The following is a 126,893-nucleotide window of genomic DNA, read 5'->3' on the forward strand; positions in this document are numbered from 1 at the left end:
CTTTTTTCATACAGGATTATATCTGAGCCATAACTGATTTGAAATTTTGTCTGACGTTTGTATGTATAGCGCTGTCTATTCTCGTTTGTAATTCGCAGCTATTTTCAATGTAATGACAAATATTAAATACCGAAAGCAACAAAACCAGTTAAAGGTGAATTACAGTTCGAACAATATATAGCATGGACAAGGCAAAACATCACGAAAGATCGTCTCGACCGGTACCTTTAGCTCTCTGTGTACGGGTAGATATTGATCTTTAAAATGGCCGTGAACTAGAGAACGGAATCATAAAGGTATTCTAACGTGGTCATAAATACGGCGTGTTACCATCGGAGTTTCCCGATAGGCTGAGCTATATAAGCATTTACTGTATTTTGTTGTCGGGAATTTAAATTGTAATTCTCATGATATTTTTATACTCGAGCAGAGAACAGATAGAAAGGAGGTTGTCAATCAAAACCGACAGACTAGAAAGTGACATTGGACCGATGATCTTAGTGATGTCAACAACAATGAGACAATACATAAAATGATGACGTCATATTATCAGGATAGCAACCCACAGTAGAAAAAAAGAAGCTTGCTTGTGTTTACAAGCTAAAACATAGGATGTGATATCTATCGTTCTGAAATTGACAGCAAAGATGTCGCGAAATTCGTTTTTGTTGTCACTAACGAAAAAGAGCCCCTTCCCGGGAAATTTGTCAACAAACCGATGGAGCGACCTGTGTTCTCCACGGATAACGGAACTGGATGTAAAAATATTCCTTGAAAATAATCCTAGTGTGTTTCGTCGTTACGTAATGGAATCCGTCAGTGTAGAGACTTTGGATGAACTGATCAAACGAAAACGGAGAACAACATCATGTCGGGTGACAAAGCGTCACAAGGCGCTACTAGGGGACTACGAATTATTGTCTACGAAGGATGTGGCTTCAAAACTACTGGAGAGCGTCAATTCAAACAATTTGCTAAGTCGTATGGAGCAGTTGGGTAAGATTCTCACCCAGGCAATTCATGGAGATTCTCACTCGCTTTACATACCAAAACACAACGATACAGAACTTCATTTGTATCGAGGTGGGGTAACAATACCTTACGGACCCACCGGCAAAGGCAGCACGGTTGCTGCGCATGCGTTCGACACAAAGACCACACTGGTGATTTCTGATCTGTCACTAGAACTAGGAAGGTAAGTTTTAACAAAAACATACACAAGTAGAATATAGAGTTCATAACGACATTCTGTTACAGAACTGGACTTTTTCTTTGTAAGTTACTCCCCACAGGTATATGCAAGTCAAACTTCCTTGAATGAATGCATTGTGTCGTCGAATCTTGTTAACTGATCGCTTTCAGCCTCACGGGTAAATAAATTTCAGGTGTGACAAAGTTGCATTTCTTGTTACATAGAAAATTTCTTTAAGTAAAACATTGCATTTAGTTCTAAAGAAATGTGACATATATTCAAGTCCATGACCTTTAGTCAGAAATATGTTTACACTTGTTAAACAGATATATATATTATAACAGAAGAACAAGTACATGAAATATTCCTCCACCAGCATCGAACCCGCGACCACTGCTTACCAGCCTGTGGCTCTAAAATATGCGTCTTAAAATATCCTCTGTAGAAGACAACACTATCATCTCTGTGTTGTCACCGCTGATTAGCTTTAATTGGTTAATATGGACATATTGTGGATTACTTGATTGTGATTACGGGTTACAGGTAAAAGCTGCGATGAAATTTAAATGGTTACCAGTACTAACACAGTGCTTATCCGCAAGAGATTTAATTTTTTTTAACTACGGGGCTTGGTAAACAATGTTTGGGAGTTTGCAGTATGTGGTCTGAGTGATTTCTAGTGTACCGGTACTTGGACACTGTGCCATGGACTCTGTGAGTTGTAAGTCTTTATCCAGTTGACTTCAGATTTAGTATGATTTAACAACTTCATTCCTTGTCTCCAGTATTCTTACGTAGGGTGTCAATTTTTTTTCTGGTCTGTACTCTTATGTTGCTATATACTCCTTTTAAGTCAATCTGATCATTATTCAGGACTGGATATCAAACTGGAGTTTCATATGTTACATGTGGCTTTTGAAAACTTTTGTAGAGAGTCAGATTTACGAAAAATAAGTTCCAGTATCTTGTCGAACTCTTGTTCATATAGTTGCTGGTATGTAGACTAAATTTGAGTTTTGTTACCGAACGGTATCCCTAGATCTTTATCTCCCGTGACGGCTTTGACACCTTGGTTTCACTTTCAGTTTGTAGAATATATATTGTTTGTACGGGAATGTTACTAATTGTCAGATGTTTACACCTATTGGAGTTCAGTGATATTTTCCATTCACGTTTTTATCAGTTCAACCACATTATCCACTAGGTTTCGAGCTAGCGGACCCTTCGGTCTCTAGCCGCACACTATACCACTCAACAAACTTGCTCACATGAGGAAGACTGTCAAGAGAGTCACCGAAACTGAAAACAGAGAAACAAAACAGACAGGAAAGAAAGAAAAAAATCGGATCAAGTTTTTTAATTGTGGCAGCAAATGCTCTCCTTAGTAGAAGGCACGTAACAAAGTCCCTAATTCTGCAGAGGGCGTACGTTTAATTGTCGTCTACGACCTTGACCTGATCATACAGCAGACCGTATTCTTGGGCTGTATGATGTCCCGTTAACTATAAACATAGGAAAGACCGACCCCGAAATACAGAGTGTCCCCAAATTAGTCACACACACAGTTAGATTCACTCGGGGCATTCTTTCCTCGTCTCCTGGTTGTACTTGGAATGGTCAACATTACGAAATGTAACAGGAACAGTGTCTAATAGTGCCGTCCCCTTATATACCAGTCTACCGCTCGGATAAAGGGAAATTCCCTCCAGCGCGAAGCTTGATTTAAACCTATCACAATATTACACTTTCATTAGATAACGAAAGTATCACGCAATCACTTAAACGATTAAAGATTGTTGACCCGAAACATACTGTCTGGTGACACGGGGTTAAAAAGTATAATCGAGAATACGATACTGGGAAAAATTAACCTATTAAATTTTGAGAGTTTCACACGATCAGACAACTTTTGGGATTTTTTTTAAATGGTCCATGAGTACTTCAATCATTAGGTTTTGAAAAAAAAATGTATTTGTACTTTATTTGAACCGTAAACGTATTTTTACCCTTGTGTTTTGCCAAAGTGGGTAATTTCTCGCCAAGTATTCGACAAAATTTTCAAAACTATTTTTCATAAAACTTGTTGAACTACTTAATACATCGCTATGGTCCGGACTTTGTCGTCTCAGCGTTTGACCCATGGCTCGGCCACCCCAGATAAGGGCACACTTAAGAATAGTATGTTATAGAGATTAGATATTTGTTTTTACAACAGCTGTCCAGGCATTTCTATGAATCACATTAATTCTGAATAATAGCGGTGAAATTTCACTTATCTAAGTGACTGCACGGTTTGTTTGGCTGCTTCGAAGCATATGAATTAAAAACATATTTTATTGTCAAAATGAATAAATAGATAAATAAATAAGTAAATAAATAGATAAATAAATAAGAAACAAGTTCTTACAACCTATGTATATAATTTTAATCAATATTTAAGTTAGATATATTACTTTGGAATCGCTTTATTTTCTATTCTGAAAATGAAACGCATTTTTAAAAAAAAACTGATAACAAACAGACTTAGTAACATTTCACCTTATCACAGACAGATAGAACATCAAAAGACACCGTACATATATATTTTACATTATGTTGTATATTCTCCGCATGATGCTTACTCACCTAAATGTTTGTATTTATCGTTATTTACGCCTGGCGATCTGGCTTTCATAAGAGTATACGGTCCTGCTTTGCTATCGTTTCTTGTGAAAAACAGACCGAAGGTCAATGCAGCACATAAAAGATCATAAGCATAGGTTTTGTTAAAACTTGTATACGATGTGGATTGTTTTCTCTCACAGATGCTTTTATTCTCTAAATGACGACATTTAAACGAAAGTACTATTCAACAACTGCACTGCGATTTACAGCATTTATGATAAATCTGATATCATTTTCATGATAAGAGGTCTTGATTTTATCAACTCTATTTCTCTAGATGATGTGAATTACCACTATTACCTGATTGTTTTACATAAACAGTGGGATGTTGTGGTCGAGGTTTTGAAGACATCTACATCTAACCGTACATCGATAACTACAACGACACTTTTGATGAAACTTTCAGATATGTTCTTATATTTTCTATGTTTTTTTACTTGGATAAAATAATTGTTGGTATGGCGATTCATGTTGGTTACTCTGGTCACATGGATTATTTTAGATACTGTCATAACAATCAGGACACGCACCTACACAAATGGCATTCCCTTAACTTGATGTTTATCAGGATTTGAATAATTTCTGGCAAACGGCTTAATGACATTCTTTCCTTTTTCTTCATTTGTAATATTTTGCAGATGAAAGAATTACTCTGGTGATTAAGTTTGTATTTTTTCATGATGTGAAAATTAATTCCCATAGTTGATATAAATGATAATAATAATAAAAAAATACAGACACACGGACACCAACACACACACGCACCCTCACACACATACACACGAAACAAGGATTTGCAAGAAACGTGTCACACACTGAATTAAAAAATCCAATCTTAAAAAAATATTGTTAAGCATATGAGCATATTCATTGTGGGCCAAATTTGAGCAAGTCAATATTTAAAGCTTCATGGGATATCCAAGGTAGCATCAGACATCAATTTCGAATTATGACAATTGAAGTTTGATTTCTGTTATATCTTAAGAACTCCTTAGTGATATTGCTGAGATTCTACAAACGGTTCCTAGCTATGCAGGACGCATTTTTATGTCCCATCTGCCATTCAAGATGGCCTCCAACAGTCATTTTAGATTTTGCTGTTTACAGATTGACACCGTTATGTTTTGAAGAACTATTGAATGGATTTTGAAACTTTATGAACATGTATTACACATCTCTGTCATTAGGTTTTGCCCTTCGTTGTAATTTGAGACAACAATATTTTTGTTTGTTTGTTTGGTTTTTCGCAAGGCGGGGTTTCCTTTTAGTGGCTGGCGGCTATCTCAATGAACAACATGCGCGAGGACCGTCGCATGCAGTCAAGAGAAACTAGGGCGAAGTGGTTTGTCCAGGGACACAACTACGTCAGCACAGTCCAGTCTGTGTCAAACAGAATCTGTTGGGAATATGGAACATCGAATCACATTTTATACATGTGACTTATACGAACCGCTTCGTTGAGAGATTGTCCCTGTATAGGTAGTAATTGTAGACTGAAGACCATCTCCGACTGTGACAAGTAGTTAACACGTTCCATTACCGTGTTACCAGCGGAGGTTTTGTTATCTCGTGTTGAAAATATAATGTTACAAGCAAGCAGTAATCTTAATATATTACTTGAAACGAATAGCTAATGGTTTGATATGAACATAAACGTCTACCAATTTATATTACTTTATTCCAAACTTTCCCGTAGTTTGATAAAATCACTTAACACTCAGACTTACTCAACACATTAAAACCAGGATTTGAATTTATATAATATTATTACTATTTTGAATCCCGGCTGTGGTATTATGAGTATGATATGAGTTTTGATGTCTGTCAAATATGTATGTAAGGTTACTTTCTGGTGCTGATTTTTATACTTTAAACATTTCCTACTATTCAATAGTATACATTAATAATATTTAAAACCTAATCCTAGGTGAGATATGGGGATATCTGGCCTTAACGTATCACGTATGAATGAAAAGAAAATACGAAGAAGAGATTATGTACAACTGACATATGATTGGCGCTTGAGTGAATCTTTTAACCTGCCTACCAAGTTCTCGAGATCTTATTCTCCGTTTGTTTTTATGTTGTTATCATATGCAGTAACAAAAAAGGGAAAAACTGTAAAATTCAATGTAAAAAATTATATGTTTCCTCGCACAAACCCCGGCATGTAAGACAATTAGCCTCAATAACCAGTTGATAGTTTTTCTGATGTTATCTTCCCAGTATAAATAATTTGATGAACTGACCTTTATGTACTTACTGATGAGATCACGTGATGATTGATTATTGGTTCCGCTAGGGTTGTTCTCCATAGTGGCACGGGTACATATTTTGGTGGAGAGCATTTATATTATAAGACTGGCCTGCTGTTGTGCTGCAAACTTAAACTTAACAGGTTTTTGATCATCGGTCTTTAATCCTCCACTGCATATGATACTTACTTTATTGTCTGCTAGTCTTATATTCAACAAATGCGCACAACTCATTAGAATAGAAATTGAAATAACCAATGATATACATTTTTTTTATATATTTTCATTAATTTGCATTCATGAAACATCTATAAACATGTAGTTTTATAAAATATAAGACAGGATTTCTTCGCAGGTGGTTGCCGCTCTCTCAGTTATCAAATAACTCATTTTTTTCACAGATTCGCTGAGTTTGAATAAAAGAACAAATGTTACTAAATTCCGAAAGAAAAAAAAACAAAAAAAAAAACAAAAACATCATGTCCTCATTTCTTTATTTTGGTCAATTTTGTTTTCAGGTTTCCGAAGGGAACAGGTCCCGGAGAGGCCATTGACGTTAGCGTACTGTGTGTGCCGCTAGTTCTTCCATCCGATGACATCATTGGTGTAATAGAAGTCGTGCGCAACATCAAAAAGCATCCATTTTCTAGATCAGATATTCAAATGGCACACGCGCTCTTGAGTTGGATGGTCGCTTGTATCAACGAGAACAACATGAAGCGAGTTTTGAACTCTCAACAGCATCTAAATGACTTCTTGCTGGAAACCACGCGCATCATCTTCGATGAAATGACTAGTACTGACCTTCTGGTCCAGAAGATTATGATGTTCACTAAGAATTTGGTCAGTGCTGACCGATGTTCTATGTTTTTAGTGGATGAAGAAACCAACGAATTGTACGCCGATTATTTTGATGAAGGAAAGAAGACGGAAGATGGCCAGTCTATCATTTCAAAGAAATCTCAAATCCGTTTCCATAGAGACAAAGGGATAGCTGGTTTTGTTGCAAGAAGTGGACAGGTAATGTCATAATTCTTCTAACACTGTAACATTTAAATTACTCCCCCACAACCACAAACATCTATTCCATATAAATTATTTCCATGTAGACAGAGAATGAATCGACGAGTTTATAATAATTAGTAACAATGATCTGTCTATACCAATATGTCTCTGAAATTCTAAGTGAAATCTAACACCATTTGTCTGTGTATTTTTTCAGGTAGTGAATATACTGGATGCCTACTTAGATTCTCGTTTTAATCCGGAAGTAGATAAACTAACCGGATATAAAACAAGAAACATCCTGTGCATGCCCATTGTGAGCAAGGACCAGGTAGTGGGCGTGGTCCAATTGATCAACAGTTTGCGGGGAGAGCATTTCACCAACGCGGACGAAAGCGCCTTCAGGATGTTCTCAGTGTACTGTGCCATGGCGCTCCACTACAGCCGTTTGTACAATATGCTTGTTCGCCAACAGAATCAGTACAAGGTAGCTTTGGAGGTCATCCAATACCACATCGTGTGTAAAGAGGAAGAGATGAAAGAGCTATTGGCAGACCCTCGCATCCAGGAAGACGATATTCCCAATGATTTCTTCACGTTCGATTTCTGCGCATACAACTTTGCGTCTCTCTTGCCCCAGCTGTTCATCCACATGGTGATAGACATGTTCGGAGAAGACACGTTTGAGATGGAGCAGCTATGTCGATTTACAATCACAGTACGTAAGAATTACAGAGATATTGCCTATCACAACTGGGATCACGGGTTCCATGTGGCGCACTCACTTTGGTGCATGATGCGAGCAAGTCCGGGAATCTTTACCCCGTTTGAACAGATGGCGATCCTCATCAGCGGTATATGCCACGATGTAGATCATCGTGGGTATAATAACGCTTTTTTCTCCAAGATGAATCTGCCCCTGGCCTCCCTTTACTCAACGTCTGTGATGGAACAACACCACTATAAACACACAGTAACCATACTTCAGATGAATGGTAAGGGTATCTTCTCCTTCCTCACGGCCAACGAGTACAAAGATATGCTTGGTATTGTACAGCACTGTATACTAGCGACAGATCTAGCGCTTTATTTCACAAACCAGAAGACAATATCCAAACAACTATCAGAAGGGGCCTTCGATCTGGAAGACCATGCCAGCAAAATGAAAACGATCGCCCTGATGATGACAGGCGCTGATCTTTGTGCCATTTCAAAGCCGTGGGACACACAGGGGATAACAGTCGACTTTCTGTACGAGGAATTTTACGACCAGGGTGATCTAGAGAAGAGCCACGGTATAGAACCGCTGCCCATGATGGATCGTGAGCGGATAAAGGAACGCCCTCAGCAGCAGGTCGGTTTTATAGACTTCATATGTCATCCTCTCTATAAAACACTTCACCAAATCCTGCCTGGCTCCGAACCACTCCTGGACGGGTGTTCAAGGAGCAGAGAAGGATGGTCTCAGGTCCTGGCGGAATATGCAGAGGAAGAGAGAAAGAACAAAGAAGAGGAAAGTGGGAAAGAACAAAGTGATGAGCTATCAGAGAGTGATACAGCGACGGCAGAAGAAAGCTGAGAGTTTTGTTACATTTACGATATCGTAGTTTTTTCCCTCCAACCCATTGTGATATTATATATAGGCTTTGTGCCTGACAGGGTAGTCATGATATTCTCAATATGATATTATAGTGTCAATATGATAATCAAGTAAATAGATATTATGAACCCGGTTAAGTAGAATATTCGTTATAGGTTTTTATAGCTTTATTTTTGTTTCTTAGAATTTTTCATTGTTAACTTCTACGAATTTGAACTATACATATTACATACGGAAGACTCAAACTTTATAACTGGTACAGCCAACATTTACGAAATTTACTATCCTCGCGTAAGATTAATTCGAAATCTTTTGTCAACGCAGATAATTCAAACTTGTAACTCGAATCCTTTATCAACACAGATAATTCGAACTTGTTTAACTCGAATCCTTTATCAACACAGATAATTCAAACTTGTTTAACTCGAATCCTTTGTCAACACAGATAATTCAAACTTGTTTAACTCGAATCCTTTATCAACACAGATAATTCAAACTTGTTTAACTCGAATTTTTTGTCAACACAGATAATTCAAACTTGTTTAACTCGAACCTTTTGTCAACACAGTTAATTCAAACTTGTTTAACTCGAATCTTTTGTCAACACAGATAATTAAAACTTTACCGGTTTTTACTGGTCTGATGGACTTAGCGGGTTCCGTATTCGTGCATGAACATTGTTTAAAACTTTATCTATTGTTACTGTTTAAGGAATGTATATATTTCCTAGTGTTTATAGATTTATTAATTATGTAAGTAAGTACAGTGTTGTAAAAAATCGTTACTCGTTATTATCACATATGTAACTATGTATTTTACGATGTTTTCAAATGCAATGAATTATTAAACTATGCAATTCACTTAATTTAAATAAAGAGATTATAATCAGGCGGTTACGACGAACTAAAGTATATCGATAGCCATTAGATATTCTTTACATAATATTCTTAAAGATTCTTATCGAGATGTTTTTGTGAATATATGTCTTCCGTTTAGTCAAATTCTAATCGTTTTTTAAACATGTAGCTCGTTACAGTGTCTATACTGTTCAGTCAGTGTTTAAATCTGTGCGGCATATCATCAACGTGTGCTATTGGTCTTTAAACAAGGCCCAACTGTTAAACTTGGACTGGGGAGGGCAGTTTTCGAGTCCTATATAGATGATGTTGGTGATGTTCAACTTTATATTTCAGAAATAAAGAAATTCTAGATTAAAGTGAGACCTTGTTAGATTGGATTTTTTGTGTTTTTTTATATCTGTATCTCATACATCCGTAGTAACTACAATGTATGTGTTATATACTTTTGATTCCATAACTACTCAAATGTACACAGCTCCTTACATTTCGTCTCGTTGGAAGGAAACAAATAATTTCTTTGTGTGACTTTGAGATGTTTCCGAAGGGATTTACCTCGCCATGACTTCACCAATCAGGTATTGAATAAAATCCATAAAACAGAAGAAAACTACCATATCTAAAGAAGCACAAAGAACCCTAAAGTGCTAAATGTTCCGAAAGGAAATCGTCTTCGGATTCCTCGATGTTGCTATAGACCCACGAAACTCCGCAGTCTCGTTTGAGTCGGACTCCGACGATGCGAGATTACATACCTTCTCAACATAAAACAGATATAAGTCACAGAACCATGAAGCACTACAACTTGTATCAGACACGTCGGAATTATTATTATCTAGTGAGACAACGAATCATAGTTTCAAAAGTATTCTACCTTACATAACTCCTTGTAAATCCTCGATACTCCAGGTGTTACGATCACTTTCGCTCTCTGCACCCCTGGAACCATCCTCGATACTCCAGGGGTTACGATCACTTTCGCTCTCTGCACCCCTGGAACCATCCTCGACACTCCAGGGGTTACGATCACTTTCGCACTCTGCATCCTTGGAACCATCCTCGATACTCCATGGGTTACAATCACTTTCACTCTCTGTGCCCCTGGAACCATCCTCGATACTCCAGAGGTTACGATCACTTTCGCTCTCTGCACCCCTGGAACCATCCTCGATACTCCAGGGGTTACGATCACTTTCGCTCTCTGCACCCCTGGAACCATCCTCGATACTCCAGGGGTTACGATCACTTTCGCTCTCCACAACCCTTAGAACCATCCTCGATACTCCAGGGGTTACGATCACTTTCGCTCTCTGCACCCCTGGAACCATCCTCGATACTCCAGGGGTTACGATCACTTTCGCTCTCTGCACCCCTGGAACCATCCTCGATACTCCAGGCGTTACGATCACTTCCGCTCTCTGCACCCTTGAGACATGTCATGTAAAAACTGAAGGCTCCAGCGAAGTAATTTGATTGCTTCCAGGGGAAAAACTGACCAACCATAGGCTGATACACTCGTTTAAAAGATTACAAAGGAGCGACACTCCACTTCAAAGCCATTACAATATACCGTTGCTCCTTGTGTTGTACTTAAATTTAAAGACTGGAATGTTGGATTGTGAAACAAAACCATCTAATGATATTTTTCTTCTCGTCATTCATTCCTGCCCAGCATGTGACTGTCAATTTTATATTTACTGAAATTGTTTGTTAATGAGATGAATTAGTTTCTCAATGACTGGACTGAACGGTGTTTTCCTCTTATTCTGGATGATTTATAGAGTCATCAACATTTACATCTAGGTCCTCGTAGTTGTCGTACAGCCCACACGATTCACCCCCATCTCGGAAAAAAGGGAATGGCGGCTTTTTATAACCACCGTGATGTTAATATGGTCATTGGTTCCGTATATCGCCACAAGAATATCACATTCACATTTCATTCATATGGGATTGATATAACTTGAAGTTTTCATGTTACAACACACGTGATTACAGGTGAAACCGTTTCATTAGGCATGAATGAACTTCCGCCGTTTTACTGGAAATATAATCATGAAAACTGGAACCACACGTCTTTGGTAATTTGGTAAACCGAAAACAACACAAAACACGAAAAAAACCTCCCAAACACGAAAAAAAACCCAAAGAACAAACAAACAAATATAGGTAGGAGCTGTATGTTCCCTTATTATACAAATGTTTAGGTTTATAGACATGACGTCATAAATTTGAAAAAGAAATCCACTATTTTATTCCTAAGACAAGGGGACCTCACACCGAGGTGTGGATACATCTATCCAGGTAAAAGACGACTGTTCACATGCTCTTAGATTTGATGTCATAAATAACAGAAAGGCCGCTAGAATTGCACGAAGGGCACACGAATAGTAACTGCAGTTCCCATGGCATATTTCGATAGAAGCGTCTAAATCTAAGATATGATCTTTTCTCTTCTGTCTGAGAAATTATTTTCTTTCTAATATCTTAGTTGACATTGCCGTACTTTTGGCCTTTACTTTGACATACGCCCTTGTAAGGAAAGACTTCGGATTCTGTTCCCTAGCCTACTTAACAATCCGCATTACAGTCGTGAAACGGATAGTTTAGTTTAGTTGTTAGTGCAACGTGACCGTATAAGATATCTTATTTGGAACATTTGACTGTATAATTCAGTGTGATAGCTCTATAAATTCGACATCAGTTCCATATCATCACAAAGAGGCTTCCACGAGCACGTCGCAGACATAAGCATTCAACACAAACACCGAGCATGCTTACAGGTGGATGTGGTGGCGCAGTGGTAACGCCTTTCACCTAGCCGTCCGGGGTTCGACTCCTGGAAAGGACGTGAAGAGGTAAGGGCCACCTGTCCGACCTTGTGAGTTTTCCCTAGGTACTCCGGTTTCCTCTCAAAATAAGACCTTTCGCGCGTTTACATCCGGGCCAACAAGAGTGATTAGTATAAGTTGAAATAACTTGTTTCGCGATTGTTGTAAAATTAATAAAGTTTATAGTTTAGTTTTTTTACAGGTGGATGTTGACATTAAATGACAAATGGCCTCAGCTGTTGCTTGGACCGTAACTAAAAAACAAACGGGATGATCTCTTAGTGTTTTATATATAGCGTTACCATGTAACCATAAACTGTTCAATACACATTTTCACGAACCATTGGTGACGGCGAGATGCGTTCAGTTCACGACAACTTTTGCAATACAAAGTGGGAGGGAAACTGGTCAAACATGGTTCTGTTCTTTGTACAAGGATAGCTCAACACTTATGTTAAAGTTTGGCTGACCAATCGGCAAGCCTCGTATTGACCGGCCAAACATTTACGGGCGGTTGATATATCACTGTCCATCGAACATACCCTTGTACATGTAATATTTCGTTAGTTCCGTAAATTGCGAAACAATCTGGACACAACTTCCTCATTTTCCGAAAGATTTGTGGTCACAAGTACTCAAGCTTCGACTGAAAATTCCAACTTTAAAGAACGGAAGCGTATTGCTGCCAAAGCCATACGCGTGAATAGGTACAAATTCCGTTCCATGAGATGGTTTCTGTTGTCAACTCAAAGGAAGTTTACTAACTCTTTCACATTGTGGAGATAAAACACAATTATTACCGAGTGATATTATTACATGAGTAGTAGTGACAAATTCACAATTCCAAAATTGTTTTATTACTCTAGTTAAAATTTACCGAAGTCAGACATATTTCGTAGCGTTACCATAAGCTACTTATTGCTCTCGGCTTCCGACTGGTCATGGGAAGACCTTTTCACATTAAAGACGTTTATCCACAATTCTTCTTCGTGATCGTTATCATCGTCATTTTCCTCTTCGCTACCTGGTGCCATGAGCTGATTCATTTTGGAATCATCTTTATATCCCGCTATCTTCATCCATTTCCGTCGGTTTCTAAGACAGCCAGAAAGGAGATTTTTGGTGCCCGGAAATATACTCACCAATGTTTGGTAGAGAGGAATGCACAGAAAATCAATAAATCCGACCTGTTGTTTTGGAATGTCGTCTGAATGTGACCTATCCATCATTGATATAGGAACGAAACCTCTCTTCCTCTCTTCATCGCCTTGATCATAAAACTCCTCGTACAACTGATTTGTCGACGACTTGTTAGTTTTCCAGGGTTTCGAAACACCGCATAAGTCGCTTGCGGTCATCATCAAATTGAAGGCACGATTTCGGCATTCTTCATCATTCATGTCAAACCGGCCTTCATCCAGGATTTTTTGCAAGGCCTTCTGGTTCCCGAAGTAAAGCGCGAGGTCCGTTGCTATGATACACTGCCGAATTAGACCAAGCATCTCTTTGTACTTGGGAGCCGACAGGAAAGAGAAGATGTTCTCTGTCTGTAGGATGGTTACTGTCTGGCGGTAATGGTGCTGCTCCATTACAGACGTAGAGTACAAATTCGCCAGTGGCAGCTGCAGCTTCTTAAAGAATTCATTGCTGTAGCCGCGATGATCAATGTCGTGACAGATTCCGGCGACAGCTAGGCCCATCTTTTCAAACTCTGTGAAAGCGTCTGGCGCGGACGACACTATCCTGCACAGACAATGCGCTACATGAAATCCGTGAGGAAAGTTATGATAAGGCACATCCCGGTAATTCTTTCTTACTGTCAAGATGAATCTCACCAGTTTTTCTGTTTCGATCCTTTCTTTTCCACAAATCTCATGCATCAGACGTATAAATAACTTGGGGAGTAAATCCAAGTATCTTGGCGCGTAGAAATCAAAGGTATAGAAAGACTTGGGTATGTCGTGTTTGCTGATGTGCGGATCGTTAAGCACGCCCATGTAGGAGGATTTGTGACATACCGTATGATACTGTATAACTTCGATACAAGCCTTGTTCTTCACCCTCTCTCGCTCTAGAGAGTTGTAGAAGTTATTGTAGTGTATAGCTATGGCACAATATGCCGTGAACATGCGCAGTGCATTCTCATCAGATTCCGTGAAATGGTCATATCGCGTGCTGTTCACCATCTGTATAACACCCTTGACGCAGTTCCGGTTGATGATGGGCATGCATAATATATTTCTTGTTTTATATCCGGTCAATAGGTCCACTTCCTTGTTAAACCGGGAGTCCTCATATGCATCATGTATGTTAACCACCTACAACAATCAATTTAACACGCATCTATCGTTATTTAGTTTCGAAATTTCTTATCTCGAGTGAGAAATATGCATTTCCGATATTTCGTATCATGGTTTTCACTTTGGTGTCTTTTGTTAAAGTTTTTAGGTATCCCGATACATATCAAAATCTAGACTTACAAAGTTCTCTCTTTTTTTGTCCTCATTTTCAATCTTTTTTCGCGGAAAAAATAAGAAATTTCCAGAAGAGATATCGTAATCATAATTAACAGTTCAATGTGTTTGATTTCGTCCCCTGTAAAAGATTTGTGGCTGAGATATATACACAAAAATGTATAATTAGTATAAATAAGTAAATACCTTTTTATCTTAAGAAATAGAGTATTATTTGGATACGCAAGACTACACCCATTGCATATCAGTTTTTTTTTTCATTTTCTTTTATTAAAACCATTAAATTCGTGATTTGCAAAAATCGAACTTACTTCTGCTGTGTCGGCCACGTGACCTGCAATACCAACACCTTTCGGAAAGCGAATAATCTCCTTTTTCTCAAATATCGGAATCCCAACAGTGGACTTAGCTCCTTCATCAAAATAATTTGCATACAGCTCCTCCCTCTCGTCGTCCACCATGAACAGAGAACATCGGTCAGCCTTTACCAAGTCCTTTGTGTGTCGCATTATCTTTGGAACAAGTTCTTCTGTTTTCGTCATGCCATCAAGAAGTTCCTTCGTGTTGTCCAACAGGATATGGATCAGATGTTGCTGTGATATAAGCGACATTTTCCCAATATTTTCACTGATGCAAGCGGCAATCCATCCAACAGTGGTATTTGCTACCTGTATATCCGCCTCGATGAATGGGGGGTTAATGGGCTCTCTTCTCAACTCTATTATTGCGGGGACCACTTTTGTCGGTAACACTAACGGAACACACAGGACACTGTAGTTATCGCTATATTCTTCGCCACCTTCGGTACTATGCTTGAATCTAAAAGAAGAAAAAAAAATACATTTTTTTCAATATAGTTTGATATCACAGAGTTACTTCCCTTTGGCTTTATTTTATCAATAGTTCTGTAACCTTTTGTCATATTTTCTGAACCGAACCTCGGTGTCGAGAAATAAAAATAGTCTTGCTGTAAAAATTGGAATCTGGAATCGCATCGGATTCGACTAATCAGAGCTCACTTTGTATACAATGTTGGGTACGAGAGATGGTTTTGAGTGAAAAGCTTGAAAGCTGGTGGAGACCGAAAATGATGTCTTGTCTTATTAATGTTTTACCCATGTTTCATCAATATAGAGTTACGATTTTGAAAACATGTTGGAATTTTCTTGATGTTTTTTGTTATTTGGTTTTTTTTTTTTTGTTTGTTTTTGTTTTGCTATTTTATCATTAATGTGGGGTGAGAGTTGATGCCATATAATAAAGTAATGATCATCACGTGGAATCATGCTTATAATCACTATTGTCCTTTTCTTAAAATGAAAGAAAACAAACACGTTAATGCGTTAAATTGAATTTTCCTGTGTCCCGTTGACATTCATTAGCCAAAGAATTCAAAATAAAAGCAACTCAATGCTTAAATAAGTTGTACACGCATTCGTTCTCATTCCAAGTTCTTCGCGAGAACCAAAAGTGAGACCTCGGTTTTGGTACGTTATGTATCAGGAAATTTCATCGCCAATTCATGTTATTTTTATAAGAAGTATTTTAGGGTAATTTGTTTCTCCATTTACAAAACTATGATATGAGCTTGTCCCTGTTCATCATCGGCACGTGGAATAAGCACGTGTACTGAGGATAGGAATTAGCTTCTACACAAATGTCGTATTTATTAAAAGCTGGTGATTGTATTAATACGAATTAATTACTGATAGAAAAATGCGAAATTATACACAACTCCGAATTTAAACACATTTTAAGTATATTTTGTGTGTCGTTCGGTGACTTACCTCTGATCCGTGGACATATCTGTGACAAGCACTGTCGTTTTCTTTTTCAGGGCTTTACCAGCCACCGTTCCTTTCATCACATAAGGCTTTAGGTGTCCGTTTTCTAACAGGCAATACACTTTATTGACCAGTCCTTCCTGGATGTACAGTTTGTAGGAGTCTGCGTGAACTATCTGACAGAAAATATGACAAAAATCCTCTAAAATACCATGATGTGATTCATCCCTTTTCATTGCTGTGATCAAACTCTGACTGACGTGGCGTGTCGATTTCTGGAGGAATAAACCAGAGGTCTTCTGATGTTCAGTGTCACAATTTGCCCTTCGCAGTTTATCTTCGTCTTCAATGACACCTTTCTTCTGACGTAACAAGTCCTCTAAAGTGTCAAGTTTAACTGTATCGTACATAAAATCCAGCAATACCTGAGGATGAACAGTTAAAAATTCATCTACATCTTTCTCTTTCAGGATCCTGTGGGCGTTGCCCCATTCTTTATTGGGAAAGTGTGCCGGAAGGATTCCTGCCCTAGGATCGGCAGAAAACACTGGAACTCGATTTACATTGAAAGATGGTAGCTGACTCCTGTCGTCGCCCACCGCCTCAGCGATACTGTTAATTGTCGAACTTTTGGCGGCATTTACAGACGACCGTTTGGACGCTTGATTTACGGATGATCTTTTGGACGCCTGATTAACAGACGACCGTTTGGACGTTTGGTTGACAGACGAGCGTCTTTTGGCTTGGTTAGACGATGAACGCTTGGAAACTTTACCTTCTGAACGTTTGCTGGAATCCGTCGCCGGATTGGCGGACGCTGGTGACTTCTTCATCCTACAGACGTTGCCATGTGTGAATATCACACCGATGTCAGGCAAACATTGCAGATTACGTCACAATTCTGTTGACGTCATAGAAGCAATATAAGAATATCGCTATTATGGTGACGTCATAATCAGTAATCACGGGGCGCTGAGTTAATTTCAACGAATGTTACAACTTCTCGTTTATAGATTGAAGCAATTAATTTCTCAACTTTATCTGATTATCAGCTATTTTATCTATGCTTGCTAAATCATCGAAAGTGAGAATTTTAGATCATATTACCATGTCATATATTGTAACTAGTTGGAATGAGTCTTGTGAGATTATTGAAGGCATTTGACAAGGATGGCTGTATTTACTGTATGTATTGATATGAGGTAAAACATACGAAATCCCTTTGATTAATAAGTAGGAATATCCACAGAAAAAAATGTGTGTCCCTGGAAAAATGACATCTACCTAAATCGGGAATAAATACAAAGCTGTAAGTTTAATTGGTTCCTATAACGTTGATATAAACACACATTGTAAAGGCTACTGGACAAAGTCCCAATCGTAATGTATAATTCGCTTTCTTGTGTTCGTAATCGTCCCAGATTATCAAAAATTGATCAACGGTAATTCTTTTTGTTTTCCAAATGATACTGTCAATGTAGTTATGAAGAAATAAACTTTGTAGTGTGAACAAAAAACAACGTTAACAAGACAATGTTTTATTAGACTAAAATAGTTCAATTAAATTGTCAATGTTCCAGCTTCATTATTCCGCCCAGTCACACCTTAGTGTGGAATACACATGTTCAACATACAGCAAACATGACTTGTTACAATTATATATACATATATACTGTGTTTTCATGTACACTGTATAATCCGATATTACCGTCAGGATAGCAAAGTTGCACCACAGACATACCTAGAGGGTTCGGGATGTTACCCGACTAGTTAGAATAGTAAATGGAATTATTTTTTAAAAACACTATGCACCTTTCTTGATCCCATATACTAATCTTATGCGATTTTTATTATGTCGCGCACGCTTCTGACCATACATTGTAGATAAATTCGGACTTTTATACGACTTACCTCCCTTTAGCCGGGCGCTGACCAAAAACTAACGAGAAGGATTCATAAGCCGCCATACAGTAAATACACTGTAAATGAAGTCATGCAGTTACAATAAACTTTGAAGATACAAGTAACCATTTTTTTTGCTTACTTACGGCAGAGACCTATGTCTGCTTACGGTTAATATGGTTGTTTTCAAGGAATATTCACAGCAGGCTCGATCTTCTTCGATGTCCGTGAGCAAATTCCGTAAAATATATTGTTCAAAATTTATCAATAGTTCAACCACACTGTGCTTCTTTTTTTAAATATATAGTAATCGTATTGTTTTTTTTTTAAAAATAAACTTATTGAGGATGCTTTTAAAATAGCGATTTAAAAGATCGCGGCATTATTTACGCAGAAATTAACTCTTTTCGATATTTCTGCCAATGAGAAGGCCAGGATCGGTAAATTTTGTCTGAAAGGCCGTCGCAATAGGCTGTACGTACTGAGTACGTTTAGCCTAAAAACCAATAAACACGGTTCGAGGAGTTCCACGCTAGCATTTATTTTCAAAGAATTCCTAATTCATCTTTCATTTCTTTTTAGCCCTTATGACACACATTTTCTGAAAACGCAAGATATTTCCAAAAATCTCATTTTTCCTTTTTTCCACTAAAATCTGAAAGAAAAGAAAACATGACATTCCGGCATTTTCTTATACATTTTTGGAAATGTCTTAAAGATTATACAGATAAAGTTGGAAAACAATCTCTCAGCAGGAAAATAAAGTCAAATGCTGTTTTAATTTTATTTTAGTACGGAAATACGGAAGCAGGTGCAATTCATAAAAGATTAATCTAAAATCATTTATTGCGAAATTTGCAGCGGAAATTATATGAAGAAACGTGAAATTGATAGTAGGCATTCTGCAGTTTGTAAAGATATATCTTAGAGAAAAGAATAATTTTGTATGATTTGAAATGGTTCAATATAAATCAGAATGACTGTAGAAAATAGATATACATTTGTATGTAACGTTCTCACAAATCTTAGGACCTTTAATTTTTATATTATCGATTAAGTCTATATCGATTGTTCCAGGATTTGATTTTCTTGATTGTAGATGCTATCGTGCTATAACTAAACGGCTACAACTTTTACAACAGTCATTATTTTCGCTTGAGTTTAGTGTTAATGTAAATAACGGAGCGTTAGGGATTAATCCTCCAATCCGTGTTGTTTCTAGATTTTTATCTCTCTCTCAAGACCATTATCGAAAATAGAGACCGATTCAAGATACAAATCAGTAAAAGAGGAGCCTGCTTGTTGAATGTTATGCTTTTAAAATGTTTTTAAGACGTTGGTATGGGATAAGTTGATTCACTCAGATGTATTGATAAAGTCTGAAACATATGAAAGACAATCTGTTTCAAAATAAATACCTTATCAAAAAGAACAGAAGTTTTGTTTTCACTGGGTTTAACGTCCTGGCAACAGACAAGATAATGTAAGATCGGTCTCAGGAGGGACACCAAAGACAGGATCATATAAGGACAGTCTCAGGAGGGATACCAACAAGCAGGTTCATTAAGGGCGGTCTTAGGAGGGACACCAAAGACAGGGTCATATAAGGGCAGTCTTAGAAAGGACACCAATAAGCAGGGTCATTAAGGGCGGTCTTAGGGGGGAAACCAAAGACAGGATCGTATAAGGACAGTCTCAGGAGGGACACCAACAAGCAGGGTCATTAAGGGCGGTCTTAGGAGGGACACCAAAGACAGGGTCGTATAAGGACAATCTCAGGAAGGACACCAATAGACAGGGTCATCAAGGACAGTCTCAGGAGGGACACCAAAGACAGGGTCATATAAGGACAGTCTCATTAGGGACACCAAATACAGGGTCGTATAAGGACAGTCTCAGGAGGAACACCAAAGACAGGGTCGTATAAGGACAGTCTTAGGAGGGACGCCAAAGACAGGGTCATATAAGGACACTCTCAGGAGGGACACCAAAGACAGGGTCATCAAGGCCAGTCTCAGGAAAGACACCAATAGACAGGGTCGTATAAGGACAGTCTCAGGAGGGACACCAATAGACAGGGTCATTAAGGGCAGTCTCAGGAAGGACACCAAAAGACAGGGTCATATAAGGACAGTCTCAGGAGGGACACCAATAGACAGGGTCGTATAAGGACAGTCTCAGGAAGGACACCAAAGACAGGGTCATCAAGGACAGTCTCAGGAGGGAAACCAAAGACAGGGTCATATAAGGACAGTCTCAGGAGGGACACCAAAGACAGGGTCATATAAGGACAGTCTCAGGAGGGACACCAAAGACAGGATCATATAAGGACAGTCTCAGGAGGGACACCAAAGACAGGGTCATCAAGGACAGTCTCAGGAAGGACACCAAAGACAGGGTTGTATAAGGGCAGTCTCAGGAGGGACACCAAAGACAGGGTCGTATAAGAACAGTCTCAGGAGGGACACCAAAGACAGGGTCGTATAAGGACAGTCTCAGGAAGGACACCAAAGACAGGGTCGTATAAGGACAGTCTCAGGAAGGACACCAAAGACAGGGTCATATAAGGACAGTCTCAGGAGGGACACCAAAAGACAGGGTCGTATAAGGACAATCTCAGGAGGGACACCAATAGACAGGGTCGTATAAGGACAGTCTCAGGAAGGACACCAAAGACAGGGTCATATAAGGACAGTCTCAGGAGGGACACCAAAGACAGGGTCATCAAGGACAGTCTCAGGAAGGACACCAAAGACGGGGTTGTATAAGGGCAGTCTCAGGAAGGACACCAAAGACAGGGTCATAAAAGGACAGTCTCAGGAGGGACACCAAAGACAGGATCATATAAGGACAGTCTCAGGAGGGACACCAAAGACAGGGTCATCAAGGACAGTCTCAGGAAGGACACCAAAGACAGGGTTGTATAAGGGCAGTCTCAGGAGGGACACCAAAGACAGGGTCGTATAAGGACAGTCTCAGGAAGGACACCAAAGACAGGGTCGTATAAGGACAGTCTCAGGAAGGACACCAAAGACAGGGTCATATAAGGACAGTCTCAGGAGGGACACCAAAAGACAGGGTCGTATAAGGACAATCTCAGGAGGGACACCAATAGACAGGGTCGTATAAGGACAGTCTCAGGAAGGACACCAAAGACAGGGTCATCAAGGACAGTCGCAGGAGGGAAACAAAAGACAGGGCCATATCGGTACGGTCTTAGGAGGGGTACCAACAGACAATATCATAGGAGTCTCAGGAATGACACCGAGGGTAGTTAACACATTACAGAAAAAAGATAGAAAACAAATCTTATAAGTATTAATCACAGACAATTTTTTTAAACAGAATAAAAGCATAAACGTTAATTCAAACGTTTAAGGTAAATAAATCAACATGTAGATATGATGATAAGCTATTCCCTACCCGTTGCGATTTGTGTTTCTAAGGACGCCGAGAAACGGACCGGTCTGTGATTTTTTATATATATACTCTGTAATATAATGAATTATTGTTATCTACATACTGTAATCACATTTTAAAATGAAAAAAAAAATGGTAATTTGTTACTTTAATTGTACTGTATGGCATGCGATGGGCCTCCCGTATTTTGTTTAGTGAGATCGTTACCTAGGAGATACCGCCTCAAAATGTTAACTGAACGATAAAACCAGCAAACAAACAAACCGTGATTAGACAATCCTAAGTAGTTATACCTTAATAGGTTAAGTAGAATTTCAGGGATAGATCTATATTCGAGACAACGGTTAATTCTGTTTAGAGGTCAGATATACGTTCTTGTTGGGTGGTAAAGTTTCTAGATAAATAAAAGTTTAAATTTATGGAATTAAACTGGTATTTAATCGAGAAAACGCTATATCAGAAATGTTTTTATCCAGAAAACAATAAAATGGATTAGTGTCAAAATGTTTATATATAAAATTCTTGTATAACATATTAAGGATAGGCTTAGTAATCTAAGTAGAGTTACGAAAGTCTATTATAACGATCAGAGACGGTAAGTATAGAGAAGTGAAAGTCAACACAATTACATCAACAATTTCTCTGTGTATTGGCAAAAGAATATAAGTACGTCATTATATAACGGTATTAAAACGTCACCATTTTGTTTTATCTTTGTTTCAAATCGTTCATAGATTAAATATTATACTATACTAATGATAGATCACTAAGCCTATAACTTAGGGCGAGATTCAGACACGTGTCAGTCAAAATGTCCGGCGTCCAGGAGAAACTCGGGATAGTAGGATTTCATGAATAGATAAGAAATCGCATTTATATGTATGAACATTTCAATTGAACCTTTGAGTTATTTTCAAACATGAAAAAGGCTACCCACAAGTCAATGCTGCAAAAATGTACAACCATGCATGTTGTCACTTTTTCCTCCTTACATAGTGTCGTTGAACACCAGTCAGTGAGTTTGAATTGTCACTTTTCCTCCATACATAGTGTCGTTGAACACCAGTCAGTGAGTTTGAATTGTCACTTTTCCTCCATACATAGTGTCGTTGAACAACAGTCAATGAGTTTGAATTTAATATAAATTTTCAAAATTTCAAACTATTATTCAATATTTTTAGAAGGGCAATGTGAACAGGATTATTGAATAAGTTATACAACTTTTTTTTCCATCATAGTGATTCATCATATGGAGGTTTTAACTATTATATCATACGCGTTATTGAAATCTAACTATCATAATTGTATTATAAATCAAAGCAGAGAATAGGAAGTGAGTTAGGGTATCAACTTTTATAACGTGAATTCATAAACGAAAGAAAAGAAAAAAAACGGAATCCCGGGGAATCCTTAGTGTTGATGTCATTTCAGTTAATAACAACTCTCTGTTTATGATATAAAAAATCAAAATAATGTCAGACACGAAATTAAAATTCGAAAACTAGATAAATTGTTAAGAGATTGAAATTATGAATCGGATGATGAGTTTGACCTTGGACTTTGATGTGACCTTGACCTAAAACATACAGACACGAACTTTACATTTTGCTCAATCGAAAATTTTACCTCCAATGTTACATTTAACTTGAGCGTATGAGCCCGACATTGGTACATAACTTGTTCTGCATATACTCACGAAATCTCACGAACCTTTTAAGTAGGCACGGTGTGGACAAGAATCTTTTACGGACGGTCTGGACAAGAATCTCTTACGGACGGTCTGGATAAGAATCTCTTACGGACGATCTGGACAAGAATCTCTTACGAACGATCTGGACGAGAATCTCTTACGGACGGCCTGGACAAGAATCTCTTACGGACGATCTGGACGAGAATCTCTTACGGACGGCCTGGACAAGAATCTCTTACGGACGGTCTGGACAAGAAGCTCTCACGGACGATCTGGACGAGAATCTCTTACGGACGGTCTGGATAAGAATCTCTTACGGACGGATCATGTTTCGAATTCATATATATACTCAGGAGTCAACAGGTGTTTTTTCATTCAGCCACAGAAGTGTGCTACAAGAGGTCATCTACAATACAGATGGTCGAATACTAGAACATTAAATATACAATGGTATCAGAATAGAAACATATTACACTGTACACAATTTATAACATCGAAATAAATTAAGTGTGTTTTACATTCAGAGAAAAGTAGTGCAAACTGTTTTTAAAAAATTAAAGTATTACAGGTATTTTTCAGCAGATGTGCCAACATTACAAGAAGAGTAAACAGCAGTGAACTGATATAGAATGATAGCCTTACATTTTGTTTGATTAATCATTAAATAACAGACAGGAAAAGATAACTCCTGTCAACACTATATAGTCCTTACCTTAGAATGGTGATCGACATTACACAACAAGGCAAACACGAGGAATTTGACATAAATCATAATTCAAATTTAAATCGGATGTCAACGAAATGATTGCTTTGGAAACAAAACAGAATAAACATGATGATATCTTCATCATATCTAACACTAGATAAAATTCCTGCCATCTACTTTTTCTCTCATTTATCATTCAAGCTCGGAATTTAAGATTAATCCACGCGTCACAAAAGTCAAGAATGGCGGTGGGCAAATTGTTCCGTTACCCGGGACACCAGTGTTTACTTCGATATTCTTCTAGACAGAAATCTGGGACCTCATTTTAATCTGGCTTACCGGTGATTTTGTCTTGTTTCAAATCAGTATCGATAAGTATTTGATACAAGTGTCCAAAGTATGCTACGATATGCTACCTAGTTCTTACGGTAGATCGAAACTGACACAGGCTCCTGTTTCTTAAAATAAATTCTTATATGACTGATGAATCAGCATTATTGCAGACCAAAAAATAAATATTTGATTAGGACATGGAGAGTAACTCGTCTCACTTGTCGTAAATCAGCTGTGTCTCCAGTGTTCTCTGCTTAGGGACATGAATATGACTTAAAACTACTTTGGAAATTGAAGTGCCTTGTATAATATATTTTGTCTTCGATATTATTACCTCTCGCTTTCCAAAACACACAGTATATATGGCTGTGTATAGCGTTGAACATTAAAAGGCTTAATGTATATAAACTTAAAACATGTATTGTTTTGACATACCTGCTTAATTTGTAATTACTTCATCACATTATAATTGATAAGGTCACTCTCCACCGAGTACATGTATTATGTTCAATCAAACTTAATGAAGAATTAACATATTCTATGCATAATCATAATTTGTATAATTTACATTATTTTTCACTTTAATTGCACGTTTTTGATATTATATTTGTATGCTCTTCATATCTGGAGGAAGTAAAGACAATAATAACATCAATCACCCCTCGCTTTCCAAAACACACGGCTTTGAAAACGAAACCTATTTTTTAAAACTGGCGGATGTGGACATCAGCACAGGGGCCTGCGAACTTTATCACGTGATTTACGTTACGTAATCATCATTAAATAATATTATACACCTTGTGTGTATATATCATTACCGCAAGAAATTTCGAATGAAGTTCTTTTCTTAAAATTCTTCAATCACTAAATATCCGGATATTCTCACCCTATAGTAGTATACCGTGATTTTTCTCAAGTCCCTGTGTATCTACACATAGTGTATTGATTCTATATTGAACAGTTTGAGATCTAACAGAAAACAATGTGTAGTATTCCATGTTATCTGATAAGTTAATACATGAGTTAAATATGTTGCTGTCCCTGGATCAATTTGCACTTTGTGGTTAGACGCCGACTGAACCAGTCGACGCGGGGAGCCTGCCTGGTCCCTTTGTAAACAGGGGAGTACAACATGGTTTTCGGTATTATAAATCATTTTAATTTGTTAAAAGAAAATCATCATTAAAATAACATTGACTTTAATTAAAATTTGACTGACAAATATTTTTTTTTAAATTTAGTCATTAGTTTTAAATTCCAATCTTGACAAAACCTTCTAGATTTCTCCCAATCAAGCGCCACTTTAAAGTTACATTGTATTCACAAAATCTGAAAATTATAAATATTTTTCTGTTTATTCTATGCCTTTCCTTGTCATCGTGACAGTATGATTATAATTAATGGTTACATGCGAATATGACGTTTTATCTTTAAAGTTTCCTCAAATCTACCAACGGATTGTCAGATATAATCCAAGTCCGTGAGGAAAATTGAAAAGTAATGGTGTGACAAACGTCTTCATAATGCAGATTGATATTAAAGGTCAGAAAGGTCAACTTTGACAACTTAGGGTCATTCGGGGTCAATCCGAATTCCTATACATCACGCACTTATTGATTAGAAAACAGTCAGGATATTACATTGCACGTCATCGGGATCATTTTATGAGTGAAATGTTCTGATTGGTCAATTTCATATTTGTTTTTGCCCGAACTTTATCATGATGTTCAGATTATTTTTTCATTCAACATAAACTGACGTCATGCCATATACTGAAATTGAAAGAATAATCAATTGAAGAAGAAGAAGAAGAAGAAGAAGAAGAAGAAGAAGAAGAAGAAGAAGAAGAAGAAGAAGAAGAAGAAGAAGAAGAAGAAGAAGAAGAAAAGGAAGAAGAAGAAGATTATTGGTCTTGTAACTGATATTCCATGTTAGATAGAAAAAATCTACCTTCTAAGGGGACAAATTTGTTCTATTTGTGTGGGAAAAGGACATGTTTACACACAAGTCGAACACAATAGATGCTCTTCCCGCATTCTTCCTTTCATGATATACTTCCCGACAGCTGATATATATACACTTTCATTTCAGGATGTTTTATTGTCTGTATCCTGATGACAAAAGAAATTGGGCAATAGTCAAAGCCTATGAATAGCCTCCCCATAAAGTGTTTGTTTACGCTTGAAAATATTCTGAAAAAGAAGACTGAGTTTTGTTTAGATAACAAATAGATAAGTAGATAAATAGATAACATTGGTCGGTTAATGGTAGGGATTTCTCAAAAGGAATAACACAGTGAAGTTTTTCATCACATCTTTCACGTTTTTCATTGTATTTGTCTTTTAAGTAAACAAACATATCTTTGCTTTGATATCAGGTGTGAATCCAAACATAATCGGCAAACCTCGTTCGATTACGTGAAAACATCCAAACGAAGAACGGGATCGACCGATGTGTGCCGAATGGAGCCAGACAAGTTACATTTCGACCAGTTCCGTCAGATAACGTAATTAGCCGGACTTTGACGGAAGTAGCCGAGATGTTGTACGTAACACATCACTGGCGCCTTTTTTGTTAATAATTATCTATATTTTTGTACTTGTGCCGTTTGATGTCTACTCAGTATGGATTTAATGATACAAAAAATGATCCCGGCTTCCTGTTGTGCTGATGACATCCGTTCGGAAATATGTCATAACTTAATCAGACAAAGACGACCGAGACAGCCAAAAATGCCTTTAATACCGTGTTTTGAATACCCAAGAGTGATAAAACTGACGAAAATGACCTTGTTAAAATATAACAAATGGAAACATATTTTGAAAAACATCAATGATAATTGTCATTTTAACAGCATAAATGATAAAATGAAAATAATATTCACAAATAATGTTTGATCCTTTAATATCAGTAATTCGTTATATAATAGTACGTGCTATTAAACGAATCATACTCATAGGTTTATGTGTAAAAATATCAACTCCGCCGATGTGGTTTGTGATCAAAGCACATTTTTGTATCATACAATAGAATGAATAAGTGAAAACATGGGACCTTGAATGGAGACATAAGGTGTTATGGAGCGTGAGCTTAATGTGATTTTAATAAATCATTATGAATACTCTCTTTTTTGTGTTTACATTTCCTGTATCTTATTAAGCGAAATGATTATCAATTGATGAAATGGATCTTTATAGAAAATGATTACTACACTGTGTTACTTAAAGGTCAAGCTGAGTGTCTTGACATGGTGTATTTATTGTTAGCCCTAATAAAAACATATTTAAATATGACTTCCTTTTATGCAAAATCATTATATATTACAACTTACAATCGCCATTTCCGTAATTTTTTTACAAATTATCACGCAACGGTTGTTGCTAATCAACTAATTACTTTCTAAGATATGAGTGGTCCCTAACTTACGGTCATGCTGGTTATAGGTTGTTATTGGTGTCATCAATAAACATTAGTGTCAGGAGTTCCTACTATCTCACTAATATAAAAAGTTTTAAATATATACAATGTTTTGTATAAAGTTGAAACATCACGTACTATTGCACGTGGATGTTTACATACTATCCAGAGAAACCTGGTTAATCATCTTACCTACTGCAGAACCACGATCTCTACTTCTCTTTTAAAATACCACTAGTAATGTTTAAATTATACACGCCAGATCTTCACCCGGAGATGTATTTTCGTTAATATCGACTTATAATAACTTTGACAGCTCTTAATTTCAACTAAGTTTAACATGGAGAAATGTTAATCTTAACCTAGTCTAACCTCGAAATATCGTTATCTTATCTTAAGGTAACTTCCACAAATCTTAATCTCGAGTTAGCCTAACCTCAACAAACATTGGTCTCAAGTTAGCCTAACCTCAACAAATATTGGTTTCAAGTTAGCCTAACCTCAACAAACATTAGTCTCAAGTTAGCCTAACCTCAACAAACATTGGTCTCAAGTTAGCCTAACCTCAACAAACATTGGTCTCAAGTTTGCCTAACCTCAACAAATATTGGTCTAAAGTTAGCCTAACCTCAACAAATATTGATCTCAAGTTAGCCTAGCCTCAACAAACATTGGTCTCAAGTTAGCCTAACCTCAACAAACATTGGTCTCAAGTTAGCCTAACCTCAAAAACATTGGTCTCAAGTTAGCCTAACCTCAACAAACATTGGTCTCAAGTTAGCCAAACTCAACAAACATTGGTCTCAGGTTAGCCTAACCTCAACAAACATTGGTTTCAAGTTAGCCTAACCTCAACAAACATTGGTCTCAAGTTAGCCTAACCTCAACAAACATTGGTCTCAAGTTAGCCTAACCTCAACAAACATTGGTCTCAAGTTAGCCTAACCTCAACAAACCTTGGTCTCAAGTTAGCCTAACCTCAACAAACATTGGTCTCAAGTTAGCCTAACCTCAACAAACATTGGTCTCAAGTTAGCCTAACCTCAACAAACATTGGTCTCAAGTTTGCCTAACCTCAACAAATATTGGTCTAAAGTTAGCCTAACCTCAACAAATATTGATCTCAAGTTAGCCTAGCCTCAACAAACATTGGTCTCAAGTTAGCCTAACCTCAACAAACATTGGTCTCAAGTTAGCCTAACCTCAAAAACATTGGTCTCAAGTTAGCCTAACTTCAACAAACATTGGTCTCAAGTTAGCCAAACTCAACAAACATTGGTCTCAGGTTAGCCTAACCTCAACAAACATTGGTTTCAAGTTAGCCTAACCTCAACAAACATTGGTCTCAAGTTAGCCTAACCTCAACAAACATTGGTCTCAAGTTAGCCTAACCTCAACAAACATTGGTCTCAAGTTAGCCTAACCTCAACAAACATTGGTCTCAAGTTAGCCTAACCTCAACAAACATTGATCTCGAGTTAGCCTAACCTGAACAAACATTGGTCCCGAGTTAGCCTAACCTCATCAAACATTGGTCTCAAGTTAGCCTAACCTCAACAAACATTGATCTAAAGTTAGCCTAACCTCAACAAACATTGGTCTCAAGTTAGCCTAACCTCAACAAACATTGATCTAAAGTTAGCCTAACCTCAACAAACATTGGTCTCAAGTTAGCCTAACCTCAACAAACATTGGTCTCAAGTTAGCCTAACCTCAACAAACATTGGTCTCAAGTTAGCCTAACCTCAACAAATATTGATCTAAAGTTAGCCTAACCTCAACAAACATTGGTCTCAAGTTAGCCTAACCTCAACAAACATTAGTCTCAAGTTAGCCTAACCTCAACAAACATTGGTCTCGAGTTAGCCTAACCTCAACAAACATTGGTCTCAAGTTAGCCTAACCTCAACAAATATTGATCTCAAGTTAGCCTAACCTCAACAAACATTGGTCTCAAGTTAGCCTAACCTCAACAAATATTGATCTCAAGTTAGCCTAACCTCAACAAATATTGGTCTCAAGTTAGCCTAACCTCAACAAACATTGGTCTCAAGTTAGCCTAACCTCAACAAACATTGGTCTCAAGTTAGCCTAACCTCAACAAATATTGGTTTCAAGTTAGCCTAACCTCAACAAACATTGGTCTCAAGTTAGCATAACCTCAACAAATATTGGTCTCAAGTTAGCCTAACCTCAACAAACATTGGTCTCAAGTTAGCCTAACCTCAACAAATATTGGTCTCAAGTTAGCCTAACCTCAACAAACATTGGTCTCAAGTTAGCCTAACCTCAACAAACATTGGTCTCAAGTTAGCCTAACCTCAACAAACATTGGTCTCAAGTTAGCCTAACCTCAACAAATATTGGTCTCAAGTTAGCCTAACCTCAACAAACATTGGTCTCAAGTTAGCCTAACCTCAACAAACATTGGTCTCAAGTTAGCCTAACCTCAACAAATACTGGTCTCAAGTTAGCCTAACCTCAACAAACATTGGTCTCAAGTTAGCCTAACCTCAACAAATATTGGTCTCAAGTTAGCCTAACCTCAACAAATATTGGTCTCAAGTTAGCCTAACCTCAACAAACATTGATCTAAAGTTAGCCTAACCTCAACAAACATTGGTCTCAAGTTAGCCTAACCTCAACAAACATTGGTCTCAAGTTAGCCTAACCTCAACAAACATTGATCTCAAGTTAGCCTAACCTCAACAAACATTGGTCTCAAGTTAGCCTAACCTCAACAAACATTGGTCTCAAGTTAGCCAAACCTCAACAAACATTGATCTCAAGTTAGCCTAACCTGAACAAACATTAGTCTCAAGTTAGCCTAACCTCAACAAACATTGGTCTCAAGTTAGCCTAACCTCAACAAACATTGATCTCAAGTTAGCCTAACCTCAACAAACATTGATCTCAAGTTAGCCTAACCTCAACAAACATTGGTCTCAAGTTAGCCTAACCTCAACAAATATTGGTCTCAAGTTAGCCTAACCTCAACAAATATTGGTCTCAAGTTAGCCTAACCTCAACAAACATTGGTCTCAAGTTAGCCTTTACTCGACAAATCTGAATCACAATACTAACACGGACACATGAATTTAACCTCTCATTGAATCATGATCCACCATTAACCGTAACTAACCTTAGTCTCAAAATTATTCAATTAACCTTAATATGAACTAATCTGATATAGTCTTAATCAGACTTAACTTTTATTTTAACTTTCAAAATAGCAGAGGTGGTATGAAACATAAAAAGATACATTTGTTTCTTATGGCCAACTTTAATTTATCTCAGTTTATTAAATTAGGTTAAAATCTAACTGATTTCCGTTGGTGAAATTGGTTTAGCCCAGAATCGGCTAGATGGGATCAAGGTTATTCTAGAAGAAATATGTAACTTACGAAAAACAGAAATTGGATATTCGGGCCGGAGCCAGTTTTCTAGTTGAACATTCAAACTATAACGTTTAAAAAATAATTTCTTTGCGATATTAAGCAATTCGGAGATGAAATGAGACACTGTCGCTTATAAAATCCCACTATATGTAAGTTATGAAACAATATACCTGTTGTCTATCTCTACTTATCCTTGTCTTTGATGTCTGCTTAACTGTTGGTGTCCCAGCACGTATTAAAGAATATATATCACAGTCTTTTACATGTTCTTTTTGTGTAGGAAGGCATATCACGAGGAAATAGCACAGGAATATACAATAAAGAGTACTGTGTAATATCTATAAATCAGATTATATATAAATAGTATTAAGGCTGATCATGGTATTATTCTGAAACACGCCTGAACTGTAAGAGTGTGCATGTTGGTATTATGTAAATAATACACCTGCATAGCAATTTTATTTAAACTGGTTTGTTTTCCTGGCGAGACTTTTACACTAGACATTAAAATATATAGGTGTATTGGACTCGATATATACTCGATCGATATTCTTAGTCCTCAGGTGAGAGACACGCATGTAAACGTTGATTTGAACAGGTAGAAGTAGAAACACACAGGTAGATCGTCAGTAGGGTTTAAAGCTGCCCACAACTGAAGCGGTACTACTATCAGGCGAGAGCGCCGACAGAGACGCACGGAGTACAGTGTAGTCAATCGTCAGTTGAAAATATATCAGACGAGTATTTTGTTTAAGAGGTTGTGTTTGTACCTGTTTCCCAGTGGATACATTTACGGATAACGATGTAAGGAAGTATATTGTGTGTAGGTAAAGATTTCTACCTAACAGTGTGATATTTCACGTGGTCACGCGCTGTATAAACATACACGGGACGTATACACCAGTTTTACACTTTTAAACAACATTTACACGCGGATGTAATGGGAGTCCACGTACCTACATTCGGATAAAAGGAAAGTGTTGGTTTATCGGACATTATTTACCTGTATATATAAAGTGAACAAACTCTCGTATCGAAATTGTGATTTAAATAATCTAATTTACATAAACAAGAACGTTTGTCAACTTTGGAAGTTTTTAAACAACATTTCAGTGTTCTTTAGTAACAAGGAAATCTGTTTTTCTCTGGTGTTGGATATGTCACTGCCAGTGATTAACAGGTCATTACGGTAGACCTAAAAACACAAGACGACGTTTGACCCTTAGCATATCTTCAGCCTGTAGAAACACTGAAATCTCTGTTTCGTTTCTATATATTTGATTTATTTGAGGAATTGAAACATGGACGAAAATGTCTGGAGTGTAGTAGAACAGGAATGATGAATCGTGTGGTTTTGTGTCTCTGTGTTACTAGGGAGGTATATTACGGAGATGTACTAGCCCTTATGGATACGCACGTGCAATAAACATGGACGCTTACTTGAAACGGACGTACGGACAGAAGAGGACTGTGAACAGTCAGACCAAGTACCCATTTTGGGACTATAGGTAAGTGTATTTAGATTGTAAAGATCATATCACTTTCAGCATTAAAATACTACTACTACTACTACTACTACTACTAATCATCATCATCATCATCATCTTTTAATGACAACCTACTTTTATAGTTATCGATCTGCCCCTACATTTGATTATACAAGACAATAAATCACATTATTGTTGTCGTAAATTCATCGTTACTTTATTATTATTATTATTATTATTATTACATGTACACAGGGCCCCAATTGTTATTACTGCACAATAGGGTCCACACTCATCAGTACAGATGGCGCCTGTCACAATACCGACACACGTCGTTGTACTGTCCGTTCCGTCCTCTGTACCGTCATTATGGTGTTGATAGGGACATGGTGTTAATATTTCAACAATGTCCATTTAGGCGAGTTCATGTACTCATAGACAACTGTTTCATGTCTTCAGTACGTTCCGACATTGTCCCGTCTTCATTTGACCTTAAATGTGGCGAGGATGCCCGCATCTATCTCAGGTTTCTCAGACAGAATCTCCAGGAGACGTCGCTCAGTAATTTTTGTACTCAATAACATCATAATACCGGCGGGTGTCTGTGACAGTAGGCTATGCACTGCAATGAACCGAAAGTGTGAAACATACCATGATGAACATCAACAACGTCATGAACGCAATTAAGAAAAACGAACATCGGAAAAAATTAAGTTTATGATTGTACGCCTTGATTTGTCCATATTTGTAAGTGAAATATGAAAACGAATTCAAACATTTAATTTCTCAATTCATATTAAACATCTATTTTTATCCTGCCATACGCATGTCATCACTAAACTATCATTGACGATGAGGAAGTATCACATCGCCAAGGTCAGATGACACTGACAAAGTCAAAACTCAACCAAAGAACGTAGGTAATTTGAACATACACAGTCTTCTTTTGGTTCCAGCCTTTGGTCTGTATATCTTTACTTTGTTTTTCCGACTATTGTCTTAAACTGGACAACATCGTCTTCTCTAATTAAAGTACTCTGAAAATGACTCTGATATCATGATCAATTTTACATTTCGACAAGCAAGTATCAGTACCAGTTTAACACTTAAAAACTTTAACTTCGGAAATCAATGTCTATAGGTTAAGATGGCAATGCATGTAGACAACTTCGTCGTTGGCATCGCCATGTTAGTTTACTTTAATTTAGATAAACGATATTGCTTTTGTATTTCTTAGTTTCAAGCTAACAATGCTCTGAAAATGTGGTTTTAAAGAGAAAGTTTCATCAGCTTAAGGACTTAATATGTTACAGTGACGATATAAATGTCATATGATCAGTTTTAACTACAGCTCATTGAATACGATTATCACAGCATTAACTCAATAAAAAGGGCTTGTACTTAACCATTTAAATACTAGACACATTTACAAACAAGTTTCGTAAACAAAAAACACTGAAGTTTTTCCCGGAACGATTTACGCTGAGATAAATACCAGTGGAATCGGATAGCATTTGATTCTATATAAAAACAAGACTGTTCATTTAAAACTAAAAATACTTAATTGACTGTTCAAGTGTTGTACTTTATACAAATGGAAATTATCAATCTTTTTGAGGTGACTTGAAATAGAACAGGCTTGTTATTCGATATTAATAGTAAAAATTCCGGAACGTCGAACAGTCATTCTTAATTAGTTTTCACTTGTCGATCCGACTGACGAGATTGCCATCAAACTTGATTGAGTGATATACATTTGTATATAAAGTCATATCTTTAATGGAAATCTTTCCTTGATATTGCTGCCGTCTTGGTGTGTATTCCTGTATAGTGACTCACAAAGGTATGGTCATAACTGAAAACTTATCAACGGAGTTAAATTTGTAGATAAATCAGTATTTGACAGACTTATCTTGTAAATAACTTGGTTAATACACCCAAATATGTCTCTTTATTAATTGTATTTAAGCAAATTTTGCAGTAGATCAGAACTTTAAAGTTTGTATATAGAACTGACCGTCGCTTTATATATTTACATGTATATACCTGTATTTACCTGTTATTACATATATTATGTTCAGGTGAGAATTTCTGTGTCAGATTCAAGGCATTCTGACACATAGGACTAGATTTCATTGAACCGACTGATCACGAATAAGATCTAAGGGTTCAATAGATTTTAGTATAATGCTTGAGATTATGAACATTAATTTTCTCTCGGTACATCTAACACTGTCCTTTTCAATTCTTTCTGTAGCTTACATGACAAATATTCTCGTTAAGAGGTCATCATGGTCCACTCAGCCCATCCATTGTATCACCCCCTCCCATTCCACAGCCCCTCCCATTCCACAGCCCCCTCCCCTCCCCCGCTCTTAATACACAGGTGGCGTTTATGATACAACCGTATAAAACATCTATGTAAGTCTCTTGTTGACACTTTAAAATGGAGCACATAATTTGCATTTGATTGGGATAAGGTTTCTCGTCAAGTCCCGAAACCCGACACACTAAACATTCTCTGGTACGAAAAAAAAATTATTCTCGGACAAAACATCTGACATATTACGGCTACAGTGCGCTCGCTGAATAGGCTACTTGCATATATTTTGTAATGTACGGTTCTCAAAACTTGCCGGCGATAAATCTTATATTCTATATAAAAGAAAACAAGACATACAGTTTTCGACCTTGGCGTATAGAATCTGCCACGCTCTCGAAATGTGGAATATTGTTGCTAAACACTAAAAGATTCAAATGGTGATACAATTTCGTGATGAAGGTGTATAAAGCAAGAAAAAATAGGTCACGGTTCTGTTCAGAACTTAAGACTTGGCAAGTGTAACCTTGTTTATATTTATTTCATGACTTTGGTTTGACATTGAACATTTAATCGGAGAAAGTGTCCTTACAGCATGATATACGTTACAGAAACTTTACCCATAATTGATGACCTGTTGTCTTCTCTGCTATATATCCGAACAATACTTGTATACAATACCTGTACAGGTGCGATCTGTTTACAGATATAAATCAATACGAGCTGGACCTAAAAGTATCTTACTCGGACAATTGGGACAAACGGGCTCCGGACCTTACTGTTACTATAGACAAAGATTAATGGTCTTTCTCCTCCATATTTTATAAACCTACCGGTATTTAAGCCCCCACCCCCCACCCCATCCCGTCAACAGACGGTCAGGGGTGGATCTTATCGATCGTGCCACGTTCCGTCGATGTAAAATCTGATCTATACCAGATATTTACACCTGTCACGAAAACATGGCGTATTTCTTATCATCTCAATGACGTGCAAGAAAAAGTAGAGCCAGATTATTCCAGGTAAGTCGTTTATATACACTGCATGTAGATACAGCACTTAAAGAAAAGAGAGCTACCGATAGGCTGTAAAACCACGTTGTCTTGGGGATTATTTAATGATGCACGTACATGACACATGATTGTCTTAAGACATGTTTTTTACGTCATATACATATTTTATTTGCAAGATAAATAAATACTTTCAGAGACGGACCCGTTCTCTCTAATCGGAACCTAGGGAGTGTGTATGGCTTCTCATTAAACATATACCACAGGGTACCGTAATTTACGGTGTTACGTAGACAGGAAGAGATTTATCGTAACCTGCACGGTAAATATAAAATGAAGTAACGATTATTTTACACACTACTTGGTCATTTAAACTCTTACAAGGATACCAAGTCTACATGAAGTCTGGAACTTCTATTTCTTTGATCTTCATGAGCTGTCTTTCAGAGCTGACCTTCCTTATTGCCCAATTGCGTGCTAGCAAATCTAAAGCATCACTTTAATTAGACTCTTGTGAATTATATAATAACTCAAAATGTTTCGCCTCCGTCTTTAACTAATACTAGAACATCTTCGAGCATCTTTTTGATTGTGTTTCGTCAATTACTAAGTTACTCATAAAAGTTTAAAACGTAATGCATTACTTTAACTGAATTATCCTTTCTCTGTCGTTGTCCTTTCAAGTTTTCCTTGTGTTTGCCAAAACAGGAGCATTCTCGTGTTTGGCTTCCAGTGATAAGGGACCCTGAAAATTGAAGAATATTTGTATTTTCCTTTCAATCTAGCTTAGTATAAAATGACTAAAGAGATTAATTTTAAGACAAGACAAGAGTTTCGACTGCAGTAATTCAGAGACTTCTCCTTCGGTTTTATCTCGATATGAGTGTCAAAATTTCGGTACAAATTCAGCATCTCGATGAAAGTGTCAATATAATGATGTGAACGTCAACAACCCATTAAAACATGTAATAGAAATGAAGATTTTCATCTATTCAATTCAAACGGTGGAGAGCTCAATTGAAGGACAGCGATGAACAACGAACCATGTAAATCCACTATTCTTACTTTCAATATATTAAGCCCTTATTAATAAACTTTATTTATTTTTACAACATTTGCGAAACAAGTTATGTCAACGGATGTAAGCGCGCGAGGGGAAAACCCACGTGATCGGGCAGGTGACCCCTTACCTTTTCACGTCTGTTCCGGGAATCGAACCCCGGTCGGCTAGTTACCACTGTGCCACCCGACCACCCAATTAAGCCCTTCATTGTCATCTTTTCTTACTTATTCCTTTAGATACATTTAGACGTTCTTGTGCCGATTATTGAGATTTCCGGAAGTATACCTTTGAGGACTTCCCTTTTCTTAGATTTTAGTTAGTGAAAATATGCTTTGTAAATTACTGACAATATGGCTTCCCTCGAATCCTACCAGACGATACACCATTTTAAAATACGGTAATTAGGTTAGATTTTGTGATGGCCTGTCCTCACTGTTCTGTTGAACGACGAACACGTGTTAACCCCTACAGCCATCCAATGATGTTCACAACTCTATTAGCACAATATTCATTATTATCTCACTAACCATCTGACACTGCGACATACCTGCAAGGCGCTCGTCTGATATTGAACCATCAACCATTCATTAGCATAGTTGTATTCATAAAACAAAAAGTTGATAAGGTAAATGTACATTCATTATCCTGAACTGAAGTTTGGATTTTTATGTGTTTCATACGATATACCATAAATTTCTCTCGTCTTGTTATATTTCCCACAAATGTCCTTTGTCATAGTCCTCTGTCTTATCGTCCGTTTGTTTTACAATAAATTATCTCTGTCTTATCGTCCAATGAAAGTTTAAATGCCTATACAATATACTTGCGTTAGCGCAAGTATCTGTCTTGTCGTCCGTTGTGTTACCGTAAATGTCTTATCGTTCTTTTTTCTTTACACAATGTTTATTATCAATAGTTATTGACTTTCGTTAAAAAAATGTATCAAAGCGTCGCTGTGATTATTTTCATTTCACTTTTAAGCAGGTTTAAAGACTAGGAAACATGTACATATTTCTTTTTCCTTTAACAGATACTCAGTCTAATATGCGAAAATTATTCCTCTGTTGGTTCACGGTCATGAGAGAATAAATGATTATTGGATAACAACTGTGTGTTTAAACGAATAAATAAATGAAGATTTCTTGTTTGGTATTGGTAAAAGTGCGATATATTTTTGTCACATCCTGTGAAAAATCTTCCGTCTGGTAAAAGATGTGTCGTTGGAATATATTGCTGACAAAGCGTCAATTCAATGTAATTTTTACCAGACACCTTGCTTTTGTAATATATACTATTGATTACATAAAATTACCCTCGACACGACTGCGTGTAATCTGAATCATTCCTCGTAGTGTTATGTGATAACGAAACATCTCGAAAATAGACCACCTTTGTTGTCAAGTGCGATTTATTATTGATTTGACTACTTCTCAAGAACTACTTGAGCAAATCCAAACTACGCTGACACAATTCAATCTGTCAAATTCATACATGTTGCCAGCCCGAGTGAAATCGTACATATAGGATTATATTACAAATGTGTACCAAGTCTCCTTACATAGTCTATAAACGCTGGTGTGTATTATAATGAATTGCGATGGATTATCCTTACGTCTACATACTTCTGGTGCCCGTGGCCAAGATTTGTACACTTACGGCAAACTTTCACACCAGCGAAGAACAATATTGTCAAATTTCCATTAAGAGAGGTGTTATTTTGGTTGTAGGCATTCAGATATTTTGCGATTTATTTTCATGAATTTGAAAAGACTCCATAAACAATCTTTTATTAGCTGGAATCACCCCCCTTGGGAGAGCTCTCTAATGTGGTACTAATACAGTTGTGTAATAGTGGCAATATTTTTCAAAGTCATGTCAGCTTGAAATCAAAATGTTATTGTACATGAATGGAAAAAATGGAATATTTCCACGTAATTTCATTAACTTATTAGTCAGAAATAGGTATTCATTTAGAACCATTCCATGATTATTTAAGTTTAAATTCAAAATGAATCGTCATGGATTAAAATGCATTATATTCTAAAATTTAAAATAGGCATACAATTCTTTTCAATATATAAGGATGACACCTGGCCAGGTTGTACAAAGCATTATCTGCTTTTTCAGAGTTTACTATAATTTCCAAAGATCGCAATTTTTGTGGCGCTTGTTAATTTCCTTTGTAGAAACCATATTAGTTTCCATTTTTTCAGATTATATAATAGCTTCCAAAACGTTAGAAGATATTACTGCACAATAAAAAAAAATATTCATTTCGTTCTAGTTAAGCTTATCAGGCATCGGTTCCACGTGAATAGGAATTGTTCAAGTCAATTTCACACGAAACATGACATGGATGTGTAAATATTGACAGCCGTCCTTTGTGACGAACTATCTTATTTCTATTACAAGAAGTCCAAATGGCTAATTTCAATTTCAGTTAATTAAATGGTGTTCATTTCGTTTCTGAGGAAAGTCTATATATAGCAGAGACCTCTGACAGCAGTCACGTCAACTTCAAATTTTTCTTGTTTCAAACGATGCGTAAATGGTAAGCGTTCTACAAAGACGGGGTCATTAGACAGAAACCATTTGATGTCGTAATTCACTCTCGGTTTGTTCTCCGTTTGAGAAAACTGTTCGATTTTGAAGACGTAATTATACTATTTCATCGACCTCGTACTATGGACTCAAAGAACTCTTTAAAAAGAGAAAATATAAATAGTCAATAATATATTATGGAAGTAAGTAGTTAGTTCGATGATACAGTACATACTAATCTATCACAAAACTTCCTTTTCAAAACTTCAACATAATTTGACTCGTAATAGTTTTAAATTGGTAAACTAGATTGAAAAGCATGATTTATTTGATAAATATAAACGTAAACGTCATCGACTAAAGTCCTCTGAAGATTTTTATAGAAACAGAATTCTATTGGAAGTTAATCAAGTTTATCCAAACTTTTTCTGTTGGGTACACAAGTCCATGCACTGCTTAAATATAATTCTGATACTATCTTGTTTCCCATTTTGCATATCGTATTTGGATTTAACTTTATGAAAATAGTTTTTTATTAAAAATAATTTATCCCAAATATTATGAAGGATATGCATATATCTTCTTTATATTATTGTGCCATTTAGCTATCTACATGAATATTTATATTTATCGCAAATATTGGTGTCTATCTTTTTTTTATCAAATTGCTCAAAATTCGTCATTTGTATGTATAGGAGGCTCAGAGCGCCTCGTCAGAATGACTTCATTATTTCGTTTCTAATAATGGCGTGATATGATCTTGTAAACTGAAATATTTGTTTTATAGATTAAATACACAAATAGTTCTTATATTTTTTATTGAAACCTTTGAGATTGTTGTGAATAATCAGATCGCACATACAACAATGATACACCTATAGACGTTGAAATCACCTGGTCATGATATATTTGTACGCATTCAGGGTGCTGACGTGAAGTGAAGAGGTCAAATTGGAGCCTCGTTATCATATATGAAATCATGGCCTTCGGACTAAAGTGGCTTTATAACCCAACTGACACACAATATATCTTTGCTTCACACGTAATTTATACGTTATCATTATGATCGAGGTACGCTTGTCTCGTTTTCTATCCAGCGTTTGTTCTTGTCTTTGAAACTGTGAAGTGTTTGTATTTAGTTAGGAGACCAACACCCTTAAAGATAAAGGATTTAATTTCACTGATAATCTTGTTTCAAGAGAAAACAGCATGCTTTTATTGTCAAATGGCTATCACATTAACTAACAGTCTTAGTTTTAACAATTTTCCTTCGAGATTAAGATCTTTCCGGTTTTAAAGATGTTCGTCAAACAATCGTTTCCTGCTTTCAACGCGTGATTTGTTTTTCTTACCTCAATTACAAAAGAGTGCTTCTGAACATCCCCCTTTTTGTCACGTCTCGCCTAGTTCGAGATAACATTCAGTCATTAATGTTTAACACTACAAAGTATTTAAATCTGTTTGGGAGGATAGACTTTTAGAGTGATTAGGGTTTTACGTCCTTTCCGTCGGGATCATTTATTTATTTAATAAGACTCAAGATCACATGTTAAATAATGGTTTATTGACAGTTTCACTGTACAAGAAATCACTCTCACCTTTGTTTACCTGCCAAGTAACAGTTGTAGGTTAATCTATTACAGGAGGAAAAACACGTCTTTTAATTTTCATCATTTTTTTTTCTGTTGACGGGGGATAATTGTAAAAATGTCAACTGGTATCCGATGACAGATCGGAGCGCTGATAGAGACAGATGGAATACAAACAAGACGCGTGTTGCTATGATTGTAGCGAATACCTCGTATCCAATACAATAGAGATATATTCATTTTAGGGGCAGAGGACAGCCCCGTGTGGGGTCTGAGGTAACATAACCATTTTAAAATTTCATTCACCAAAACCCAAAGCACGTGCCTGATGACAATACTAGCATACTTAAAGAAATTCCAGCAACACCTTTACTTGTGGTTATTTATCGAAGTGTGTGGCAGTTTCACAATAAATTTGACTTCCATAACAAAGAAAACGTTTTCTTTATTATACAAAGTACAAATACAGAAAAAATACTTCGTTTATTTGTTGTTCAATAACATTTTCCTTAATTAAGATGTTTATACGAACCACCACGAAGAATATGAAGACATGAACACAACCTTTTTAGAACCTCTACATACAAAACGTTTTCTTCACAAAATCTTTAGCAAATGATTTACGATGTGGACTGATAACTATGGACTTAACCAATTGACGTTTTAAAAGAGCCTAGGCGATAGAGTGTTTGAAAACCGGACGAAAAGTAGTCTTTAGCTATTCTTATAGAACAAAAAACATTCTGTTGTGTATGAATACTGATTTAAATTTTAATTTTATGGTCGATAATCCGTTTTAAACGAATACTGAGATTGTACAATTGCTTTCATAAGATAAACCATTGGTGATTGTGTGACTGACTAGTTAAATCCATTGACGGTTCCTCGCTGCCAACATCACGTTTAGGAAATATGCAGTATTTGACATAATGACACTAGAAAGTTTTATGAAATCCTGGCATATAGAACTCACATTTCATTAAGAGTTATATCCAACAGATGTGACGGTTACATTTTTTTGCTTACGTTTTCTAAATGACAGTTTTATGGAGTCAATGGCGGTATATCGAGACAAGCGATCTTTGTAATTCAATAACAAAATAGGGTTTTCTAGTTCGGTTGAAAAAAGATGAAACGATAAACTACAGTATCTATAGTGAGTCTTCCACCCAACAGATGTTATTCGGAACATGCAAATCAGAATAATTCTCTCATGCGATTCATGAATAGTTGGTTGCATATTCTAATGATCGACTTTGTTTACATGGAACTAGCAAGTCCATTGTTCTCTTGGGTTCTAATGTCAACAACAGTTATCAGGAATTATTTCAGTCAAAACATTTTTTATTTATTTATTTATTTTTTTTTTTTTTTGGTTTTCATTTTTATTTTCCTTTTCTGTTTTTTTTCCCTCCTTTTTTGGAAAAAAAATTAATTGTTTGGAAAATTAAGTAATTTGAATATTACAATCGCCTATATAGACATACGCGTGTGTTTAAGGTCTACTGCATGAAAGTAGAGCGTGGTCAATTTGTATTGTTTTGTGTCCAATACTGCTTCCATTGTTAGGACAGATAAGTACACAACTGACCGACATTGACAGGTGATAATCAATACAGGGTATCCATTTACATAAACCAATCTGTACACAATGATATGGACAAGATATAGGGACCCAACTGATGTATATTTAACGAACTGATCAACATCTGTTATACTGGTTGGCTATGTATGAATCGTTTCATTAACATCTCTGAACCGTATTTCTCATAAATCCACTCTAATATGGTCACTGAATTGTTGTCACGTGTTCGAATCCTTTGTAACATGTTAGTTCAACAAAGTAATATATTCTTTTTTAGCTACCGTTGGTTGGAACAGGGGAAAATCGAGGTATTGTTATTCTATTAGAAGCGCTTAAAAACCAGCTACATCTAACGAGAAAACATATCAAATATTTCATTATTTATTCAAGTCAAAAGATATCGATTATTCACCAACATAAAACTTGATTCGATCTTTCTTTAAAAGGTTAATATAACCAATATCTGGTGTTAGCACAACAACGGTATTTTCAGTTTTATTGTTCCTTTCACATCTTTTGCGAGACTACTTCAATTAATGTTGCTTTCCTCGAGTTTTTGTGTACGCTCATGGATTTGTACTTCAATCTACTCTGATATTAAAACATAATTCTTTATTATATTTATTTGATTTGGGATTGTCCTTAAAACCTTGGTCCGTCATCGGGAAGATATTTTAAATATATTTCCAGGCTTAGAATCTTTCTATGAGATGAAAAATTTAGTGGTAGTTCATATATTTAATATCTCATTCTTAAGTAATCTGATCACAATAGAGCTGTAATACGGCGCCATGACGAAACACAAAAGATGATTCACACCCGTTACAAACTACCGCGATAGCTCCGAAGACAAATCAGTCCTAAAACACACTGTTATAGTATTTTTATCTTTAACTGCTTAGAAATATCTCTCTCTCAAGAATTTAGTTAACACTCTTATAAAATTCATTGTTCTTAAGGAGGTGTTATTTTCAGTTGTCTAGTGCTCCAGACCTCGATATCTGCGAACGATTTTATGGCAAAAGTTGTGAACGATAAATATTTTCATTGATCTAAACGTCTTTGTAATGATTATGCAAGATAAAGTGATGTCAGATGGCAATATATGTAAACCTTTCATACTTGCCCATGTGTATATAACAGAAACTCATTCCAGATATTGGACAGTTATTTACAATAAAAAAAAACCCAAATATCATGACCTTTCAGGATTCAGTAACTGGGTTTGATATTTAGCTACACAATTTTCTTTGAAATTTGTCCGGTTTGCTAGACTTGGTATCTAGAAAAAAATCATTTAAATATTAGTTTCTAATTAAAACTCCTACCGTGTTAATTATTCCCCTCATTTCATTGCTAAGCTAATTAAAATCCTGGCTTACGTCAGCATAGCAATATATTAGGAACACCAATAAATCTTTCGATGTATCTTGAAAAAAATGTAGAATTTCATTTTTAGCGGATAATGTACTACATTACCAAACAAAACAAAGCGAGCAACACAAGTAAGGCTCGCTGTACAACACGATTAGATCAATGTTAAGCGCGGCGAAGTGTGAAAGGAAAAAAACCTGTAAATTCTATAACTTGAAGATTTTACGATATCTTACAAATATTTATACAGTAGTTATCAATAGAACCATAAACCAACAGTTATCAGATTTTAAACTTACCACCGCAAAGTGAAACTAGCATGGCTTAATTTTTTTATCAAATCTGGATTTAAAAGGAGGGAAAAACATAGGAGAAAAAAAATCAGCCAGAATTTTGAGATATATTGAGGAAAGTACAAGTAGAATCACGCTGGTGAATTTGTTTCTCGATTAGAGGTTAAAAATATATCTTTCTTCGTCAAACTCGTAGTAAAAAGGATTGCATATGTGGGTATTCTCACCCAGTGTTAAAACGAGTAAAGTCAGGAGTTTGATCCCTGTCTGACACCAGTGTAGAGTATATAACATTTCGTACATGTTCGTGTGTATATAACGGAAGATTTAGATTAAGTCCCCGAACACTGGTCGTAAGATTTGACACATCTTACAGCTTACACATGTAAGCAAGAGATCAAGACATGCTATTTGACAATCAATACATCTATTATTTACATGTACAATGCATAACAAGAAAGCCGATTGAAGTACTTAACGGGAAATAAAATCCGATCTTCCCGCCATTGTTATGAGCTGCCCGCGGGATTGGAAAATTGATGACAGTTTCTTCTAGGTCAAACATCTGCAGATGAGGATTCAAAGAACGAAAGGAGATTTAATCCTCAGTATGCAACATAAATTACTTTACCCCATGATTCAGTATCGGCCTTCGCATACCTTTCCACAGGTGTGTGTATGTGTGAATGTTTGTGACTGTTTTTGTATATACATTTCATAACATGCCTTTATCAGGTAAACTACAAACATATCGGCCAAACATTAAAGGTCATTTAGAGGATTTCAACATATTTACCTGTAGTTTATTTTGGTTTGCAAAAATTTGATTAAGACATTTGAGAGTAAGTGTTCAAATAACTGTCCTACACGGATAACCTATCTCCAACCTTCCAGCAATAGGACGAACTAATTCAAATATGAAATGATCGCTAAATCTTACATACCGTCTGATGGTGATCTTTATGAAATATATTCAAAGTAAATTTTTGAATGTCTGCAAACTATCCAGAGCATATTCCGCTAAAAAATAGCCCGTTGTAAGCTAACTCATTTTTAATTTATGCCATCATGAGGGAATGGTAAAAATCTAATAACATTTACACTCTATATAAATCGCTTACATGGTATCCTCTTTTAGTTAAGTTCACACATCTTGTTCATCTCCTGATTACCATAAAAAATAAAATGAAATATTGAAATGTATAGTATATGCACTATCTTTACGTTTAAGTTAAAATTGTTGTTGTCGTGGAAACGGAGAGGTCGTCATATATAACTAACCGTAGTTTCGGGACCTAACTCATTGGTGTTTAACACTAATTCGACAACTTGCTATTAGTGTGTTCAGTAAACAGGTTACTTTACAAACCGATTATGAGGATGGTTTGTCACGATAAATTCGATTATCCACGGTATACGTATTCCCACATTGAGGTACCCGGAGTAGACCCATTTACCCCTGAAATGGGTCCTAAATTTCGTGCTTTCCCATATTATAACTTTTATTTTGATAAAAACTAAAAAAGCGTGACATTTCCACCGTAATTTACCAGTATTTATCACCAAGTATTCATTGCTAGGATTAATGTACTACTAATGTCTTCCTGGCTGAGTAAACACACTAAATTGTAACTTTCTTCTATTACACAAAAACTCCGGACATCCGTGGACGAATCAATATTTGAAGAAAATTTCACAGCAGGAAATAACAGAGGACCTGTCACTAGGAATGAGACAGGGATGACAACTGTCACCTGCTTTGTCCTGCTCTATCTGTGCAGTCGCCCTCGGAACTGTGTAAGGAGCCAGATGGGCGTGGTCGGCTGAATGGTGGACAAATATGGTGTTTTATCGCCGGTAATGTCCGCTACATTAACCATGAACGGGCCTAGAACAAAACAGCCACGAGAACACTGGTCACGGCTTGCTTACATTTGGGAAGGATTAACTGGTTTCTCTAACGATCAATGGTATGGCGCGCACATTGTAGCTAGATGTATCATTACACAGATTACCCCTCCATTCTGATTGTAAAGAAGACCGATAATTAGGCCAAGCTTTTTATTGGAATAATAGAGTATGAGAGGCTTAGCTTACATATTAGATAGCCATTTTCAGTTATATCGCATTGTTGTGGATGGGAACCAATTCTTTTTCCATGAGGTTGTAATCCAAACTTACATAAATCTCGAAATCTACTCTTAATTTGCATACCTTTTCTTAATACCTCGGATAGATATGGCGAAAAGATAACTTGGTTTTAATTCATATTAAAAGGTACTATGCAATTATGTGTCTTTTGTACAATCTTCAAGATTGTAGGAGGTAGACACTGCTGGTGGACTTTTAGTCCCCGAGGCTTGTATGTGGTAGACACTGCTGGTGGACTTTTAGTCCCCGAGGCTTGCCATGACCTCCATGGCACGTTCTGATTCATACACATGTACTTGGTCTTGTTAAATCATTAGATATCTGTATATCTATAGAACGAAATGTATTGATATATGGAGTTGGTGCATCTCCGCGGCAAGATTTTGACTTTTTCGATCAATTTTCGTTCTCTTTGTTCACCTCCTAGGTTTCAAAATCATCACTGATGATACCTAGGGGGACGAAACAGCTGTATGATACGATATGCTTAATTGTTTCAAGCGAGATAAAGTTAAGCTTGAAACTTTTTGGTAGAGCGTTTTTACAATTATCAATGAACAGGTCTCGATCAAAGTATTATAGTCCAGATTAAATATTTATGAGAAGTAACCAACGTGATGATAGCGAGGTCGGGACGCAGAAAAGATAGGTCTATTAGGAACCAAGGCCTTAAAACACAACAGAAATAACTTGAAAAGATCTAACATGCCTTAATATGAAGACTTCTTTTTACAGAATTTGTCAACTTAGATTGATTTACCATTGACATTGACTGAGAAAGTGGGTAATTAGGAGGGTCAATGATGATGAATAGGTGCTAGATTTTCAATAAAGACCATACTACTATCACAAGTAATATCGTTATAATATGACATGGTTTATTTTTAATGTGTATGTGTGTGTGTGTTTGTGTGTGTGTGCGTGCGTGCGTGTGTGTGTGTGTGTATGTGTGTGTGTGTGTGTGCGTGTGTGTGTGTGTGTGTATGGTGGTGGTGGTGTTGGTGTCTGTGTGTGTGTGTTGTATATAAACCAATACACCCCACCCGACTTGTATGCTTTGAATAAGCCTAAGTTAACACAGACTTGTATCACCTGTACTGAGATAACTTTGACGAATTAACATGTACTGCACGTTCTCTGGAGGCAAGTAATGTAATCTGAAATCGGGACAGAGACTCTTAGCCCACAGTTGGCCAAAATAAATGTAAAATAACTACGGTAGCTGATTAGGGACATCGTAATATCGCTTTGTTAAATGCAACGTGATATTGCGAGACCACGATACCGCTTCGCGATATTACGTTTTCCCCAATCACCCTCCATCAATAATGCAACTTCAGTCTCACATGTCAAAATAACTCTCAAAACGACTAGGTCAACAGAACAAAACTATATCTGTATTTGTGGATAGCTTTATAGAAGGTGAATTATATGATACCAGAATACATACATTCCTACTGGATTTACACAAAGCATTGTCATTTTACGATATGAACTGAAAGAACCATCACCTTACAGTGCAAAATGATGGAAAATTGAGAAAAAATATGTATTTGAAGTGTAAGGTGGATTGAGAAAATAGAAAATGTAAACAGAAACTTCCCGACTGTTGAGATATACTTCATCCGACAGAGAACGCAGTTGGAATTCTAAGTTTTTTGCAAGGTCCATCGCGGGATTGCTTTATCAGATTAGGCAAGTTAACGCTGTTGAGCAGCTCTCTATGAAACCCTTCCATGGGTCGATGTTGCAATAGATTTGTATCTGATATAGATTGTCATACATCTCTTGTTGTTGTCCTACCAATATTGATTATTAATTCTTTCTAAAAGCAAATAAAGCATGGTGTACATGTGTTTGGAAAATGACGTCATAAACATGATATCTGTTTTGTGTTTATCGGGATAATCAATGGTGACATTACATAATGTATCTACAAGTGGAATTTTAAACTGAGAAATATCGATTATATGTAGGGTTAAAATTCACGTCATATAGGATTATGTAGATCAAGTGGACCAATTGTCGATGGAAAATTGACTTTTTAACTCTCAAGCCTACTTAATTCTTATATTTGTTTGGATATATTTCAAAGCAAATGATATTTTGGATCAATAATGTTTTCATTTGGTCAAATATGTACTTAATTGATTCTTTAAATGTTAAGTTTGAAATGCATTTTGACGGTACCCTGTCGTCTGCTCCGAGACATAGAGGCGGGAACTGAGGGCGGCATTCTCTATTTCCTCGCCATCATTGTCAACACTGAAAATTACTATAGAGCGGTACCCAGAAATTATTCTATAAAATCATATTGAAACCTATTAACATGTGAACTGTTTAGTTCCCAATGAAACGCCTCTTTAAAAACCCTTCAAAAACGTCCTGTATACTTATGTGAATCACAGTGGTCTTATTATTTAGGTAGGATAATAAATAATGATTCGGGGTCTATAGTGACCACGACCTATTTGTAATCGATTCTTTAATCCATCATCAATATTGGCAAAATTTTGCTAAAAAATGAAAAAAAAAATGAAAAAAATAACAATAACAAAGAACAAAAATGATGTAGTTAATCGTTATCTATGACTATAAGTTGGACTGAACACACGTTACAGTTTGTTGGCTGTTGTAGAATGTTTGCAAAAAATTAATATGGTATGAGAAGCATTTATGTTATTTATGATAGATGACAAAATGGAACTGATTGAGGTAGGGTAGAAGAGTTTTTATGAACCTGTATTGAAACTAAGTATCACTAATCTTATAATGACGAAACTCGATCAAATATCATTAGTTGCCATAAACTAAACTAATAAACTTCAAGGTTCAAATGTAATTTATAAACCTTAAGATCCACATGCTGGTTTGAAGATCTCCCTAATAAGGTGTCCCTTTCAACACATATCATATTCATTCTTAAGTGACAACACTTTCCACACCATACTAAATTTGATTTCTTTTCCAGCCACACAAACTATTCTTCGTATTGGAAAATGTGTGCATATTCATCCGCCGTCTCGGATGTGTATACAATTAAAGATAGGTAAAGACCACCTACGCCGGATATTTGTGATCGAAACATAGAATTTGTAACTAAGGCATCTACAATAAGGAACATTGTCCTTCAAGGTTAAACTATAAATATACTTAAGATGAGTAACCAGGTATGCATTCAATAAAATGGACCGAAAAATAACTTCCGGTCTTAAAACCATTGATCTGGAAAACATTTTAGTTAAAAGACGTAAATAGGTGTAATGGTAAATTGACCTCGCGATCTTTGGAATAAAATCAACATTTAAATGCAAGAGCAACAACGGATCCCTCACATCAAACACCAAACGTTATAAACATGAATATAAAGACTACAACAAATTCAAAGTGGTGGGGAATTCCGACCTGGTATTTTTTCATAATTGAATTCTGACCACAAAATCGCTCATATGGATTTTTAGTGGCTAGTTTTGAAGAGTAATAAATGTCTGTTATGATTGATGTCCAAAACAGTAACCTGGCTTTTTGTTAAGTGCTTCTGTACATATACACAATAAATTTAGAATAGAAGGAGATCTAATAGTAATCCCTGCGTGACACCCTAAATTACTTAAATTGTGTATTCCATAAAACGTAAACCGACATCAACTACAGAATATTATGTTCATAACCCAATGTCGTCAGACAAATGTGACGTATGGTTTCGTAAGGACAAAATACGTTGTCACCATAATGTCCCACTTTTGCAAAATATTCAAGTTACAAATTCTGAAAATATTTCTCGATTGTTATCTTACGGATAGAAGTTTCTTATCCCTAGCTTAGGCAGAAATATGATTTGAAACTGAAATTTTGAATTAATAAAAGTAAAAAGAAATAATAATAAAAAAAAAACCCTACGGAATATATTTGAAAAAAGCCTGAATGTGTAAAGTGAGCGGCAGGTTTTATTTATAAATTGTCCGCTTCTGATCATATTTTGATGAACGAGTGATGAACTTTGATATGTAAGACGACTAATAGAAAGTTTGTACAGGTAACATAAAGATCAGTGAAACTAAGATCAATACAAAAATGGTGAAAAAGGCGTGAACACTTCATTTGAAGAATATGGCGTAATATTTCTTTACAGTAATGAAGTCTACATATTGCAATGTCATTTATTTGCTATTTTAATAAACGAACTTTCGTGAAGTCGCAATTGTGTAAATTTGATTAGTGAGTTTATATGAGTGTTACGTCATATACAATAATGGTATGTACACTATACTCTGTATATATAACAATCACTATACACTACTTCCCAAGTAAATATATACAGCAGGCGACCGACAAAGGGTAGCCGGGTAGCTTCACGTGTGTTGGTAATACGTTAAGTAAATAAGCATCCAAAGAACTTAATATATATTTAAAACAGCCGTTCTACGGTTTGGATAAAACCTCGTGAGATGTTTATTAGATTATTGTGAAAACTATTTGTTATTATTCTGCTAGTAAACATAAATAGGATGTAAACTGTCTTTACATTGAATGATATATAGACGCATACGACGGTAAATATGATTATGCCGTTTTAAATTACTTGTCACGAATATGTTATTTAAAATCCCACAGGAAATCTTGTTTGGATTTTATGGGGCATTTAAAATTTCAAGATGTGTCTGTAAAACCATGAGAAATGGCATCCTTAATTGACTTAACTGTGATAAAATCATCATTTATCTTTGTGTTAGTTAATTAAGGTTTATTTTTACTACTGTTTGTTTAATAGCGATTAAACACGATATGAGTAAAAACGCAATTATCCTTTTAATTATGAGACCTGCTGAGGCTTGTCACAGAAAACTCGTTATAGGCTATGTTTATCAGATATACAATTGTTTGAAATAATTGACGAAAACGATTCAGATAATTTTTCGGAAAGAGACATTTTTAAACAGGAATATTTGTTGAAATTTGATAACTATTGTATACGTCAAATGTTTTTAAAAACAATTATCACAACCATTGAATTGATGTTGTATTAACAGTTTCTGAACGTTTTGTCAATAACAAGTCATGTTTGGATAGGTGAGGCGCTGTCATTCTGTCTATTATCTTACACGAGATCGTCTGATTTGTTGGTGATAAACGAGGCAGAATGACAATTGAGAGTCTCACCGACCTTGATAATTGTATGTCATCTTTCACAGACATTTATAGTTCTTTGCCGTTAATTGCAACGAATAATTCGAAAGGTACATCAAGCTTAGACTTAACAGACGTAAACAAAGAGTCGATTATCGTGATCAGGGTTGTATATAATGTCAATGGTATGATTAACCTTTGATTACAACTTTTCTATAACTTTCACCCAGCGTTTACGACTTTTCATCATCATAGCAATTTACTCCGGTTCACATAGTTCTTTCCAGTTGACCTACAAGGTTGCAATGTAAAATTTGGAATCTGTTGGGATTGTCTTGATACTAAGTATTACATAATAACACTGTTTTCAAACGCCTTTTAATTCTTTTAAACGATATGTTTCGTGTTACATGTACTGCTGTTGTACCTACTTGTTGTGTCTTGCGTCAGAAATGACACTTTTGGGATTGAATACACACTATTTTACTTACATAAAACATCTTGTAATGTTTCATGTTGCGAATTTTGTTTAAGCACTTAGGTCATTTTCTGACATTTATTCACTGCCAGCCTTGAGTCCATTCAGCCTCGATGGAGGACTGGGATCTGACGGTATTTATTAAGTAAGTTAACAAGAGAACGATTCATGTCCACTTTATGTTTACGATTACCATGTAGCCCTGTTAGTCTGATTAATCTCAACATGAAAAGTGTCACAAAGTTTTTCATTCTATTTCCATTGTGTCCTATAAGACTGATAAACTTCGCCTTTTACCCCTTTCGATCTGGGACACAATGGTTTGGGTGACTAGACTCGTGATAGTATTATTAAAACGGCATTATTCAATATATACCGAACACGTTTACATAATAAGGGGCCGGACATGATAGTGTTCAGTGTAACAACCGATACAGACTAGCCGCAGGAGGTTGGAACTGTTCTCAATTCAAAGCTAGGATGAGGAGTTCTATCTATACACCTGACAACGTCCAGAGTAGAGATGTTCTGGTAATGTTTAAAAGATGACCTTTGTAAACTCCTCCATCCATGACGACTTCTTTTCTCTTTTAACATTATAATAAATGGATAATGTTGTCCGAACAATAGAAATCTTGACCCATACAATACGTATCTCATGATTGGTCCTTCAACTTTATACAAGGATCATCCACGCGGTTTTGTTGTCTTCTCGCCTTTGTAATTGAATAGACAACGGACTTTATTCACCTTGTGACCTAGATGCTCCATCTATACCAGCGAATGTCGGAGAGTGACGTTGTAGAAATACACCGTTTCGTAAAAGGAGGCGACAACAAAAACCCTCCTCCGTAGGGTATTGTGAATTTTCTTAATCAATGACAGAGATAGTAAGAAATTACTACACACCGAGAAACTTTGCTTTGCGAAACTTTCGCCCTATGACAAATATCTTTGTCCACCAGGTTTAAAATTAACACTTACTATTCATGCCTTTATATATATATCAATAGTGGAACCTTTGGGTAAGTTGTTAAGTTGTTTCTTCTTAAAGGGCAGAAATTCATGTATGTTGCATGCTTTCCGATGCGCTGTGGACAGTTTCTCTGGTCGGTCTGAAATCGACAAATAAAGTGGTGGTTATGAAGAAAAAGTTTCAAATTACAAGGTTGAAGTGATTAGAAAAACAACCGCTGCCTTGGTATATCGAAAAAAAGATCATCTTTATCAAATGACAGAATTGGTAATACGTAGAAACGGGTTATTGATTTCAAAGCCAAAGAACGGATTACTTCACCACAAAGTTTGTTCAGATCTGGTCAACGACTTCTGAATCTGCTCAAAGTGTTTATTCGAACTACAGAGAGGTCGTTCCCTCTGTGTTTCAATGTATGTTGTTTATATTCTAGTGTCATTTAACACACGGACAGTGTTATTCTATCCTTTTATTTACACAACAGATATCTATGACACCAACTTAACAAATATTATAAATATTTAAAGACGGAGATTTAAAGAGAACGAGAAAAATCCATCTGTTAATCGACTTTAACGTTTGGGGATTTTGCTGTTCACAATATAAGTGATTTATCAGGCTGTTTTTGTACTGTACATGTTTCTTTTATTATCTGTTAATCATAACTTGTATTCGAATAAAAAGATAATGTAAATATAAGATATAAAATTAATTGAAAACAGATATCCAGATGTTTGTAGTTTTCATGACAATATCAGACGGGTAATGAGACTGTTAACATTCTATCAACATTATTTAAGCTGATACTTAAAGTAAACACATCCAATTGTTTTGAATTTAGTATGCTGGCTATGTATGTCTAAAAAGGACTATCGGAAGACCTTTTGTGCTTTGTAGTTGGTGTTTTGCAAAATGCTAAGTATTATTGACGTTAAAGAGATATATGTATTGTTACCACTTTTAAATTTATTTGTTAGAACGAATTCAGTTTCAAAGGATTACGAAATTCATACTGACAGGTCAATATATAGTTTCCTATATCAGTTCCAAAGAATTCACTCCCTTTCTAGGTCTCTATTTACCGACCATTGTTGACAAAATATAAGACAATTTTCTTTAATACTCTTAAAGGATAAAACTCAATGTTTTTTACACTTCGTTTACTTTTTACAATTAGTTTAGAAAATGGAAACACGATATTTTATTCTGGAGAGGTTCTTCTATAAAGTGGCCGAATGATGACCTCATATTGTATGACGGATTGCTTATAAGTGACATAGCATCTTCTCGAGTAGCCATTGTCCAAAGCTGTGGTCTGGACACTTGACAAATTCCTATCCTAAATTAAATCCCGTTTTATTGTCCAGAAGGAATGTTGTTACCACTGTTTACCCGCCATTGTCGGTTAGTTTGGTAATGAGTGGGCTGTCGTTACAGCTATCTGCTACGCCATGTTTCAGTAAACAAACTACCTAGAGAGCGAGTAAACAACAGTGAACTAATACGCACGTCATTCTAAAGATTGTGAATTCTCACCCGGAAACGACCCCGGCGAACAAAGGTCTGATGGCACGTGGAGCATGCGCCTGAACACGTTCTGTCATCAAAGTATTTGGAAGTACCTGTCTTGGCAACGTGCATCGGGTACTGGTCAGGTGTCCGATTGTCCACGGAAGTTGATTGGTCAATATCTACTTATTATGGAAAGTCAGTTGTCGCGTGCTAACACCAGGGACTCGTGTACCCTTAACAGGAATCCGTCTAGTGTAGCTTTTTCGATAGCGTGTATGCTTACCGTGTTTAAGGCGCATACATCATCGTCTCAGCGAGAGGCAGTCATATCTCCCCTCACAGTCACACATATCTCGGCTCTTAAATCGAACCCTTTGATTTTAGAGTTTGGTTGTGAGAGATGTCATTTTATGTATACTCATAAGTTCTGGATACTTCTTTCTCGGGACTTGTGTCAAACCTGTTTATCACTAAGTTCCATTAGTGTGACAATAATCACAGAATGCGATATAAAGCAATGTCGTGTTTGCATTGTAGTGTTTATTAATACTTCATTTCCAGTCATTTACAATTTAATTTGAGTATGAAGGGTTGCCTGTTCGAAAATGAAAACCTCGTATTTTAATAATTTTGATCAATATGAGCGTACATAACATGGAAATTGACTGAATACAGGACTCTTCCGCATGGCATATCTATTATTGCACATTTTGTCTCATATGTGGTCGCATTTCAAATAAACCAACATATATTAGTATGTAAAAAAAACCCTTCGACAATACGAAGGAGACAACTTTTTTTCTCATTTCTGCATCAGCAACGTTTTGTAGAATCAGCGATGTATACAGGGTTTGTTGATGTATCCCTGTTATTGTCATAACTAGAATATACATACTATTGTTTGTTTAAACATCATTATGTATTTTGTTTTCGTGTTTGCTGACCTACGTATTACCACCCGCAAAAAAATATAATCAATGTACTGCGAATATGACCACATTGATAAAAAATGTCCATTAATTGATAAACCTTGTCCATATTAGCACCTTACGTTAATGCTACATATGTAACTATCTCATGTATACCTGTAGGCCATTACCCTGAGCTGAAGTACAACAGACTTAATATCTCATTTAAGTGACACGCTAGGGCTCTCACATGTAATTACGAGTAATCATACTAAAGCTATTCCCTCTATTGAGTCTCAACACTGGTGACAGGTACATTCTTTTCTGGGACGTAGCCAGACCATACGCGCGCGCGATGTGGCAGTTAGGGCTTAATTTAACAGATTTTACGTGAAATCTATCCGATTATTTTCTGTGATTTCCACAAACAGGTACGACAATACGATTGTATATACAGACACACGATCGTATTTATTGCTAGTTGAATGGAAAGGCTATAGGGTAATTATGTGCTGTTAATCATAATATTTTCTGCGTGTCGTGTCAGTTGATTGTTTGTTTTATTGCATAACGCTTGTTTACATCCTCATTTATCCAATGACATTAAGTAAATACAATGAATCAAAATAAATATCTGTTTCCCTTCCAATTGAGCTGAAACGAATTGTATATTTGTTTATTCTGTTTATCCCAATGTATGACACATATTGTGAGGACGGATCTCGTCATTCTAAATAAAACAACATTTTTAATGTCTATATTTCAAACAATTATCATTATATTTGTACTGGAATCAGTAACCAGTATTTCCTGCAACAACAGGTTAGGCAATACGTACTTAGTGGAATGAATTAGAAAAAAGATGAATTTGCATATAAAAGATATAGGTTCCTAGGTATTTCTGGCTTGCAAATTATATGACAAAGTCACCAATTGAAACATTAAATGTTATCAATGTTTTGTACATACTTGGTGTTTTTCGTTCTGTTTACTGATCAACATGTCTAGGACTTGCCATCTTACTTTCCTAAAACACTGCACAAATGAGATACAAATGAATAACACTTTTAAATACAAATTATAAGATATTGTAGAGCCAAATAACGAATTGCATGATACAGGTGTTTGTCCCTTTAGGATTAGTCAGTGTTTTTAAAGGCCTAAGGTTTGACACCTAGAAGGCAACTGAGGAATATTCAAAGTTATCGACATAAATGGTTTTACTTGAACGCCTTGAAATCGTGAATACTCAAACATAGTCTTTAATGTTTTGAAAGTTAAAATGCATTAGGTATGTACAGTTATTATTTGCTACGATGAAACTATTGAATCAATCTGCACTACAACATCACAATAAATCAAACTTCAGACGTTAATATAATGTTTTCTTTATGGTCGATAAATAATTTAAAAATTCCATCTGCAACATTTAATCAAAATTGTAAGTTCTTCATGGACGATATAATGTGTCTCGACATCAAACATGCCTGTAATGTTTATGCGACTAAGTGTTAAGACTGTGAACTATAACACAGAGCACCAATGATGGCCTGAGGCCATGTCAAAGCTTTAAACAATTTCTCGTGAGAAAAGTAGGGCCACAAAGACCCTAAATCCTATCCGAACTGAAATGTAAGTTTATTATAAGAACAGTCTCTGAGGGGTCATATCACAGTCCATAGATCATATCGACTGAAATTCTCTGTTGAATTATCTATCATTAATGACAGTAATTTTCAGGATTTGCCAGGACAGATAGGATCAATTTGGTAAGATTTCACGCCCTAAAATTCTGATCTCGTAGTAACTTAGCAGTCTGCGTCTCGAAATATCCCAGGGCATGGATCAATTTTCTTATCCTCTGTACAGTGTGTATATTGTATACCATTAAACATGTGTTATTTGTTTGTATACTATTTCCTAAATACTTTGCTAATCTCATAGTGATTTATCCCATGTCGGATATAAAACTCTGATCTTGACTGCATGTACCATTGCTATACACATTAAACCATGAAATCCGTAGCTTGAAGTTTGTTTCTTTATCTAATTCCTAATTTATTTAAACTAATTTGATATTAGTTGTCCCAACATAAAGATAAGCTATTTATCTCAGTGATAAATAAATACAGGATTTTTACATGTTCTGTTTGCCGCTAGCCAATAACTATTTGTCCTGTCATTTATCAGAGACATCATAGCACACAGAAAAGACAAATATATATTTATAAATTATTTGTTTATGTTCCCAGTTTTTATCACTTTATATTCAATCAATCATGAAACGTCAAGTTAAAAGATATTTTAAAATAATTTGAAGATAATTATCTATAGATGTTATTCTTTCACTTGCTGGATATCACATGAATTCTAAAGATGGCTACTGATAAACCACTTCCGCACTTAATTCAAATTGTCGTGAAACATAAGGAGCTATATTAGAATCATCATTATCAAAGGATGGAACTCTTTATTTTCAATGATATCATTATGTCAGCTGATAGTTCTATAGACTAGAAAAATCCATTCTTTAACTTTTGTTCATTTTGTAACATTGTAACAGTTGATCATATCTAGGTCCGTATCTCTTTTACACCTTCCGCTGGGTTCGGTGATCCGACTGTCAAGCATGACAGATTCATCCGCCATTTGATAATGCTGTCGACAACTCACGGAGATATCAAATCAGAGAGAGAATACTAGTATTGAACGATCATCTATTTATCTCTCTTTCTTTCACAAACTGTCATTGATGTGAAAAAAGACACAATATTGATAAACGGGTGCGATCAGAAGGATTATTTTGTAATGAATGGCCGAGAAAGACAAAAGGAGAGTCCTACATCGGCCATGTGTGGTGGGTCCTCGACCACAAAATGCGTTTTTTTTTTACGTTTATCTAATGTCTGAATCCATTCATACTCGGATATTTGTTACCTGTTCAAAATAGATAATGTCATTATATGGCTTCAAGGTACAAAGTACCGTCGAGCTGGATTGCATTACTTTTAAAATACTCTCACAAATACCGGTCTTTGTTGAAAATTCAAAATTTGAAAACAAAATCAGCAGGATTTGAGCACTGAACGTATCTGGTTCTTATCGTTCACGTAATTAATATTACGTTCTATGAATTCTGAATTCACAGCATCAAAATCAAAGGGAAAACTTTTATCAGGAAAATAATATTGATTCATAGAGAAGAGGAAACTATATGTGTGCTATTATTGAATTATTATTTTTCTTTCTAGTTGCTTCATGTAAAGAGGAAAATATCACCAGACGAAATAGCCTATATTATTGAGATTAGAAATCTTGTTTGGACAGGGCTTAACTTAACAACGAATAACTAATACAACATAAAAAAACAATGATTTCGCTTAATATATATAGCGACAGATATGGTAACCTTGACAATTGGTAGAGTGAACAATATCATAACTAGAATGAGCCGTTGAAACCTGTTCGTGTATGCCAATAATTATATGTCTTTCCATTTAATTATCTGCAGGTGTCACATTATCATCAGATCTATAAAATAGGGGCCTTTACATAACAGAACAATTAATTTAGAGTAATCTTCGGATTGGATTATTTGTACAGGAATGTGAAGAGTTTCTAATTGGGCTTGAAACGTGTCAATATCTGAAGAGTAATTAAAAATGTATATAATTAATATTATCTATGTTATGATTGTGTAAACATTAATTCAATAATGAACCAGATTGAACTCTTCGTTTTAAAAGCGGTTTGATTAGAATATTTGCCAGTGGTGCATTGTGTGACTCTATTAAAGACTACTGTATGTCATATTTGTATCCCTGAATCCCTAAATATATGTAACCGAAGTCATTATTTAATTCAATACTTCCCCTATGATTCAAACTTAAGACCCTGAGTTACTAGTTTGACGACCAACAGAGGTGTTATATTGCGTCTGGTATTTTACAAGGGTTACAAATGTAGATCAACAGTATTATCCTTAAGGTTATATGGTAAATCATACGTCATAATAAAATTTTAAAATTTGTATAGCAAGAAGCCTACGCTCTTACTGCACATTTCATAAACGTCATCAGTTTTGTGTACCTTTCATTACTTTTTGCCTGGCTATCAAAATATATTCTCTGTATCTTTCAAATGCTATTACATCAAAGTTAAAAAATGTCCATAAGTAGTATAAATAGTGAAGTGAAATTCTCTTGAAAAGAGCTTTACGAAATCTTTAGTAACATCTAAACTGAAATACATTTGCATAAACAATAGTTTTATTATTGGCATACACTTTGATGAGAAATGATTCATATAGTTCTTGGTATAATTGTTTATTCTTATTGCCTTGTTGTCTTAAGTATACACAAAATATCTTAACTCGTTCAACCCTATAAGTATAAGCAACATTTTAATAATGTTTAACATTTAATTTAATCTGCCAACATACCCATATAATTGAAATCGCAAATAGTTGTACGCCATTGAATAGAAAATATCGGAAATAGGCTACATTGTAAGTTTTTAAGTAGTATAAAGATATTTCATAAGAAATAAAACTTCCTGTCAATTCTTTTCAGAAAAGAACCACCAATTCATGATTTAAGGATAGGTATATCCATATACAAAACACATGGCAATTTTATTCTGATCAACTGGTTGTCAATACTTGGTTGTTGTACTCTCATTGTTTGTGGGTACTTGGTCCGATTTCCTCCTTCAAATCCCTGTAAAATGCTAAGCCTATCATTAAGCTGTTTCAATCGATTGAATATGTAGCTTTTTTCTTCCGATAGAACTCGTGTACCAAAGATGTTTTCTGAATGTTTACATAAGTGTGTATACATATAATCATTAAGTTCACGTGCGTACATATATATATATATATCTATAGAGACCTACTTTTATATATCTATTTGACAATAATTATTGAACTGCTCAGATAAAATTAAAGGTCTCAGCATTAAACCCTATGACGGTATATATGATATTTATATCCGTGTTGATGGGTGGCATATTCTAAATATACATAAATTTTCAGCTTATTAGATAAATATTAATGATACCGATGTGATTTGAAAAAATCTTTAATGATTTATTGACAAAAACTCCTCAAATCATTCGATGTTCAATCGGTGATCAGCATGTCCCCTAAAGGATATAAGGCAAATGTGAATCAAGCACTTTACATTATCCATGCTTCATTTCAGAATCCCCAAAAACGTGTCACAGAAAAAATCCGCTTTTGTAGACTTATCATAAACATATCTTTGCGTACCTACTGTATACTAGGTATTGAGCTAAAATATAAAATAGAGTCAACCAGATACTGGTATGTATACTACACGACTACTTAGTTCTATATACACTGTGATTATATCAGCGTTATTTTTATCTTTTTAAAGAGTTGTTACATTTTGACAGGTCATTTTCAATTCCTGACGTTACAATCGATTTCTGACTGACGTAGCCAATGAAAAACAACCCAAGGTATATTACACAAGTGATAAATTCATTGGATTACAGGTAGATTTGTGATTAAAGTACAAACTTCAACAATCAACAGTATATCTTTTTACCCAACTGTCATTTATCCAGTGTTAAATTATTTTTGAAGGAGGCATGACATTGTAAAGTCATTATAACGAAATAATCGTATCACACGTTGACCAGATATTAAAGGTGACGATGACTGACGCAACGGAAATGTCATTACCACATTATTGTCAGAGCTGTTATCAAACACGTCATCCTTGTTTTATCATTTAGCTGTTACTGGTTAATTAACTTTCTTTATATCAGGCAGCACGTGACTTTGATGTCACGGGGTCACGTGTTATTAAATGACATCACATACGTTAATTACTTCTTTGAACATTAAATGTCAAAAGCCACAATTTTGCACGCTTCAAATTGACACACTTTCATCAAACTAGTGTTTACACTTTACAAGTAAACATTAAAAATATTGCTGGTGCATGTGCTTTCATAATTAGTACCCTCAATAAGATTGCGTGTGACGTAAATAACACACGTCATTCTTCAAAGAGACATTAATATAAACAACATTAAATCTTAAATGAAACAAACGCGTTCGTGTATTAGTTTCATCTCATTTCAGTTTTCGTGTGAATCGTTCTATGACTGCAATGCTTGGTCGTGTTCGTCTTTGAATCATTAGTGTTCATTTGGATCATCTATTGTGAATAGAGAGCCCAAAATGCAGTGTTAGAGTATTTGACATTAGAGTATAAACGAGTTAGAAACAATAATGTGTACATATGAAAGTAGGTCATAATGAAACGCGTTCGTGTATTAGTTTCATCTCATTTCAGTTTTCGTGTGAATCGTTCTATGACTGCAATGCTTGGTCGTGTTCGTCTTTGAATCATTAGTGTTCATTTGGATCATCTATTGTGAATAGAGAGCCCAAAATGCAGTGTTAGAGTATTTGACATTAGAGTATAAACGAGTTAGAAACAATAATGTGTACATATGAAAGTAGGTCATAATGAAATTCACAAGGGAAAAATGATACAACGTAGAGACCATTGAAGACATTACTAGACTGAAGCAATGAACAAGTGTTCAAAGGAATAGTTCTTCTTGGATCAATCAAAGATATAGTAATTACCGAGGCATTTTATTGTTATAGAAATAATAGACCTCCTCACAGACTAATAATGGACAGAAGAACTTTCCCACGTACTATAAATAAACAATACACTACAACATGGCTGTAGAGATCGTAAATAATGACTGTTAGCTCCTAAACAATGGACTGGTAATGGGTTTAAATGACAGGTGGTGCTAACAACATCGATACATATTTGCCAATTCCGTGTCCGATAATTTCGCGTTGTTTCTATCAATTAGCAATGTGGATCCTGTCTCTCATACCATCTGCCCCTAATCTATATCAATCGACGTTTACTAGACTTATTTCTAATTTGTGTAGTAGGGTTTGACTTAATCAGTTATAGCATGGTGCAAGACTGTTATAAAACGGTGTTGTGATGTTGTGATTTTTTGGTGTTTCCTTTCCCACTGCTTTATGGAATCAAATAAAATCGCAAACATGTGCTCAGAAATGAAATTCATAATCTACATAAAAAGAACATGTTCTTTTCTTCATTTTTTCCCCAAAACCTCAAAGATATGAATCACTGAATGACGGAACCTTGCCAGAAAACTGGTAAATTATTGTTGTAAATGTTGATACCATTTCTCGGGATGTGCAAATGATGCAGAGTTAAACGCAAGAAACTCGCAAAAGATTAATTTTCAAAATGATAGATGGAGGAGTTTGAATATTGGAAATATTATAAATGATAATTGTACTTCTTTGTCTAGAACAATTATCAATCGTTTTATAACATCGTGCCTTCTGGTTGATTACTCGGTAATTATATATGTTGTTGTCACTCATGATCATGAAATTCTATGTAGCAGTTGTCGTTAGTGAAAAAACTGCTTATAAAATCCTCTGTTGGTATCTTAGGGATAATATTGGAAGTTATCTTATTCACATTGGAAAACAAAACATCGATATCATTCTTCTAAACAGTAATTTGCATAGAAAGAACATTTTGAAAAAAAAATCCTCTTCAAAGCGTTATTTGTTTAGTGGAGACGATGGTGATTCGTGTTTCTGATGTATACCATTTGTACAAAGAGTAATACTAAAACGTATTGATGATACATCAATGTTCTTTGGGCAGATAAAACTTCAGGCTTTTTACATTCAAGATATATTGAGTGTATTTACGTGTTTTGGAAACAGTTGTTTCTATGATGTAGGTAGAAAGAATATAAGTGTAAGTAGTCAGACATCTGGAGCCTTTAAGTACCTGTAAATATAATATGCTTCTGGAACCTAGACATTCTTTGGTATGTATATATATTTTCTTCATTGGAGATGTCTAGTGCTTGTAAGTTGTGTCTATTCATTGATTTTTTTCTATGGGTGTATGACAGACATTGATTTGCATTGTCTGTTTCAACACAAATAATTCAATCATGTCATGAATGAATATTTAGTTTACAACAAGGATACGTACACGTGTATCTGTTTTCTTATCTTTGTGTTTCAAAACCAAACTTTTTTCAAACAGATAAAAAATATTGCCCTCGTTTAGCTTAACAAAGTCCTTGAGGTATCGTGCAGTGTTCTATAATCAAAGAATCCTTGTGTTTAAGTTAAAATAACCACGTCATAACTACAAATATTGACAGTTTATTGACTCAATTTTGCTTTCATCTCCCTGAATACTCTCTTCAGTCCGGCTTGATGTGTTTACGCAAAACAAGTGAGTATCGGAAACTGTCAATCAATACCCAGAGGAAACCAACGGTCATAGCTTTCCTCCCTAGAGGTCCCTAGAATATATGAGGGATATCAAAAGGACGAAACAGGTGTAAAATTCCTTATATTCTATTATTCTTTATTCACTTGTGCATTTTTGTACAATCCTTTAACAATGTTTTATCATGAAAGCTGTTGTTAAGTAATTCTAGTTTATTTGTTTTGTTCTGTCAATTTTTTCTATAAATTAGTATCGTTACTGCAGATATCTTTGAAGTTGAAAGTTGTCGAAAGTAGAAAAAATAAGCACAGATTTTCAATCAGAATGAATCATCGAAGTCTGTTGTGAGATTAAAGGTTTTTTACCCAGGTGTTCTGTTGAAAATCTTATTCAAATTCTCTTAATGTGCTATATCATATATATAAACCATGTGCACTTTCTATAAAACAACCCTTAAATTTAATCTGCCAGAATTATTCTTATTATAAATATATAGATTTCTCATGTAACAAATTGATAAACAGTCAAGCATCTACATCAAAAATAATACCATATTCAAACATTTAAATGTGTTTCCATATTCGCAATGCAATATTTCACATCAAACTAGACATACAGTTTCCTTTCATCAATGTACTGGTGTATCGTTCTTAGCTACATTAAAGAACACATTAAAGACGCAAAATATTATCGAAGAGTGTGGTCAGTGAATGAACCAAAACGTCAAACATGGGCGGTAACTGAAAAGATAAAACCTATCTACTTCTTATAATTAATATTATCAATCAATTGACAATTGGAGTCATGAAACGGGGTCTTAGATCTCACGTGAATGATTCTTATCCTAACGTATCAATGTCCAACAGATACTTGTCCTGTGATATCTAAATGATTCAAACATTTCAATTCAAACTTTTCTATCATAGCTTTGAGAAGTAGATAAGCCCTGTACATAAATTGCAGTGTTTAGAACATTTGAAATACCTATGTGTCGTTTTGAAGTACGTGAAAAATTCCAATGAAATAGCCAGCATCCGGTGTTTATTGGTAAAGGAAATGTTTGAATGTTGTTAGAGTGGTCAACTCATTTGTATAGTATAGCTTGGCTCCATAATAGTCTTACCTGTACGTTGGTCACTGTTGAAGAACATCTCAAAAATAGAAAAAATATTCTTGCAGTCTTAAAACAAATTCTAGATTAAGTCTAACCTTCCTCAGAGCGAGAAAATTAGAGTGCTCTAATCTAAATAAACATACAGCACTAGTTTATGATTTAGAGTAAAGGCGTTACTTTCAATCAAATGAATGTTTTGACATATTAAATATATCAAATTTAAGTTAGAAATAATCTAAATAATTGTTGAAAAATGTGTTAAGTGTTACTAATATACATATTTTATATCACGTTTAATTTGTCCGCAAAAAATACATTTGAAAATAGCGCTACGTAACCGAAATGCATTATACAGCAACACGACAATCTGTACAGGAAATATTTCTGTTGGACAATTTAATGCGGTGAGATAATTGAAATAAATATCAAGCTTATATATACATCATTTAAGACTCCAGAACTGGGATGAAGATTTCTGATTCACGTCATTTAGCTATCGTAAATTTCATCTGGGAATGCCTGATAATCATATGGTAGATTAAACATAGTAACCAGATGCAGGTGGGGTTTACTTGGTCTGGTATAATTTTGCGTGCTCTATAAAATTACGGAGTACTCGGCTGGAACTCCTTAACATGCTCTCGTGTGGCTTTCAAACACAGAAACAAAAACTTCATTGGTAAGGTGGACACGTTTGAAAATGATGGTATAATTTACATAAGGAGAAACCGATCTTGTTGACAAGTTAGGCTCGCATTATCCATCGGAATCTCGTGGCAATCTCTTCTTTCAAAATAAGATCCATCTGCAAGTCAGTGACTAATAGGAAATATGCATGCAAATATCCAATTTCAAATATAATTTTGGACGTCGTTGCTACAGCCTGAAACTTAATAAGAGGTTGAAACATTTCCATTGACAAATGATTATGACAGTTGTGTCTGGTAAATCTTTACTAACATTTGACAATTTATGATATTCAATAACTCGTTGACATTGGTTAGATTTTGTTTCATGATTCGTTCATATTTAATGACAACCTCTTTCCGGCACTAATCCATTTCCGGTAGATATGACTGATGCAGGATTAAAGTAGAGCAATTATTTCGTAGGTGATAATTGTCATTCTCGAAAAAAATGTAAATTTGTCTGACAGAGACAGTGTACTAACCTCCGAAATTGTAAATAACCATCCTTATTAATTGATAAGTACACAACATGCTTGAGGCTTTATAGCGTGACATTGACAAATGATCCATGCAATATTACTACTAGCCGGGTGGATTGGGTACAATATCGTATGTCATAAACACGACATATGCATATTTCTGTTAAGGTCAGAGAGTTCTCGAACAAAACCACAATAAAATGACTTTTGATTTATAATCTATATTCATCCAAAGATATGTCATTAATTTCACTTCAGGAGTTGATTAAAACATAACTCCTTTTAGATGACATGATTATTGTTGGTGATTATTTTGTACTTGTTGTTGAAGGTTTATGAAATATAATCCGTTGTCATCGAACGGTGTTGATTTCAGCAAGTGACTGTAGTGTTCTCTTGTATCATAGAAATTGTCAGCTTGACATCATACCATCTGAAATGACTTTTACGATAGTCTTATAAGGTATTTCTTTAAAAATATACATTGACTATAAGGTCCATGGTAAGGTATTTTTATGTAACAGTTTAACTGAATTAAAATATTTTAATTTTTATATGCATTTAAGAGGATTTTATAAATATGATTAAAGATATCAACGATAAAGTGCACATATAAGTTTTTTTATAAAAAGAAATCGGGCGGGTGCTTATAGAGATCAATTTCTACGTCATTTGATATGCACTTAATTTTAAAGACCGATTTATCAATGTCGACTTTTAAAACGCTTCTTGTTATCTTAAGGATTATTCATTAGTTCTAACTCAAACACCGACGTAATATTTAATCTTTTTAAGTATATATCATACCCTGTCCGCTGTTATCGAGAAGAGTAATGGACTCTTTAAACATATTAATACTCAATTGTCTGATTTTATCAGACACAAATATCACAATGTTTAATTTTTCTTGTTATGTTTGACGTGTTTGATACCATGCTACTTAGTATGTCATTGCTTCGTTGATATATCTCACATAAATCTTGTGAGAAATGGCAGATTCCAGTAAAATCAAAAGGTCCTTCATTGGTACATAGTAACACCATGAAAAAACAACCTTGTGCTGTCTGCGGTAAAATTAACGGTATTGCAGGAGTCTCCGTGCACGTTTTCTTTCATATTTTACCCTAGTTGTATTGCATTTGAGTTTGGATTATAATTGTGTTTGCATGTTGGAATTTTCTTGTTGTTTCTTGGACAACCTATTATATGTTTGGCCAGCATTAAATGAAAAAAAAAACATTCTTACAGAAAAACTGTAAATGTTATTATGTTTTGATGATCTCTCTTCATGGGATAATTAAGGATGGAAGAAAATGGAAGCAAAAAAATCAGTTACTTTGAATATGAAGTTAAGAATGGAAATCATAATATTCTTGAGAATTTCAAACTTTTTGAATCAGGGCTTTGGTAAAACCGCGAAACCGGTTTGAGTTTATTAAAGATGTTTAACTCTATACATCCCTTAAAAGGTTTCCAACCTGTTATGAGTGAATTGATCGACCTTGTGATTTTATCAATGGCGATGCTAAGTTCTCTTAGGAATACAGCTATCGTAAGTCAAACAGTATTTGACATTTTAAGAGCATTATTTGAATTTTGTCGTCGTTTACGCTTGCATCAATGTAGCGTTTTAAACCGCTATCAATGAATCTACAGAAAAATCCATTCAAAATTTTCAGTAAAGAAATCAAGATTTGACAGACCGATGGGTAATATATGGCTTCGAACCTGGTTACTTTCCGGTTATCGAAACGTTTTATTCTCTTATCGTGTTCACGGAAACGCTTGGTTGCCATGCTTACCGCATGTCCCGAAACCAGACCCATCAACAAACCGAAAGATTGTATTGTGAGGCGTGTTAATTTAGATAGTGAAAACAATTAATGTCATTTATGATTTGAAGGGTTGTTTAAATGAGGTTCACGTGCAATTTCGGATCATTAGCAGGATCATTGAACATGGTTTCCAATAATTTCGAATGATGAATGACTATGTTATCAACTCCATTAAGCCATTACCGATCCATAGGTGTAACAGGTTCACTATCAAACTCTGAACGTTTACCTGTTTACCTGTATGTTAACTGCAGAAGCGATTGTCTTTTTAGATAAGGTTCTTCACAACTCTTAACAGAACAAAGTAGATCTTCAATGAATTGTTCTGATTTTGATCGACCATTTTTTTAAATTAAAGTTTCGTATAATCGATTTTCACGTCTTGCACTTGTGTATGATATATCAAAGAATATCAGGTTCGCCGATTTTTTTTCTCACAGTAAGTCACTTTCTTGTTTTGATAAGGACACCCAAACTGTTATAAAATATCAGAGAGCTGTAAACGTTGAGAAGGACTGTATCCCATTGATATCCTAACAAAAACATCCTCATTGGATTTACCATTGTAACGCCTTGTCATTCTGTAGATGTTGACCTTGCAAATATGCTATTGTTCTTGGCATAAAGCACCTTCTCCAACCGAACATGCCTAGTAAACCGTTTGTTTGTGTTGCATGAATTCTGTTATTTGCCATTTCTTCGTTTATTAAAACTTTTAAAAAATGTATTCAGCACAGGTGTTCACCACGTGTGTTCCGCTAAAATTCTATGTCAATGAGGTCTATTGGTCACATTCAAATACTTCACAAGTGGTCGCGTTGATGCAATGAATACTACTAGTATCAATATATAGTAAAGGGCAGCATATTCTTTCATCAAAACAACTTCCTATGCTATTTTAAGAAATACATTTTATTTTCAGATATATGTGAAAAGACAAGAATCGACATCCTTTTTTTCTTGTATTTATTGTGTCATTTCGTGCGTGCACGAATGGTTACAAATTTAGTTATTGTCATTCATTCATCAATTCTGTTATAACGTAAATACTCCCTTATACACACGTTCTAATTATACAGCAGCTTTTTAACAGTATCTCTTAATCAGAATGGTTTTCCTTAAATATGATGTACATTTTCGATCCATTCCATGCACATTATCTCAATGATAAAACAGTACATTACCAGATTCAATATCTAGAAAAAAAATCAATGTTATACCTGAAACCATGACCTAAATCATATTATGAAATGACCTTGATATAAAAACACGAATATGTTAAATATGCCATAACAGCCTGGATATTTATGTATTAAAAGCTTTTGGCAAAGTGAACAGGATCGATTCAGGATTATTGTTAACTGTCAGAAGCATTGTTATGGAACAAAATGCGAAGGAGTATTCGAAGAATTAGTTGCATGTGTGTTAATTAACTACAAATGTATACAATTCAATTGGGCTGGAGTTTCTTATCTGTAAAAACACGATCTCAGAATTCTTATATGCAATGTTAAAGTTAAATCGATTGACTCAGCGTCCCATGATAACCTTCTGGCCATGAACATGCCTTGAAATAATTAACCATAAAGATAGCGAACAGCGGATACAACCAGCGGCCCGCGATAATAGGTTTTCTAATTAAGAGATGAAATATAATGTAGGGGGTTTATTCAATAAATAACGACGGTTTTACTTTTTGTTACAGCGGAACTAATAAGCATGTGCTGAGATAATTAAATGTATTTTAATGGCTTTCAACCAGTGTGTGATGCAATTACGTAATAAATAACATTTGTTAATTCATCATTCATTAATCCATCATTTTTAATTCATTATTCATGAATTCGTCATTCATAAATTCAGACTCGTTAATGTGACAAGTGGTTTTGTTGCTAAATCTCGGTCTCTTTGGAACGTTACTTTCCTTCAATTGATTTACACGACGGGTTTCAATAGTGGTGAAAATATAGGTAATGCCATAGGAAGGTAGCATTTGCTGTAAAAATCTTTAGAAATGTAGCATTAAAAATCACAAGCTTACGTTCAAAACGTCATGGTTGATAGTTTAGGGGAAGGTATTTGAATTAAAATTTTCATCATGATAATGACATTGGTTTATTTTTCTGTCGTTGCTGAATTCACCATATGTGAGATAAAATAAGGCATCACATGCGGTACAGGATACATTTATACCGGGACCCGTGGTTTCGCCTTCTTTTTTTCTTCTTTTCTTCTTTTTTTGTGTTACAAATTCTGTCGTTTTTTGCAATTATTCCCAATTCTTGTAGATTGATGCCTGAGAATTTTTGAAAATCTAGTGACGTCTCTAAGATTCCGCTTTCATTATTCTTCTTCTGTAAATCATCGTTGGCGAATCAGAGAAGGAAATTGTTGTTCAATCATCGATTACAAAATATTTTTTTACAAACAGTTATTAAGCTGTCAATGTTTAGTGAAATTTACATGATATTCGATACTGTTGATTTGGGATCGACCCACTACTAGGCTGTTGAACACTGTTAGCAATTACAATTAAACGTTCAATTATTACATGTGCTTCCATAGGCCCTAGAAGGCAGTAGAATGTAGTGATTCTGGTTACCCCTGAAACTATCTCGAATGGTATTTGTTTAGTAGTTTCATTATAATAGAAAATATGTTGATATTTTTCAGCTCAAAGTTAATTAACCAATTATTTGAAATTTGATTCATAACTCAATGGTGTACTTACACAAAAACGTAAGTCACTCATGCTTGTAATACGTGATAATACTGAATAAACAGCCCGTAAGGGGTGGTGATATCGATGAAAAGTTTAGGTTCGGAAAATATTGGAAATCGGTGAATAATTTAACATTTAACATAACACAAGATTTTTTATACTCCATAAAATACATAAAATACAAAAAATAAACAATGCAAGAAAATTGTAAATTTTCGTTACCATAAATTATGTTCAATAACACTTGCACTGCCTTCATGTGACCCCACTCGTGTGGAGCCCTCGGTTAGACTTTATTTTCTGTTATGAGTACAATGACATTGCTTTGTAAATAGTATAATCAGAAATGAAAACAATTGGGGCAGGAGTAAATCGGACGTAGGCTGAGAGTCGAGTCAGTGCTATAGTTAGTGGGTGATTTAGTCTTTAGTTATAACAGAATACATAGAATGGCGGCCATGTTTAAAAATACAGGCCGGAGAACTGTCAACAATGTCAGCAACAGATATATCCTATCAATGAAGGAGAGCGGGTTATCGAAACAGGTAAGTAGCCATCAGAAGCTTATTACTAATATTCCAAAATAGGTAAAATCTATATATAAATACTTGAAGTGTCTATTTACGAAGGTGTGGAAGCCACTCCTTATCAGTTCATTCAAAATAAGGACATGACGTTGAATCTTTTTGAGGCTAATCTAGGCCACCATATGATGACCTTTTCAAACGAGAAAAAGGTTCTCAATTTTCAAAGGTAGTGCTGGTTTAACCTTCCACTTGAGATATCAATTTGTTTTACTACAGACAGTGTCTAGTACTATCGTGTTGACATTGTATCGGGATATAGGTTCGAGTGCTGCTAGATTGCCTGATTTTGCGTCACAACGTTTATTATGGGATAAGATTTCTGTATTGTGCAAAGAAGACGATTTCCGAGTGCCCTAAATAGTGTAGACTTTCACGTGTAAATATCTCTCTATGTCCACATCAGCCGACGGATTTGTAAATTAAGTGTTAATAACGCTATCAAAAGAACACAATTTAAAAGTAGGTTATATTATTGATAATAATGTCTCGAGTTGTTGGCTAGTCTCTGATTAAAGGATAGTCTGTGTGAGATAAACATAGTGGAATACAGGTATACAAAGAAACCATATGACAGTTTCTATTTGTATCGAGGTTTCCGCTTACAGGAAGTTGGTGTTCTTCCACACAGTGAATAGCAACGACCACAGTTCTGATACATTCTGTTCGGTTATAATAAGATAATTACATGCACACTGTACCATAATCAAAATATATACACTTGTTGGTTTTACCTGAAACCAATACTACAGTCTGGTCATGATGTTTTCATTGAGTGCGTGACTTGTCTATTACTCTTCTTATAATGAACTGGTCATTTTTCTCGAAGGATTTCATTTTTAAAAATTATATCGATCACTGCTGAATTCTCTTCTTAATTTACTTATTTAATGACAAAACAGTTTTATTTCTTTTTCTTTCTCTATTATAACCTTTGTTTCGATGAAACAGTAGTTACATGGAAATGAAAAATTATTTTGATCTCGACTTAGGTGCGGAGTTTTTTTTATTAGGTTCAAATAACCTAGTTCTAATCTCAACAGAAGTTAATAACTGATACATTTGTGTACATTTAGCTTACTAGATAAAGGTTAATGTCTCGTCTATCTCGCATTTCTTTTTATGCTTAATGATTTCGATATTCATCTGAGTTTATCATGAATCTTTATAGTTGTTTTCCGTGTTTAATAATCTGTGAATATCCTTTACAGAAACTCATGATAATGCCCCACTTTACACAGTACTGATGATGTCGCCATTTATTGGATCGCTAATCCTCATTTTCATTAAGTCAGGTATTGAATATACCCAGGTGTCCCCTTTGTATCAACAAAGCCATAGCTCGCGACCTTATGTATATGTTGATTCATGAGAGGTTCATATTGCTATGACAACCAAACATTTCTCCGATGTAGTTGGATTTTGTTTATTTCAAGCTTGACATTGCTATACTAGTATGCTTGTGTATTGGAGAATAATGCTGAATTAGACGTGTTACAGTATATCAAACAGGAGCTTTCAGAAATTGTCACATGCTAGATACATCACTGAGGATGGACTGAATAGGGACGATTCTCACTATGCTTACGGCATATGCAACACGCATGCAATTTTATGAGTAATCTATATTCTGCCTCCACGCAGCTTCAGGGTTGTAAACAAGTTATTGCCACGGACGTAATTTCCAGAATGTGATCGAATCAAACGCGAATTATTTACAGCAAATTCACAGTAAATTAAATCGGAATGTGATAGGTTTTGATCGATCGCTGTTGAGGATTCAGTATTTCTGCAGTCTTGTTCAATATATGTAGATTAATGATTAAGTAGTTCTCAGGTACTGAAAACGATGCTGACAATTTTGAAGAGAACGTAAGTACATTGCTCATCCTAAAACATAATTAAAGCGGAAAATTATTGTTTAATATGTCCGATTGTTCGCATTTTAGCACTTTAATGTTAAACTTTTTATTTCCTTAATTAATCGAAGAATTCTTTACAATTTTATGTGCAGAGCACTTTGTTGTTTTATCGGTCATACACTACCAAACTAGAACATCATCAAGAATACGTTTATAAGTCATCGCAAAATCATCGAATAATCATTTTTATAGTTTTCGTGATAAAACTTTCGCCATGTCTTTGTCTCTTTTGTCCCTCTCTCTACAGCCGATAACAAACGGACAGCTGAGAAACCAACACAAATCATTGTAAGCTTTCTAATAAAACAGCTCCTACTATTTGAACTATTTCAAAGATATTGTCAGGTATTTATTAAAAGGATTTAAAATTTCAATATAAATTAATTAAAATGATTTCGTATTTTCGTAATTTCGGAAAAAACATGAATCTATGTAAGAGTAAAGAACAGATTGTCAAGCTGTCAATTTTGTGAGTTTGAAGACAGCTGGTGTGTTTGTGGTCAGTACACACAGATGATCCTCTCCAATGACTCCGGACCAGGGTGTTGATACAATCTGTCTATAGACTGGTACAATAACTTTACCAATCAAATAAAGCCATCATATGAAATTTATGAAATGATGGCGATTTTATCGACATTACGCATGCGTTTATGGTATCCTCAGTGGGTCGGATTGAATGGCCTCCCTTTGTTATGAGCACCAGAAGTGATCAAGAGGATCATAAATAATAAACAAATCAGCAGGATGTGAGATGAGAAGCGAAATTAACGTGCAAAACTTGTTGATAGAGTGTGATTTATTCAAAGCTATAAAGGGAATATATATTGAATGTTACAAAGCCTATGCATTAACTATATCACGTGATAAGCGTTTGATACTGTGAACAAATGTACGGTTTATTTATCATTTTTTGTCCTCAAAACAGTCACTGTCATCTGAGCTGTCCTTAGGTTGATAGCTCACCTGAAAGATGTCTTTAAAGTGCAAGCTCAAAGAAATGTCGTCAACTGAACATTGTGTCACAACAACTACCAAGTCACACTAATCAAACTCGAGTTTCACCAAAGGTAATGATAAAAACACCTGCAAAAAAGATGGAAATGTCCATGAACTACTGAATTGACTGGTATCATCCAAAACTACACTATTACAGTTTGGCGCTGTAAATGTACAGTTTAGTATGCAAACATACCAAGGTACCAAACTCATAATTTTCTGCAAAAAGTCGTTGGTCACGTTTAATTCTCCTTCATGAATCATTGCGAAAATAAACAGCTCGCAAATTATAACTTAATTTAATAATTTAGTTCTAGATTCTTTTATAATCTATTGTTATTTACCCGGATATTAACAATTTTAATTAAATCGAATTGTCATTTATTATCTCGAATTAATAAAACAATTATGTGATACTTTAAGGAATAAAAACCAATCTGAATACTTACTTGAGATTTCCCTGAAAAGAGTACCTGTCAGCAAAAAATAATCTACATACATTCAACACCCACCTCCAACCTCAAATCATGCCACTGGGAATCAGATTGATCGATTACCATCAATATATAGTTTTGGAATACCAGGTAACCGATATTTATAAATATTATCTATAATTTGCAGTACTGCCAGACGACTGCCACTGGCTGTACGTGTTCCGAAGACCATGGAAAGAAAAACAAATTTATAGCAACAGAAAGCTTTATTATGTTATCAATCATTAAATGCGTTCACTGAGCGTATATCTTGTTGCTAAGCAACGGATACAAATGGCGGAAATGATTCATGTCAATGTAGAATACCTACGTCTTAACGAGTCTAAATGACGTTGTCAACTGAACGGTAATGTCGACTGAAGCAACTTACGTACACTTCCTTTAGATGAACATATTAGGATAAAATCTACATTTCTGGACCGTTCTGTTGCCTGTGTAATACTGTAATGACCATCCACTTCCTATGCTGAAGTAAGTATTTTTTTTAAATTCAGTAACGATATCTAATTATATGCGCTTGTTTCTATATAATCCTGTCTACGAATACGTAACACAGAGGAAATGTAAAAGAATTATGTTTAAACATCAAAGTAAGTGTATTCGAATTAGAGCAAATTACTGTCCTCTTATCACCACCAATATCAACTATTTTTGTCAGGTTCGTTTTCCGAAATCGTCTTTTTCCGGTTTTTTCCGTATTGAATATTCCGATACGTTTCCGCTTGAAATTGCGGGAACTAATTACTGAATTCTGAACCGGATGTTGCCTTTATGATAAGCATCAGTTGAGGCTAACATGGTGTTAACACGAGCAAAAGGCGATAGTTTATAGTGTCTATCTAGTAGTAGCTATATAAGTGCTGGACAATAGAGTTTGACTGAAACATTGAAATCATTCAACGTCACCACTTTCAAGGTTTCATATGATCAACATCAGACACGACTCATGGACCGTAGAGTAACACAACTGTTCAGATGGTATGTGTTGATATATCACATATTTCAGTCCGGCTTAATCAATTTGCATTCTAGTATTTCAGATGTCGTCCTTTCTTTTTTTTTCTTGTTGACAAAAAAATGTTTGTTTTGTTTGTTTGTTTAAATATGCAGGCAGATTGAAAGAAACTAAAAATAGTCATCTTAATTTTTTTTTAAATATTTTCCCATCTATTTCTGTAAAACAAAGACATATTGACAGGTCTCACCAGCATGTAATTTGTGTGGTATTCCGAGGGACAAGATATCCCTTATCGTTATATGAGCTTCATAAAGGGTGTCCAAATATAAAGAATATTGCATACCCCCGCCGAGTCGTATCTTTATTAATAAAAGTAGGGGATGCTTTACAAACGATATCCCGTTCTCAATAATTTAATCTCGTATATGACCCCACACGACTTCTAGACGAGTAGAAAAGCTGGAATTAAGAAAGAATACGAGTCCTTAGCCTGTATTCATAAGGATTGTAATACATAACGGAAGCCGTACATTACTAGGCGATGATCTGGAGATTTGGGTTTAAATGATAAAGTATAGACGAATCTAATTTCTTTTCTAGTGTAAAGTGAAATACTGTTTGTATGACATGGCAGAATTTGTAATGACACTTTCACTCTCTTTGTAACGACATCGTGTAACGTGATACATGATTGTGTACGGTTTTTTTGTAATTCCTTTGATACAGAATTACTTCAGGTGTTCTAATACAAAATGAAACAAAGATAAATACAGGTTGGTACTCGTTTAATGCTTTTTAAAAACTTTTTTCAACAACATAAAATTCCAATCGAATTTTAATGTGCACACCTTGAAAAAAACATTTAAAGTATTAAAGCTCTAATCTGCCGTGTATTAGGCAAATACAATAATATATTCATCAATATCATCGCATATTGATATCATATACTCGCCGATGTCGTGTATATATGTGATGTATATCAAATTTAATCAATTGTATCACACCTTTTTAGCACATTTAGACAAATCCTAATCAAGCTTATAGACCTTTACCTGTGTTGGAGTAATTAGGAAATACTGTGGTCATTTTGTGGGGATTTAACTTTTCCTTTACAAGTGGTGTACCCAGTTCATGCTAATGGAATTTTATATCGAAATTTGATGACATAAATGAAATCATCTGCTGTGACTTATAACAACAGCACAGGTAACAATAGATATATTGTTTAAGGTTCGAGGTACATGTAATTCGGCGGAAAGGCATAACTGCTACAGATGAATCAGGTTCATTGAGAAAACTTTGAACTGTACACCTGTCGAAGTTTTCTCAACATTCCGTAAATAAACACCTTCAATACCTGGATTGTTGGTGGGCCGTTAGGGTGCCTCCCTGTGGAGGGTTCAGGGGACAGGTGTTCTCAGTTACACATGAACCACTCAGGTGTGTACAGGTGTAACAGTCACCAAACACTGGTGTCTTTGTCCAGACGCTCATCATTGGAAACCCTATACAGAATTACCTCCATGTTATGATGGCTGTAACGCCGGATATCGTGTACATTGAATCCTGGGAAAGGCAGTTGAAGTGAACTCAATCACGACATCCATTGACGGGGAAATGATGAAATAAAAGAGCTGAAACAATTATAAATAAAGAAATTGTACCTTTGTCTATCTCACTGTGTTAGATCGTGTGTGATTGTTCTTCTATCCGTCCATCTGTCCTTCCATCCATACGTTAAAAGTAATTGCATCCACTCCTCTTTCCTTCCAGACACCGATTCGTTTATGCATCCATCCATCCATCCATCCATCCATATTCCATCCATATTGCTTCCATTCATCCATCCATCCATCATCCATCCATCTTTGTAATACACGATATTTAACTTTCTTCTCTCTTCCACAGGTCAAGACGTGGCAGTCTGTCCGCTTCCGCCTCCAACTCCTCTAATGATGGTCAGTATATCTTCTTTGTTTATACTACATTCTATATTACAGCAATAAGGAAATTTACCCTTTTTAAAATCAGATTGCCCTTAATACTTTTATATTTTTTATCATTATTTTAGTTCTGTTTTAATAACATAAATTGACACTCGAAGCTCATAAAGATACAAATAACACTGATATAACGATAGATAGCTCTCATTTCTGTTATGTGAATTGAACGTTTTGGGATTTGTATTGAGCTAGTGAAAGTGTTAAGGTTTGTCTTTGTTACTTTAACTGTGCAAGTGAAAATGGACCAAAGCGCTGGATTTTGGCTGACTTAATCAAGTATCTGTTACAAATTATTTTTGATGTCTAACCGAGAATTTGAAATTCGACTTATGTTGATGTTTCATGTTTAAACGAAAGAACGTGTTTGTGCGTTTGACAAGAAAAGAAAAATTCGGCCGATGAGTTTGAATTGTTGACGTTAAATGTTTCTTATGTTTGATAAGGAAAGTGAAACATGACCGAAGAGTTATAATTTTCTTGTCGAAATGTAATCTGACAATAGCCTACTTACCATGTACAATCCTGATGACATACGACACTTGTAGAGAATGGTATATTACCCTGATTCCATTCTTATATTCTAAAACAAAAAAGACGATCGATGATTCATCTTCTCAAACAAAGACCTTCAACAACCTGACTCATCTAAGCCAGCACTTTATCAACAAGAGGATTTTTAAAAACAATAACAGAGTTGATTTACTCAGAGATGACCAGACCTGTTCAAAGGTTCGCGAACAATAAATACCTTAACACAATGTCTATAATAATCACCTTAGGACAAAAAGTGAAAGTTTAAAATCATCTGGAACGAATTGTCAATATGGTATCATTGTTTCGCCACGATATCAGTTATTCATCTTAATCTCGCCTCTAGTATGTTTGAAAAGATTGTCATTGAGACAGGACATTGAGACAATAAGAAATTAGACCAGGAGATCTACAGAGATACGTCTATGTAATTAGCACGACCTACCACCTACCTTTCTTTGGATTGTATTCATTTCTTCCACAGTTCGATAGAGAGTGACGCCCTGCGTTTTCTTGATCAGAACACTGTAAACGTTTCATCATGGTTCAAATGTTTAACTAAAAGCGAGGTTCCAAAGGAATGTAATTTTCGCTTAGGTCACGAAATTGGTCATTGGTTTCTTATCAATATTGTTTTAAAGGTAACTTGTTTGATAGCAAAAATTGAAACTCTTCAAAATAGCAATGTTAACAGTATTCTGTACAGTTCATTGGTAAACGCCATGCATTTTAGCAGTAAAAATAGATTATATGGATATATTACGGTAGTGAAGACAGATTTATCCGTATGTCAGTACAATACAGCTTTCCTTATGAATTACGAGAAACAATTGCATGTTTCAGAAAACAACCCATGAACTCCTCGATTATTTATAGAATTTATAAGAGAGAAGATAACGTCATCATCTTCTCTGAAGGTTATAAGATTTAAAGAAAAGATAAGCAAGATAGATTCAAAATAAAACGAAACGTCGGAGTATTAGCGTAGTTATAAAATCGGTAGATATGAAGACAATTTCAGACACGTCTAGATATGTTTTACGTGTCTTGTCTTACAGATATGACATGACTTGTTTATTACAGCGTGTGACTCTTCTCATCAAATAAAACGTGTAGTTTTGTTGTTTATTTGTTTATGGGTGGCATCTACATGAAATGTTTGGTGCTTATTTCCACATCATGTACGTTAGTGTAAAAAAGCAGTAGATTTAAACGACCTAAGGATTTCCTTCAATGATAATCAACCATAAAGAAGGAACATAACCAGCCATTTTCAATTTTATCGCGATACAGAAATTACTCCGATAACGCAGGAACAAAAAAAATCATAGTTAAATGTCAAATTGTATGTCAAAACACTTGATTTCAAAATTATTTAAATCTACTGATACCATCACTTTTCATTATGTTGAAATGTTGGGGATTTCTTTCGTCCTTTTAAACGTGGCATGCATACGAGAAACCTCTTAGTTTGCACAGTTAGGTGTAAAATGAGAACAGTTTCTAATCGTTGCAATAGTTTTATATCACATAATGAAGATTCCGATCAATTGCGCTTAATTGTCTCCTGTGTTATTCATTATCTTCTGAAGTTTCCTATAATCTGTAGGGAGTGTGGAATATCTTGCAAGGAAAAAAGAATGAGAAACGGGTTTTTTTAGATGTCCTGTCTTTGTATGCAGAAGTAATAATGAATCCTGAGACATGTTACAACATATTCTAGATACACATCCTGTGAAAGCTTATAACGCATGATATCTTCGGCTTAAACATGTATATGATGGTGAAATCAGCTTAAACCATTGAATAAGACCTAGTTTATGGTTTGTATTACGCTGACATATCTTAACAATGGAATTAAAATTAAGGTCACCTGGGAAGAAAGAAATCATTTGTTCTCGACATGGAGATGTGATTTGATCGGAGGGTCAGGGTAGTTGTTAAATCTTGTATTGTAATCCACCTATAACACACCTGTAATATACCTATAATTATTGGAATATGTAGTACCTGTGACAAAGAGAGTGTTATTTTAGATGGTAACTGGTATTAATTAACATGGCGACAGGTATGCGGTGAGTGGTTTAAATTGAATATTATATTTTTGATCGATGGAAAATTATTTTCTTTTTATTGTAATTCCTATCATTTCTGTCTGATATTGAAACATTGATTCCGCTCTATGGTTTAATTCGTTAACTACTTTGTGTAATGATACTCCCCGATGAAAACTGTTGCACTATTACAATGCACATTCTTTAAGTATTACCATAACTTGTTGAAAAATTGATATCGGCTTTCATTAAATAAGGATTTACAATGGTGCGCTAGGAAGAATGGCACATCAATTCTGTTATCGATTTCAGATTGTAGTCTACCTATGCTAGAACCATTGTGATGTTGAATTAGATTATAATTCCTGATGACTTTAACCCATCAATTGTCTCAGTGATAATGAGCACTGTTATTGTTCGTACAGTTGTTGTCGTAATGGACTCGCCATTGTTACGGCCTACGCTTGGGAAGTGGACGCAATGTAACGTCGAGGGTTCCATTAGACGAGCAGATGACACTCAGTAGTGACATGCATTTCCAATAACCGCCATCTTTCTTGTTTTTGCAGGTAGCAGTATATCATCTATTGGGTCACTACGTTCAGAAACAGAAAGTGAGAATATTAGTCTATCTGGTAACTCGGATATAGACTCCATCATGCTCAGCGACCCCTACCGGATGACTGTTCACTTTCTTGCTGACGCGCATGAGATCTATCCTATGATGGACATGTACCAGCCAGTTATTGATTGGGTGGATCCAGATTTACATATATTTAAGATTTCTGAGAGGACAGATTTTAGTAATGGCGAAAACCAGTCATTTTCTATGCAAACATCTTACTTGCCAAGCGTATCTCTGATGGTGTTTCTTCATGAAGAAGGCATGTTGGGGTGCGAACGAATTCAAAACGCCAAAAAACATTTTGAGAAATCCCCATGGAAGTTTCACCATTCAGAGGAGGTTTCTCGTGGGCGGGTTAACCCCTACCCTTACAATAGTCAGGACTTTTACTACACGTCAGAGGATCTTCCGCTCTGGGCAGTGCGACAGGTGCATTATGGGAAGGAACATATACGGGTTGTTGTGTTTGCAAGTGAAGACAATTGGAATGATATGGTTCAGTTTTATAAACTTATCATTGGCACAGAGCCAGATTTGAATCGAAATGACTTTTGTTTGTTTACAGTTCATACGCATTTGAATTACGATGTGCAGTTCGCATTGAAGAAGATACAATCGGACATAAAACCTCGCGCGTTAGACTGTGTTAAATTGCAATTCAGGGTTACGGACGTAGGACATATTGTGCCGCTGTTTCCAAACGTTTGTAAGCCCTTGTCGGACACTCGGTGGCAGACGACAGACCACGACGGAAATGCAATCGTGTTGGAGGTCACAGGATGCAACCTCTCTCCTTCAGACAAAACAAGTCATGTATCTCGACACAGTTCGGACAGATCAAACCGATCTGACCAGTCAGGCAGGTTATCACACAGATCTGACCAATCAGACAGACTTTCACGTAGATCTGACCAATCAGACAGTTTGTCACACAGATCTGACCAATCAGATCAGTTGTCACATAGATCTGATCAATCAGACAAATCGTCACAAAACTCGCTGAATTCAGGAAATTCTGACAGGACAGTACAATTATCTAGTTTTTACGTATGATATTTTATATTGTATGTTTATGTTAATTGTCACTTTTGCTGGTATACATATTTAAGACAATACATTCGGTGTATCTATCGGATTAATGTTTATTTTGATGCGTTCGTCCACTTAATCTTTCAACCAAATATTCGCCTTTCATCGATAAAATCTATTCCTCGGATATTGATAATGAATGCGAATACTTTCTGTTATAGATAACCTCATCTAATTTCAAAACTGAAAATTGAAAAAGAAACCAGATTTCTATAACAAACACAAATTTATGATATTCAGTAAATTAATAACATTGCATGTCGTTGATTTTTCCGGGTAAAAAGTTTTTAAATGGGTTTCACACTAGAACGAATGAATAGTATTATGTAGTGAAACTGTTGTTTAAATCAAACAGCAAAAAGGAAAAATGATGTCATTGTTTTCACGACATTTTAAGTGACGATTTGAGACAGAAGTATACAGCTTCAATGATCCCAACGTATGGAGTATATGGTTTAATTAGCAGAGAAATATGAAACATTGAATTATAATTGAACGTTATATCATACAATTATTATCTCATCTTCACAAAACTGTACACTGACAGTATTACAAGCCAACGAGTTCTTAAATTCAAAACAAAAAAAGTAAAATAAAGTTTTTAAAAATCGATAGAAAGATCAAATGACATCAATTTGCTGAAGGAGTACAAGTACTGTATGAGAAACACGTAGAAAATATATGGTGATGTATATCAGAACAGCTTTTATTTCTAACAGTACTTGTTAAATTTACGGTCATGTTCAAAATCGACATTTGTATTCCTCTGTCTACTTACAATGAACACAAGAGATGGACCTGATCTTTTACTTGGTATAATGAATTATCAAACACAGATCCAATCAGATGGTTTTAAAGGCAAAACTTGTCATATCACAGTTTGGCGCTGATGTACTGGAACAACCCGAATGCCTTTTAGAATAATTGTGATTTATCTACAGATGACGAAGTTAAATAAATAAATGTCGTCTTCAGTTTTATCTGGTTTGGAATCATTTTTGTGTTCAAAAGTTTAAAGGTAAAGTCGGCGCCAAGTTAACCTGTCACTCAAGTATATCTCTTTTTAAGATGGCGGCCCGCTCAACTTTTAGCTGCTTTAAAACAAAACGTGTGAGTCAGACCAGATAATTGGTCGATATAGGAAGACGTGAAAATTGAATGATATTGTTTTAATCATTAATCACGGGAACCCTGGGTTTCCGGTCTGATTGGAAAGAAACAAATGCATTATCAATCAATGACTTAAAATTTGAATGAGTTTACAATATAAACAAAATATATCTGGATCATACAATTTACATACAAAAACAATAGTCTTTTGATAACTACGTTGTCTTAATCTAAATGATGTTAATCTTTTTAACATTGGAAAAGAAACAAAACTACTGCCACGAATTGTATACACTGTTTCTCACGAATCATTGGACAACGACAAATCTATTGGCTGAAATGAGCAAAGGGCGCCATTTATTACGAGAGTAGCCAATGTCCCTTTATATATCTTTTCCTAAACACCGCCTATCGTTTAAAATTTCCTCCACGCGCGTGCTTGTATGCTCGATCACAAAATAAAGCTTGTCACTTACTGAAAAGATTTGTACTCTGAGTTTAGTCGAGTTGAAATAATGTATTCTTAATCACAAGAGCAAATCTTTACCATTAAAAGCAATAGTATCTACGTTTTTAAATAGACACTGCAGTGCTATAATTATATATTATGACATTTCCTTTGTTGTTTTCTTCGTTTGAGTTCAGCATCATGAACAACATTTGAATGATAGCTTTTTTTTACAACAAGAATAATCAAATGATCTTGTATAAGCTTCCGTTGGCGAAGAGATTAGCACGCTGCATCTAAATAAAATTCAATTCAAAGCGCTATTGTATATATTGTTAAACAGGGGAGACAACGATGATATATCAATGCAAATATGTAAATTAATTCTTAATTCAGACGTCAGTGACAAGATCTGAATACAGCAGACATGATTGTATCAACTGGACGAAAAAAGAAAGCTGGAATTTTTTATTGACATTGATGTCCTCACAATAAACCGTACGGTTGACGGCTGTTCTCTGGTATCTATGTACTGTAAGCATGTGTGTGTTTTTTTTATAGAATATGATCCCCGTTATGGTATGATACATGTTCATTAAGTGTAATTTCGTGGTCCATAAATTTTCAGTTTTCATCTGAACATTTCCCGTGTAATGACCCAACCAAGGCATGGCTGACTTATATTCTCTTCATTTATATGTTCGGATGGCGTTTTATATTTTTTCAATAGATACGAATGCATAGAGGATTCGAACCATTGCTCACGATGTGTGTCTGTCAGTCATGAAAGAAATCTGAAAAAAATATCTTCGAACGACATCCGAGATACATTGAATTAAAACGGGACCTGGTCCATTTCACAAGAAAATTACAAACTGTAATGAATCATGGTCGAGGAAAGGTTTGCAAGTACATTACTATTCAAAGGTCATATTATTTTAAAATTACACCCCATAATGATTTCAGAAGAATAAGAAACGCACGTGTCACGCTTTTCGTTTATATTATTTTATATAATAATAATAAAATTGATTTCGAGTACGACTCTTTTCTTAGTGTTCAACGGGAAGGCTATAAAGCTAATAGGGCGAAATAGAACGTTATCTACAAATAGCCAGCAGCTGTCTGCTGAGCGAGGAAAAACAAAACCAGAAGTGATATGTCTATTTTAGACAGCGAAGCGTGCCATACACCTGTCAATAATAGTCAATTTACATATAGGTGAGAAAGTACAGGTAAATTAAGAATTTGACGAAAATATTTCTTAAACTATGTGTGCATCAGGTGTTCAAATTCACGTTGTACATGACAATATGTATTTGTCATAGACTAAATCATAAAAAAATTACACGCGAACAGACCATTGTTGTCTCTGTAAATCTGTTACCATAGTTTTAGTGCGTATTTTCAGTATACCGTATTTGATATATTCTGCGACAATTGCTTTCAACAAAAAAAGTCAATTCTGAGAATAACTTAAATTTTCAATTTTAAACTGTGAAAACCAGTTCCTCTTGGTTATGTTTTTATGTGTAAAGATGTGAAAAGTAAACAACGGATAAAAATAATCACAAGTCATCCGTTGTAAAATCAAAGTTTGTGGGACCGGACTTTCATTTTTGCTTTTTTAACATTGTAATTTGCTGGTGCTTGATTTTGGGAAACATGTATTGTTCCCACTTTTAGTCCTTAAAAACTGCCTAGGTTCAGTAATTTATTAGTCCAAGCAAGCAGCTTATTTCTAACCATAGTTACAACTGCAGTGATATATAAAAGCGGATTGTGTCTGCCTTTTCATTTTCATCATCGATTTAACTACACGCTACCATTACTCGAATTATCTGCCCCTGGTTTATACTCACGTGCAATATATTTCACCCTGCAAACGGATCGACGAACTGTCTGATAAAACAGTGTACATAACTAGATATATATCTTATCAATATCACCTGAACCTTACTCACCTGTAATCGAAAAAAAATATCGGTGCTTGGAACTTTTGTCAAAACTCCTCAGTGTTTTCAGTATTTATAATGAATTTATAATATTCAGATATATCTATGGACACACTAGTCAGAAGGAACAGAATGTGTGTACAAACAGGCAATAATATTTTATATGTCACAACCATATCAAACATGTACATTGCATTTGTAGATTACTTTGAATCATTTATAAAACTGATTGTCTCTGGGTTTAGCTGAATGAGTTAGGTGAGAAATTTGTTTTTCCTTAGAAAGAGAACAATCTTTCCTCCGCTCACTACATAACGTCGTAAGTATACATTATATATGTCTGTGGTACACAACAATATTTTTTGTTATGTAGACATTGTCTTGAAACAAGCCAGCTGAAAAACTTTAAAAAGTAGAAATCTTCCATTATGATTATTCACATATTCAATCTTTCTGAAAAATAATCTATTGAATAGTTTCAAACCACGTGTAAAGAAAACCAGTTCAGCATAACGTGTTTACGTCTTTCGTTGAAACGTGATATAGGTTATTGTTTCACGTGACACCTGCCTCAAGATAGACTCGTTAGAAAAATGACAGCTGATATGTTTTAGAACACGGAAGAGGTGTACGCCATCATATAAAATGTCCGACGACCCTTACATAACAATGAAATTTGGAAATGAATTTGACGAATTTGTGAAAGGATCAGAATATTAGAGTCTTGGATTTGAAAAAAAAGGAAATTATAAATATTACATATTTATTTAGATGTTATCATTGTACATGTATCACTGGTATTTGTTGATGATCAACTTATATAGAAAATGTATTTCGTTACAAATGTGATTCCAGATATTATGTACGGTGTACATGAAATAAAACACAAATATTACTAAAAAAAACATGTTTTTGTTTTCTTTAATGAATACTTGAAATTTAAAATCATAATAAAGATACCGTTCATTTTATAAAAAATGAGACAGAAAGCAAAACAGGAGTTCGTATATTTAACATATTGAAAAGAGAGCAACTTCCAACACACGCTTCTCAAAATGCATTTTCAATACTGTAATATTGATTTGTTCCGTTATCTATATTTATGTATTTTATCCAAAAGCACTTAAATACAAGCTAATTTTTATGAAAAGGACTATAGTTTTCTTTATCAAGTTCATTTTCGAGGATAATTTTTTCAGTATCGTATTCCGTTCAAAGATGGAGCGAATATCAGAGCTGCTGAATATGACTGTCTTTACGTGAACTATACCCTTCCCTACCCTGAATCGCTTTTTAGCCCTCGAAATAAATGAATAAATAAAAATGAATAAATAAATTAAGTCAGTTCCATGTTGTTTTATCAGGGCAGTCGCTGAACAAAACATCTAGTCAAAGTAACTGCCGTAGAATCACCTCTCCCAGTGTAGATTGTGAACTTTATAATTCAAAGCCCTGATTACATTATTTATGTTATAAAGTTAAATAAACTTGATGTGATTATATTTCTAGTGTAACATGTAACGAAAGTATGTCATAGCCGAGGAAGGATAAACCCCCAGGACCATATAATATTTAAATACTCAAGGGTCCAGCATATATTTATCGCCCCGTGAGCAGTCGTGGTCATTTTGAGTCAGGATGTCCTTGTTGTAGCTGGTGGTTATCTCCATGAACAATATACGGGAGGACCGTCGCGAGCCAATCTGAGCAATTAAGATATAGTGTCTTATCCAAGAGCACACCAACGCCAGTGATCCGTTTCTCAGCTTCCCAAGAAACGCCAATCGCCATACAGCTCGGATCTTCGTCTGAACTATCGGGTGCCAAGGATGACAAGCTATTACAAAGTGCGCTAAAAGAAATACACAATATAAAAACAATTACTCGCTACCAAAATCGAAATTAAAGTTAAGAAAGGATTTAAAATGAGAATAGACGGACAAAAAAATATAAATAGTCGATAGGAAATTTACGAAACGTCCATTTATAGCGAGGTACACACTTCAACGGCATTACGGTTCCAAAAACCTGAAGTGGGTGAAGGGAGATAACCTCTAAAACATACCTGTCTAAAGTGAAATTTTATTAAGGAACAGACTCGAAACGATTTTGGAGAGAAATTGTGTCTACGTTAGTTGTGGAAATTGAACATAGATATCTAATTTACTCTGTAATGGCGACGCTTGCATTTCTTTATGTGAAAAAAAAATCTGGGTCGGGAGGATTGGTTAAATTTCTTTCTCTTTATCTAAACCTCAATCTGTCTCCTCCTTTTTTCTTCCCCGAATCCTTGATTTCATCGATTTGTTTGTTAATGTGTGTCTATCCTTTATGCCAACACGTGCCCTCAGTTGTAAATATGTTATGTATGCTATTTGACGAAGTTATATTTACAAGTTGGAAAAACTCACTGTTTTTTCCTGTTGTCATGTTACGTGTCAATAAAATGTGTTTAAACTAAACTACAAATTTTGAGAGGTACCGCTTAAAATAAAATCTATGTGAAAAGAAAGTAAAATGCCCTTACAATATCTACAAACATAATAAATTAATGAATAGGTGAACTGAAATCACTATAAAACCTTATATAAGGTTCCTCATTTTTTTTTAAAAAAATCTACACAATACTAGGATCAGCATGAAGAGTGTTGGATTTTGCATTTTCAGGTGCAGAACTAGGGTGTATGGTTCAACGATCTAAATCCAAATTTACATCCAATATAACGTTAGCAGCAAATAAACTGAACCTTTGGGCACAAATAGAGAAGTAGCATATATGATAATGTATCTTATAACTAAATATATGTTGATTCTACGCTGTCTTTTATCGAATTGATATTACTTCTATAGTGGTTTCAAGGAGGGGTGTTGATCCAGCCCTACCCTCTCTCTAATAACAGAGTAGGTTCTAATTCACTTACAGTGTAGACTGTTTCAAATTCTGAAGTCCCTGTCCACAGAAACACACATTTAACTCAATTTCCCACAATACATTTGTCCGCTACGGCTGTGGTCAGTAAGTACAATTCGTGTTGTGGTGACAACGAAAATAGGTCGTCACCGTTATTTGATCACGTGTCGCCACCAACAATGATACACAAATGTAGGGCACCAAGGTACTTATATTTGACACATTGTCAGGTTTAGGAGACACTCCTGGGTACGCTCATGATTCTGAGCCTTAGGGACAGTTTATGGTCGGACAAACAGCCTTTTGACAAAACTTGTTCGAAATCCAATTCTTATAATTAAAAAAAAAACCTTCGTTGTCAGATTTTTTATGGTTACTTGTGTTACTAAAAAAGCAGATTACGAAAAACATTTTAGTTCCGGCATATCCTGAAACATATACATATACGCCATCGAAAATCAGTAATGCCAATATAGGCCTTTTTCAATATCTAATGCAATTAGGAAAACCATTTTAGGCGCGTTTACATAAATTGTATCAGAGAACTGAAAAATAGTGTTACTCAAGTTTTATGCTTTGGTTTGATTCTATTTTATCTAATGCAATTACTTTTTATAAGACATAGAAAAATGTTACTTTACAAATACAAATGTAAATCAAACTCCGTAGTTTCTTACTATCTATAAAGTTCACGTGAGTTCATTTACCTGTCCTATTTTTAAAATTTTTTTTTAAAGGTTGTTTTTGTTTTATTTTCAACTCTTTTTTCCCTCTCAAACTACCAAATGCAACCACGGACTTATATACACATACTTGATAAATATGTCATTTAATTTATTTCGCAAAATGTACAATTAGTTAAGAAGTTGTGTTATTAATTAATCAATTCAATAGTATTTCTTTTTAGTTTCTTTTCAAAGTAGGATAGACATTCTGTACCAGAGACTCACTGTACGCACCTGAAAATATTCCTTCTGGCCCCGTGTGCCTACCACTGCACGGGCAAGGTGCGTGAATCAATTTACACTCATGTAACCAGTTTGAAATAGCAATCTTTGTCATTGAAGCGCTTATTTATTTTGTTTGCATGTTTTAAGCGAGAAGAACTTTGCAAGCATGACCTGACGTCAATGTGTGCCCATGGATAGTTATCCAAATGGAGGTGATTTTGTTTTCAAGCGTTTTACATTTAATGATATTATTACATCTCCTGAAGACGTTGACATGCAGTAAAGCGTTCCAGCTTTGTCAACATTTGCTTGTTCGGAAGTCTACTTAGCCAAGTCCAGCTTTGACCAGACTCAACATGAACAGTCGACTGTAATTCAAAATTATTTTGTTTGTGATAGTTATTGGATAATTATACAATTTTTTCATTCACAAATGTCTTTACTTTAAAATGTGTTTTATTATAGAATTTCTTGTTATTATGGGGAACCCCCAGCTATTTCCAAGTTAAGTTCAAAGGTCAAGCAGGTAAGGCTAGCTCAGCATGTTCTGTTTATATCGCATTTAATACAATGGCTGCGTTATAGAAACCCAAATACTGAAAATTACTAGCAACACTTGATACTTGATGTTTCTTTTCAAATTAAGACAAAACAATAATAAAAAAAACCCAAAAAACATTAATTTGATATTTTTGAGTATTATTTGATGATTTGTTGTTTCAATATTTAAACTATTAAACCTTAAAAAAATATATATAATAAAATTTTAAATCTACCCCTGTTTTACATCATTGAAAATGTCTGTTAATTCTGTGCACTAGTACATAGGCAAGTCCCTTTACTATGCTTGATTAAGTTCGGAGTTTGCTTTCTGTGGGTACTGAATTAAATACAGTCTATAGACTGATTACTTATGTATTTCAAAATTTCAGGTCATGTCTACAGACACATCTTATAGCAGAATGACCAAGATTCATCAATTTTGGTATTATTTAATCAATTTTAATGGATTGGAATTAGTTAACATGAGAACATCCATCAATATAAACAGAAAAATCTCATTCACTCTAACTATAGATTTTCAAAGCTTTAGGTTTTAAACATAGATTCTATAGGTATATATATATTGTAATCTAGTCCCATGAGTTTTGAGTATTTCTCCCTGATTCCAAAATGTCAAAGACTAGCAATCCTTACAAGGTTCAGCATGTACGCAATGTTTTATATAGTTTACAGCAGCGTAATAGTTAAAAATCATACATCGATGGAAAGATAACATATTTTCTTACTAACTTGCATATATGTCAAAGCAATTTAATGTTGTAATTTCCAATTATTTTTCCCAACAACTTTCCAGCATATTCGTGATGGCCACCACAATGCAGAATCTCTGTAGACTTGTGCTTACAACCTACCATTACCTCAAATTTCGCATCTCACCAGACTTTTTGGTAGGGATAGTATCAAATTAAAAGAGTTACCTTTTCTTCGATGAAAGATTTATAAGTATCATGTAAGCACTATAAAACATCACATGAATGCTAACTTTAGCCTTGCGAGGGTCGCTAGAATTCGACAGGTTTATACAGGGAAGAAAATTCTGATCGCGGACCAAAACTACAACAAAAATGAAATTGTGGAGAGATAGTAAATATCCTTTGAACTAAATGTAATCAAGATTCACTTCAAAGTGAAAGGATTTCCTCATTTTAAACTGCTACAGAAATCATGTGTAACTCTGACCACACAGTAAACACTATCACCATATCTAAACATGTGGTATTGATAGGTTGATATAAACATTTCATAGTTATACATAGTTCTTGATCTAATGACTCAAGTTTCATGCATGTGTTCATGAGATCAGCATAGAATACCCCTGAACCCAGATCAGTGCAACTTAGTTTTCATGTTTTGATGAGTGGATGTCTGGTTCAGTTTTCACCTTTTTGATTAGGCTGATTATAGCTAAGAAGCAGGTTTAAATTAATTATAAGTGTATTGTAAAATGGTGTTGTCACGAGGTAGTCTTAAATAACATCTAAACATATATAACGGGGACCTAATTTTCTTGCTTCAGATACTTAATAACTTTACAAATATGCTGAATTTAAGCAAAATGTTCATTTTAATTGTTTCCAAAAGACCACAATGTCATTATGATTTATTCTTTACAGGTTTATTACTAAGAAAGGTTTTTAAAAATACCAGGGAAAATGTCGGGTCTAAATTGGGAAAAAAGATACTATTTTGCATTGGGAATGGGACCGAATATCGGCCCCAAATCTGGCAGATCAAGAGCCCTGAATACTGAATTCTTAAAAAAGAAAACAGAAAAAGGAAAGCTGTATCATTCAACACTAGTGATCAAAATCAATTTATAAAGAATCCACAGTTTCTTTATAGAGAGGTAATTTATTCTTTACTTTTGTTTCTGTCAGCAGATGTCCCTGTCTTGGTAAATGGGATTGGGACAACAGTAACAACCCGTACAACCAGAACAGAGGTCAGAGACATTCTATTACCTCCCTTTACTTCTAATGTAGGTAGTAGTAACACTTCATTGATATCCAAGACAGCTCTCATGACTGCTATCACCAGTGTTTACAATACTGAGACCACACCCCTACCAGCTGCCTCAAACACTACAGATGGAACAACTAAAGGAAAGGAACACCATCCCAACTGCGACACTGCTAGTACCACCAACACAGCCTTACCTTCTCTTTGGTCTGTGCATGGTTATACAAATATTAATGCTGGAAACACAACTTTTTCAGTCTCTAATACTTCCGATATTGTCAGCATGACAACAGCTGCAACTTCAACCTCAACCTCTGAACACATGTCGCCTTCAAGTACAACACCAACTGTAACGTCATCAGATTTGTCGGAAGTGATCACAATCGATGCGAATCTAATGAGGATTAAAGAGGAGGTCATGGATGAAGAGGTACCGACCATTTTTTTTTCTTTTTTCTGCTCCACAAAAAAAATTTACAACCTGCCTATAGCATAAATTTTAAATGATATGTGCCAAAAATGATGTTTTTTGCTGTTACACAGTGGTTTAATGGTTACAGCATCTGACTGTCTTTATCACTAGTCATCCATCTCTGGGTTTCAGGTCCAAGACCTACGTGTGACAGTCACCAGGTAATGGGCGCAGGTTGATGGTTTTCCTCCGGGAACTCCGGTTTTCTTAACCATCCAAACCTTGCCCTTCCTTAAATAATCCTGGCTATTAATAAGCCATATAGCATCAATAAACCAAACCACACTAGGTTACAGTTTATATCCAATTTTTAACCTTTTTTTTTATTCATCTACATTTTTATTTATTTATTTTTTTAACAATTTAATAAGGCAGAGAAGTTGCTGCTCTGAAATATATATTGCTGGAAGTGAAAAATAACAACGTTTTGATATTTTCACATATTTTTGACCACACAATATAGTATAAAAAAGGACACTTCATATACTTGTGTATATGGAGGCCAAAACAGATAAAATGGACGCTTCATATACTTGTATATATGGAGACCAAAACAGATAAAATGGACGCTTCATATACTTGTATATATGGAGACCAAAACAGAAAAAATGGACGCTTCATATACTTGTATATATGGAGACCGAAACAAGAAAATGGACACTTCAAATGTTTGTGTAGGGTATATGGGCCCAAAATAAGAAAATGGAGCAAAAACCAAAAAAAAAGCACTTGATATATTTGTGTATATGGAGCCCAAAACAAGAAAATGGACACTTGATATATTTTTGTATATGGAACCCAAAAAAAAAAAGAAAATGGACACTTTATATGTTTGTGTATTTGGAGCCCAAAACAAGTAAATGGACATTATATGTTTGTGAATACTGAGCACATTATAACATCAAGACTTAATGCTGTATCCAGGATCTGTGCTTTTTTCTTAAAGGATAGATATTGGATCAATGTTGATGAGTCTTTGGACGATTAATAATCAGAAATGGAAAATGGCAGACAGGACGGTGGCTATCTTGGATTTTTACAATGAAAGATTATCATTATTTCTTGAAAAGTAATGGATGGATCTCAGATTTTATATGTAGAATGCCCTTACTCCAATGTGCCCTTTTGTTTCTGGGCTGATAAGAAAAACAAATTGACTGACAGGCTGCTAAGGATTCTTATTGCTGTTTGTGAGAGGAATTTTCAAATTTCATACAATTAAGAGCAAAAACAAAGGAAAGACAAAAGTGATCCAACTGTATAAGAATTAATATAGATTAAGTAATGGTGGATGCCAAGATCCCTCCAGAATTTCTCGTTCAAAGAATTCAGAATATCATTAAATTATGTAACTCTAGAAAAGTTTACTTTGCTCATCTCATACATTTTCACACATCAAAGTTTTGTTAAGTCATTTGATCTGATGCAATCACCGGGCAACAAACCCTTATAAACCAAGTTCTCAAGTTACCACAGCCAGTAACCCTTATCAACCAAGTTCTCAAGTTACCACTGCCAGTAACCCTTATCAACCAAGTTCTCAAGTTACCACTGCCAGTAACCCTTATCAACCAAGTTCTCAAGTTACCACTGCCACTAACCCTTATCAACCAAGTTCTCAAGTTACCACAGCCACTAACCCTTATCAATCAAGTTCTCAAGTTACCACAGCCAGTAACCCATATCAACCAAGTTCTCAAGTTACCACTGCCACTAACCCTTATCAACCAGGTTCTCCAGTTAACACTGTCACTAACCCTTATTAACGAAGCCACCACTTATCCTCATAAGTACTCATGTTACCGCTGCCACTAACCCTTATTAATGAAGCCACCACTTATCCTCATAAGTACTCATGTTACCGCTGCCACTAACCCTTATTAACGAAGCCACCACTTATCCTCATAAGTACTCATGTTACCGCTGCCACTAACCCTTATTAACCAAGCCACCACTTATCCTCATAAGTACTCATGTTACCGCTGCCACTAACCCTTATTAACCAAGCCACCGCTAATCCTCATAAATCTGACACCTCATTAATCCCTCTTGTGAAGACAAATAAGTTTTGTTTACTCATGAGCTCTAATGTATATATTTATATGACTTATTAACTTGTGAAAGAAACCTGTGTTGATGGGCAGAAAATTGGCTGCCTTTTGCGTCATTATTGAGACTGAACTGCAGTATGTCATATTGTGTGTAGCATACAGCCTTAACTCTTATGAGAATATTTTAAAAATGTGTTATAAATAATATGTTATCTGAATTTATTCAAAAATGTTGTCAATACACTGATTTTTCAGAAATGCTTTTTTATGATAAAACTGTTTTTAAAACAGGATAATACAAATGAGACTAGTAACAACCTTATGGAGAATACTGACTGGTTCCTGGATCAGGTTAAAGATGGCTACAAGGAATGTAATGTACACCAGATGGACATGTTGGAACAGAATCTTGTCTGCCTTTCATGTCAAAAATTAATATGTGCTCTGTGTTTACGAGACTTCCACTGTGGACATGACATCATCTCCATCTCTAAACTAAAGGAATGCCGTAATGTCAGGGTAAGTTAACCCAGACTTACACTGGATACAATATTATCTCTGTCTCAAAACTAAAGGAATGCCGTAATGTCAGGATAAGTTAACCCAGAGACTTTCACTGTGGACACAATATCATCTCTGTCTCAAAACTACAGAATGTTGCAATGTCAGGTTAAGTTAACCCAGAGACTTTCAATGTGGACACAATATTATCTCCGTCTCAAAACTACAGAATGTTGTAATGTCAGTTAAGGTTAAACCAGAGACTTTCACTGTGGACACAATATTATCTCCGTCTCAAAACTACAGAATGTTGTAATGTCAGTTAAGTTTAAACCAGAGACTTTCACTGTGGACACAATATTATCTCCGTCTCAAAACTACATAATGTTGTAATGTCAGTTAAGGTTAAACCAGAGACTTTCACTGTGGACACTATATCCCTGTCTCAAAACTACAGAATGTTGTAATGTCAGTTAAGGTTAAACCAGAGACTTTCACTGTGGACACTATATCCCTGTCTCAAAACTACAGAATGTTGTAATGGCAGTTAAGGTTAAACCAGAGACTTTCACTGTGAACACAATAGTATATCCATCTCAAAACTACGGTTTATGTAAATGAGGAGTGTGCTATTGGATTTTTTTTTCTGGAAATGATATTCTAGTCAAATCTAGTCTTAAATTTCAGCAAAGATTCTCATAAAGCTTGAAATGATCTTGAGTTTGCAAAAGGTCATGTTTGTGCAATTGTTATATATGATTAGAATTTGAAATGTTTGTCGATAAATATTCATTTTTATTTTACAGAGTGCTTTGGAAGATGATGTTTCAACCCTTCAGCTGCTTCAACAAACTTTCAAAACAGAATTTGAGGACAAACAGGAATTAAAAAAACTAATAGAGGTATAATAATTTAGCTGAAACCTATTGATATTTGTACGTCGTACTTATAACTGATAAATGGTGGAGCTGAAGTAGTTTCATGTGTTCCTTGATTATCTCAACTTGTCTGAGGCCATGGTGGCAAGTAGGTTTTTATCACTAGCCCTCCACTTCTGATTTGAGGGTTCGGGGCCTACATTGGGTAGTCAGCAGGTACTAGTTGCAGTTGAGTTGTTTTTCTCCTTTGAATTTAGGCTTTCCTCACCAATCTAAGCCCGACACATCCTTAAATGGCCATTTCTGTTAAAAAAAATGTAAAGCGACAATAAACTAAATTAAAATTAATTTCAAAATTTATTTGAGAATCTTTTTATGGCTCCTAGTTATGTTAGCTGATATCAAAACGTTTTCAAAAATTTCTATGAAATTTAGTTTATGGTTTTAAAGACATGAAACCAGCACATTTGCTATCATATTGATCAGAGACACTAAAAACATTCTTTGTTGAACAGCAATCAGCAGCATCTTTACTGAAGAATGTTGATACTGCCTTTGACCAGCTGCTGACAATAGTAGAAAGTAAGTTGAATTTTACCTCTTCAGTCACATATTCACTGTTCAAGGTAATAGGAAAGTTTCTTTCTTATTATCCTACACTTTCACAAAATTTGTGTCTTCCAATCTAAAATTTTCATAAAAGCATCATTATTTTCTGCTAAAATTTCTATGAAAGTTTCTGTCTTGCAAGCATATATTTTCTTTCTTATCTGCTTTAATTTTCATAACAGTTTCGTTGTCCACTAAAATTTTCATCAAAATTTCTTATCTATTAGCTCCTTGATATTATTCAGGAATCAGTGTCCTTCTGGTCAGGTTGACCTTTGCTTCTGTTTTGCTATCAGTGATGTTTTCATCAAAAACATGTACAATTGAAACTTTGGCATAAAATCTATGCTAAATGTTTTTGTTTATTCTATTGTTTGAAGGCTACTTGTATTAACTGTGTTATATTTGTAGACAAGAGAACAGAAATAAAGAAACATATATGTGATTTTGAGAAGCAGAATGTGAACGACCTGTGTAAGGACCTAGAAAGAATCAAAGCAATTGAGCAGGAAGCAACATTAATGATACGGAGAGTCATGGTGTTCTTCACCAAGTTTGACATTGTCGAAGCAAGGAGTCTACCCATCATGTAAGCTTTTCTTTGATTTATTGGAGGTGAACTAAGGAGTTCCTCGGAACAAATACAGCTTTTGAATTACCTTTATCTAAGACAAGAGGTCACAACCAGACTTATATAGATTGATAGATATACAATTTTTGTTTAGGTATCTGTATTTTGTTTGTTGCGGAACATTTCCAACTTTCACATGTAACATTTATAGAATTGTCCTGGGTAAATGCCACCAAACATGTTTATGAATGTTTTAGTTGCTCCTTGAATTTTAAGTTAGTTGGAGGTATTGACAGTTTGACGTACTACAGCTTATCACCTTGCCTTGATATTACCGCACCAGAGTCAACTTTTTACTTAAAATCATTACTAATCATGAAAGACTTAATAGATTTCGACCAGATTTGGTCAGAAGCATTGTTAGTGAAAGGGAAACTATCTGTTTAACGATATTGGTTCTCCATTCCCAGGTGCCTGAGGGGTGGGGCCCCAAAGGAGAAATTTAGCAAATTCTTTTAAATTATTTCTTTTTTTTGTAGAACTGATTGGTCTGAAGCAATGGTAAAGGGAACTACTTATATATAAATATTGACTCTTGGCCCCCATGTTCCTCTGAGGATAGGGCCCGAAAGGTGAAATTTAGCAAGTTCTTTCAATTTCTACATCTTCTTTTGGGGGATGGGGCGGGGGAGTGTGTGTGTGTGTTTGCAATAGGGAAAAAACTTACATCTCCTGTAGGAATATTTAATTCTACCAAAGTATGGGTTGAAGCATTTTAGGGTGAAAGGGAATCTACTTTGTATAAACACTGGATGTTAGCCCCCTGTGGTGGGAGGGGCGGAGCTCTAATAGGGTAGATAGGGGAAATTCTTTAAAAACCTATTCCTAAAGCATGTTTTATTATTTTTGTAACTTTTCTCTCTCTTTCTATAAATTGATCAGGTTATCAGAGGTGATGTCAAGATGTAAAGAGTTTCGATTCAATCGGCGATCTAATGAACAGAGGGAAAAATGTCTTCCACAAAAGAAATTTTCAAATATTTTACCATCGCTACTGGCTGTAACCAACATCTGTAAAACTTTACACCCTGAAGGTAATTATTATACTATCACTACTGGCTGTAACCAACATCTGTAAAACTTTACACCCTGAAGGTAATTATTATACTATCACTACTGGTTATAACAAATATCTGTAAAACTTTACACCCTGAAGGTAATTATTACTACTGGTTATAACAAATATCTGTAAAACTACTGGTTATAACAAATATCTGTAAAACTTTACACCCTGAAGGTAATTATTATACCATCACTACTGGTTATAACAAATATCTGTAAAACTTTACACCCTGAAGGTAATTATTATACCATCACTACTGGTTATAACAAATATCTGTAAAACTTTACACCCTGAAGGTAATTATTATACCATCACTACTGGCTGTAACCAACATCTGTAAAACTTTACACCCTGAAGGTAATTATTATACCATCACTACTGGTTATAACAAATATCTGTAAAACTTTACACCCTGAAGGTAATTATTATACCATCACTACTGGTTATAACAAATATCTTATAACCAACATCTGTAAAACTTTACACCCTGAAGGTAATTATACCATCACTACTGGCTGTAACCAACATCTGTAAAACTTTACACCCTGAAGGTAATTATTATACCATCACTACTGGTTATAACAAATATCTGTAAAACCATCACCATGTGATAATATTTGTATATTGTTCGTTTGATATATTGTTACAACCAGCAATGACATCATCTTATTTGTTTTAGCAACAAAAGTGGTTTGGTCCAAGATCACCCCAGAGAAACGCAATGGAGACTCAGATGCTACTTCGAAAGCTGCGTGTGAGGACATGAAAGGTAGTATCATATAGATGTTTGAATCTCATGGTCCTGGAGTATTGTAGATCTTTTTTCAGACTAATACAAGTATTTAGTAGCTGTATTTCCAACTTGTGTTCACTCCAGAAAGATGTCATAATAATTCTGTTGTTATTTAGAAATTAAAGCACTACCTTTCCATGATGTGGTTCAAATTTTGCTTCCATCATACATTGATGGACTTTAAGTCTGTTAAAACAAAGTAAAAAATGTTCATTAGGATATTTATATTTGGGCAGTTACGAGAAGTTTTGAATAATTTCTTGTTCTAGACGTATTGACAGCATCCAATTTTAACTACATGAAAAGTATGTATAGTTGTAGCAGGTTTTAGAATTAACATGGATGACCTTGGCAATCATTTGAAGAAGACTCTCAGTCTGATTTAAATAGAAATTAGACTAGAATGATACAGTTTTCATTTTGATGGTGAGAAGATAGTGTTTTCGATGATATTTTGCCCGACACATCATTCTGTCAGATTTTGATCGGACTTGTATCAAATTTTATGTTACAATATTATAGCTTGGTGTCTGATACAACATTTACAGATCTTCTAGGATTAAAGACTTGTTAATGTCATGTTCCAGCTATTATCACATATTTTGCTGATAAATGGAATATGATTTTAAGTGTTTTTCACTGTACAATATTACAGTGTACCATTATAATGTATCACTGCACTACTTACCAAACCCATGGTTACACAAATTATATACAGATCCCAGTGTACTTCTGGCCCACCTTGCTGGTGCACAAGATGAGACTTGCTTCCCTCCATCCCATGAAACAGAGACTGAAGATGTAATGGAAATTATCGTTCCCCAATCAAAGAAGAGAACAACTGGGCAGAAACAAAACAGTGGTAAGACTTACAGCATACAAAGTGACAGGTTACATCCTCACTGACATCAAAACATCACTCATAAAAATACATGTTTTCTCCTCTGTCACACAGTTATAGCCTCAGACACTGTCCTCACACCCATAAACCTCTCTCATACACATAGCCTCAAACACTATCCTCACACCCATAAACCTCTCTCATATACATAGCCTTAAACACCATCCTCACACCCATAAACCTCTCTCATACACATAGCCTCAAACACCATCCTCACACCCATAAACCTCTCTCATACACATAGCCTCAAACACCATCCTCACACCCATAAACCTCTCTCATACACATAGCCTCAAACACCATCCTCACACCCATAAACCTCTCTCATACACATAGCCTCAAACACCATCCTCACACCCATAAACCTCTCTCATACACATAGCCTCAAACACCATCCTCACACCCATAAACCTCTCTCATACACATAGCCTCAAACACCATCCTCACACCCATAAACCTCTCTCATACACATAGCCTCAAACACCATCCTCACACCCATAAACCTCTCTCATACACATAGCCTCAAACACCATCCTCACACCCATAAACCTCTCTCATACACATAGCCTCAAACACCATCCTCACACCCATAAACCTCTCTCATACACATAGCCTCAAACACCATCCTCACACCCATAAACCTCTCTCATACACATAGCCTCAAACACCATCCTCACATCCATAAACCTCTCTCATACACATAGCCTCAAACACCATCCTCACACCCATAAACCTCTCTCATACACATAGCCTCAAACACCATCCTCACACCCATAAACCTCTCTCATACACATAGCCTCAAACACCATCCTCACACCCATAAACCTCTCTCATACACATAGCCTCAAACACCATCCTCACACCCATAAACCTCTCTCATACACATAGCCTCAAACACCATCCTCACACCCATAAACCTCTCTCATACACATAGCCTCAAACACCATCCTCACACCCATAAACCTCTCTCATACACATAGCCTCAAACACCATCCTCACACCCATAAACCTCTCTCATACACATAGCCTCAAACACCATCCTCACACCCATAAACCTCTCTCATACACATAGCCTCAAACACCATCCTCACACCCATAAACCTCTCTCATACACATAGCCTCAAACACCATCCTCACACCCATAAACCTCTCTCATACACATAGCCTCAAACACCATCCTCACACCCATAAACCTCTCTCATACACATAGCCTCAAACACCATCCTCACACCCATAAACCTCTCTCATACACATAGCCTCAAACACCATCCTCACACCCATAAACCTCTCTCATACACATAGCCTCAAACACCATCCTCACACCCATAAACCTCTCTCATACACATAGCCTCAAACACCATCCTCACACCCATAAACCTCTCTCATACACATAGCCTCAAACACCATCCTCACACCCATAAACCTCTCTCATACACATAGCCTCAAACACCATCCTCACACCCATAAACCTCTCTCATACACATAGCCTCAAACACCATCCTCACACCCATAAACCTCTCTCATACACATAGCCTCAAACACCATCCTCACACCCATAAACCTCTCTCATACACATAGCCACAAACACCATCCTCACACCCATAAACCTCTCTCATACACATAGCCACAAACACACATAAGCCACCCTTTCACACACAAACACAATCATTACACATGTAAACTATCTTCTTGAACACACATATAATGTTGAGTGAAGGGAGATAACTCTACCACAAATCATTAGTTATTTTGTTGGTTCATTTTCATTTCAATGTTTTGGATGAAGTCAGTTTTTCATTTGCTTGGATCATGCTTACAGATGTGTCCTTCACCTGACATTCAGGATTCAATACTTGCAGTAGACAAAGGCCTGAGACCACCAAATACCAACAAGGTCTCCCTCATTTCTGAAAATCCTGGGTCTAGATTAATTGTTTACAGTTTTTTTTTTAAATTTTATACTTATAGCTTTCCAGCAAAATATTGGTTGCCGTGGTAGTATATTTATTGAAACTACAGTGTTAGCACTATAAAACTATATTTTGCAAATTAAAGTGTCCATACTATAATACCGTATTTTGCAAATAATAATCTGTTACTTCTGCTCTTGCAAAAAATATTCTGAAATAACAATGTTGTTTTGGCTTGCTTTTCCTTAATGCCAACTAAAATGATAAACTTGTTACATTTCATAAAGTTGTGACAAGAGTTGAGAAGTTCTTGCTGGGGCAAAAGCCCGAGCGACAAGGGTCCTGCCACTGGAGAGTAGCCTCTCTCCTGTCTGGCCGTCAGAAACCAATACATACTGGCTAGAAAGGTGGTGGTATTTATACTAGCCATGTTAATTAACTGATGATTACACATTAGCTAATAGGTAAACATAGATTGAATTATACATGAGTTGTCCACAAGGTCTTGCACACATAAATAGCAATAGATTCGGCTGTTTACAACAAGATAAAGTTACACTGACCATCATACAAACTGCTTAGATAGGCTTCAGGTAATGACTTATATAATCAGGGACTCATACATGAACATGTGTAGTAGATCAGACAACGACAGAATGTCTCTGGCCACTGGTCAATACATAATTGTTCACAGTAGATGTCATTACTAAATTAACACAGGCAGATACATTATAATGAAACCTCTGACTTATGTCTAGCACAATTTTGAATAATTTAATCTTACATATTAACTTTTAATAGTTCACAACTTCACTTGTCATTCATCACATCAGTTGTACTATGGTAATAACTGATAGGGTGTAACTTATCTATTGTGTATGGTAATAACTGACAGGGTGTAACCTATCTATTGTACTATGGTAATAACACATGTTTATTCCTGTGATACTCAATTTTTATGGTTTTTAAAAAAAAAAAAAAAAAAAACGATATTTTGCGGACACATGATTTTGTGGAAAGATATACCTCAATGATTCGTGTTATACTAATTTAACACTTCATGGACTTAAGATTTCATGGAGTAAGAGGACCTACAAAATCAAGTAAAATATATCCTCCACATAATTTAATGGCTTTACAGTATGTTGTGAATTATATATAGTTAAAGCAGGATACAAAATTCTGTTGGAATATTTCAAATCAACAAATAACTTTTATTTATCTTATCACTTGTGTTATTTAAAAGTGTCTTGTTATGATATAATTATGTTACCTACAACTTTTTGACAAATGAAAATATTTTCAAGCAAGAAGCTCAGTAACTTGATGTGTTCTCTTTGAAAAGCTTAGGGTGAATGTTGAATTTTACTTGACAGGGAGAGGTAGACCTAAACAGAAAAGGAAAGATAAGGACCGATCTTTATCTCCAGTCACAGGTATTTCTCAAATGTCCAGATTTTGTTATTAATATTAATAACTATATTTATCCTGCTGTAAGCCCAAGAGACCATGTTACATCTGACTCAAAGTCAGGGAATGGGCTTATTACAGGGTCTCAGGGGCCAACATGTTACATCTGACTCAAAGTCAGGGGATGGGCTTATTACAGGGTCTCCGGGGCCAACATGTTACATCTGACTCAGGTAGGGGTTGGGCATATTACAGGGTCTCAGGGGCCAACATGTTACATCTGACTCAAAGTCAGGGGATGGGCTAATTACAGGGTCTCAGGGGCCAACATGTTACATCTGACTCAGTTAGGGGATGGGCTTACAACAGGGTCTCAGGGGGCCATCATGTTATTTCTGACTCAAAAACATGTGAGGGCTTATTACAAGACCCTGGGTGCCAGTATATTACTTCTGACTCAAAGTCAGGAGATGGACTTATTACAGGACCCAAGAGGGGCAAAGACATAACATCTGACTCTTAATTTGGTGGTAGGCCTTTTGTTAGACCTTCAAGGGCCAATATATTATGTCTGTCTCAAAATTAGGTGGTTGGCCTATTACACTTAAACAATGCAGTTTATAAAAAAGATATTTCAATGTGCAACATTAAAACTGGCTTTTCATGTGAAGGGAGGAATTTATACCGCCAGATGGTGGATGTATCCTGGCCTTGGGACACTTTACACTGGCAGGGGGTGAATTTATACTGGCTAAGGGTCAGTTTATGCTGGTCGAGGGTTACTTTATACTGGGCGAGTGCAAATTTATTCTGCGGGATAGTGAATTTATAATTGGTGAGAATGAATTTATAATGGCCGAGGGTAAAAATATACAGGCTGACCTGAGATTATACAGGTCAAGGGTGAGATTTTCACTTCTAGAATATTTGTTGGTTTGAATAAGGAATTAATTGTTGGTTGAAAAATTAAATCTTTTGTTTTCCAGCTCCTTCTTGTCCAAAGACTTCTAAGAAATCCAGAAATTCAGCTGAGTGTTTTGTTCCTTCAACTTCATCAAATTCATCAACTAGCTCCCCCACTTCTGCTCTTTCTTCTGCCTCTACAACAGCACCTGTCTCCTGTTCATCGTCCACACTCCCAGTGATAACATCAGTCATATCACTGGCTGAAAACAACAAAAGCTCAGCGAAGAAGCCCGCTGCCTCAATAGCTGGACTGTTCGACATTGATTTTAAGTCGGATATCACACAACATTTAAAGGACAGAAAAACAGACAAAAAGAAAGTTATGGCTGTTTTTCCTTCTGTGAAAAAGACCTTGAATAATGCTGCTAAATCTCCTGGCCGTCGACCACAACAACGGACTCGACTTTCAGAGAGTAGTTCATCCTCACTTGAGTCTATTTCTGGCTCTTCATTTTTAACATCCAATACAAGAACAACAACCATTACTACAGCCTCCCCTACTGTTAGGCCTGTGTCTAATTCCAGGACAACAACTACAACAAGTCCTAGTATGATTAATTCAAGTGCATCAAGTTCAAGGTCAGCTGATGGAGAAACAGGCGCAGCAGCATCAACAGGGACTAACAGGTGAATGTTTTTGTCATAGCTTCTGTTGCTTTTGATATGATAGTGCTTGATTTAACAGTGCTGATTAGAATGTCCTCCTTGGAAAAATCTGGGTTTGTTGTATAAAGATTGTTTTAAGTCAGAAGTAACAATCCTACTGATCTGTTTCTATCCTATTTGTATTGGCTTTGTCATGTTTCTATTGAAATACTATCATACACAGTTGCTTCTCTACATCGATAATAGATTGATCCATTTTGATACGTAGATGTATGTTAACATGAGATTGACATGTGTTTAACTCCATGTGTCTCTTTTTCATATTTAGATATGAGATTAACTTGGCTACATGAGTCATAGTTACAATGTGTCAGATTATAGCTTTATAGTCTTATGTTAACCCTTCAACTTTTCAGTGAATGAATTTTCAGTGGATAACCTTCAGCTCTTAATGCTAATGAGTGAATGACCTTGAACTCTGTCAATAAACTGTGGATAACCTTCAACTCTCACTCTTTAGAGTGGATGACCTTGAACTCTGACACTAATCAGTTTGTGACCTAGAGCTTTTAAAACTTATCTGTGAATAGCCATGAACTCTTCCATGAATCAATTGATGACCTTGAACTCTTAACAGTTGTCAGTGCCTTGAAATTTTACACTATTAAGCTGATCACCTTGAACTCCGGCATTTATCAATGAATGATCTTGACTTTATTTACAGTGAGGACTCCGAGACAAATGATGAGGACCAGACAATAGGAGTGGATGGTTTTCCTGTCCTCAGCCTTGTCAGCTTCTACCCTCAAACCATGACCCAAGGTTTGTTGTTAACGATGTAGAGGTTAAGGAGTTCACATTCTTTTTCATATACCTGTCAAAAAATGATGAGATATAACAACGTTCTTCTGTTATGAGATGGTGTTCCCTTCCTGGTGTTTCTTGTTGACATTTTTTTGTCCAAAGACGTAAATTTTTGTGCTATAAAGACATATCAAGAGACATGCAGTTTTGTCACAATTGACAATATTATTTTTCATGCTTTAGATTTTATCGAATGTGCCAGTTTAATTTTAAGACTAACTGTAAAAAATGAGGTAGCCACCATGTACTCAAAGCCTTTATGAACTATAACCTAATATTTTTGTTGTAGCTGATTCTCAGAAATAATTGAATGAATCTTTTCTGGTCCCCAGCTGTGTCTCAGGAGTGATTGTAAATGAGAAGAAAAGGCTTCCACTTCAAACTGTCAGTTAAGGTGCTTGACATTCATTATAACATAAAATGTATATGTTATACTTGTGTTGCTGGTACATGAACTGTTTCTTTTATGTACAGGTCGGACGGTGATGGTACGAGGTCTTCATGGGAAAAAGTGGCTTGGCTATGTGTCTGATAATTCCACGCTAAAAACTAACAGTTACTACTTCTCAGTCCAGTGGTTCAAGGGTAGGTAATAGGGTCAACAGCTAAGGTAAAACATACAAAGGTCAGCAATAAAACCAGTACGTACACAGCCTGTAATAGGGTCAACAGCTAAGGTAAAACATACAAAGGTCAGCAATAAAACCAGTAGGTACACAGCCTGTAATAGGGTCAACAGCTAAGGTAAAACATACAAAGGTCAGCAACAAAACCAATAGGTACACAGTCTGTAATAGGGTCAACAGTTAAGGTCAAAGGTCAGTGACATCACCATTATTAAAACAGTCTGTAATAAGGTCAGCAGTTAAGGTCAACAGACAAAGGTCAGCAATATCATAGTTATGTAGACAATGTAGTCTGTAATAGGGTTCTAAAGATAAGATCATTGGCCAAAGGTCAGACATATCTCTGGTAGGAACACAGTGTAATCAAAGGGGTCATCAGTAAAGGTCAAGGTTACATATTTATAATATAATATATAATAAAACTATTTAATCCTATAGATGTAACAAAAATCCAGAAGAGGTACAGATGTATAGAGATGATTTAGATAAATTACAAATTCATAATGATTATGCTGTATAATGTCCTTTATAATGGTTTGGTTGTGGGAACCAGGAAAATTGTACTGTTTTGTTAAAATTGATAATAGATTATTTAAATGATTTTTGTATATTTTTCTCTGTGAATTTTATATCAATTTATACATATTGAAAGATATGTATTCTTATATCTAACTGCTGCGGCATGATAGAAATCAATAAAAAGAAAATATGTTGTTATGATTGTATTCCACTATTTCCACACTAGTATTAATGACATGACTGAAGATTTACACTTTTTCTGATGTTTGATTTCAGGAGAATTTGGTGTTGATACCAAATTTGACATTCAAGAAAAATGGCAGAGAAAATCAGATAGGGTAAGTGTATATAATGAAGATGTATTAAAATCTGCTCTAGAGACCATAAAAGACCACCTGTGTTAAAAGATCACTTGTATTAAGAGACCATTAGAGAGTTTGTGTTAAGAGACCACTTGTATCAAGAAACAATCAAAAGCTTTTTGTGCTAAGAGACTGTATAAAAGCTGTTTGTGCTAAGAGACTGTATAAAAGCTGTTTGTGCTAAGAGACTGTATAAAAGCTTTTTATGCTAAGAGACTGTATAAAAGCTTTTTGTGCTAAGAGACTGTATAAAAGCTTTTTGTGCTAAGAGACTGTATAAAAGCTTTTTGTGCTAAGAGACTGTATAAAAGCTTTTTGTGCTAAGAGACTGTATAAAAGCTTTTTCTGCTCAGAGACTGTATAAAAGCTTTTTGTGTTCAGAGACTATAAAAGACAAGCTGTGTTAGGTTACCACCTGTGTTATGAGATAACCTGTGTTGTGAGGCCACCTGTGTTAATATACCTAACGTGTTAGGAAATAACATGTGTTATGAGATAGCCTGTGTTATGAGATAACTTGTGTTATGAGATAGCCTGTGTTATGAGATAACATGTGTTATGAGATAGCCTGTGTTATGAGATAACCTGTGTTATGAGAAAACATGTGTTATGATACCACCTGTGTCAAGATACCACCTGTGTTATGAGACCACCTGTGTCAAGATACCACCTGTGTTATAAGACATCCAGGATTGTTTCACTGGCGGTCACATTCATAGGATATGAAGCTGTATTAAGAAATTGTTTTCCAACTTTCATATTGGTTGAACTTCAGTCTGCAGTTTTTTTCACAACCTGATTATATGACTGTAGTGGGCTGAAGTTGGTCAAGAGATATTTATATTTCTCCAACATCAGCCAAAAAAATTGTTTGTGGTATGCAGTTCTAAATTGTTCTTACTGAAGTAACATTGTTTAATTGAGGTCAAATCTTGTGATTTTTTCTGATGAAAAGGGAGGTAATTCAGCTAAACTTTTAGAATTTTGAGATGTTAATTGTTTACTGTAGGCATGCTTAATATGGTGATATAAAATTTTAGTGCATGATCACTTTTAGGCTAATAAGCACAATTATGATAATGAATTAGCACATCCACTGTGATTGCTTTGTAAACAACATTAAGAAACTGTAATTGGTGAAACATATTTCAATACAATATTCACAACTGGAAAAGCCATAATATAAGAGTATCACTGATATATGTATGTTTACAGTATCTTTAATTTAGAAAAATCATCAACACATGAGGATGACAGACTCTATTGCTATCTATTATTTGTGTGTTGTAAGAAAATGGCCATATGCTGCCGGTCTATCTAGGAAAATGGCCATATGCAGCTGGTCTATCCAGGAAAATGGCCATATGCAGCTGGTCTATCCAGGAAAATGGCCATATACTGATGGTCTATCCAGTTTTCATAAAATAAATAAACCCTATTTCTGTTTTAGGTTCATACCGACTGTATAATATGTCATTTCAATTACACTGTGAAGGAAGAGATGTCACAAGAATTAATACAACAGCTGAAAATTGCCTCAAAACAGCCTCCATGTGCTGAGAAACGTCGCAATGAACCACCCAAAAGGGCCAGTCCAAGTAGAACGCCGACCCAGTCCAAAAGTAGATTACCTTCTGTTTCACCTAGACAAAGTAGAGAAGGTGCAACAGGAACTGCTTCCATAGCAACCAGGAGAGGCACGCCCACCTCCAAGTCTAGTAACAAATCTAACAGTAAATCTTAGTAGTGGACATCCATATCTACCATGTTGTGACTGTTTATGTGCTGTACAGCTGATGGTCAACCATTGATTTCTTTTTGTAATCTAGTGATATAAAATACCATCAATGTCTTTTCTTGGGTTTTGAAATAGCAAGTATAAGTTAGGTTTTTCAGTTCATTTTGCCCCATTCCCATTGTTCCACTATCTAATCACTTCAAAAGGAATTGAATATTTGAGCAAAAATACTTCTCAAACACATTCTTGTTAAGATGTCTTCATGTATATAGAAAATGTTATGTGAATGGAAATACTCTTATATTGATCAATTTGTAATAATTATTGTGGTAGCACATTTCATAATGCAATTATTAAAATGAAATATTACTGTTGTAATAAATTTGTGCAAGGGAGTCTATGCAATAACATGGTGTGTGAAGTAAAAAGTCAGGCTTATTACAAGACGATAATGAAAATATCCCCACAGCAATAGATATAAATGACATTATTACTAGGCATAGATTTGATTGATGACATGTATCCTGGTAAGATTTGGGAAAAGTGGGTTCTTCCTTGGCTTCTATTTTTCATGGTTTTCAATTCAAGGGGAAAAACAGTTCAGCATTTGGAACCAACTCTGGGATATCAAGAATTTGAAATTAAAACAGTTACCTGGTATTCATAATAATGTATAAATAATCAGCAAGCTGTTGATTTGAAGTCAACATCATGTAAGTAAGGTCAAAGTACCCATGTTAATACACAGTTCTCAATTTAAGTCACAGTTCCTATGTAAAGTCACAGTTCCTATGTAAAGTCACAGTTCCTATGTAAAGTAACAGTTCCTACGTAAAGTCACAGTTCCTATGTAAGGTCACAGTTCCTATGTAAAGTCACAGTTCCTGTTTAACGTCACAGTTCCAATGTAAAGTCACAGTTCCTATGTAAATACACAGTTCCTATGTCAAGTCACAGTTCCTATGTAAATACACAGTTCCTATGTCAAGTCACAGTTCCTATGTAAAGTCACAGTTCCTATGTAAAGTCAAAGTTCCTATGTAAAGTCGCAGTTCCAATGTAAAGTCACAGTTCCTACGTAAAGTCACAGTTCCTACGTAAAGTCACAGTTCCTATGTAAATACACAGTTCCTATGTCAAGTCACAGTTCCTATGAAAATACACAGTTCCTATGTAAAGTCACAGTTCCAATGTAAGGTCACAGATCCCCTGTAGGTTGTAATTCCCATGTAAAGTCACTGTTCCATGTAAAGTCACTGTTCCCATATTTAATCACTGTTCCCATGTGAATTCCCAGATCCCATGTAAAGTGTTAGTTCCCTTGTAAAGTCAATGTTCCCATGTAAAGTCACAGTTCCCATGTAAAGTTACAGTTCCCTTGGAAAGTCACTGTTCCAATTAAGAGTGGCAGTTCTCATATAAAGTCATAGTTCGAGAAAGACTTTTTTTTTATATTTTTATAACCTGTTTGTTAGTTGTTTTTAAATCTATACAATATTTACACATCCCAAAAAATACAATTAAATGTTTAAAAGATGTATCAAGATTTCAGTTGAATGAAACTCTTCTAGTCAATTAACTTTCACTCAAGTTATAACATTTCGGCATTATGATATTGGTAATAGAATAATCTTACCCCATGACACACATTTTCTATCATCCATAAAGAAAGTATTATATTGGTTGTCTCCCTTTGTTCATTTGACTTGTTTTGTATGAAAGGTATTACATAGTAACTATTATGCAGATATGTGTATCAATATTGACAGTATATTGTAAAAAGGAAATATTTTTGTTTCGATATTCCTTATAATCAATTAAAAGAATTTGTGTTTTGGAGGGAGGTAACTCTTAATCAAGTCTAGGATTGTTATGGTAGTTATTTTGTATTTTGTAGGGAGGTAACTCTCACACAATTGTTGGATTGTTGGATGGATCATAACAGCATCAAATATTGCTATACAAGTTCCTGTAATTATTAATTCAATGTTGCTTTACACTTTCCTGTAATGAGTAATACAATATTGCTGTACAACTTCCTGTGATTAGTATTTCAATGTTGCTGTACAATTTCCTGTAATCAGTAATTCAATGTTGCTGTACCACTTCCTGTAATTTGTAATTCAATGTTGCTTCACAACTTCTTGTAATTACTAATTCAATACTGCTGCAAAACTTGTTGTAAGTAATAATTCAATATTGTTTAACAACTTCCTGAAATTAGTAATTCAATGTTTTTGAACAACTTCCTGTTATTAGTAATTCAATATTGTTTTACAACTTCCTGTAATTTGTAATTCAATGTTGCTTCACAACTTCCTGTAATTAGTAATTCACTGTTGCTGTACAATTTCCTGTTATTAGTAATTCAAGGTTGCAGTACCATTTCCTGTAATTTGTAATTCAAGGTTGCTTTACAACTTCCTGTAATAGTAATTCAGTGTTGCTGCGCAACTTCCTGTAATTAGTAATTCAATATTGTTTTACAAGTTGTTGTAATTAGTAATCCAATGTGAAGAACTGAATCAAATATAGATTTTATTTGTTTATAGAGATAACTTGAAAACAATACTCAGTGAATGGGTGAATTTATTTTGTGGTCACCACCATATTTGTAATCATTTAAACTGCAAAGAAGTTGTTTTTCCACTGTTGTGACTGACATCATAGTGAAACATACATGTGTTGGGGGTGTGTCATTTGATCTAGGTTTGTTAATTAAAGAATTATTCAATGTTGACTCAGTGTTTTGTCAAAGAAGCTACTCAAGAAGATAAAATCAAACTAAAGTCCTCTTTGTTAAGATGTATTTCAGTATATATTTGTACTTTGATTGCTGTGATGTTGCAAGTTTAAGTGAATAAAACAAATCTGCACCATCCTAGGTAACACCATTTCGTGTGACAGCATCCAATGAGACTGCATTTCGTGTGACACCATCCAGTGTTACATCATGTAGTGTTCTACCGTCCAGTGTGTCACAATCAAGTGAAACACCATCCAGTCTGGTGTGACACCAACCATTGTGACACCAACCAGTGTGACACCATTCAGTGTGACACCATCCAGTGTAACACCATCCAGTGTGACATCATGTAGTGTTATACTGTCCAGTGTGTCACAATCAAGTGAAACACCATCCAGTCTGGTGTGACATCACGTGTAGCACCATTCAGTATTGCACTATCCAATGTTACATAATACAGTGTAATATACAATAAAGTGTGATATAAAGTTAGTGTAACACTACTAAGTTTATCACAATCCAGTGTTACACAATTCAATGTATCTCGGTCTAATTGATCTTGATGTGGGTGTGAAACTGTTCAAAAGCTGGAAAACTATAGCATTCCGAATCACTGTTATATCAGGGTGCTGAACATGATGATATGGTTTACTTATCATTATGCATTTTGGTTGCAGTGTTAAGACAATTTGCCAGTTGGTAAGTCGTTTAAACTAAACTGGGTCAACATCCGATCGTCCCCGAAGCGGCCGACCCCGTAAAACGACCGCCAGGGATGACCGTCGTATACGATTGATACACTTGCGCAATCGATTCGTAACCGCAGTAGAGACTACAAGGACGTTGTTTGGGCGTCGTGTATCTTCCCAAACAGTCCGCAACAGGTTGAGGCCTACCAATTGAAAGCGCGGCGTCCCTACACTGGACCAAATTTGTTGCGACGTCGCCGTAATAATCGGCGTAACTGGACCCGTGTTCACCGTCGTTGGGCCTTACGACAATGAAACAATGTTCTGTTTTCAGATGAGTCCAGGTTTTGTCTGCAACACGGTGACGGAAGGCGCAGAGTGTGGAGGCGACGAGGGGAGCGTTTTGCGAACTGCTGCGTCGCAGAACGGGACCGCTTTGGCGGCAGAAGTGTAATGGTTTGGGGTGGTATTTGTAGGGGGACTCGTACCAGGCTTGTTGTGTTAAATGGCAATTTAACCGGCATTCGATATCGGGACGAAATTTTAAGACCAGTGGTTCTGCCATTCTTAAGACGCCATGGCGTTGGCGCCATTTTTCAACAGGATAACGCACCAGCGCACACCAGTCGCGTCAGCAGAACTTTCTTGCAGCAGAATAACGTACAGGTGTTAGATTGGCCATCTAAATCACCTGATTTGTCACCGATTGAGCATGTCTGGGACGTTCTTGGGCGACGCGTGAGAGAACGTCAAAATTAGCCGTCAAACTTGCAGGAGCTGGCCCAAGCCTTGATCGCTGAATGGAACAAAATCTCTCCTCGAATTATCCGCCGGTTTACGATTTCCATGCGACGACGCTGCAATGCTGTTAACTTCGCAAACGGTGGCCATACCCGTTACTAATGGTGTTACCTTTGAAATTGACCCCAACGTCCTTTACAGTCGAATAAAATCAACTGAACGCAAAGTTTTATAATGGACCATGGCTGCAGTTTTATCAGAATTGATCAATTAATTTATTCGTACATGATTGGTAAGGATTTATGAAGGGGTTAATTAATTAATCACAGAATAAAGTAGTGTTACCTTTCTTTTTTTGTTTGGTATATAATACTTCTTAACGCGGTTATAGTGCCGACCATAAAATTTCCCAATAATTTTCCTGAACCTGCATCTCGATATAAATCATACAAGTAAGTAGAATGCATGCCACGTTGACTCGGTGACCAACACGTGCACAAGCCAGTTGCAAGTTTGTTCAAATTGACCAGTTACAGGGGTCAAATGTGTTGAAATCTTCAAACATCTTCTCAATAACTGAAAGTCTTGAGGTCGGATATTTGGTCAGTTGTACGCAAGGAAGTAAAGTTGTCATGTTTATCGACTTTGGTAAAATAACAGGGTCATTATGTAAAATGTTATCTAATCTTCAAATGACAGTAGACTTACTTACCACACTAGAGAGAAGGTATTTCAAGTTTGAAATGAACACGGAAGGCATTTAAACCATTTGAGAGCTGTCACTCTGTCTCGTCCATCTTCTTCTCCTATACGATGAAAGCGCCACCGTGGTTCATGATTACGTCACCTTAGCAACCGTCAACGTCTCTGTAAAACATGACAAAAAGACAATTGTATTACTTCAATATATAATTGGCATTTTAATGAAATTCTTGGATAAAGATCTCTTAAACACTGCAAAAAACTTTCATCAACGGATTCTCGTTATAAGCTACAGAATAGGTGAGCGATGCTCATGCCCACTTGGCCTCTTTATACTGGAATGTCTGATGGGATCAGAGACTTGTAGATTATTTAAATATATTTCTATAATCATTCTCAGTGTAATATTATTTCTGTCTACATCACACACCAGTAACTGATTAGAATTTATTGCGTGCATAAGACGGAAAACCCAACGCGCTATATTTTTCTGTCTATGTTGTCCAGATTATTCTGACGTCGTATTGACATTTTGATATCGATCCGGTCTTGATGAATGTCAGAAAGCATGCTCTATGACAAAGTGAGGGGAAAAAATAACGTCCGGGACTTGGTCGGCATTCAAACGATAACTGGAATATTAAGTCGTCGGTCATATGCGTGCTGTACAGGGTTCTAAATAGCAGCATCTTCCGTCAATCTTCTGTCTGTACAACATCACTTCTAAAATAACATCAGGCTAATGGTGAATGTGTTCGGCAGAAAGGATGCATGCGACGAGAAGGATGAGGGTGTTACAGAGGCGTAGCTTCCATAGAAAGAAAAAGCCCGGGCTTACACATAAAAAAAATCCGTGCATAGAGTATGTCGGACAGAATTACAAAACTAAGGTTGAAAATAAATATCTAATATTTTTGTATAAATAAGAAAATATAAATAGAAAATTGTTGAATAACTAGGCTTAGTGCATTGCTTTCCGGAACTTTTTACACGTCATACTATTCTACTACTTACTATCATTTCAACGTTTCCGGTTATGTTGTTGAAGTGCAAATTTTCAAAATGAAGAAGGCTTCTGGATTACAGACGTCGATCGACAAGTTTTTCAAACAAAGTAAAGTCTTTTATTTAGTCAGGGGTTGAAGTTCGTTGTTAGATAAATAAAAAAACTGTCTCAGAAAACGATTCAAAATATCTTTGAAATCATGAAATTAATTTTCCGTCGGGACCTCCGCCCCCCCCCCCTGATCCCCCCCCCCCCCCCCCCCCCCAGGCAGCCCCAAGACCCCCTCGCCTGGACTTACACATTTCTGCTGGGCTAGCTACGCCCCTGTGTTAAAATAAGCTTGAAATGATTTCTTAATAAAATGTTATGATATCTCTGTATAGCTTGCATGAATTCGGCCCCAAACCCAAAGTACGGGTATATATGATCAACAAGTATCATGGGTTAGATATGTTGAATTACTTACCCAACCCTTTCTGAAGAAACTCCGACATATTATCAATATTACTGGATTTGAGCTGATGGTCGGACGACTTAGTGGTAAATGTACTAACCAATACCCACGCGAGCCTGGGTTCGATTCCCCAACCAGACTATTTCGATAAACTTCCTTTACCATTTCATAAATATTTAAAAGTAAATCTAGTTTATTTTCATTCGAAGATTTTGAAAAGGCAAAATCGATCTATTGGAAATAAACATAATAATAATAAAATCAAATCAAATAAATAAACGCACACATGTCCTAATTGAAATGTTTTCGATATGGGAACGTTGAAACCCAAAACTTCAGTAACTTTTATTCAGAAGGATAAGTATCTTGTTTATCTGTTAGTATGTATTGTATCTGTTACTTAAATCAACGCGGGGTTGTATTCTCAGAGGCGGAACGTTCCAGTCATAGTAACTGACAGTTAAAGAAACATTTTAAATCGCTTTCAGAAAATAATTGCTTTGTGTTCCAGTAATTGAGCAAATCATAGTTTTCTACAACAATTATTTGAATAATGTGTCTGTCATTTTGAAATCTTGAATTAGATGCAAATTAGACAATCCGAAAATTAGCCGGAATGACAGATAGGATTTATGCTAATTGGCTCCGCGGCTCCTTGTAATCTTTGTATTTAATTCCTATTTATTGGTCGCAACGAGTTGAGTGTGTCGTGTCTATTTCAGAACATTCTAAATCAATGTTATGTTGTTCTTTTTAAACAGAATTGTACAAATCGAGCATATCCTAAAACGGAAGGCATTTAAACCATTTGAGAGCTGTCACTCTGTCTCGTCCATCTTCTACTCCTATACGATGAAAGCGCCACCGTGGTTCATGATTACGTCACCTTAGCAACCGTCAACTTCTCTGTAAAACATGACAAAAAGACAATTGTGTTACTTCAATATATAATTGGCATTTTAATGAAATTCTTGGATAAAGATCTCTTAAACACTGCAAGTTAATGGAGGCGATCAGCATGGTTCCATCAATGCTATCAAGCACATGGAGCTGTTCATATACAATTCAAACTCATTGTTATGTTATCGGGGTAACGGGGTCGACTTTTGCATAAGACTGAATTATTATCCTTACAAATTGAAGCCGTAATAGGATGTTCTGTCTCTTATAAGAGAATGAGCGATTTGTACATAACACTGAAATGTATAATGAGGTCACGTTCTGTTCTGCATGACATCCATTTGGAATTTGAACTAGCGAGAATTAGCAGCCATTTCTCGCGGTCTTTAAGTTTCGGAGACTGAGACCAGAGATTGCCTGGATTCAATATATTGTTAACTGCTGTTTAATTGACGAATGGTATTTGTAATGTTGGTTACAATTCTAAAATAACAAGGACAAAAATAAAAACCAGGCATTGCGTTATCAACTAGTTACTAAAACTCTTGTCTACATCAATTGCCACCTGCCATTGTTTACTATCATCATTTTGCAGTAAACCTCCAAAAAAGGAATGTTCAACCACCAATAAAACAAAGCTAATCAGATCTTGTAATATTCATCACGTGACATTTGTTTTTTGTTACATAAAATCTCTTACGGCAAGTATATGAGATGTAGCCACTGGTAACACACGGTGTTAGAGATGTAGACACTGGTAACACACAGTGTTTCAGATGTAGACACTTGTGACACACATTGTTAGAGATGTAGACACTGGTAACACAACACACAGTTTTATAGATGCAGACACTGGTAATGCACTGTGTTTGAGACGTAGACCCTGGTAACACACGGTGTTTGAGATGTAGACACTGGTGACACACAATGTTAGAGATGTAGACACTGGTAACACACAGTGTTATAGATGTAGACACTGGTAACACACGGTGTTAGAGATGTAGACACTGGTAACACACAGTGTTAGAGATGTAGACACTGGTAACACACAGTGTTAGAGATGTAGACACTGGTAACACACAGTGTTATAGATGTAGACATTGGTGACACACAATGTAAGAGTTGTAGACACTGGTAACACACGGTGTTTGAGATGTAGACACTGGTAACACACAGTGTTAGAGATGTAGACACTGGTAACACACAGTGTTATAGATGTAGACATTGGTGACACACAATGTTATAGATGTAGACACTGGTGACACACAATGTAGAAGTAACACACAGTGTTAGAGTAGATGTAGACACTGGTAACACACAGTGTTAGACACTGACACACAATGTAAGAATGTAGACACACACGGTGTTGATATGTGTAGACACTGGTAACACACGGTGTTTGAGATGTAGACACTGGTAACACAACACACAGTTTTATAGATGCAGACACTGGTAATGCACTGTGTTTGAGACGTAGACACTGGTAACACACAGTGTTAGAGATGTAGACACTGGTAACACACAGTGTTATAGATGTAGACACTGGTGACACACAGTGTTAGAGATGTAGACACTGGTAACACACGATGTAAGAGATGTAGACACTGGTAACACGGTGTTTGAGATGTAGACACTGGTAACACACAGTGTTAGAGATGTAGACACTGGTGATGCACGGTGTTTGAGATGTTACCACTGGTAACACAGTGTTAGATATGTAGACACTGGTAACACACAGTGTTAGAGATGTTGCCACTTGTAACACACAGTGTTATAGATGTATACACTGGTAACTCACAGTGTTATAGATGTAGACACTGGTAACACACAGTGTTAGAGATGTAGACACTGGTAACACACAGTGTTATAGATGTAGACACTGGTAACACACAGTGTTATAGATGTAGACACTGGTGACACAAGATGTAAGAGATGTAGACACTGGTAACACACGGTGTTAGATATGTAGACACTGGTAACACACAGTGTTTGAGATGTTATCACTGGTAACACAGTGTTAGATATGTAGACACTGGTAACACACAGTGTTAGAGATGTAGACACTGGTAACACACAGTGTTATAGATGTAGACGCTGGTGACACACAATGTAAGAAATGTAGACACTGGTAACACACGGTGTTTGAGATGTAGACACTGGTAACACAGTGTTAGAGATGTAGACACTGGTAACACACGGTGTTAGATATGTAGACACTGGTATCACACAGTGTTATAGATGTAGACACTGGTGATGCACGGTGTTTGAGACGTAGACCCTGGTAACATACGGTGTTTGAGATGTAGACACTGGTAACTCACAGTGTTTGAGATGTAGACACTGGTAACACAGTGTTTGAGATGTAGACACTGGTAATACACAGTGTTTGAGATATAGTCACTGGTTACACCAAGTGTTAGAGATGTTACCACTGGTAACACACAGTGTTATAGATGTAGACACTGGTAACACACAGTGTTAGAGATGTAGACACTGGTAACACACGGTGTTTGAGATGTAGACACTGGTAACACACAGTGTTATAAATGTAGACACTGGTGATGCACGGTGTTTGAGATGTTACCACTGGTAACACAGTATTAGATATGTAGACACTGGTAACACACAGTGTTAGAGATGTTGCCACTTGTAACACACAGTGTTATAGATGTAAACATTGGTAACACACAGTGTTATAGATGTAGACACTGGTAACACACGGTGTTAGAGATGTAGACACTGGTAACACACAGTGTTAGAGATGTAGACACTGGTGATGCACGGTGTTTGAGATGTTACCACTGGTAACACAGTGTTAGAGATGTAGACACTGGTGATGCACGGTGTTTGAGATGTAGACACTGGTAACACACGGTGTTAGAGATGTAGACACTGGTAACACACGGTGTTTGAGATGTAGACATTGGTAACACACAGTGTTAGAGATGTTGCCACTGGTAACACAGTGTTAGAGATGTAGACACTGGTAACACACGGTGTTAGAGATGTAGAGACTTGTGACACACAGTCTTAGAGATGTAGACACTGGTAACACACAGTGTTATAGATGTAGACACTGGTAACACACGGTGTTAGATATGTAGACACTGGTGACACACAGTGTTAGAGATGTAAATACTGGTAAAACACGGTGTTAGAAATATAAAGACTGGTGACACAAAGTCTTAGAGATGTAGACACTGTTAACACACAGTGTTATAGATGTAGACACTGGTAACACACAGTGTTATAGATGCAGACACTGGTAACTCACAGTGTTATAGATGTAGACACTGTTTACACACGGTAAATGAGATGTAGGCACTGGTGACACACAGTGTTAGATATGTAGACACTGTTTACACACGGTGAATGAGATGTTGACACTGGTAACACACAGTGTTAGATATGTTGCCACAGGTAACACACGGTGTTAGAGATGTAGACACTGGTGACACACAGTCTTAGAGATGTAGACACTGTTTACACACGGTGAATGAGATGTAGACACTGGCGACACACAGTGTTATAGATGTAGACAATAGTAACACACGGTATTTGTGATGTAGACACTGTATCCAGGTTGATATGATAAGTGTAAATTATGATGTCTAGTTGTGTTGTAGTAATAGAGATTTATTTTTGGCATTTGTTATAATTGACTGCTGTGAATCTAATGGGATTGTAATAAGCGTATCATTTATAAAAAGTTGAAAAGGTAATCAACTACTGTTTTGTCCATGTCTGTAACCATAGCTCACATGCATGATGTTGTCAAAAACCGGTCCGATGTCGACATATGAAGACCTGTTTGTATATATCATTGACATACATTATACTTTCCTTATGTATAAATGTTCAATGTTTTCCTCTCTCCTTAGAGAGTTATACCCAACTCTCATTTTGACAACCTTACATTACCTGGAATTGACTTAGAGTGACATGGCTGGTATCATCTAATATGTAGAAGACGATATATTTGAATATTTCACGTCTATTAAAATATTCTGGTATTTGGAAGAGGACAGCTTTCAACCATTACACATCACTCTGTAATTGTAGATACTACCACTTGTTATAAATGTCAACTTATGTGTAGCGATTTGGTGTGCGTTCGAGTATATAGTGCATGGTGTTTTCTTACATTTCACTCTAAAGAAAAATGTCATGAAATTTCGGAATGAAAGCAAAGATGTGAAACTCATTGTGTGGCCGTTAGCTATTAATCAGAAATATATTCGCCGATAATGTAAACAGGGAAAAAGAAGAAGACGAAATTGAAAATTGAATGAAAATTAATTCATACTGGGATATAAACAATGCCTGAATTCTCCGAAAACATAAAACATAAATAAAAAGAAAGTTACTGGAAAATAGGAGTAGAATAAAGATAATTCTGGTTGGGATCATCCACTTTCAAGATTAAGGACAAATGTCATGGACTTCAAATACAGGTAGGAACCGTGGCAGAATTGAGGACACCAAAAGATACACTTAAGAGCTCCCTGTATCACACACTGATAAATACTTTTTCGCAATGAAATCGTGATTCTTCTGTTACAAGCAATGGATGCGACCAGAAACTTCAGATTGCTAAAAAATCTCCATGACAAGAGAAAATTCCTTGTGTCAATCAAAACGTGTCCGGATAACCGCGAGCGAACCAAATCTTAGACACTCGACTAGAATCTTCAATACGTCTGTTGAATGGATCTGAGTGCATGTGTTAGACAGGTATCCATGCAATCGAATTTATCACACCGCCCACACGAATGCAACTTCCATGTATCACTCACAGACGTAAGAGACGCGAGTTCTGTGTTCAATTATCCGGGTTTTAGATTAAGTTTTGCAGAACAGTATTGCATTATGAAACAAAGAAAAATACATGACAATGCAATTATGCATAATAGTAGTTTGGTTATTGAAAAACGCATTGCGTAAAAAAACTTCAAACTTATACTTCAATTTGTAACGAATGTTGAGACAAGAGAACTCTTGATATACAGTGCACTTTACATTAATGGCTGCTAAGATTGGAATGATGTCACTCTCCACAAACATACATACCCCCTTAACCAACGTTAAATTCCTACATTAAAGTGACTGTGCTTGGTATTATCAATCCATAAATACATTTCCAGTATATACAGAAGGAAAATAGCCGGAATATTTCGTCATGAAAAATGAGTCGGAAACACAGTCAAATAAATAAATATGGAAACAAGAAAGATAATGACGTCGTGTCAATAGAATCTTTATTCTGGCTAATAGATGATGAAGCTACGACAAAATGTGAACAAACAAAATACTTACGAGAAGAATCATGAAAAAATTAGAACGAGAATAAGACCAGGTGTTCTGGAAGGAAGCGTCTTCTGTTTCGTCGACGATATCCGACATGTACATTTTAGTCAATCCAAGTAAGTAATGTCACGTTCCTAAATAAGAGCAAGGTTAGCAACATAGAATTAATCCCATAAACCCAGATCATAGCATCACATATAAAATTCATAGGAAATTGTTTGAAAAATCAGCACTTCAGCACTATTTTTATGGAAGGTATTTTAAGAAATTTGTCTAAATTTATCTATAACCTGAAATTCGAAAAGAATGAAACTCGACCACAATAACTGTATAAAAGGCGAGAGAATACTGACATTTAATCTAACTTAAAAACAACCAAGATTTTCATGTTTTTCAATACGGTCCTTTCTTTATTAAATTATTGCTAAGAGTTGTAACGACAGCTTCATTAAGGTTATGTGATATAAAAGTATAACTCTCGTAATCATTAAGGTTATGAAATATCAAGAAAGAATTTTCGTCATCACTGTATACTAGAACAAATTAAACGTCACTGAGCAGAATCATATCACACAACATGTAGGCTTTTAAACGAAAGTGATTTTGTAAAAAGGAGACACACTACCGGTTAAATCTACGTGAAAGAGATTTTAACATTAGCAACGAAATACCTTCATATCGACACTTTTTTATTTTGAAAGAAAAAAAAACGAAAAAAATACAAAAACCCCAATACATTTCTTCATTGTCTTTACCTTAAAATAGCACTGAAAATGTGGACTTGAGAAGTAAAGAATACAAACTTAAATATTACCTAGGCCTATGATAAATGCAAATAAAGTCAATATGTCTATTGACCATATGAATTTATTTTTATTTAAATCTCATCCATGTTATTTGAAGGCAAAAGATAGAAAATTTATACAGAAGTTTTTAAAGTGTCCGTTATATGGAAACTTGGTGAAAGGTAAAATAGATGAAGAATGAAATAAAATCCTATAGAAAACTTCAGAACATTATAAGCTTAACATAATTGTCTCTATAAAAAGGAATCGATTTTGAAAGTTATATTTTCAGTAAACCTTGAGTAGTGACAGTTCATCAGTAAATCAAAAACAAAGGTACTCTCAGATACCTCTCTGGGCCGAACCTAAAGAGCGAACCACCAATCGTCCTAATATCTAATATAGCGGAAGCTGACCGATCTTTGACCAGCCAAACTAATTACAATGGTCAGTCGCGCCGGGTTGCGAGGAATCAATAAGCGCCTGCGGCCAGTTTGGCAGATTCGGACAGATGTGTGATGGAATGGAAAATTATCACTATATATAATTACCATTTTAGGCAAATTTCCATGTAGTCATTATTTACTTGAGATCGATATATGAACTTTGGTGTGGAATTTTTGTCTTTTCTGGTTGGCTGTGGACTTGGTGCGTCAATATAAAAAAGTTGATATCGAAGCTAAGCGCAAAGAAAAAAGTGCCTCTTTAAGCCTAAATGACGCCAAATCAATCCTGCCGAAGGATATCTGTTTCTTTCACTATATATTTGTGTATTCTACCAGATACATCGTTCGGTCATTTTAATCAAAGATCCTGGTATATACATTAAATGGGTAATACCGGCATCGCCGGAAGTGCAATTCCGCTGCAATACAAGTGACACCTTGAATAGGGTATCCGGCCAAATACAAGATGGCTTATTGATCGCCAAAAAAGTATTTGCTAACACAATCTCGGGCCTTTTTAGCTGACTCAGAAAGAAGTTGAGTGTGATATACAATCAGTATTATCACGTCTACGACGCCATTATCAATAAGAAATGGAACATACAATCTCGCACTGTTCACCATATCTCTGAGTTATGTATTTATCCGCCGGGCCATTGTCTATAATGGCGCTACTTTTCTACACCTTTATCTCGGTAGATTGAAACTGTACTTTTGTCACGTAGATCAAAACGCCATACGAATTCGATTTACATTGAAGCAAAGGAACTGTAGATTGATCAATTATCTTGGAAAGTTGAAGATGAGATATACATGTATTTGGGTTGTTTTGTTTGTTTTTGTATTTTGTGTTTTGTTTTATTTTTTTTATTTAGATAATTGTTTGATAGGTCTATATAACATTACACTGAAATTGTAAGTCATCCTTATACTCAAGAAAGAATTTTGCGTCTACTTAATACTTTTGTTTTGTTGTCATTTTTTAAAAATTCATGCTTAAATTTTGAAAATCACATCTCGAAAGATCATTTATAAGAACTCAGTTATACATACAGAGAATTTGAAGAATAACACAATAAGAGATAACTTGACTTGTATTTTACCTCAAGATCAACATCACACATTTCTGCTTTAACAGCAATTCCTGGTTTAGTGAATAACATTATTCAGACGAATGTATGCGTCCATTATTTTGTGGGTCAACTGACCGACACAAAAGCCAATATTAGATCATGACATTCTAAACAGAAATACAATATCGGCTTCTAATGACCAGTCACAAAGTCACCAAAATGTAATTTGGACTGAATCAAGCTCGAGGCAATACAGATAAAAGGTAACGATCAAGATTTCCTCAGACATGGCGGTAGCTTTACTATTAATATAAGAACAGGGGCGTAAAATTGATGTAGGACTATCTGGAAACATAGAAACTATCATATATACATATTCTATTACACTGTGAACTGAGAAGGACACATTGAACAAACATTAAAAAACATCCATTGATTCTGTTTTCTTGACCAACGTTCCTGATTGGCGATCCTGACGCTTTCCAGTGTTTTCAATATATTTTAGATTGTCCGTCTCTCGCATTTTCATATTTTTATTTCTCCGTCAGCTAATTTCTTGTATTTTCTTAATTCGTCCCGCGCGCTGATTTCTTTTATTTCCTTGTATTTTCAGGAGTTGTCCCGCACGCTGATTCCTTGTATTTTCAGGAGTTGTCCCGCACGCTGATTCCTTGTATTTTCAGGAGTTGTGATTCCTTGTATTTTCAGGAGTTGTCCCGCGCGCTGATTCCTTGTATTTTCAGGAGTTGTACCGCGCGCTGATTCCTTGTATTTCCTTGTATTTTCTTGTATTTCCTTGTATTTTCAGGAGTTGTCCCGCACGCTGATTCCTTGTATTTTCAGGAGTTGTCCTGCACGCTGATTCCTTGTATTTTCAGGAGTTGTACCGCACGCTGATTCCTTGTATTTTCAGGAGTTGTCCCGCACGCTGATTCCTTGTATTTTCAGGAGTTGTCCCGCACGCTGATTCCTTGTATTTTCAGGAGTTGTCCCGCACGCTGATTCCTTGTATTTTCAGGAGTTGTCCCGCGCGGTGATTCCTTGTATTTTCAGGAGTTGTCCCGCACGCTGATTCCTTGTATTTTCAGGAGTTGTCCCGCACGCTGATTCCTTGTATTTTCAGGAGTTGTCCCGCGCGCTGATTCCTTGTATTTTCAGGAGTTGTCCCGCACGCTTATTCCTTGTATTTTCAGGAGTTGTCCCGCACGCTGGTTTCTTGTATTTTCAGGAGTTGTCCCGCACGCTGATTCCTTGTCTTTTCAGGAGTTGTCCCGCACGCTTATTCCTTGTATTTTCAGGAGTTGTCCCGCACGCTGGTTTCTTGTATTTTCAGGAGTTGTCCCGCACGCTGATTCCTTGTATTTTCAGGAGTTGTCCCGCACGCTGATTCCTTGTATTTTCAGGAGTTGTCCCGCATGCTGATTTCTTGTATTTCCTTGTATTTTCAGGAGTTGTCCCGCACGCTGATTCCTTGTATTTTCAGGAGTTGTCCCGCACGCTGATTCCTTGTATTTTCAGGAGTTGTCCCGCACGCTGATTCCTGATTCCTTGTATTTCCTTGTATTTTCAGGAGTTGTCCCGCACGCTGATTCCTTGTATTTTCAGGAGTTGTCCCGCACGCTGATTCCTTGTATTTTCAGGAGTTGTCCCGCACGCTGATTCCTTGTATTTTCAGGAGTTGTACCGCGCGCTGATTCCTTGTATTTTCAGGAGTTGTCCAGCGCGCTGATTCCTTGTATTTTCAGGAGTTGTCCCGCACGCTGATTCCTTGTATTTTCAGGAGTTGTCCCGCACGCTGATTCCTTGTATTTTCAGGAGTTGTCCCGCGCGCTGATTCCTTGTATTTTCAGGAGTTGTCCCGCACGCTGATTCCTTGTATTTTCAGGAGTTGTCCCGCACGCTGATTCCTTGTATTTTCAGGAGTTGTCCTGCATGCTGATTTCTTGTATTTCCTTGTATTTTCAGGAGTTGTCCCGCACGCTGATTCCTTGTATTTTCAGGAGTTGTCCCGCACGCTGGTTTCTTGTATTTTCAGGAGTTGTCCCGCGCGCTGATTCCTTGTATTTTCAGGAGTTGTCCCGCTCTCTGTTTCCTTGTATTTTCAGGAGTTGTCCCGCACGCTGATTCCTTGTATTTTCAGGAGTTGTCCCGCACGCTGATTCCTTGTCTTTTCAGGAGTTGTCCGGCGCTCTGTTTTGTGGTATTGCCAGGTGTTGTCCCGCACGCTGATTCTTGTATTTTCAGGAGTTGTCCCGCACACTGGTTTCTTGTATTTTCAGGAGTTGTCCCGCACGCTGATTCCTTGTATTTTCAGGAGTTGTCCCGCGCGCTGATTCCTTGTATTTTCAGGAGTTGTCCCGGACGCTGATTCCTTGTATTTTCAGGAGTTGTCCCGCACGCTGATTCCTTGTATTTTCAGGAGTTGTCCCGCACGCTGATTCCGCTGATTCCTTGTATTTTCAGGAGTTGTCCCGCTCGCTGATTCCTTGTATTTTCAGGAGTTGTCCCGCAAGCTGATTCCTTGTATTTTCAGGTGTTGTCCCGCGCGCTGATTCCTTGTATTTTCAGGAGTTGTCCCGCACGCTGATTCCTTGTATTTTCAGGAGTTGTACCGCGCGCTGATTCCTTGTATTTTCAGGAGTTGTCCCGAACGCTGATTCCTTGTATTTTCAGGAGTTGTCCCGCACGCTGATTCCTTGTATTTTCAGGAGTTGTCCTGCATGCTGATTTCCCGTATTTTCAGGAGTTGTCCCGCGCGCTGATTCCTTGTATTTTCAGGAGTTGTCCCGCACGCTGATTCCTTGTATTTTCAGGAGTTGTCCCGCACGCTGATTCCTTGTATTTTCAGGAGTTGTCCCGCATGCTGATTCCTTGTATTTTCAGGGGTTGTCCCGCGCGCTGATTCCTTGT

General features: G+C 35.8%; 4 protein-coding genes across 4 annotated transcripts; 3 read left to right on the forward strand and 1 right to left on the reverse strand.

Annotated features, from left to right (window-relative positions):
- The first annotated feature begins 647 nt into the window (after nucleotides 1–647).
- LOC132544454 (cAMP and cAMP-inhibited cGMP 3',5'-cyclic phosphodiesterase 10A-like) lies at nucleotides 648–8,695 on the forward strand. Its single transcript, XM_060208053.1, has 3 exons — nucleotides 648–1,195; nucleotides 6,630–7,131; nucleotides 7,334–8,695. The coding sequence occupies exons 1-3, from the start codon at nucleotides 648–650 to the stop codon at nucleotides 8,693–8,695; spliced, it is 2,412 nt and encodes an 803-aa protein (XP_060064036.1).
- A 4,620-nt stretch (nucleotides 8,696–13,315) lies between these two features.
- Nucleotides 13,316–17,495, reverse strand: LOC132544455 (cAMP and cAMP-inhibited cGMP 3',5'-cyclic phosphodiesterase 10A-like). Its single transcript, XM_060208054.1, has 3 exons — nucleotides 16,666–17,495; nucleotides 15,190–15,697; nucleotides 13,316–14,722 (listed from the first exon to the last, which is right to left on the reverse strand). The coding sequence occupies exons 1-3, from the start codon at nucleotides 17,493–17,495 to the stop codon at nucleotides 13,316–13,318; spliced, it is 2,745 nt and encodes a 914-aa protein (XP_060064037.1).
- A 15,461-nt stretch (nucleotides 17,496–32,956) lies between these two features.
- Nucleotides 32,957–82,301, forward strand: LOC132544466 (protein FAM124A-like). Its single transcript, XM_060208063.1, has 3 exons — nucleotides 32,957–33,036; nucleotides 77,944–77,993; nucleotides 81,193–82,301. The coding sequence occupies exons 1-3, from the start codon at nucleotides 32,957–32,959 to the stop codon at nucleotides 82,299–82,301; spliced, it is 1,239 nt and encodes a 412-aa protein (XP_060064046.1).
- Nucleotides 82,302–89,865: 7,564 nt separating this feature from the next.
- Nucleotides 89,866–111,874, forward strand: LOC132544428 (serine-rich adhesin for platelets-like). Its single transcript, XM_060208023.1, has 15 exons — nucleotides 89,866–89,923; nucleotides 92,156–92,664; nucleotides 95,049–95,276; nucleotides 96,065–96,160; nucleotides 96,652–96,718; nucleotides 97,157–97,334; nucleotides 98,259–98,410; nucleotides 99,119–99,208; nucleotides 99,951–100,094; nucleotides 103,420–103,479; nucleotides 104,440–105,046; nucleotides 105,750–105,847; nucleotides 106,364–106,474; nucleotides 107,311–107,372; nucleotides 108,847–111,874. The coding sequence occupies exons 1-15, from the start codon at nucleotides 89,902–89,904 to the stop codon at nucleotides 109,138–109,140; spliced, it is 2,718 nt and encodes a 905-aa protein (XP_060064006.1). The 5' UTR covers nucleotides 89,866–89,901; the 3' UTR covers nucleotides 109,141–111,874.
- Nucleotides 111,875–126,893: the final 15,019 nt, after the last annotated feature.

This window comes from Ylistrum balloti, unplaced genomic scaffold (genome assembly GCF_031769215.1).
Source record: "Ylistrum balloti isolate Yb309-2 unplaced genomic scaffold, AGI_CSIRO_Ybal_v1 Utg369798, whole genome shotgun sequence".
NCBI classification, from domain to species: domain Eukaryota; kingdom Metazoa; phylum Mollusca; class Bivalvia; order Pectinida; family Pectinidae; genus Ylistrum; species Ylistrum balloti.

Excerpts from the sequence above, each read along its gene's own strand:
- LOC132544454 (XM_060208053.1), top strand. The coding sequence starts at position 648 with ATGTCGCGAAATTCGTTTTTGTTGTCACTAACGAAAAAGAGCCCCTTC. Across the intron at positions 1,196-6,629 it reads CTGTCACTAGAACTAGGAAG|GTTTCCGAAGGGAACAGGTC; the intron begins GTAAGTTTTAAC and ends TTTTGTTTTCAG. Across the intron at positions 7,132-7,333 it reads TTGTTGCAAGAAGTGGACAG|GTAGTGAATATACTGGATGC; the intron begins GTAATGTCATAA and ends GTATTTTTTCAG.
- LOC132544455 (XM_060208054.1), bottom strand. The coding sequence starts at position 17,495 with ATGAAGAAGTCACCAGCGTCCGCCAATCCGGCGACGGATTCCAGCAAA. Across the intron at positions 15,698-16,665 it reads GATATGTCCACGGATCAGAG|ATTCAAGCATAGTACCGAAG; the intron begins GTAAGTCACCGA and ends TTCTTCTTTTAG. Across the intron at positions 14,723-15,189 it reads ACGTGGCCGACACAGCAGAA|GTGGTTAACATACATGATGC; the intron begins GTAAGTTCGATT and ends TGATTGTTGTAG.
- LOC132544466 (XM_060208063.1), top strand. The coding sequence starts at position 32,957 with ATGGACGCTTACTTGAAACGGACGTACGGACAGAAGAGGACTGTGAAC. Across the intron at positions 33,037-77,943 it reads TACCCATTTTGGGACTATAG|GTCAAGACGTGGCAGTCTGT; the intron begins GTAAGTGTATTT and ends TCTCTTCCACAG. Across the intron at positions 77,994-81,192 it reads CTCCAACTCCTCTAATGATG|GTAGCAGTATATCATCTATT; the intron begins GTCAGTATATCT and ends TTGTTTTTGCAG.
- LOC132544428 (XM_060208023.1), top strand. The coding sequence starts at position 89,902 with ATGGATAGTTATCCAAATGGAG. Across the intron at positions 89,924-92,155 it reads GGATAGTTATCCAAATGGAG|ATGTCCCTGTCTTGGTAAAT; the intron begins GTGATTTTGTTT and ends TTCTGTCAGCAG. Across the intron at positions 106,475-107,310 it reads CTCAGTCCAGTGGTTCAAGG|GAGAATTTGGTGTTGATACC; the intron begins GTAGGTAATAGG and ends GTTTGATTTCAG.